The 108,449-nt window shown below is 47.1% G+C and overlaps 5 protein-coding genes and 2 long non-coding RNA genes across 13 annotated transcripts; 6 read left to right on the forward strand and 1 right to left on the reverse strand.

Moving 5' to 3' along the window:
- The first annotated feature begins 22,255 nt into the window (after window positions 1-22,255).
- On the forward strand, window positions 22,256-32,218 carry PORCN (porcupine O-acyltransferase). Its single transcript, XM_061178419.1, has 13 exons — window positions 22,256-22,370; window positions 23,037-23,209; window positions 24,450-24,642; window positions 24,967-25,010; window positions 25,396-25,577; window positions 25,659-25,789; window positions 27,258-27,383; window positions 27,544-27,644; window positions 28,336-28,412; window positions 28,506-28,569; window positions 28,699-28,784; window positions 29,811-29,921; window positions 31,838-32,218. Exons 2-13 carry the CDS (start codon window positions 23,074-23,076, stop codon window positions 31,937-31,939), a joined length of 1,353 nt encoding a protein of 450 aa, XP_061034402.1. The 5' UTR covers window positions 22,256-22,370; window positions 23,037-23,073; the 3' UTR covers window positions 31,940-32,218.
- On the reverse strand, window positions 24,362-33,892 carry LOC133082033 (uncharacterized). Of its 2 annotated transcripts, none has more exons than XR_009698902.1 (3): window positions 33,820-33,892; window positions 31,690-31,756; window positions 24,362-24,631 (listed from the first exon to the last, which is right to left on the reverse strand). It is a non-coding gene; the product is annotated as an uncharacterized LOC133082033 (long non-coding RNA). The 2 variants fall into 2 exon arrangements; XR_009698901.1 differs by having other exon boundaries at window positions 33,504-33,824.
- EBP (EBP cholestenol delta-isomerase) lies at window positions 33,252-37,288 on the forward strand. Of its 2 annotated transcripts, none has more exons than XM_061178420.1 (5): window positions 33,252-33,349; window positions 34,240-34,603; window positions 35,918-35,954; window positions 36,080-36,210; window positions 36,836-37,288. In XM_061178420.1, the coding sequence occupies exons 2-5, from the start codon at window positions 34,303-34,305 to the stop codon at window positions 37,057-37,059; spliced, it is 693 nt and encodes a 230-aa protein (XP_061034403.1). In that variant the 5' UTR covers window positions 33,252-33,349; window positions 34,240-34,302; the 3' UTR covers window positions 37,060-37,288. The 2 variants fall into 2 exon arrangements, with proteins under 2 accessions (XP_061034403.1, XP_061034404.1); XM_061178421.1 differs by having other exon boundaries at window positions 33,254-33,349; window positions 34,292-34,603.
- Window positions 37,289-39,927: 2,639 nt separating this feature from the next.
- On the forward strand, window positions 39,928-52,633 carry TBC1D25 (TBC1 domain family member 25). Of its 2 annotated transcripts, none has more exons than XM_061178013.1 (6): window positions 39,928-40,150; window positions 41,746-41,855; window positions 42,818-42,972; window positions 50,310-50,437; window positions 50,578-50,766; window positions 51,036-52,633. In XM_061178013.1, the coding sequence occupies exons 1-6, from the start codon at window positions 40,034-40,036 to the stop codon at window positions 52,395-52,397; spliced, it is 2,061 nt and encodes a 686-aa protein (XP_061033996.1). In that variant the 5' UTR covers window positions 39,928-40,033; the 3' UTR covers window positions 52,398-52,633. The 2 variants fall into 2 exon arrangements, with proteins under 2 accessions (XP_061033996.1, XP_061033997.1); XM_061178014.1 differs by lacking the exon at window positions 39,928-40,150 and adding an exon at window positions 40,499-40,618.
- A 7,773-nt stretch (window positions 52,634-60,406) lies between these two features.
- Window positions 60,407-64,010, forward strand: RBM3 (RNA binding motif protein 3). Of its 2 annotated transcripts, none has more exons than XM_061177779.1 (7): window positions 60,407-60,510; window positions 61,116-61,235; window positions 61,475-61,581; window positions 62,229-62,334; window positions 62,423-62,516; window positions 63,005-63,087; window positions 63,420-64,010. In XM_061177779.1, exons 2-6 carry the CDS (start codon window positions 61,133-61,135, stop codon window positions 63,060-63,062), a joined length of 468 nt encoding a protein of 155 aa, XP_061033762.1. In that variant the 5' UTR covers window positions 60,407-60,510; window positions 61,116-61,132; the 3' UTR covers window positions 63,063-63,087; window positions 63,420-64,010. The 2 variants fall into 2 exon arrangements, with proteins under 2 accessions (XP_061033762.1, XP_061033761.1); XM_061177778.1 differs by having other exon boundaries at window positions 63,002-63,087; window positions 63,420-63,993.
- Window positions 64,011-65,379: 1,369 nt separating this feature from the next.
- Window positions 65,380-68,411, forward strand: LOC133082684 (uncharacterized). Its single transcript, XR_009698974.1, has 3 exons — window positions 65,380-65,478; window positions 66,216-66,287; window positions 68,287-68,411. It is a non-coding gene; the product is annotated as an uncharacterized LOC133082684 (long non-coding RNA).
- Window positions 68,412-74,451: 6,040 nt separating this feature from the next.
- WDR13 (WD repeat domain 13) lies at window positions 74,452-81,249 on the forward strand. Of its 3 annotated transcripts, none has more exons than XM_061177757.1 (10): window positions 74,452-74,560; window positions 74,961-75,049; window positions 75,759-75,965; window positions 77,105-77,214; window positions 77,327-77,457; window positions 78,066-78,373; window positions 79,097-79,277; window positions 79,378-79,519; window positions 80,434-80,552; window positions 80,976-81,249. In XM_061177757.1, exons 1-10 carry the CDS (start codon window positions 74,452-74,454, stop codon window positions 81,158-81,160), a joined length of 1,581 nt encoding a protein of 526 aa, XP_061033740.1. In that variant the 3' UTR covers window positions 81,161-81,249. The 3 variants fall into 3 exon arrangements, with proteins under 3 accessions (XP_061033740.1, XP_061033738.1, XP_061033739.1); XM_061177755.1 differs by having other exon boundaries at window positions 74,527-74,573; window positions 74,970-75,049; window positions 75,725-75,965; XM_061177756.1 differs by having other exon boundaries at window positions 74,540-74,630; window positions 74,970-75,049; window positions 75,725-75,965.
- Window positions 81,250-108,449: the final 27,200 nt, after the last annotated feature.

Consider the following 108,449-nt stretch of genomic DNA (forward strand, 5'->3'; position numbering starts at 1 on the left):
ACGCCACAGTCCTTTGACTACAGTGGCTCCCCAGTGTATGTGTCCTCAGTCATGTCATTGTCCCAGCCTGTGGTCCAGACCCCAAAGTTTGTGACTCTGGTGGTGCCCAAAGTTGAGCCTGTGTGAGAAGGTACCAGATCATAGTCCATGTGACTCCAGGAGCGTCCACCCACCAATCTGTAGGAATCTAGGAGAACACATCCCAGCCCATGAGACTTCAGGAGTGGCCACGCCCCATCCTGCGTGACCACACACCAGGCTGTGTGACCCCCTAGAGCCTCCACACCCGAGTGTGTGACCCCAGGAGGTCCACATCCCAATCAGTGTGACCCCAGGATTGCTTACACCCAAATCTAGTGACCTCATGAATGTCTACACCGTCATCTGTTTGATCCCAGGAGTGGCCACACCCCAGGCTATGTGACCCTGGGAGGATCCATACACCAGTCAGTGTGACCCCAGGAGGGGTTACATCTAGAGAAAGAGTAATCCAGACAAAGGGGAAAAGCCTGTGCAAAGGCCCTGAGGCAGGAGCATACCTGGCACATTTGAGGTAGAGTGAGGAGACCAGTGTGGTGGGATCAGAGTGAGCGAGGGGACTAGTGGCAGGAGGTGAGGTCGGAGAGGTGACGGGGCCTGGTTCTGTAGGGCCTCTCTGGCCACGGGGAGGACTTTGGCTTTTTCTCTGAGAGAGATCTCAGAGCAGGGGTCTGAGCAGAGCCGTGGGCTGACTTGGGTTGTAAAAGGACCCTCTGGCTGCTGTGAGGACAGACTGGAGTCCTTAAGTCAGATCAGAGATGAGGCTGAGCCATGGAGGGCAGGGGCCCCAGGAGCCAGGACCATAACCACTTGACAGGCCTCCCCAGGGGGCTGTACATTCTCTCTGGGGCATATGGTAGCCCTCCTCCTGTTCCCCAGAAACACAGGATATATTGGGGAGAAGTCATGGCGATTGAATGAAGATGACCTCACTGTGGGACCTCAGGCCAGCCTTGCCTTTCCCTGGGCCCTGGGTTTCCGCCTTTGGCAGATGAGTATAATAATTCTTGCCCTGCCAATCTCTCCAGCATCTCTACTCACCTATTCTCTCCAACCACACTAGCCTCCCTGATGTTCCTCAAACACACCAAAGCATTATTCCCACTTCAGGGCCTGTGCGCCTGCTGTTTCCCCTCTGCTTGAACACTCGTCCCAAGATATGTACATCGTTCACAGTTACATGGCTTCCCCCTTCGTCTTCTTTTCTCTGCTTAAAGATCATCTCCTTAGGAAGCCTTCCCTGACTATCCAAAATAGCACCTCTGTATCCCTGCATCCTGCTTTGTTTTTCTTCATAGCACTTACTACATCCTAATAATATATTATATATCTACTTGTTGAGTCAGCCAGGGCCCTGCAGTGGGGGTGGAGGGACACAAAGCACACACAGCTGGAATTTCGAAGAGACCTGAATGAAGGGACCATTACAGAGGTGCAGAGAGTTCAGTAAACCAGTAAGGTTGCTGAGCTACCCAGGGACTGGCATCAGAGGGGTGCTGCCACCATTCCTAGGCCTGAAGGGGCAGGAAAGGGAACAGTGTTCCCGAGACCCAGGAGAAGCTGGAACCCAGCCCCAGCCAGTGAACACCTGGCTTTCTCTGTCCTTGTGTTGTCCAGTCACCTACTGGGGTCTCTCATTGGCCAACCCAGCTGGAAGCCAGGTGGGACAGAGCATGGCTGATGAAGTCCACACGGGGACACAGGGCAGGACGGGGAAGGAGGGAGAATGGATTGCCGGGGGTGAGGGGACAAGTAGAATATCCAACATGTTAGTTTAGTATTTTCCATTGCCTATTGAATAATACTGAGCATGGGAGGTCCCTGAAGACAGGTGTTTGTGCCTGTTGTGTTCTCTTCTGTGTTTTTAGTACCTAGAGCGGTGCATGGCACACTTAATAAATACTTGCTGAAAGTATAAATGAATCAGAATAATAGATATAAATGTATAATGCAAAAGTGAAAGGATGAGCCACAGACTGGGAGAAAATATTTTCAAAATGCATTATCTGACAAAGGACCAGTATCCAGAATATATAAAGAATTCCCACAATTCAATAATAAGAAAACCAACAACCCAATTAAAAAATGGGCAAGAGATTTGAACAGATACTGCACCAAAGAGGAAATACAGATGGCAAATAAACATGTGAGGTCTTTAGAAGGTACGAGACGGCTCTTGGCATGGGTGCCAGGCATGAATGCAATGTGGCTTTTGATGGCTTCTGGTGGACAGTTGTGTACCAAAGGGATGAGAACCGCTGCTGGGGTCTTAAAGCACAAGCTTAAAGCTGTATCCATGGACACTATGCAGGAAGTTAAGCACTATGTAGGCACTAAGCTGAAAGTTAAAGGAGTGGACTTGAATCCTTGACTTGTCCGGGCCAACTTTTTGATCCTGGGTACACGTTTTTTATCCATGGATGGCTTGCTTGGGGTGCAAATTTTGGAGATCTTTTATATAAAGGTGTCAAGAGAGGTACTGGCTACAACGCAGGGAGCAAGAAGTTTTAAGCAAAGGCAAATGTGTTACCCTGAAGATTTCAAGGTCAGTCAGTCTCTGGTATATATGGGCGTTTATGACAGCAGTCATGCATCTTAACAGTTGACAGGCAGCTGGATGGATGCTCATGAGATAGGAGAGGAAACAACTTTCAATTTTTTTTAAAGCCTATTTTATTTATTGGCCATGCTGCACAGCATGTAGGATCTTAGTTCCCCCACCAGGGATTGAACCCATGCCCCCTGCAGTGGAAGCGCAGAGCCCTAACCACTGGACCACCAGGGAATTCTCCAACTTTGAATGTAAAAAAAAAAAAACATGTGAAAAGACGCTCAACATCATTAATCATTAGAGAAATGCAAATTAAAACCACAATGAGATATCATTATACACTTATTAGAATGGTGAAACGTAAAAAGACTGACCATACTAAGTGTTGACGAGGCTGAAACTCTCCTATGGTGCTGGCAGGGATGTTAAATGGTTAAGTTACTTTGGAAAACAGTTTGGCAGTTTCTTATAAAGTGAAGCATACACCTACCACACAACCCAGCAATCCCACTCATAGGTATTTATCCAAGAAAATGAAAACTTATGTTTATACAAAAACCTATACACAAATATCCGTAACAGCTTTGTTTGCAATCACCCCAACCTGGAAACAACCCACATGTCTTTCAACTGCTGGCAAATACATAAAGAAACTGATACATCCTCACTTACTACTCAGCAATGAAAAGCAAACTACTGATGCATCCAACATAGATGACCCTCAAATGCACTAGGCTAAGTGAAAGGAGCCTGAATAACAAGGCTACATACTGTCCGATTCCACCTATATGGCATTCTGGAAAAAAGCAAAACTGTGGGGATAGCACACAGATCAGTGGTTGCCAGGGAGGGGTTAGGGGTGGAGGGAGGGGCTGACTTCAGCGTGGCCACACAAAGAACTATTTTGAAGTGAGAGAACTTCTCCTACTAGTGGCAGTTAACCAACTAGTTTTGTTTGTCAAGCCTCAGAGAACTGTATGCTACAAAGGAGACATTTTACTGTATGTAAAATATACCTCAGTAAATATGACTTTTTTTTAAGTGCAGTACTTTGCAAGCAGTAAGGAATTCTATGTCTACAGGACGGGCTGTGATCGTGCCTGTTGTTACTCCTCCTCTCCATCTGGTTTCTGCACAGACACGTCTCAGGAACGCATCTGAGGAAAAGGAGGAGCCGTAGCCATCCTGCCACAGCTCAAGGTAGCGCTTTGTTTGTTGACTGTTAGGACCTGAATTGTGTCCCCCTACAGATTCATGTGTTGAAGGCCTAACCCTCAATGTGACTGTTTTTGAAGATGGGGGCTTTAAGGAGGTCATAATTAAATGAGGAATGAGGTCATAGGAGTTGGTCCTAATCCAATAGGACTGGGGGGAGTCTTATAAGAAGAGGAAGAGACACCAGCGAGATCTTTCCATGCATACGTGCACAGAGGAAAGGCCATATGAGGACACAGTGAGAAGGTGGCCATCTGCAAGCCAGGAAGAGATGCCTCACCAGAAACCAACTCGAATGGCACCTTGATCTTGGACCTCCAGCCTCCAGAACTTTGAGGAAATGTGTCTGTTGTTTAAGCCACCCAGTCAGTGGTATTTTGTTATGGCAGCCCTAATACATTGAGCAAACTAATACTTTGCCTCTCAGTTTCAGATCTGACTCCAGGAGACTCATTTTGGCCATGTCTGAGGACAGCAGGCATTCAAGTGAAAGAACGAAAATTCAGCACGGTCTCCCTGTCTAGTTGAACGGGGCTCTGAAGCTCAGAGAGGGGATGTGTAGCCAGAGAAATGCAGGGTGAAATCCACAGCACTCCCACAGATCGGATTCTGGGGGCTGTATCCACAAGACCTCCTCAGCCACACTGCAAGATGAGTAAGAATTGTTGGGGGTAATAAAACAATTTTTTAAAAAAGAATTGTTTGGGGAGTTTTCAGAACCGCCCTAAGCCTCCTTCTAAAGCCCCACCCAAACCTGGTTCACTCCAGGCTGTTCTCCCACATAACACGTATGCAGTTCAGAGGCACTGGTGCCGTGGTTTGGGAGAGTAGCTGTAATGGTGTCATCTCAGGCTTGGTGGCAGCCCAAGGTTAGGGACAAATGTCTGAATCTCTCTAGGTGGCAGGGGCTGGGGAAAGCTGGGGTGGATCATAGATCACAGACCGCATCTCACAAGAAAGTTCTGCCAGACGCAGGAGCTGAAAGCAATTACCAGCCAGGCAGAGTTGGTGATTGAAAGCTTCCAAGGGTGATTGGGTGTGCACGCCCACATGGACGTGTGTGTGCACAGTGTGCATTCCAGCATGTGTGAAATTATTTGCATGCGTGCCTGGTGTGCTTATGTCTGTGTGTGCACATTTACAGTGTTCACACGTGCACGCATATGTGGTACATGCATGTGCATTCAGGCTTTGCTGGTTTGGGTGCAGGTGTGTACGTGCATTACACAGGTGCAAGTGTGCACCTGTGGAGGTGCTAGGGTGCAGATGAGCCCAGCAGGGACACGGGGGCCTGTACCCTGATCAGGGTGTTTGTGAATAGCAATAGTGTACACACACCGGGATGTGCTTATGCAGGAGATTTCGTGTTCAAACCCCTATTACCATGGGCGCAAGCCTGAGTGTTTGTGTCTGTGTGTGTATGGGCGTACCCTAGGGTGCACATGCATGGCTGTGTGTAAGTGCACAGGTACAGAGGAGCCCATTGGCCCAGGCTTGTGTGTGTAGTGTCTGTGCTTGTATACCCCGGGTGCTGGTGCATTTGCCAGTGTGATTGCCCAGGTGCACACATGGGCCTGGGTGTCAGTAAGCGCATACCCCTGAGAGCCTGGGCCTGGGCACGTGTGTAGGCATGGCTGGAGTTATTTCCATCGGCCTGGGCCTGGCCGTCTGTGCTCATGTCCCCTGGGGGGGGTTCGTGAAGGCACATCTGTGTTTGTATGGACTCACAAGTGCCCAGGAGCCTGAACTGTGATGTCTGTGCACGCGTACCCCGGGCACCCATAAATGTGTGTGTACACAGGTGCATATTGGTCCATGGGCCCTGTATAAACGTGCATGTGTGTGTGTGGATGGGTGCAGGTGTGCCCACAGCCCTGGGCCTCACTATCTGTGCATGTACAACTCTGGGGGCCCATGCACATGTGTGTGCATGGTTTCATGTGTGGACATGGGCCTGGGTAAGGGCATGTGTGTACATGTATCCCTAGGGGCCCATGCATGGCATGTGCTCAGGTGTTCAGATGTGCCCATGAGCTTGGATCTTGGTGTCTGTGCACATGTCTCCTTGGGGGCACACTTATGGCATCTGTGTGGGGGACGGGCGTGCTGCTTCCCTTCCACCTACACCCGGCTGGGGATTGTAAGAGAAACCAAGAAATGTGCTTTCTCTAGGAATCCAGGTTTTGGCAGAGGCCGGGGAGTGGAATTCAGGACCGTTTTGCTTTTCTCCAACCTTGTTACATGGGACAAAGCTAGAGCTGGGAAACCGCCCCTTCCTTCATTCAGCCGAGTTGAGCACAGTGGTGGGCTCTGGCACCCTGGAGACGATGTGACCAAACTCCAGACTCCAGGAAAGATGAGCAATGCTTATAAGCCTCCATGATACAAAGCAGAAGTGCCAGCAAGCTGCTCAGATCAGGGAGCAGAGACTCAGGTAAGGCTTCCTAGAGGGTGGGGTAGGAAGGTGCAGGGAAGAGGACCCAGGGCAAGGGAGGGCCTGGACGTGCAGGGACAGGAAAAGGGAGACAGAAGTCAAGGCAAAGGCCTCGACTCAGAAGGCCAAGGCCTAGGAGTAGGAAGGCAGTGTTCATTCGGTCAGGAAGCCGCATCTGGCTCTCTCATCGCTTGTAGGAGACCCAGAGGCCAGGCCTGGGAGGGGCCTAGAGATGGATTAGGGTTGGTAGGTGGGGAAGTTGTTGATCTGTCCCTGGAATGGGCAGCTTACACTTAGGAAGCTGTTTAGGGTTCTCAGGGCCACTGGGGCCCAGGTAAGCCACCATCCTTCCCAGGCCTCAGTATTCTTTGCTGTCAAATGGCTTGCCTGCTTGCAGCCCAGGCCCAGGGAAGCATTTAGCCTGAAAGAGTAGCCCACAGACAGTGAGCGGGCAGAAGAGCGGCTCCCCAGCATTGGGCCACTGTCCTGCTCCTCTGCTACCTTTGAGTCTTCACACCCTTCCTCCTGGGGCAAGGCTCGGAAATGGGCTGAGGGAGCCATGCCCGCTGGCCTGTCGGCAGTGGGGAGGCCAGGCCTGGCGGGCCAGCCACCCTGGGCTAGGAGGGGGCAGCTCCACCGCCAGCCCCAGTCCCCCACCAACTTGCCCAGACAGAGAGGGGGAGGCACAGGGACCCCCAACCCTCCTGCTGGCTCTGGCTGGACAGGGGGACTGCTGCTCCTGAATTCCAAGGCTGGCCCAAGTGTACAGCAGGTTTGCAGAGAGCAGAGAGGTCTCCCTTCTAGTCTCAGCACCCTAGCCCTTCACCCCAAAAAAGCCCCTCAGGTGTAGTGTCAGGGCCCCCACCTCAACCCCAAGCTGATCGCTTTCTTCTAGATCCTTTTAGTAAGGGGGTCACCACTACTGACTGTATAATATTGGGGCAGCAGGCCACCGTGCACAGCTGGGCAGGCTGTGCCCTGACCAGGGACACCCGGCCAAGGAGGCAAGTGGGGACGGAGATGCGGCCTGGGCTCCTCTTGCATCCCTGGGTCCTGGCCTGGGGCCATGTCCGTCAGGAGGAAGGGGCGTCCTTTCCTGAAGTTCACAAACGTCCTAAGTGAGCTAGTGGCGCCCCTCAGCGTCCAGGTCTCAAAAGCAAAGAAGTGAGGAGATAGATGAGTCAGAAAGCGGATATAACCACAGGGGCTGGGCATGCCTCAACCCAGGAAGGCCTCTGAGCTGCAAAAAGTCTCAGCCAATGTCTAGTTCAGTGCTATACATTGTCAGGAAAAACTGTGGGAGGCTTTTAAATGGGCAGAACTATTCCCAGGTGTCGTTTCAATGGAACGCTGGTGTGTCTAGGGGACATTTATGGCTTATCTGATCCATAGGGGCAGCACCATTGTCTCTGGCTGGGCCATTTTGAAACTCTATAGAGACAGTAGTTAACATGCGCAGAACTGAGAAGTCCCATTATTAAACATGCAAGTTAATTTTGTCCTGTCAAGATACAAGTGCTTTCTACCCTGTAGAAAGGATGACTCCAAATATCCTAGGGCATCAATTGGCAAATTCATCTATATATATCTATTCTGCGGATTCTCCTTTGAGCTGATTGTAACGTCTTAGCAGTTCTCATTACTAAAAGCCCTAAGTAAAATCTTTGACGTGTGTTCACTTTATATGTGTATGAGTCGTGACATTACCATTTTAGAACTTTTTCTTTAACCGCATCTGCCAGGTCATAGTACAGATAAGGTACAGAGGTGAGAGGAGAAGGGTCTTGCGTGAAGGGAGCCTCAGGGGCTGGGGTGGGGAGACAGCTGAATCCGGGCCATCCTGGGCTCTGCCCTGCTCCTGGAGGGGGAGGGGCTGTGCTTTGCACAGGGTGTGGAAAAGGGGGGCTGTAACACCCCCCAACCCTGAGGATGTGGAATGACCCTCTGGGGTGAGGGGCCCCCCTGTTGGTTCCCACCTTCAGTGCTGTGCCCTGATTCAGATCTAAGGCACAGCCAGCTCCCCATCCCCGTCCTGGACAGTGCCAGTTGTGTTGGGCTTATTCAGGACACACAGGTGCTGAAATGCCCCCTTGCCATCCTGGGCTGCTGGGCTGGTGACACCAGTGGGAAGGGCTTTATTCTCAGGCAGGTTGTTTCAACAGCTGAGTCTCAGCTGCCTTATCGATGAAATGCAGGTAATTATGGTTCCTGCCTTACAGTGGTGCAGAGCAGATTAACCGAGATAATGGATGAGAAGCTCTTTAAATAGTCCAGCACAGAGCAAGGACTAAATAAATGTCAGCTGCCAGTCATTAGGTCTGTTTGCAGAACTTCCAATGGCAAACATCTTAGAAAGGATGCTTGGGACCCCTTCCAGATGCTGGCCTAGCAGGGCCCAGCTTCTCCATCCTGGGCTAAGACACCTAGCAAGTGCTCCCTGGGTGATGGATCAGTGAGTCAGATCCCTGGCCAGCGAGGATGTGTCTGGCTCACTCTCTCTGGAACCCCTGTGGCTACCACCCAGGGGATCCTGGGGCCCAGAGGACAAAGCGGGGAGGAGCACAAGGAAAGATGAATTCCCATCAGGTGACTGTGGGGCTCCCTGGGGGAAGTCACCTCTTGGGGCCTTGGTTTCTCCATCTGCACAATGGGCACGTTGGAGTTGGGAATTGGCTGCTGAGGACCTTTACAGCCACCTCTTAGGGAGGAACAGATGGTCTCCAAGAGCATAACAGCTGGAAACTGAAGCTCCCCCCACCCCAGGCCCTGCTTTCAGAGATAAAGCACTGCAGACCAGAAGGGGAAAGGCACGCCCCTCCACAATAAGGAAGCTGCTCAGCAGGCTGAGAGGCAGAGTCGGCCAAGAGCCCAAGTGCCCAGGTGTGCAAGGCTAATGTAGAGGAGATTTTGGTCCTTAGGTCACTCCTGAGGCCTGCCTGGGGAACTTGTAGGGGCTGAGGGATGGACTCAGTAAACCTCATCTCTCTCAGCCACCAGAAATTCTGCCTCTCGTGACAGGTATTTTATACTAAAATGTCAATGTCTTCCAGAAGCGGTGAACGTGTTTGTGGCAGAGGCTATCTGAAGAAGGCAAAGCCTCACTGGAAACGATTTAATCTAATGGTGGAATTTAGGGCAGTGTGGCAATAGGAAGGAGAGGTCTCTGGGGAGACTTCCAAGTACACAGTGAATCTAGAGGCCCCAAGGCAGCCCAGGAGGAAAGGGAAATCTCTTTCCTATCTTAGGTCTCCATGCAAGGCAGATGGCCCTCCCAGGCACTTCTGTTCCCTTCCTCTGAGGGCTCTGTCTGTCCAGCTGTCAACCTGTCACTTCAGTTCTGCTCCAAACCTGTTGAGTAGATGTGTATTCATCAAGCATCAATTTCTAACACTGAGGAAGGAGCTTCCTAAAGAGGGAGGTCTGTTCTTCTGGATGATTACAGGTAAGTTCTGTGTGGGAGGGTCAGACGGGAGGCTCCAGGAAGCAGATAGGGCAGGTCAAAACATTAGAACAGTCATCACCCGCTTTTCCACCCACCCACTCACCCATCACCCAACCACTCACCTAGCCTTGCACCCATTCATCCACCCATCAGTGACCCACCTACCCACCTATTCATTCATCCACTCATCCATCCACCCATCCATCCACTCACACACCTACCCAACCATCCACCCCCAACCCACGTAACTGGAGACTGTTATGGATCCAGCCCATACCATGCATTGGGAGCACAGAGATGAATCATGTCCACCCCCTGCTTTTAAGCAGCCCCCAGTCTAGCTGGAGAGACATCCACGGGCATACCTCACTGCATGATTCTGTGATCAATTCTGTGGAAACCCCAAGAGAGAGGAGAAGGAAGGGCATTCCTGGAAGTGGGCACAGCATGGGTAAATTTTGGGAGGTGTAAGAGAGATGAGTGTGGTTGAAGAATCAGGTGGATGAAGGGCCGAGGCAGAAGTTGACACTGGAAAGAGGGGGAGGGACCTTTCATTCCTGACCCTGGGAAGCCAGGGGTGACATTTGAGCAAAAGAGCCAGCACCCAGAGAGTGTAGCCAGAGACCTTTGGGTGGCCAGCCCACTCTTGCTCCAGGCCCCAAGGAGCCATGTGTGTCAAATCCAGCCTGCAATTCAAAGAAACAAAAAGACTCCAAATCTCAGAAAGGATGCCTTTGTGGGAACTGTCTCTGAGATGGACGGACAGATGGACGACGGATGGATGCATAGACGACTGGTTGGTGTGCAGATGCAATTGTGAACTCTGGTTCATGCCACGTGCTCTGGGGACACGTGTGAGGGACCCAGCATGGTTGGGGGCATTAGGCATGTGCATCCCAATGTACCCGGGTCTGCAGAGCTGGGGGGCTTGCAGGATGCACGGCCGCATCTCCAAGGGAAGAGGAGGGAGGGGAGCGCTGGGCAGCTGTGCTGGTGAGCATCTCTAACCAGGAAGTGGAGGCCACTCCTAGCTGGGGCTCTAAGAATTTCCTCGACGGAAGCAGCTTCTGAAATCTCCTGAGTGTAGCTGAATTTTTATCTAAGAAACCATCCGAGGCCCCTTGTCAGGAGCATTGGGCTCTGTTGGCTTTGTGGGACGGCGTTGTCTTTCACAGGGACCAAGAGCCAGGAGGACAGTCGAGGATGTGCCATAGGGATGACATCCCTGGCAGGGGATGGGGCTCGGTGGCTGAACAAACCCCCGTGCTGCAGCCTTCCAGGTGTCAGGCCCAGTTAGGAAAAGCCCACAGCTTTAACAGCTCGACATGAGGTCGGTGCAGTCAGATCTTGGGACACCAGAGGGACTCAGGGTAAGGGACAGTGTACCAGGGGGCCCTGGGGAGCCAGGAGCTATGGAGAGGCCCAAGCAGGCTCTGGAAGGAACAGGAGCAGCAGCCTGCAGGTGGGGTGGGGCAGGAAGCTGAGGGCAATAGGACTGACTGCAGGGTGAGCGTCAGTGCCCCCCCAGATCCAGAGAGTCTTCTTGGCAGCCCCATTCCAAGCGTGCTCCAGGCAGGCAGAGGCCAGCAGCACCTCCCCTCCTTCACCCACATTAGTCAGCTGCTTGATGGAGTCCTGTAGTCAGCCCTCCCTGGACATCCCCTGGAAGCCCAGCCCAGTGCAGCCCAGCACAGGTACTGGGGGCCCCAGACAGAACAGATGTGCAGGCCCTGCCTAGTGGGGAGACAGGAGCTTCTGTGTGACAAGGCTTATGAAGGGAGGGTCGGCCCAGGGTGTGGGAGTGCCAGAGACAGGAGGCGGGAAAGGTTTCCCCCACCTCGCAGGTGATACCAAGCTGGATCTTGAAGGGAAATCAGGAGAGCTCAAGGATGAGAAGCAGAGGAAGGGCATTCCAGGCAGAGGGCATGGCATGGGCAAAGGCAGGGAGGTATGAGAAGGGAAGCAGAGAGATGGGAATAAGGCATGCTCCTGGTGAGAGGGTCTGTGAGGGACCAGGGAAGATGAAACCCTTTGGGTCAGCCACCACGGTTTCCAGTTCCCACCCAGCTACCAACTCTGGGGGTGGGACTTTGAGGAAGTCACTTAATCTGTCTAGACCTCACTTTTTCCATCTATTTAATGACATTACTGATGCTCTAGGCACAAAGCCATTTAATTAAGAGCCTGTGGACCAGAGGTTTCAAGGAGCCCTTGAATTTTCAGCGAACTCTGTAAGTGCTGTCAAAGCCCTCCAGCCAAAGACCCCCAGGAATACGCCTGTGCTTGAACAAGTTGGGTTGACTGCTCGTTGCAACAAGAGACAGCTCACACTGTGGGGAACCGTGGGGTGTCTTAGTAAGAGGGTGCTAGAGAGGATTTCTTCTAGGATTTGGGCTGGTGTTAGGTGATTTGGGGGAGGGTTTAAGGAAGCAGGGCTTTGCTCTGGATTGGAAGTGGAGTGCTTCTGTGATTGCGTATCAGTAAATCTTATCTAGAAAGAGGGAAGATTAAAGTGAGGCTAAAGTTGTAATTGGTAAAGAAGCAGCATATTAGCCAGGTTAGGGGACCACTTGGTCATTTTTGTGGCTCGGACAATCCTCACGCTCTGTCTTTGTTCAGACGTGATTATGGAGTGGTCTTGTTTTTGTCTTGATCTATGGCAGCTGCAGAGCAGCCTTGTCTGAGGCTGATGTGCTACAAAACTGTTCACATTCAACGGGAGGACACCAAGTTCTGTTTGTGAGTTGGACGCCAGCTCCTGGATATGGGGCCTGCTTTTCTCTTTCTCATTGTGCTCCTAAGGAGAGGGCTTTAATCAGATTTTCTGGGAGATCTGGGATCTCACAAAGAAACAAATGCTTAATTTCTAAAATCGCCTAGAGCCCAGACAGGCTTTGAATCGCCTGTCCAAGATGGCCCCTCATGTGGCTTATCACATGCGACCTCAGTTGCTGCCTCTGGGAAATGAGCGGCTCTTATAGCAGCATCAGGTTGGTTGGAGGAGGGTGCAGCCACCCGCAGAGGCTCCGACAATGTTGGTGAAATTAAATCACTCTGTTAAAACCAGTCTTTGTGAAATTAAATCCCTCAATCTTAAAACCAACATGGACCATTGAATGGCAGCAAGAAAGACTGTTTGGTTTCTCTTGTGAATAGCAGCTTTTCTTCTTCATGCTTTTAAAAATGTCCTTTTTACAACTCCAGTGCCGGGGAATATGACATCTAACAAAAATGCATACGTGTTTCTCTTTTGCCCCAGCAATCCCACTTCCAGCAATTGGCCCTAAAGGTACACCTCCAACAATGTGAAAATACATATGCACAAGGTTATTCACTGCAGCATGATTGATAATTGCAAAATACTGGCAACAATGTCAGTTCCTATACATAGACAGTGGTCGAATAAACGGTGGTACAGTCACACAAGGGAGTCCTATGCAGCTGTAAAAAGATCGAGGGAGAAAGCTATGGATGGATGAGGAGTGATTTCCAGGACATACTGTTTAGTGGAAAAAAGCCAACTGCATAAAAGGGTATGCAACCCTTCGTGTAATAAACAAGATGATATAAGAAAACATATGTACATTTGCTTACCTTTACAAAAAAGAAACATACGAAGGCTAAACCAGCACATATTGAGATTGGTTGCCTAGAGGGCTGGGTGAGGGCCAGCTAGAAGAAATGGGACAGAGAAGTGACACTTGTTGACAACAAGTGACACTTGTGACAACAAGTATGTCACAACAACATACTTGTTGATAAAGTTCTGACTTTTGAAACCATGTTAATGTTTCACATACTTAAAAAAATAAATGAAGTTAACAAGGATGGGGTAAAATCCTAAAATGGAATACAGACAGAAACAAATGAACCTTAATCATATTTCAAACACAGCTTCACTGAAGGCGACCAGGAAGAACTAACTCAAGTAACTTTTTTTTTTTTAATATCTTGAACTGTCCTTTTCAAGGTTAAAGAACCCAGAACATGCCATCATTTTCACGGACTGTACTAAAAACCATTTCCCAGGTGGTTGATGCTTTAGAATGTATATGTGTAGTCTCCTTTGTTTCTGATAGTATCTGAAAGAATCACTTATTTTGTACTGGATCCCATTTATACAGTTCAAGGGTAAAGTTGATATGAAAAAATTAACTTACTATAAAGGAAAACTCTCTGAGTGAAGTTCATCCAGTGCTTTTGAAGAACCCTTAAGACTGCAAAGGACTGAAGTGCCTAATAAAATTGTCTCTATTATTTGCTCCAGTTAGTTTTAATTATTTTGCTTTGTTTGAAAGTTAACATTGCTGGAATGAAATTTGGCCTAAAAGGAAACAAGGAAGAATCAGTTAAGAAGACACGGGTATTATTCTGACTGTAGATGGTAGCAGCAGGCTTCCATGACCATAAACTTGGGAAGTATTTTTGGGAATTACAAAATGAGCATTCAGTGGGGCATCATATTTTGATCATCTGGGCAGAAGAGTGGGAGTTTCTTCAGAGAGTTGTGGTCGTGTTAGTACCTTGTAGTGAATTTGGTATAAAGCCGGGATCCTAGGCGCAGGCCTGGGGATGTGATGGTCCATCGGTGTCAGCCCAGGGCTCTTAGTGGAGGCTTCGTCCTTTCCCATGTTTGTTGTATTACACTGGCAAGGAGTTGTTTTAACTAGTCATCTTCCCTTTTCAGTATATTTCTATTTGTAAATTTTATTCAGGGGTGATTTCATAGCACAGGTTTGGAAATATCCACTTTCACTTTGGTTTTCAGTGATTTCGCTGTCCTTGCCCCATTGCATGTTCGAGAACTTATCCCCGAACTGGCAGCACACCCTTTTCCTGTGTGTTTCATCATAACTGTGATTAAGGGCTAGTCCTCAGCACTCAGACGTTTTACATTCAAATGCCAGTTTAGGATTCCACATTTTCAAGTATACACTTGCAGTCAGCCGTGAGAACGACGTCAGTTTTCCATTCTACACTGAGAGCTCAGCAGAATTTGCCATTTGGTCATTTCCTGTAGCACAAGCCATTGTGCCAATCTGGGTGTGAAAAAGGCATGTGCTCCAAATCCTTTTCTTAGGACAAAGCCGCAGAGGCATACCACCGACTAGATTCTCCTGTTACAGCTCTTAATCCAGCGAACGCTGTGTCGGGCTCACCTTCCACGGGTCGGGTTGGAGCCCACCTGTGGCTTGTCGGTGGGACTGCATTTAGAGCTGTTGCTGAGGGCTCATTTCCATGGACTGTAAGACAAAAAGATAAGGAAAGAGGTACATTTTCTACTCCCTTCTTACCCGTCTTTGATCTTTGTAAATCCCAAGGCATTTTTACATTCTTCAATGCTGCTTTTAGAGCCACTTTCATTGTTGTTGTTGTTTAATACTATATTCCCACTGCAGCCAGTTAAGGACATGTAAATAAGTGACGGAGAAGCAAAACGAAATTCCAGACCAAGCTTTTCCATTTACCATGAAATTGGTTAAAAAAACAAAATGGTGCTGATTTCTCACATACCATCTGGGCCACATCACTCCAAGGAGACTGTCTGTGTCCCTCCCAGCATGTCTCTTTCGCGTGGGACACCCACATTCCCACACACCTTCCGAGTCATCCTGTTGCTGTCTTAACATTTGTCCCATGGTCTTCCCACCTTTTCTTTAACATGGTCAGTTCATATAAGGTTGTGTTATGTTGTCATTTATCTTCAGTTTTCTTACTTTCTAGGAACTTCCTGTAGAAAAGCCCCCCAAACAAAACAAACCTTAATTGACTAAATAAAGATAATGCATGCTCAACTTAGGATAAGCACTACGGCAAAGCATACGAAATCTACCAAGCTTGCAAGACCAGTTGAAGCTGACTCAGAAACCCTAACACACAGCTGATTGCCAGCGGGCTTCTTGTTGCCCTGGTTAGAGCCAGGCGTCCGCTTCTTCGCCGGCGCCCAACACACGTGCTGGGCTCACAGGTGATTGAGATGCACAGAGGAGGGCGCTATAGGACGGGCTAGCTGACCTGGCTCCTCTTCACGGGACTGGTAACTCAGACCTGAGCGTGGCCCTGGCTTTTGGCACAGAGCAGAGAAAGGAATGAGTTGAACCTAATCTTGCAAAGCAAGTTCGCTGTTTTATCAATAGTTTGTTGTAGATTTCAGGGATGACGGATTCTGATGCACTCGTTTTATAATGTTTTGGTCACACCAGCTCTTGATGCCTTTCCTTTAAATGAATTGTAGACAGAGGCATTTAGCTTCTTTCTTAGCCTGTTTTTTGTTGTTGTTTGTTTGTTTGTTGTTTATCACAAGCCGATTGCCGGCATAATGGAGAGGAAACCAGATTGGATATGGACTCTTTTTTATGCCTCTTCCAGTGTCATGTTTATATATCCAAATGGACATTATCCTCTCAGATTATTATCTGGCACTAATTTATAACTGTTATATTATCGGAGATGGTAGCAATATATCAGTGCCCGGGATACATCACAGGCCTGTATAGATGTATGTCTACACCTAAGGGTAAATGAATTTACTTATCAGGTTTTACACATCAATCTCTAATAGAGATTTAAAAAACCCAACGAATTGGCCTATATCTGAGTATACAAGTATCATTTTTCCATGCATTATTATATGCCTTCCCTCTAATTAATGACTGAGTTGGTGGAAAATGGCTGTTTTATTCGTGTTTTTTTTTTTGTTGTTGTTGTTCTCAACTTTAAAAGTAATCTACCTCTTAAAATTTGTAGTTTAATACTTGTTTGGTGAATTTGTGCCACTTTAACCCTTTCACTATCATTCCCATTTTGTTACATTTCTGTTATGGGGACTTTATGTTGAAATATTGTATAAAGCGTTTGTAGCAGTTTAAAAATAAAATATTTAAAATTATTTAAATTGTTTTGGACGCTTCAATTGTGTTATACGTGATTTACATTTTACATTTTGTTTGAGTTGTTAATCTGGAGAGTGTTCTTGTATTGAAGTTTGCTGTTCGTAATTTTATTGTTTCTTGTTGGAGAGCGATATAAAAGACTATTCTGATGAAAACATTAAAATTTACAAATTGACATACAAAAGGGGTTGTCCGTTGATTTTAACCAACGTAGCCTTGAGAGAGAGAGAGAGGTTAATTATAGACAGACAAGTTAAGAGTGGTGTTTGCTATTTTTCCCCTTCCAGCATGAAATAAATCATTTGAGCTTGTCAGATGTACAGAAAGTTTTCTTATGCTGTTGCTAGCAAGCACTTAATGACAGGGGGGAATTCAAATGATGCATTTTATATCATTGCAACCAATAAAAAACTTTCTAAAAGCTGTGAAAAAAAAAATCCTACCAGGGATTGAACCCGTGCCCCCTGCAGTGGAAGCACAGAGTCCTAACCACTGGACCTCCAGGGAATTCCCAAATTGAAGTAACTTTTGAACAAGGTATCCATCAGGCTACAGACAAAATGGACTGTAACAAATACCTCTAGTTGGTAGACTTCTCTTCCACAGTGAATCAGGTTAGTGAATCTGAAACTACTGAATGTGTACTTTAGGACTGAGCAAATAAGTAAAATTCTTGTGGCTAATGAGAATCAGGTTTCTCACTGTTGGAGAAGGGAGTTACAAACAGAAAGGGAAACAGAGAAAGGCTCGGATGAACACTCTGGTGTTGGATTGGTATTGTACAGTAGATGTCAGTAGGAACTCATGGATTTTAATGTATAAGTAGAAAGATAGATGTGTGTATGGATTTACATACATATGTGTATATGGATTCACAACATATACGCATCCATATTATATCCTAACTCTGTCCACGGAGAGGGCCTAGAATCAGCAACACTACAGAAGCAATGAGCACTTCTAGTGCCCAGATCTTGGTGTCCTAAGTGCCATTATCCACTCAAAGAAAACGAAGCTTCTTTGGAGAAATGTCTGAGTCCAGGGCCAGGACTGGGAAAGTACAAGATGAGCCTGAAACATCTTGATGTGATCTAAAGGAAAGATGTGCTTTAAAAAATGATGGAGACATGCCAAAAGGACAAAGGAGCCAGCTCGAAGAGACTCCCACTGGCCAAAACTAGAACAATTTGAGCATTAAAATAAATAATCACAGTTCTTTTAAACAAATGGTGTTGGGAAAACTGGATATCCACATGCAAAAGAATGAAGTTGGGTCATATCATATACAAAAATTAACTCACAATGGATCAAACATATAAATGGTAGACCTAAAACTATAAAACTCTTGGAAGAAAACAGAGGGACAGCTTCATGACATTGGATTTGGTAATGATTTCTTGGATATGACACCAAAAGCACAGGCAAGAAAAGAAAAAAATAAGTAAGTCGGCTATGTCAAAATTAAGAACTTCTGTGCATCAAAGGACACAATCAACAGAGTGAAAAGGCAATCCATGGAATGGGAAAGAATATTTACAAATCATATATCTGATAAGGGGCTAATATCCAGAACATACAAAGAACCCCTACAACTCAACAACAACAACAACCATTTTCAAATGAGCAAAGGACTTGAATAGACATTTCTCCAAAGAACATATATAAATGAGGCCAATAACCACATGAAAAGATTATAAACATCACTAATCATTAGGGAAATACAAGTCAAAACCACAGTGAGGGGCTTCCCTGGTGGCGCAGTGGTTAAGAATCCGCCTGCCAAGGCAGGGGACACGGGTTCGAGCCCTGGTCCGGGAAGATCCCACATGTCACGGAGCAACTAAGCCCGTGCGCCACAGCTACTGAGCCTGCGCTCTAGAGCCCGTGAGCCACAGCTACTGAGCCCGCGTGCCACAACTACTGAAGCCCGTGCGCCTAGAGCCCATGCTCCACAACAAGAGAAGCCACCGCAATGAGAAGCCCGTGCACTGCAACAAAGAGTAGCCCCCGCTCGCCGCAATTAAAGAAAGCCCATGCGCAGCAACGAAGACCCAATGCAGCCAAAAATAAATAAATAAATGTATTTTTTTTTTAATGGTTAAGATGCTAAACTTTATGTTATGTGTATTTTATCACAGTTTAAAAAATTATGTTCAGTGAAAGAAACAAGACACAAAAGATTTGTGATTGTATGATTTCATTTATATGAAATGTCCAGAATAAGCAAATCCAGAATGAGATTAGTGGTTGCCTAGGGCTGTCAGGGACAGATAGGGAGTGAATGCTAACAGTCACAGGGTTTCTTTTTGGGGTGATTGAAATATCCTAAAATTAGATTGTGGTGATTTTTGCACAAGCCTATAAATACACTAACTACCATTGCCTTGTACAACTAACTTGGGTGAATTTTATGGTATGTAAATTATATCTCAATTAAGCTACTTTTATAACTACATAAAGAGAGTAACTGGGACTTCCCTGGTGGCGCAGTGGTTAAGAATCCACCTGCCAATACAGGGGACACGGGTTCGAGCCCTGGTCCGGGAAGATCCCACATACCATGGAGCAGCTAAGCCCGCGCGCCACAACTACTGAAGCCCCCGCACCTAGAGCCCGTGCTCCACAACAAGAGAAGCCACGCAATGAAGACTAGCCCCCGCTCGCCGCAACTAGAGAAAGCCCACGCACAGCAACGAAGACCCAACGCAGCCAAAAATAAATTAATTAATAAATTAATTTTAAAAAGATAGTAACTGATTTTAACCTGTAAATTATGAGTCCCACACTGATACAAATAAACAAATGAATAAATAAATACATGGGGAAGAAGAGAAAGCTCTTTCTCACAGTAGAATCCCAGCTATACATGTAAAAGAAAATCATCATATGGCCACCATCATAGTAGTAATTGCTTCAGGCAAGAATCACCAATGGATGCTAAACTGGTGAGTGGAAGTTTGACGAAAAATAGGAAAGATACATAATCTCAAAGTATGTCCCTACAAGATACTTATTAATTACAAAGGGGAAAGAGTACATTTCAGTGGAGAAACCTGGAAAACACCACCTTAATCGAATGATCAAAGCTAATACCAACAATTTGGAATTAACCAATGCTCTGTGCTTCCGGATACACTGAGGAGAACACAGCGTCACTTCTGTGGAATTCCCGCCCAAAATGCATAATCCAAATCTAATCTTGAGGAAACATCAGATAAACCCAAATTTAAGGACATTCTTCCAAAGCACTGACCTGTGCTCTTTGAAAACATCAAGATCGTGAAAGTTAATGGAAGATGGAGACATTGTTCCAGATTGAAAGAGACCAAAAAGACCTGATAAAGGAATGCAGCTCGTGACCTAGGATTTCCTTTTCCTAGGAAATAAAAGGACAGTATTGGCACACCCACTAGGATGGCTAGAATCAAAGAGTCAGATAACAAAGTGTTTGTTAAGACGTGGAGAAATTGGAACCCTCATACTCTGCTGGTAGGAACGTAAGAAAATGTCCTTGTTCTTAGAAATTTTATACTGAAGTATTTAATTGAAAGGGCATCACACCTGCAACTACGATCAAATACTTTAGAAAAAATTATAGATAGATAGATAGATAGATAGAGATATACTGCGAGAAAAAGAGAGACAAAATGAGAGAGAGAAAACATTATTCTGAGGCTTGGCAATTTTTTTTTTTGGTCAATCTAATAAGCAAAGAATGCGATCTCTTTGCCTTAATTTTCATCTTTAATTACAGGGAGACCATTTAAAATGTCCTAGAAACTATAACCCAGAATGACTACAAAGGCTATAAAGTCTGACAGATATTTATTGAGTGCCCGCTCTCTACTAAGCTCCAGCGGTAAAAATATGAAACATCACACCTAGTAGATATGAAATCATATCTGTTGTTTTAATTTTGCATTTCCCTGATAAAGAGATTGAGTTATCTTTTCATATATTATACATATTGGCCATTTCAAGTGACTTCTGCCGTGAATTACCTATTCATGTCTACTGTCCATTTTCTAGTGTATTGTTTGTCCTTTTCTTATTGATTTGTAGATGCCCTTTATATGTCCTAGAATCTAGAGACTAGTTCTTTGTCACACACATCAAAAGACTAGATGGAAACAATCAAGTCTGTGAAGCTCAGGGTACACATAGTGAGGATCTTCCAGTTTTAAATGCCAGGTCTTGCAACCAAAGGAAATATTTCTTGCTTGTGCTGTGGGTCATTGTTGACTCGATTTGAGTATGTTTGAAACCTGAGGAAAAAATTAGAATGAAGTCTAAGTCATAAAATTTATGGCCTGTATTCTGCTGTTAAGGAAAGGAATTAATATTTGTGCATCTGGCCTATGTAATTATCCATTACAGTTGACCACTGAACAACTGGGGGGGTTTCAATCCGTTTATAATTCATAGCCGGCCCTCCATACCCACAGTTCCTCCACATCCCAGGAATCAACCAAACAAGGACTGTGTAGTACCGTAGTATTTACTATTGAAAAATATCCACCTATCAGTGGATTGTGCAGTTCAAACCTGCGTTGTTCAAGAGTCAACTGTTAAATATTTTTCATTTGTAATATATGCATATTCATTTATGAGTTAAAACTCCATTTAACTTCATGTTAACATTTTTTTAAAGAGAGGAGACATGCACTTCTCTTCAATTGCCATTGGTATTTCCAAGCAAAGAACTGCTAATCCCACTCTTTTGTTTAACAGAAAGGGACACTGAAGCCCGGGGAGTGGGCATGGCTTGCCCAGCTCCATACAGGCAGGCATTAATCTGATTAGAGCCTGTTTTCCTTAGCTCCTCAGGTCAGGGTGGGGTCCAGCTTGACCTTGGCTTCCTTCTCCCTTCCACTTGATAGCTAAGTAAGTATGCAGTCCGTGCCCAATAAATGCTCCTTTGGAAAAAGGCCCTTCATCAGCCTAGGGACAGAGCGGAGTGTCCAGACACTGCAGGGTAGGGTAGGCAGACAGCAAGTGCTGCATAAATCCTCAGAGTTGGTGCAGATAGGGCCCAATACAAACCATTGTTGGGGACGCTGTAAGTGCTTTATAAATGCTCCCAATCGGTGCTCCGTACTAGCCTCCGGAAGGAGTCCCTAAGGGAAAGCACAGGCGCCTAATTCTTGCTCCTAGGTGACAGTCAGTACTGGTGTTTCTGGCCGGTCCCTGGTGCTGGAGAGGGTTGGAAATTCCCATAGTTCCTTCAAAGGATGGGAAAGGAGAGACCTCGGTTTATTTTCCCATCTGTGAAAAGGGAGCACAACAGTGACACGAAGACGTGCGCGGGTGGGCAGTTTCGGGGGCGAGGCGGAAGGCTGGGGAAACGGACTTTCTCTCCTCCCTCCCCCATCTTTCCCATCTCGGCTTCCAAGGATTAGGAATTTGGCGTTTGGACAGTTTGTTCTTGGACGGCCAGAAGACCTCCCGACGCGACCCTTCAGGGACTGGCACACCAAGAGGTCGGAAAGGTGCGGGATCCAACGTTCCACGCGCCGACGTCCTCCCGCGCCCGGCTCCTCTCAACCTCCCGCTCCTCCTTCCCTCAATCCTCCCGCTCCCCTCCTCCTCCGTCCCCGCCCCGCTCCTGTCCTCTTATTGGCCGAGCGGGCCGGCCGGGCCTCCCCGGGATTTAAAGGGCCCGCTCTCCGCGCCGCCCTGGGAGCCGCAGCTGGTCCCGGCCTTGCGGCCTGCGGGGGAGGCTGCCCGGAGGAGGCGGCGACGGTGGCGGCGGCTGTACGTCCCCGGCCCCCTGGACCGTAGCTTTCTTACTGCCAGGTAGGTCGCCGGTAGTGCACGTGCGGCTCTCCCGCTCGCATCCTGAGCCGGCCTCCCCTTGCGGGTCTGCAGCGCGTGTGCTAGGGCCCCCTCTCCATCACCTTTCCAACTCTCCCTTCTGCTGTGTCCCTTACCACTACCTCCACCTCCCTGCAGCCCCCGGGCCTGGGCAGGGCTTTGTTGGCGGCCGGGAGAGGCCGGGTGGGGGTGGGATGGGGCGCGCGGGGGATACAGGACACCCCCCACATCCGTTCAAGGAGAGATGCACACGGCCCCCAAGTGTCACAGAATCTCCCTCTCTGCCCTCCACACTGAGTGACTCTACCTCGGAAACCAGGGAGCCCCCCAATTTGATATACGGGCCTAGAATGTACACCATTCAATCACTATCGGACCCGGACTGTTCCCAGCGTACAAGAAACACAGGTCCTTCATTCACCGCAGGTCATGGGCTGTGTGTGTGCACCCAGAACACCCCCCCACACACAGCTGGCGGCTCAATCTGATGTACCTGACACTCACACCCTCCCCCAGCCCCCCAGTACCCTGTCTCTACAAGGGTTGGACAGCCCCAGACTGAAATCTGAGTGCTCAAGTCCATCTCTTGAGCATCGTCTGCCCCGTGGACATCCCAGCTAAGCTCCTTCTATGTCCCCCCTTTGGCAGGTCTATCCATCTGTCCATCCATCCGTGGGGGTCCACAATGGCCACCTTCAGCCGCCAGGAATTTTTCCAGCAGCTGCTGCAGGGCTGTCTCCTGCCTACTGCCCAGCAGGGCCTTGACCAGATCTGGCTGCTCCTTGCCATCTGCCTCGTCTGCCGCCTCCTGTGGAGGCTTGGTAAGTGCCTGCCACACCATGGGCCACCACGCCAGGCCAAATCACACCTGCCACGTTCATCCATACCAAGCCCCACTTTATCCTGCCACATCTTGCCAAGCCAAGCCAGGCTCGTACACGTCCAGCCTACCACAGCCCACCAGGCTAAGCGCCATTCTACCACACCGCATCCTACTAACCCAGCCACCCCATGCTACACCACACCAAGCCACATCCTGCCATGCCAAGCCATACCTTTCCGTATCCCTGGGTTCTGGGACTGTTGAAAGCTGAGGTTCTTGGATCTTGGGATCCTGAAATGCCTACATCCCAAGGTTATAAGATTCTGAAATGCTGATGTCACAGGGTTATGGAAAGTACCATGTATCCCAAAGTGCCGTGTTATAGAGTTTGGGGATTCTGACAAGTTGAAATTCTCACATTCCAGGCTTCCAAAATGCTGGCATTCTGGATTTCTGGAATCAAGGCATGATAAAGTCTCTGGATTCTAGGATTCTGGAATATTTCCACAAATCGTGGCAAGCCTATATCCAAACAACAAGATCCCAAGTACCCGAGATTCCTATGGGATGCTGAGAATTTTGGAAATCTGAGATTCAGAAGTTCTACACTTTCTTTTTTCTTGTTCTTTAATTTTAAATGGATGTTTTATTTTTTCCCCAGGTTTATCATTTTGAAAAGTTTCAAAGTTACTGAAAAGCTAAGTTGAAAGAATAGTACAATGAACACCCATATATGCATCACCCGATTCTCCAACTGTCAACATCTTGCCACATTAGCTCGTCCTATCTACCTATCTATCTACCTATCTACCTATCTATCCGTCCGTCCATCTGCCTATCTCTCTATCATCTTCCTGAATCACTTGAATAACCTGCTGACACTTCATCCCAAATCCTCTTGCGTGTGTCCCCCAAGAACAAAGACATCTTCCCCCCACAGCCATAGCCTCAACCATCACCCCTCAGGAAATTTAATCTTGATGCCATAATATTATTCAATATAAGTTATTCAAATTTCCTCCAGGGTTCCCAAAGTGACCTTTATAGATGTCTCTTTTCTTTAAACCCAAGCCCTGCCACCTCCCCAGCTCCCCAACACCTGCTTTGGGCCCCCTGCAATCCCACCACGTTCCAACCTCTAAGCCTTTGCCTGAGCTACGTCCTCTGCCCAGGCTGCCCTTCTACCAGCCCTGCTCTAATTCCCTTTCTTGTTCTCTCTCTCTTTCTCTCACCCAAAGGGTTGCCATCCTACCTGAAGCATGCAAGCACCGTGGCAGGCGGGTTCTTCAGCCTCTACCACTTCTTCCAGCTGCACATGGTTTGGGTCGTGCTGCTCAGCCTCCTGTGCTACCTCGTGCTGTTCCTCTGCCGACATTCCTCCCATCGCGGCGTCTTCCTCTCCGTCACCATCCTCATCTACCTACTCATGGGGTATGGGTGTATGTCCTCATCCCCACGCTGTCAGCAGAAGGGCGGGGGGATCCCCAGGCCGCCCCTCCTGAGGCTGTCCAGGACAGGGAGGACGTGGGGTGTTTCTGGAGGGGGTGGAAATCTGGGAGACTTGTTCTTTCCGAAGGCTACACAGAACAGGCTGGACTTGAGCTCCCCCTGGAGGAGGGAGCCCTGGAGAACTATTCCTCCATGAGGTTGTGCAGGGCAGGGAAGGGTATACCCTCTCTGCACCTTGGTTTCCCCCCTTTGTGGTATCTGAGGCCAGGGGAGTCATAGGGCCAAGACCACCACCTTTTTCCTCAGTGAGATGCACATGGTGGACACCGTGACATGGCACAAGATGAGAGGTAGGCAGCCCTGGCCCTCTCCCCTGCCCCAGCCCTCCAGCCCCACTCCACATCTCCTAACTCCCCCCACCCTGTCTTTCCTTCCCCACTTTTCTCCCTCATCTGCCTAGCCCACTGGACACGCAGCCCTTAGATTCCCCTTACATCTGTGTTTCTCTCTACCATGTCTCTTCCCCATCTGTCTGTCCCATCTCATGTCCATGCCTGACTCTCTTGAGTCAGGACATCTGCCAGTCCTGGGCCTACCTGCTCAACTGCCTGTCTGGCCCCATGCCCACCTCTCCACACTTGCTCTTCTTTCTTACCGCCTCTCACCTGGTGTTCCCCATCCCCCCATGCTGACCTGCTCTCTGCTCATCCACTTGACCATGGGCACCACACCTAGGGGCCCAGATGATTGTGGCCATGAAGGCGGTGTCTCTGGGCTTCGACCTGGACCGGGGTGAGGTGGGTGCAGTGCCCTCGCCCGTGGAGTTCATGGGCTACCTCTACTTCGTGGGCACCATCGTCTTTGGGCCCTGGATATCCTTCCACAGCTACCTACAGGCCGTCCAAGGCCGCCCGCTGGTGAGGTCCTGGGTGGACGGGTGGGCAGGGACCATGGGAAGCCACCATGGGGCAGTGTTCATGGAGCCTTGGTCCCCACAGAGCCGCCGATGGCTGCAGAAGGTGGCCCGGAGTCTGGCGCTGGCCCTGCTGTGCCTTGTGCTGTCCACCTGTGTGGGCCCCTACCTCTTCCCGTACTTCATCCCCCTTGATGGTGACCGCCTCCTTCGCAAGTGAGCACAGCCTTCGAGGCCTCTGCCCAGCAGTGAGGGGGTTGGGGAGGGACCTGGGGTCTCCCCAGCTCTGAGTTGTCTCTTAATGCTTCTGTCTGTCTTCTGTTACTACAGCAAGAAACGCAAAGCCAGGTAAATGAGGGCAGGTGCTGAGGGCGAGTGGGGCTGAATGGGGGTGGGTGCACAGTCTGTGACTGATCGGTCCTGTGAGTCTGAGACTGTCTGACCATCCACCCAGTGACTAGACAGAGACTGAGTGTCTGTGGCTGTGGTTTGACCAAGATTGGCCGTATGACTCCGTGTACAATGGATACTCCGTCACATACTGTGCCTGGCTGTCCGTCTGTTCTGCTATTTCACCACCAGAAGCAAGTTATGTGACTGCAATGGGGAGCCACAAGTATGTGTTGGTTGGTGACACTGACCTGTCTGTGACTCTAGCTAGGGGTTTGTATAGGTTGTTTACCTATCAGCCAGGGACTCCTGTGTGGGACTGGAGTTCTGGCTGTCTGGCTGGGTGGTTGTCCACAATGGGAGTATGTGGCTGTCACTGGATAGGATAAATCTGGCTTGTCTGTAACCCTGGCTGGGAATGGGTCTGACTGTCGCGTGTCGTGCGCATGTCTGTGATGGATTCTGCCTGTGGGTCTGCCTTCTCTGGCTCCTTGGTATTGTCTAGCTGAGAGGCAGAACCGACCATCCACCCCTGGTGTGACTAGGATTTCATCCAGCTATTTGACTGTGTGACCTTCTCCCCTACTCATTGGCCGCTGATTGTGTCTGATGCTGAATGAGGCTCTGAAGGGTGGAATGACTTGCCCAGTGTCACCCAACTAAGCAGCCAGGCACTAATCCCAGGCCTGAATCCAGAACCTACGCTTTTTCCCGTGTAAGATGCTGCCTGTCTTTGACCGTGTCTGATTGTACAACTGACAGGATGACTATCTGAGTGCAGAACTGTGTGTGCATGCATAACAGGGTGCTTGATGGTCTCTGTGCCTAACTAAAGGACTTCCGGGTAGCTTATGGTCACCGAATCAGGTCAGAGAGCTCGGAGTCTGATAGTATGTGTGTCTGGCCATGTGGCTGTGAGGTCAGCCTCTAACAGTCCCTGGGTCTGGATGTCTGGCCACGTGAAGCTGCAGGACCGTGTCATATTATAGGGCAGCTCACACATCCATTTGAGCTACCTGAAACTAACTGATGGTGTACGGATGGATAGATGTGTGGGACTATCACAGCGCACCTCTTTTGCCGCCATATTTGTCTGTCTTGTTGATGAACAACTCAGGCCAGCCTCCAGGGCCTCTCTGACTCTCTTTCCTTTCTTCTCTGCTGCCTTCCTGACCCCTAGGGGCACCATGGTAAGGTGAGTCTACAGAGAGGGGCCAGGGATGCTGGCACATGGTGGGGTGTCATGCTGGGGCCTGGGCGTGATGCCTCTCTCTCCCTGGCTCCTTTCCCGCAGGTGGCTGCGAGCCTATGAGAGCACTGTCTCCTTCCACTTCAGCAACTATTTTGTGGGCTTTCTGTCCGAGGCCACGGCCACGTTGGCGGGGGCTGGCTTCACCGAGGAGAAGGATCACCTGGAATGGTGGGGAGGGCTGGGGAGCCCCATCTCCCACAGGGTGTTGCCTAGAGGAGCTGCAGGGAGGAGGGGGGTGTTCCCGGGGGAGGGAACAGCCAAGAACAGAAGTGTGGCCATCAGGTGGGTTGAAATCCCAAATGAGTTTGCGTGTCTCTTTTGCCCGTAGGGACCTGACAGTCTCTAAGCCACTGAACGTGGAGCTGCCCCGGTCCATGGTGGAAGTTGTCACAAGCTGGAACCTGCCCATGTCTTATTGGCTAAATAACTGTGAGTCACCAAGTCACCACTCCAAGAGAGTTGGCAGTCCTCAACCCACACCCCTTTCACACATTCATACAACAAGCTGAAGATAGTAGGGACCAAAAAATCTCCCAAATCCCTGCCCTTGTGGAGTTGACATTTTTGTGGGGGTAGCAGTATAATAATAAAAATAAAATACACAATAGTTCAGGTAGTGATAAGTGCTATGGTAAAAAAATAAATAAATAAAGCAGGTAAAGATGATCTGGGAGTGTTAGGAGTGTGTGAGTAGGGGTAGATGCAATTTTAAATACATCATCCAGAGCAAGTCTCACTGAGGAGCTAACATTTGAGCAAATACCGGAAGAAGGTGAGAGAGCAATCAATGCAAACATGTAGGGGAGGAATTTAACACATGGAAGGAACAGCAAGTGCAAAGGCCCTGAGGCAGGCGCATACCTGGCACATTTGAAAAACAGTGAGGAGACCAGTGTGGTGGGATCAGAGTGAGCGAGGGGACCGGTGGCAGGAGGTGAGGTCGGAGAGGTTACAGGGCCTGGTTCTGTAGGGCCTTTCTGGTCACGGGGAGGACTTTGGCTTTTTCTCTGAGAGAGATCTCAGAGCATGGGTCTGAGCAGAGGAGGGCCATGGGCTGACTTAGGTTGTACCAGGACCCTGGTATCTCAGGAGACTCTTGCCCCACATCTCCCCCCTGCAGATGTTTTCAAGAATGCTCTCCGCCTGGGGACCTTCTCAGCTGTGCTGGTCACCTACGCAGCCAGCGCCCTCCTGCACGTGAGCAGGGCAGAGCGGGACCAGGGTGGTAGCTGGATGGGGGTGGAAGGGCCTCCTCGTCACTCACCTCATTGCCCCCCACCCCCACCCCAGGGCTTCAGCTTCCACCTGGCTGCGGTGCTGCTGTCCCTGGCGTTTATCACTTACGTGGAGCACGGTGAGGGCGGAACCCAGCCCAGTAGATGGGATGGAAGGTTGGTGGCGGGCTGGAACCACCAGCGACCAGGCTGGTCGCCTGAGGCTAACCTGACGCCCTTACCTCTCCCCCGCCCCGCATCTGCCCTAGTCCTCCGAAAGCGCCTGGCTCGGATCCTCAGTGCCTGCATCTTGTCGAAACGGTGCCCACCAGACTGTTCACACCAGCATCGCTTGGTGAGGGTTCAGCCTAGGCAGCCTTGTGTCCAACTCTCCCCCTCAAAAATGACTTCTGCCTCCATCTTATATCTGTCTCAGGGTGCCCAGCTTCCTCTTCCAGTGCCCGAACCACCCCCATAACCTCACCTCTATTCACTGGCATCCATTTATCTAACGAACATTTATCAAGCGACTGCTATATACCCACCTAGCGTTTATTTTCCCCAGTGAACATCTGTTGAGCACCTGCTGGTATCAGGCACTGTTCTAGGTGCTGGAGACACAGTGGTGAACAAAACAGACCAAAGTTCCAGCCCTCTGGGACAAACATTTTAACAGGGGAGACAGTAAATATAAAATAAGTAAAGTATAATAGTTTGTTAGATTGTGATTAGTGCCAAGGAGAAAATACATAAGAGAAAGAGAAAGGGAAGTATCAGGGGCTGAGTGGTTTCAAGTTTAAATGGGGAGGTGACTTTTGAGTTCTTTAACTGAAGGAGGTGAGGGAGGGAAGCATTCCAGGCAAAGGGAACAACCAGAGTAAAGGCCCTGAGATGGGAGAGGCCCTGGAATATTTGAGGAACAGCGAGGAGGCCGGTATGGCTTGAGCAGAGTGAGTGAGAGGGGGAGAGGTGGGCCCTGTAGGTCACAGTGGGGATTTGCTTTCGTTTGAGTCTTTTTTTTTTTTCTCATTCTTTTTGCAACAAGAAGTATGGAGAATTTCAGATTTGCCTCCCACCCGACAACCAATGTTTATCACCGTAAACCCCCAGCTCAAAGCCCCACCCACCATTCTTCCTCCTCTGCCTGAATACTCACATCTCCCCCAACCTGGACGCTCTCATGCTAACAGTACCCTCATCCTTGGATACCCCTTGAGCTCCCATAGGAGGATCAGAACGATCTCTTTCCTACCCTGGGGGTGGGTGCCCTGGACATCCTCATTCCTGTGCCTTGTGCGTTTCCCTGTGTGCCCCTGCCCAAGTGGGGCTGGGGGATGGTGATTAGGTCCAGCTGCCAAGCATATCCATCTGTCCCCCACAGGGCCTGGGGGTGCGAGCCTTAAACCTGCTCTTTGGGGCCCTGGCCATCTTCCACCTGGCCTACCTGGGCTCCCTGTTCGATGTTGATGTGGACGACACCACAGAGGAGCAGGTGAGGTGGGGCCCTGGGCTGGGGCTTACCCAGGGATGTGCTACCTGTTCATGGGAACCATGAGGACAAAGGTGGGGAGGCCAAGGCATGGGAACCTTGTGTCATCTGTCTCCAGCTTGTGTAGCCACTGCTCCACCATCCTTCTGTCCCATTGTCCCTCTGGTTGATTCATACTGTTGGGTCTTTTACTTGGGTGAAGTGTGCAAAATACATTTATTTTACTTATAAGATTTATTTTCTAGAGATGGAGTGCAAAATCCAGGTTTCACTTTTTTAAAAGTTAATTATTTCATCATATTTTTGTTTAGGTAGAATTCGCAAGATTTCTTTATTTAATTTGTTAAAAAAATAGTTTTACTTACATTGATTGTGCAAATCCTGGATTCTACTTAAAAAGTGTATGTTAAAATGTATATACTAGTTTTATGCAGGTGGAGTGTGCACATTCCAGGTTTTACTCCTTTTTAAATGAAAAACAATTTCAAAATAATGTTTATTCATATGGCACTAGCAGGATCCCGGTTTAGCTTCTCTCTTAGTTCATTTTTTTTCTTTTTTTTTTTTTTGGCCATGCCGGGCGGCTTTCAGGATCTTAGTTCCCCGACCAGGGATTGAACCCTGGCCCCCACAGTGAAAGCACCGAGTCCTAACCACTGCACGGCCAGGGAATACCCTGAATTAACTATTTAAAGTTTTAATAAAAATAAAACAAAAATTTTATTTAAAAAGAAGCAAAACCCAGATTTTGCACATTCAACCTGAATAAAAAACTTAAAATTGTTTTTAATGACAAAATATATAATAATATAAAGTTTTATTTTCAATTAAAAATTTAACTAAGGGAATTCCCTGGCTGTCCAGTGGTTAGGACTCGGCGCTTTCACTGCGGGGGCCAGGGTTCAATCCCTGGTCGGGGAACTAAGATCCCTCAAGCCACGCGGCATGACCAAAAAAAAAAAGTTAATGCATATCACGTGGTTGAAAAACCAAACAGTATTCAAGATATTCGGGGGAAAGTCTTATTCCTGCCGTCTTACCCCCACCCTCTTACAGGTAACCACTTTTATTCATTTTATTAAACTATCCTTCTAAAATTGAAGCATAATAAGCAGATATAAAAATATATTTTAATTCCCTCCCCCCTGCTTTTTACCCTAAAGGTAACACATGAATGACACTGTGCTGCATGTTGCTTTTTTCACATAATTCCTGAAAACCTTCCACATGAAGACATAGAGTGTCCTCGTTCATTTTTTCCATTGTGACACAATGTAGTTTGTCCCTTATTGGTGGACACCCAGGTGATTCCCACTCTTTTCCTATGGTAAGTGGTGCTGCAGCAAGTAATACCCTCACATCCATGTGGATTCACATAGGTGCAGACAGAGCTGTAGGATCTAGTCTTGACAGCAATGGAGAAGTTACCTTTTTGCCCTCCCACCAGCAGTGTGTGATCGTGCTTGATGCCCCGACAACAGAGTGCCTCTCAGACCTCATGGATATGTTTGCCAGTTTGAGTGGAGGAAGATGATGAGTGAGGCTGAGTATCTTTTCGTATATTTAAGAGCCATTTGGGTTTTTTTTTTTTCCCTTACTGAAAATGGCCTACTCACCTCCTTTGCTAATTTTTGTCTTTTTAAAAAATCAATTTCTAGGAGCTCTTTATATATAAGGGAGAGTACAGGTCAGAGAGTGGGACTGCCTTGTCTTGTTTTTTAAATTTTTGAAAGAGAAGAAAATACAAAAGAAAAAAACTAAATCTGCTTACCTTTCATATGTACCCAATCTCTTCTCTGGGGCCTCACTCAGGGTTGCAGTGGAGTCACAGAAACGTCCTTGAGCAAAGGATAGGTTTTCCTGAGACCTTCTTTGTTCTTGCTGAGTGGGACCGACCATCACCGCTTTCTCTCCCACAGGGCTATGGCATGGCATACACTGTCCACAAATGGTCAGAGCTCAGCTGGGCCAGTCACTGGGTCACTTTTGGATGCTGGATCTTCTACCGTCTCATAGGCTGAGGCACATCTGTGGACCCTCACAACTCTCTCAAGACCCCTCCTCAGGGTGCCAGCTCTGATGGGGGATGAGGGAAGGCCCTCTCTCTAATTCTTGACCCTCTCTCCATCCTTGACCCCCCCAACACCCATACACACACACACACACACACACACCATTTCCATGCCTGTCAATCCCCACCCCACCACAAGGCGGGAAGGGAGTGGTCCCTGCTGGGGCCTAGGGGCGGGGGATGCTTGGGGAAGCAGAGAGGGGGAGATCCAGGGCCTCCCCGCCTTCCTTGTCCCTTTTTATATACAGTTTGTTATTATCAAATAAAAGTAGGAAGTATACAAAAGGCTCACTCTTCACTGCTCAGTGGGGAATAGAAGTGAGTGAGGAAGGAGGCACAGCATGGATAAAGGTTTGGAAGCTAGAAACCATGAAGAGGGAGGTTGTGATTGGTTCATGGTTAATTTATTATCATTCATGATTGGATGATGAGCCTGAGGATAGCACTGCTTGATTTGAGTGGGGCCAGAACAGATTGGATACTTGGATGTAGGGGAGGCCTGATACTAATTGGCTGGAAAAACTGAGGGATCCCCATTCGGTTTGGTTGCTCTGACTGGGACAGAGGAGGGAAAGACTGATGAGGAGTTGATGATTATTGGTCCTTAGGACTGAAGGGTGTGGGTTCTAATTGGATAGGAGGCCTGGGTTGGATCTGGATACTGACTTAGTCTGGTGCCCACTGGGTTACAGTTATGGAGTTCTGATTGGTTCTTTAGAGTTGGCAGGGGGAGATTGAGGGTCTCCATGCCAATTGGCCAACAAGGCCGAAGGGCCTGGGTTTTGATTGGTTCTTCTGACTTGAAGTCGGGAGAGGTGAAGATGGCCTGAGGGAGAGTCAGAGGCAGCGTGTAGGATTTGATCTGCCTGTTGTATTAACAGCTTCCTAGCCCTTTCGGGGATTAGGATTGAAGGTTGGTCTGGGAAAAGATTTCGTTGCTCTGCCTTTGAAAATGAGGGCAAAGGTGAGAGGACACAACGCAATGCTGATTCAACAGCACAGAAACACCCAATTTCCGATGTGATTGATAAGGGGATAGGAAACTGAAGCCGCGACTCGCGGCAGGTTGGCTTCCGCCGAAAACGCCCACCAACCTTGGCCCTCCCAGCCTCTTCCACGCCTGACTGGGTCTCAACCAACAGCGAAAATGGTACCAACGCGTGAGGGCGGGGTCGGCGGCACAGAGAATTACTATTGGTTGGGAGCGGCACTGGCCTCCTTCCCACCCCCTCCATTGGCCAGTTCCGTAAGGCGGAACCTGTGAGGGGTTGGGTTTGAACTAGGGATATTTCGGAGCCAGCGAGCGATCCTAGAGAGACCCCGGAGCCGGTGGGAGAGGCCGCTGCAGCCGCGCTGCTGGGTGAGTGCCCTCCGCCTGGCCTGCCACTCCATCCCTTAGTTCTCAATTGCTAAACGGCCAGCCCTCGGCGCGCCTGCGCGAGACCCTACCCTTCCCCCCGCGCCGTCCCACCACCCCCGCCACCCCCACGCGCCTGCGCAGGACCCCCGGCTACCGCGCGGTCGTCCGGACGACAGAAGATCCGCCTTCTCATTGGGCAGCTGAACTAGAGGGTTCTAGTTCTGATTGGTGGTCTCTGTATTTGACCCTCCTTTTTCTCTTTAGCGCCCCGCGCAAGGCTCCTCTTTGTTGCAGGTTAGCCGCAGGCTGCGCAATTTCGGGACGGGTCGGGCAGTCCCACACACTGAACCTGAGGGTCGTCGTTCTGATTAGTCTTCTCTCTTCTGTCCTGCAGTTTCCAGGACTACGGGGAGGGTAATAGCTTTCCGTTGCATGATGCAAGACAGTGACCCCTGCAAATGGGACCTTACCTGGTCGTTGTGTCTCCCCCAGCCGACTGTGACCCCTGAGGGCGGGGATCAGGTGGCTCCCCCACCAAAGCGTGACCAATGAGGGCTGGGACCTAGTCTGATTCTTGTGTCTGCCCACCAGACTGTGACCAATGAGGGCAGAGACTAGGCCTGGTTCCTATCTTCCCCAGCAAACTGACCAATGAGGGCTGGGACCTGTTCTAGTTCCTGTGTCTACCGCATCCTATGGCTCCCGGAGGGCTGGAACAAGCTTTCAGTCTTTCTGTGGCCTTATAGTCATGTTTTTTAAAACAGTAAATAATTAGATTATTTTAATCGTGTCTGTATTAATTGGTTAATTGAGTCCATTTACATTTCTTGTCACAATAAACTATTTGGATTTGATTTTATGATCTTATTATGTGCTTTCTATTTGTTCAGGTTTTTCCTTTCCTTTTATTCTCCTTTCTACATATCCACACACCTCCATCAGCCTACAAAGACATGACCACCAATGCCAGCCCCATGCACCCATACTGGCCCCGGCACCTGAGGCTGGACAACTTTGTGCCTAATGACTGCCCCACCTGGCATCTCCTGGCTGGCCTCTTCTCCATCTCTGGGGTCTTAGTTGTGACCACATGGCTGTTGTCAGGTCATGCTGCGGTCATCCCACTGGGGACTTGGCGGAGACTGTCCCTGTGCTGGTTTGCAGTGTGTGGGTTCATTCACTTGGTGATTGAGGGCTGGTTCAGCCTCTACCACGAGGACCTTCTCGGAGACCAAGCCATCTTGTCTCAACTCTGTGAGTCCTGAGTTCTTCAGTGTGCTGTGGAAGGGAATTTCCTGGGCAGGGATTGGCTTAGATGTTTACCCACCCACCAACTCTTTTCCATTCATTTTAAATAAAATTTTTAAATTTATTTAACTTTTTGTTGCATATATATTCACATGGATCCAAAACTAAACAATTTAAAGAGGTATGCAGTGAAAATCTGCCTTCTATCCACCAGGTTTCCCCAAATAATTGCATATGTTTCTTTTCAGGGTTTTACACATAAATTACACACATAAGCCTCAGTTTGCTCAATTGTAAAAGAGGGATAATAAGTCATATCCAAATATATGTAAGACACTTAAAACAGTGTTTGGCAGATAATAGATGCCATATAACTTTATTATCATCATCATCATTTTTATTTTTTCTTTTGTGTAAATGGTAACATGCTATGTACACTTCTGAACTTTGCTTTTTTTAAATGAGGACACTTACAGAACTATTTGACTTTTCCAGTATTGATAGCATTTTCCACCAATATTTTGCTGTTACAAACAATACTCCTTTTTGGCCTCAAGCATAAATCTGCTAGAACATTCTTCTGCAAGTCTCCGTGTGGAGATCTGCTTTCATTTCTCTTGGGTAAATATGGAGGAGTGGAATGGCTGGGTCACATGGTAGATGTGTGTTTACCTTTATGAAAAACTGCCAGACTTTTCAAGAATGGCTGCACCAAAAAAAAAAAAAAAAATGGCTGCACCATTTTATATTCCCACCAGCAGTATATGAGAGTTCTAGTTTCCCACATCCTCACTGACACTTGGTATGGTCAGGTGTTTCTTAAATTTTAGTCCTTCCAGTGGATGTGGGTGATATCTCATTATGGTTTTAATTTGCTTTCCCTTAATGACTAACAAAAGTTTGAGTAGCTTTCATGTGTTTACTGACCATTTGGAAATCCTCTTTTGTGAAAAACCTATTCCAGTCTCCTATTTTTACATTGGGTGATCTTTTTCTTGATTCTCTGCTCACTCTTTCATTTACTCATCTGTTCACCTTCTCTCTCTCTGTCTCGCTGTCACTCACTCATTGGCTACGTCCCTCACTCCATCATTTACACCTGCCTCATTTTATTCCACAAACATTTATTGAATACCAGACAATCACAGCAACACTTATTGTTCTGTGTCAGGTTTGCACACATTATCTTGTATACATATATTAACCCTAGAGTCCAAACAACTACCCCATTTCACAGATGAGGAAACTGAGGCATGGGGAAGTTAGTCTGAGTTCCTTTTCCTGCTGATATTCTTCATGTATGTCTCTTGTCTTCTTCAGGGAAAGAGTATGCCAAGGGAGACAGCCGATACATCCTGTAAGTGTTTGCCTCTGTCAAGGGAGACCTGTGTTTTGGAGGGGTGGTGAGTCAGGGACCACTAATGGGGTGCCTTGTGGGGAGAGCACAGTGATGCCAGTGCCCCCCAATCCTTTCTCTTGCAGGAATGATAGCTTCATGATATGCATGGAGACCATCACAGCTTGCTTGTGGGGACCACTCAGCCTATGGGTGGTGATCGCCTTTCTCCGCCAGCAGCCCCTCCGCTTTGTCCTACAGCTTGTGGTCTCTGTGGGTGAGGAGAGGGCCCACACTGGGTGCTTGAGGGCTTGATGGGGGATCCACAGACATGGGGCATCCCTGCGGGTGGGACCTCTCAGTGTGCCCATCCAGGGCTGAGTCAGACTGAATGACAAACTCCCTGAGGTTCTGGAACAGCCACGCCCCTCTTGGCCTGCATTCTCAAGCGAGGCGGGTTCATTTCTCCTCCCACTCCATCACAAAGTCTCCCATGAAGGTTACGGTTACATGAGGTGGCCCATGATGGTGGGAAGCCCCCGGATCCTCCAGGATCAAGATTCTGAGTTTCCTTCATCTGAGATTCAGTCCTCTTATGTTCTTACTTTGTTAACTTTCTGGAAATGTGAGTTCTCTTTAGTCCTGGAATCCTGAGCTGTCTTGAATGAAAGAATTTTGAGCTTCCTTAAATTCTAGAGATATGAACTCTCCTGAGTTCAGAAAGTCTCAGCTTCTGATTTCTGGAAATCTCACTTTTCTGTTTTCTCAAATCCTCAGCCGTATGATTGCAGAACTCTTATGTCTCTGAATTTGGGAATCCTGAGCTCTGATGACTTGGAAAATGGCTTGGAATTGTTCCCCCTCCTTACAGGATTTCCTTCTTCCCTTTCTATCTCCCACAGGTCAGATATACGGGGATGTGCTATATTTCCTGACAGAGCACCGTGAGGGATTCCAGCATGGGGAGCTGGGCCACCCGCTCTACTTCTGGTTTTACTTTGTCTTCTTGAACGCCCTGTGGCTGGTGCTGCCCGGAATCCTCGTGCTTGATTCTATAAAGCAACTTGCTCGTGCCCAGAGCACGCTGGACGCCAAAGCCACAAAAGCCAAGGGCAAGCAGAACTAATGAGTGATGAACTGGGCTTGAACACTGGCTATTGAGGAACTCTCCACCTGCCAGAAGATTCCAATCCTTGCTCTCACAGGTTGGAAGGACAAATCGAATTGATCTGTCAAACTCAGGCTGATGGGTGGACAGGGGGAAGAAAGGAGCTGTGTGGAGCTACAAAGGTACAAGAGAACCTTGGAAGTCTGTGATGGGGACAATTTTTTTAAATCAGAAAATAAAGATCTTGACCCTATACTGAGAGATCTTTAATGACTAACCCCAGAGATGCCCCATGACTGACCCCATAGACCCCTCCAGCACTCATTCCACAGACCACCATTCTCTCAGCCATAGACTGCCATCATCATCATGTAGACCTCGAATCTATGACCTCACAAATCCCCATCACTGACCCTACAGATTCCTCTGATGGCTGATTAGATCCATGAATCACACCTGTCAGCTCTTTTAAGGCGTGATCATCCACCCACACCCTTGGCGTTCTCTCTGGAACACACCTCTCTTTTTGCAATATGGACAGGCTGAGAATTTTCCAAATCCAAGTTCTTCAGTTTACTCAACCTCTTGTCTCCTGATCAGGTACCCCACAACTACCCCATCACTAACTCCATAGATCCCTCATTACTCACTCCAAAGACCCCCATCACTACCCTAACGATCCCATCACTCACACCAGAGACCCCACAAAACTCACTCCACCACCCTCCCATCACTCACACCACATACTCCATCATTAACAACTAAGATACCCATCACTCTCCCCACAGCCTTTCATTTGCTCCATAGACAGACCATCATTCACCTCACAGACCTCTGTCACTCACACCACAGACCCCATCACTCGCCCCAACAGACCTCCCATCACGTACAACTCCAAGACTCACCTCATAGACTCCCTATCATGTGTCACACAAACCCTCTCACTCTCCCCACAAACCCCCTATCATTTACCCCATAGGCCTCTTATCACTCACCATACAGATCCCCTATCACCACCCTATAAACTCCCCATAACTCACCCTGCAGAATCCATCACTTACCTTACATACCCCATCACTCACCCTATAGATCCCCAATTACCCCACAGATCTTCCATCACTTACCCCATATCCTATCACTCAACCCCACAGACCACCTATCATGTACCCACAGATACTCTTCACCCTACAGACCCCCATCACTCATCCTGCACTCCCTGTCATTAACCTCATAGACCTTCAGTCATAAAACAAATGGGTACTTGAGGAATTTTGAGGAGATGACAAAGAATGAATAATAAAACTGCAGATACCTGGAGACTGGCTCCAGGTAACCTGTGCAGAGCAGGACTTCAGTTTAAATCCTGGTTCCGCTCGAGCCTACAGTGTAGCTTTTGAGAAATGCCTCACTGTTAAGGCCAAAGCCGTGCTTCACTTTCTCACCTCAGATCCATCACTTACCTCATGGTTTACTTAAGGCATGCTGGCCTCCGTGCTCTTCCTCAGACACACCAGGCACAGCCCCACCTTCCGTCCATTGCACTGTCTGCTCTCTGTGCCACTTACTATCCCTTTGGTCTAGAGCATGTTTTCCCCTTTCATTCAGTGCTTTCATCTGTAAAATGCTGATAATAATAGTACCTATCTCATAGGGGTTTTATGCAGATTAAAGGAATTAATATATTTAGACTATCTGGCATACACTTTGTTGAATGGAACAATGAACAAATGAAAGAGAAAGTCCTCCCCAGCACTATGGCAAGGACCTCCTTTTTGAATTCCTTGCTTCCAGTATCTTTCCTTCCAGGGCTCTCTCCACAACCAAGACAGGGACATCTGATCACATCATACCCCCATCTAAGACCTGTGCTCCAGGGCCCACAGGATAAAACTCCAAGCTCTAGGCTAATGTTTTGCTCATTCCACCCTATGGTAATTTTAATGAGAAATAGACTTTCAAACTCCCTGTTTCCATCAGAAAATCCAGCAGTGCCACAAAAGTGTTTTAGAATTGCAGACTTCTCTAAAAAGGTTACGTTAAGAGTAGCATCCATACAATACTGCAGCAACAGCTGGAGTCCAGGTAACTTACAGGACTCCTTTGTGAGAAATTACATCTGTAAGGGCAGCCTGTATTTTGTCCAAACCATATAGATGTTATACAGTAAAGTGAGGAGAATGCCTTTTTGCGTTTTGTGGTACATAAAGTTTCTCAAAGGAGTCTAAGCTATGTCCAGTATTCAGCTGATATTTGGTGGACACACACCATTTAATAACAGGACCGATCTCAACGTGTTGTAAGGATTCAATAAAAAACAAAGGCAAACTTTAAAAAGCTAGGACCTCCAGAGAGCATACAAATGGCTTTTTTGGGTAAATTACTTATTGAAGTATAACATGCGGGCAGAAACTGCAAAAATCATAAATGTACAGCTCCATGAATTTTCACAACGTGTAAACTATTTTTTAAAAGATTCTGGAAAAAGGATTATTCTTCCGTTCAGCGGATTCATTTGAAGTGAGGAGCACAGGCGTTTGAAATAGATGACATCATCTCTAAGCAGAGACGCGAGGCGACTTGGGGCGGGATGTGGAGCCTTGACGTCGTCGCGCAGCAGCTTCCTTTCCCCGCCCAGTTTTCTCGCCCGAATAGGTCGTCACTTTAACACGCACCTAGGTGAACCCGGAAGCAAACTGCCCAAACAACCAAACCAAGGACAAGGGCGGGGCGGGCCCTCAATAGGCGCCTGCACACTGGCTAAAGTGAGGCAAAATGCCCGGCTTTGGGGGGCGGGGCTCCTGGCAACAGCACACTGTGCGCACGCGCAGAGGCGACCTCCACCCTGTGGCAGGTGGGGGGGTGGGTAGGGTCCCGTGGCGGCCTCTGCGCCTGCGCCCGGGCGCAAGGTGGGGCCGCAGGCGCCCGCATTCTGGGGTGTGCGCAAGGGTAGGGGGCAACGGTCAGCTGTCACCCGGAGGCGGGTGGTGGAGGGATGGCTACGGCCTCTGGATCCTCGGACTTGGCCGGCTCCGGAGCGCCCCCGCCTGGTGGGGGAGCCCAAGCGGCAGCTGAGGAGGAAGAGCGAGAGGTGGTGCGGGTCCGAGTCAAGGTGAGGCTGGCGGCCAGTCGTCCAGCCCGCCCAGAGCTCCCTGGGGAAGGGAAGGCGGTGGCTGTCTTAGGCTGGAGGGCGGGACCTGAGAATTGGGGTGTTACGTGAGGGGCGAGGCTTGAGGGCAGAGTGATGGTGGCGTGAGTGGAGGGTGGGGGAGAGGCTGGACCTGGGAATGCGAGGGCAGGGCATGGGGCGTGAGGACTGCAAATGGAAAGGTAGAGGCCTCTGGAATGGATGGGTGGAGATTGTGGGTAGAGAGGAGGGGCTATAGGGCTGGAGGAGGGGCCTTAATAGTTGAGTGGGGCCTTGAGGAATGAGGGAGACTGTTGCTGTCTGAAAAGGAGCCGCTGACATCAGTCAACATATGTGTTGAGAGTGCACTTTTGTGCAAGTCCCCACCCTGGATGAGCAGACATACTCGTCGGGGAGACAAACAGCTCAATAAATGAGATGCTTCAGACACTGGTAAATGTCATGGGGAAATGACGAAAAAGGTTCGGAACTAGGGAGTTACTTTAGCCAAGGTCGTACAGGGAAATCCCCAGAGAGGTACTGAAGGAGCAGAGACCCAAATAAAAAAGAGTCAGGCATATGCATATCAGGGGGGAAGAGTGTTCTAGACAGAGGGAACAGCAAGGGCAAAGGCTGGGAGGTGGGGATGAGCTTGGCATGTTCCCTTAGGTTCCCATGTTGCTGGAGCCCAGAGAGCGAGGGGAAGAGTGGTAGGAGGTGAATCGGAGAGGGAAGAGAGGGGCAGATTGTGAAGGGCCTTGGGCGTGTACTCTTGAGTAAGAAAGCTGTTGCAGTGGTTCCAGCAGGCAGTCAGTGATGGTGGCTCAGACTAGGGTGGTGGCACTGGTGGTGATGAGAAGAGGGTAGATTCTGGCGAGAAGTGAACAGATCACTTCAGTGTAATAGAGGAAGCTCAAAGGTAGAGGTTTGGGAGTTCAGAAAAGAGAAGATGCCTGAGCTGTGAGTGAGCCAACTGAAGAAAGTGGGAAGGACGTACCAGACTGGGTGATCTGCATAAGCAAAGGCCTGGAGCCAGAATGTGTTCAGAGTAACTTCCAGGAGTTTGGTAGTACCAGAGTGTAAAGTTCAAAAAAGCTGACTGGAGAGAGGCTGGCTGGGGTCCTATAGGTCCACCTGTTGGGGATCCTGGGGTTCCCTTTGAAGAGATTTAAGCAGGGGAGTGTTGTAGATAGATGTGCTAGATTGGTGGCAGCGTGGAGGACTGGTTTAGTGAGGGCCAGACTGGACATGGTGATCCAGGCAACCATCATTGAGGGGATGTAGAAGAAGGATTGGGTGCCTGGACTATTGCAGTAGCCCCCTCACTGGAACACTCCTTTCTCCTTTGTCCCCCACATACTGTTCATAGAGCAGCCAGAAGGATCCTGTTAAATCCTGAGTCAGACCACATCCCTCCTCTGCTCAGAACCCTCCCAAGCCTCCCCCACCCTCCACTCAGAGCAAAAACAACAGTTCTCCCCATGGCTCAGAACTCCCGCCTTGATCTGGTCCCTGCCACTCACTCCATGTCAGCATGGTGATGTGACCCCTGATGGCCTACCCCTGTCTTCTCTCCCCAGAAATGTGAGAGCTTCTTGCCACCTGAGTTTCGCTCTTTTGCTGTGGACCCCCAGATCACCTCACTCGATGTGTTACAGCACATCCTCATCCGAGCCTTTGACTTGAACGGGTGAGTAACGGGATGCTGGGGAAAACCAGTGGGCCACCCACCTCGACAGCGGTTGTTTGGCATTTTTACTGTTGTTGTTTGGTAAAGGGGGAGGTTGTTTTATTATTAGTAGTAGTAGTATTATTTATTAGTATTAAAATAATCCCACAGTGAACAAACAGCCACATACATATCTTGGAATATTTGGGGAAATCTAGTCATAGGAGTAATATTGCTGAGTTAAACGGTGTATGCTTTTTTTAAATTTCAACAGATGTTTCCAAAATGTTCTCCAGCTAGGTATTACCAATTTACAGTCTCACCAGCAGCACATAAAATTCCTGTTTCCCTCACACCCTCACAAACACTGGCTACTAGAAAACACTGGAAAATTTGCCAACCTGATAGATGAAAAGTAGTGTCTCTTGGGGGCAGGTGTGATGGTTATTTTGTCGTTGTTATTTTGGACGAATGCACATGGTAACAAACTCAAAGAATACAAAAGTGATGGGTATTTAGGATGTTTCCATGGGTACAATGGTTATCACATAACATACTTCTTTGCATAGTTGCACAGGTGTATCTGAAGAACAAATTCTTAGTTGTTATTTGACTTTTTGTGCATAAACATTTTTTGTTGTGAAAAATAACATACAGATTGCTTTTTTTTTTTTTTATGCACAAGGCTGCTTTCTTCCCACTTCTATCCCTCAGCTACTCTGTTACCCTCCCTAGAGGGGACCACATTACCAGTTTCCAATGTGCTCTCCAGATACAAGCAGGTGTGTATCTGCTTCTGTTTGTGAAACAAAATAGAAATAAACGATCTGACCTCAGGCTGCCTGAAATCCTTGGCACAGTGCCCAGCACACAGTAGGAAGTTGTTTTCAAAACCATCTATCCTCCTCGGCTTGTTTTGGAAACTGTCCCTGAGGCCTCCAGGGCACTGGGGCACTGAAAGCTGCCATGTCTCCTCTGTCCAGGAAGAAGAATTTTGGTATCAGCTACCTGGGCCGGGATCGGCTGGGGCAGGAAGCTTATCTCTCACTCCTGTCTGACTGGGACCTCAGCACGGCCTTCGCCACCGCCTCCAAACCTTACCTGCAGCTGCGTGTAGATATTCGGCCCACTGAGGATAGTGAGTACCTGGTGCCTCGCGGGCACTGCTCTGGGATGCCCCCCTTTCCCCGTGGATGACTCCACTCCTCACAATGCACTCCCTCACAGTGGGCTAGGGAGCAAGGAATCCTGGGTCCAAATCCTGGCTTGGCCACTGGCCCTCAATTTCTTTATCTGTAAAGCAGAGATAATGGTATCTTAGGGCCATGATGACGATTAAACAGGGAAATTCATGTAAAATGCCTGGAAAGGTGCATGGCTGCATAGTGAATGCTCAAAAAGTATTAGCTCTAATAACAATAATGATCACATTTATTATAGCATATAATGTAGTAATATATAATTGTATAATGCAATATAATAATAGAGCTACAGTATTATATGTTTCAGTTGTAATAATATTGTAAATATAACAATGCTGATTATAGTCATGGTAATTGTATTTATTCATTCACTCACCCTGCACTCATATTCATTTGTTTGTTCCTTTTATCTCTCAGCCACTTCCAGTCTTCTCATATTTGTTCCCCTAGTCTTAACCTGTACTGGTCCCTGGGAGCCCACAGATAAATTAAGACACGGTCCCCAAAATTTGATTTTGGAGCATACATTAGAAAATAATAGTGTGTCAGTGTTAAAGTTCCTGGGTATGGTAACTGTATCATGGTTATTGAAGGAAAATATCCTTGTTCTCGGGAAAAACACAGTTAAGTATTAAGGGGTAAAGCATCATGATATCTGCAAATAATTCAGCAAAAAAATAAATGTATATATATGGAGAGAGCAAGATGAAGCAAATGTGGCAAAAATGTGAACAGTTGGGGGAGCTAGATGAAGGACATATGGATGGTCAATGTATTCATCTTTTAACTTTGTCATAGATTTGAAATTTTTTAAAATAAAAAGTTGTGGAGTGGAAGACACGGTTCCCAGCCTCGGGGAATTCACAGTGCCTATTTGGGGTGACTGAGGCATTTTATTTTACTTTATTTATTTATTTTTAATATTTATTTATTTATTTGGTTGTGCCAGGTCTTAGTTGCGGCTTGCCGGCTCCTTAGTTGCGGCATGCATGTGGAATCTAGTTCCCTGACCAGGAATCGAACCCGGGTCCCCTGCATTGGGGGCACAGAGTCTTAACTACCGTGCCACCAGGGAAGTCCCGAGGCATTTTATTGATGTCATAATAACATATAAATAGCTAACATGTGTCGAACACTTGGGGCCATTCTGCACACATAATGTTTATTCATTGGATTGTCAAAACAATCCTACAGGGTAGGGACAATCGTTATCCCCATGTTATAAATGGGGAAACTGAGGCTGATAGAGGGGACAGAACTTGTTCTATTCCTACCGTTGTCTTATTTCCCAAACTCCTGCAAATACACGAGTTTGTTTCTGAATTCCTGATCCCCTTACACTGATCTGTTTGTTCAACCCTAAGCCAATTCTATGTTGTTTTAATCATGTAGCTTTATGATATGTTTTAATGTTTTCCTTTTAAAATTTTTTGTTGAATATTCTCATGCACTTACTGTTCTTTTTTTTTCTTTTAATTATTTTATTTATTTATTTTTGTATGCATTGGGTCTTGGTTGCTCCGCACGGGCTTTCTCTCGTTGCGGCAAGCGGGGGCTACTCTTCATTGTGGTGCATGGGCTTCTCATTGTGGTGGCTTCTCTTGTTGCAGAGCATGGGCTCTAGGGTGCGTGGGCTTCAGTAGTTGTGGCACGCAGGCTCAGTAGTTGTAGCGCACGGGCTTAGTTGCTCCGCAGCATGTGGAATCTTCCCGGACCAGGGCTCGAATCCATGTCCCCTGCACTGGCAGGTGGATTCTTAACCACTGCACCACCAGGGAAGTCCCACTGTTCTTTTCATTTAATAGAATTAGCATATCATTTCATTAAAATCCTGATGGGAATTTGATTGGAGCTGCTTTTTTTTTTTTTTTTTTTTTTGGGTATGCCACGCAGCTTGCAGGATCTTAGTTCCCTGACCAGGAATGGAACCCAGTGAACCTGGGCCCACGGCAGTGAAAGTGCCAAGTCCTAACCACTGGACCGCCAGAGAATTCCCTGGAGTTGCATTTTTTAATGAAACTTTTTTTTTTTTTTTTTAGCCACACCACGTGGCTTGTGGGATCTTAGTTCCCCGACCAGGGATTGAACCCAGGCCCTCCACAGTGAAAGCACAGAGTCCTAACCACCGGACCGCCAGGGAATTCCCTAATGAAACTAATCTTTAATTATCCAGTAAATACATTCTCCTTGTTATAAATAATGCTGAAGTCTCCTGGAACCACTGTGCCTAATCTTTTTATTTATTTATTTTATTTATTTTATTTTTGGCTGCATTGGGTCTTCGTTGCTGCACGCGGGCTTTTCTCTGGTTGCGACGAGCAGGGGCTACTCTTCGTTGCAGTGCGCGGGCTTCTAGTGGTGGCTTCTCTTGTTGGGAGCACGGGCTTCAGTAGTTATGGCACACGGGGTCAGTAGTTGTGGCTCGCGAGCTCTAGAGTGCAGACTCAGTAGTTGTGGCTCACGGGCTTAGTTGCTTCGTGGCATGTGGGATCTTCCTGGACCAGGGCTCAAACCTGTGTCTCCTGCATTGGCAGGCGGATTCTTAACCACTGCACCACCAGGGAAGCCCCCACTGTGCCTAATCTTGTTCCCCTACCCTTTTGCCCTGCAGGAGCTACTTCGATCAGTTTGATGTGTAACCTTACAGGTCCTTTATTTACTCACACACACATACACACAGACAAATTAATCTACATATAGAGATACGTAAGTATATTCATATTTGTATATATACACAGACGGTATGTGTTTAACATTAATGGTATCATGCTATACATTAATAGGTAAGTAAGTGTCCAATCGATGGAGCTGTTACAAATATTATTAATGGAATTCTTGGGATCGTGTTCATGACTGTGAAAGCAACAGGCATGTTGTGACCACTTAGATGGCCCAGTCCCTCTTTCAGGGAAGAAGTCAGTTTCTGTCACCTCTACAGTTGGAAGATTACCAAGCCTAGACCATCAACCAATCTGTGCATTTGTGATATGAATCCTCTTTCTGTCATATGCATTGCAGATATTTTTTTCCAAGCTTATTTTTTTGTTTTATGGCTTTGTTTATGGTGCTTTTTTGGTCCTATCAAAAACTAAAATTTGTATGCAGTCTTATACATATATCTGTATTTTTCTTTATGATTTCTGAATTTCTCCTTACTTTGGAACATCCTCCCCATCCACAAGCTTATACAAATATTCTCCTACATTTTCTTCTAATACGCTTATTATTTTCTTTTCTACATATAAATCTCTGTCAGCATTGTGATTAGTAGACCTAGCTTTAAAAAAAAAAATTCCAGACAAATAGGTATGTCAGCATCATTTATTAAATAACCACCTTTTCTACACTGATTTGAAATGCCACTTTTGTCATGTACTGAGTTCCCATATGTCCTTGGATTTATTTCTGGTCTTTCTATATTGAATTCCACCAGTTGGCTCTGTTTGTCTCATGCTATGCTAACACCATATTTTTATCACAGTGGTTTTGTGATACATTTTAATAAGGCAAGCATTGCCTTCCTCCCACTATTCTTTTTTTTTGGCTCTCCTTTTTCTTAACTATTCTTAAATGTGAATTCTTTCATATGAACCTTAAAATAATTTTTTCCAGTTCCAGGAAAAAACCCATTACATCACTGATTGGCATTGCACAATATATATAATTTAGGATTTGGGAGGTTTGACAATTTTATAATAAGGAGGTGCAGTACGTCTAGTACATATTGTGTAATACTGCAAGAAGGGCCTGGGGCAGCACCCCATAATGAAACTTGCATGTTTCTTCAGGGAAGTGTGTGCATATTCACACTTAGTGGGTTACATAAAGACTAGATATAGGGCTTCCCTGATGGCACAGTGGTTAAGAATCTGCCTGCCAATGCAGGGGACACGGGTTCGAGCCCTGGTTCGGGAAGATCCCACATGCTGCGGAGCAACTAAGCCCGTGCACCACAACTACTGAGCCTGCACTCTAAAGCCCGCGAGCCACAACTACTGAAGCCCACGTGCCACAACTACTGAGCCCGTGCGCCACAACTACTAAAGCCTGCGCACCTAGAGCCCGTGCTCTGCAACAAGAGAAGCCACAGCAATGAGAGGCCCGCGCACCGCACCAAAGAGTAGCCCCTGCTCACCACAGCTAGAGATAGCCCACGCAAAGCAACGAAGACCCAACGCAGCCAAAAATAAATAAATAAATAAAGTAAATTAATTTATTTAAAAAAAAAGACTACATATAGTCACACGTCTGTTCGGATCCGGTTTTGCCACTAGATGAGTTTGGGCTTGTAGAAATCCTTTGTCCATTTTATTAACAGGTTCTTTCTTTCTTTTAAAAGTCAATATAGAATATCTCTCTTTTCCTGTCATGTTTTTGGTCTTTTATTTTTTTTTAAACCCACTGAGTTGTACACTTTATTTATTTATTTATTTTTTAATTTGGTTGCACCGGGTCTTAGTTGCGGCTCACGGGCTCCTTAGTTGCAGCATGTGAACTCTTAGTTGCGGCTTGCATGTGGGATCTAGTTTCCTGACCAGGGATCAAACCGGGGCCCCCTGCATTGGGAGCGCCGAGTCTTATCCACTGCGCCACCAGGGAAGTCCCATGTTTTTGGTCTTGAGCGGTGCTTTTTCTGACATTCACATGGCTGCTCTTGCTTTCTGCTTGTGTTTGCCAGGTATACCTTCATGTTTCTTCAATTTTTAACCTTTCTTTGTCACCTAGTTTTAGTATGTCTCTCACAAAATCTCCATAGCTGGATTTATGCTTTTTTACACAATTGACAGTGAAATCTTTTGATCACTTTTCCCCTCCAGTCTCCCCCACCCTCCCTAGCCCTTGAAATGGAAGCTTTGGAACACTTCTCATTCTCATTTTCCTCCTGCTCCCTAACCCTTAACTTCTGGGCTTTGCTCAGACAGTAATTTTGTTTCTTTTTCAATTCCAGGCTATCATTATCTTTTCTTTAGAGTCAGTCGCTTATGTTTCAGGAATCCTAACGTAACAATGTCACAAACTCCCAGTCACAGTCTCTTTGTCATTTTATGTTTAACTGTATATATTAAAAACTTGTGGCCTGTCACCATTTACCCTCCCTTTTGCCTTCCCCCACCCACCTTGAGCCCTTGTAGTCATTCAGTAGTCATTTCTTAGAGAACTTCTTTGTTCTCCTCCAGTAAGGTGCATGGGTTAGATGTATGCTAATGATCAGAAACTTCAGTCGTGGTGGATACGTACTGGGTTGGCTGGATGTGGGACCCTTGGATCTCAGGCCTCTCTTGTCAGTACTCCATCGGTGCTGCAAGCCACTGTCTTGCTTCCAGAGTTGTGGAACAGAAGCCCATCGGCAATCTGACCTTCTTTCAGTTGTAAGCAGCCTGTTCTTCGTCTTTGGAAGCTGGCAAGAGTTTGTCTTCATTCTTAGAATGTGGGCATTTCGCCAGCAGGTGAATAGAGTTGGGGGAGCCCGTGGTCTGTGCTGTTCGTTGATGCATCCTATCTGAGACCTGCCGAGCCACTTCTTCATCTCAGGGACAGTTTCCTTCATATCTGCGTAATTCTGTCTCCACCTGACCCCTTTGCTCCTCCTGCATTTCCTAGGGTTTGCACGTCAGGTCTCCTGGACTTGTCCTCCAAGTCTCTCTGCTTTCCTCTCAAATCATCAAGCTTTAGCTCTGTGCCTTGACAGGGGCTCCTCTCTTTGGTCTTTCAGACCATTAGTGTGACCTTCTTCATTTTACCTGTTGAGTAGTGCGACCTTCTTCATTTTATGTGTTTTCATGTTTTAGAAAGCCCACTCTGGCAGCTGTTGGGAGAGGGTGCAGAGGGGCAAAGGGGAGGCAGGGACTGGTTGGGAGGCAGTTTCAGGTGAGAGGCGTGGTGTGAGCTGAGAGAAGAGGTGGAATTGAAGTGTGTTCTGCATGCAGAAGCTATGGAGCTTGGCGACGGTTTGGCCCTGGGAGTTGAGAGAGTAGGAGGCGGCAAGGACATCTGTCAGGTGTGGGACTTAAGCAACTGAACAGGTAGAGACGCTGTTCACTCACATGAGGAGCAGAGGAGGAGGTTATGTCTAGAGTGGATCTTGGGCTCCCCTTTTGGACCCCTTAGGTTTGCAGTGCCCCATGGGACACCTAAGGAGAGGCAGTGACATCCACTTGTGGCCCAGGGTTTGCTTCCCCCTCAGCTCTGTGGGAGAAAGTACAGTGGACTTCATGGAAATGTTGCTTAGGGGCAGCATTTGCCTGCAAATGACAATGGCTTGAACAAATCCCAGTTGATTTGTTTCGTATAATAGAGTTTGAAAGCCACTGGTCTTTGCTGTTGTCAGCTTAGCAGCTCTGTGGCGCCAGGGCCGACATCTCTCAAGTCTCTCGAACTTACTCAGGTGGCCACTGCTGCTTCAGCCACATGACACTTGAGGTGGGAAGAAAGGATGCAAGGGGGAGTAAAGAAGAGAGAGAAGGGACAGACTTCTGCTGATGTTCCAAGGGCCACAATTGGATAATATCAAGCATAGCATTGTTTCTTCTGTCTAACATGCATGGCATACCTGTTCCACAAATACTTTTGCTAAAATTCTTCTGGGCCCTGGAGTAAGGTAAATGAGATTCACATCCCAGCCCTCCCGTTTCCTTGGCCACTTACTAACTGTTCCAACATGTTTGTCATGGTCTGCAAAATGAGAATGATAATGGTAGTCTATACCAATTGTGGGAGGAGGGCTAGCAGGAATATAAGATTAAGAGTTTGGGCTCTTGAGCTTTGGGCCTGGCCTTCAAATTTCGGCTCTTTCACCCACTTGCCGGGGGGCCTTGGGCAACTTCTAGTCCTGACTGTGCATGTTTCCACATAGAGTGGCGATAATAACAGTGCCTAACTTAGAGGGTGGATGTGAATATTAAATGAGTTAATATCTGCAAAGGGCTCAGAACGCTTCCTGGCACTTAGCCGTACGGAAGTGTTGTCTACTGTTCTTATTGTTTATATTGACGTTAAGCCCTGTCACAGTGCCTGGCACATAGTAAGTGCTTGACAAATATTACTTTATATCATTAAAATACTACTATTAGAGTCTGCCCAGCCATTCTGTGAGACAGTTTCCACAAGAGGATTATTCATGGTTTTATCTTTTACGTGATTGGGATGACATGGGAAGGGAGAGTGGAGTGGCTCATTGCCCTGTGGGTGGCCTGGCTTTGGAGGGAGAGGAACCCGGCCCTGAGGTCTGGGGTTCTCATCCGCATTCTCATACGGCGTCATTCTGTGTGCCCAGGCCCGCTGCTGGAAGACTGGGACATAATCAGCCCCAAGGATGTCATTGGCTCCGACGTGCTGCTGGCTGAGAAGCGGTCATCGCTGACGACAGCTGCCCTGCCCTTCACACAGTCCATCCTCTCTCAGGTGCTTTCAGGGAGCCCCGGGGCCCAGCTGTGATTGGAGGGTAGGGCATCCCTGGCACCCCCGATTCCGAGCATGCCGGTGGGCACCTGCCCCTGGCCTGCCCAGCTGAGCGGTGGCCTGCCTCCCTCCTTCCTTCACAGGTGGGCCGCACCTTATCCAAGGTCCAGCAGGTGCTGAGCTGGTCATATGGGGAAGATGTCAAGCCCTTCAAGCCTCCCCTGAGCGATGCGGAGTTTCACACATACCTGAACCATGAGGGCCAGCTCTCCCGCCCCGAGGAGTTGCGCCTGCGGATCTACCATGGTGGCGTTGAGCCCTCCCTGCGAAAGGTGAGCCTTCTTGGTCACTCATTGGATCCATCACAGCAGTCATGAATAGCTCAAGAGACACATGCGGTGGGCCACACTCTCGGGGGATGGCGTGGAAGTATTCCAGCACAGCAGGCTTACCTTCAGGAGGGGCTAGGAGTCAGAGGCAGGAAGGCAGGCTTTTCCAAAGGAGGGCAGAGGCCGAGGGTGGCTGGGTGGTGATGGAGCCACACGAGGGTGTGGCAGCTCATCTGTAGACCCTCAGCCTCATCCCTTTCATCCCTGGCCAGGTGGTGTGGAGGTACCTTCTGAACGTGTACCCAGACGGGCTGACAGGCCGCGAGCGGATGGACTACATGAAACGCAAGAGCCGCGAGTATGAGCAGCTCAAGAGCGAGTGGGCCCAGCGAGCAAGCCCCGAGGACCTGGAGTTCATCCGCAGCACGGTCCTCAAGGACGTGCTGCGTACCGACCGGGCCCACCCCTACTTCGCGGGGCCCGAGGACGGCCCACACCTGCGGGCTCTGCACGACCTGCTCACCACTTACGCCGTTACCCACCCACAGGTGTCCTACTGCCAGGGCATGAGCGACCTGGCCTCGCCCATCCTTGCCGTCATGGACCACGAGGGCCATGCCTTCGTCTGCTTTTGTGGCATCATGAAGCGCCTGGCTGCGAACTTCCACCCTGATGGCCGCGCCATGGCCACCAAGTTTGCTCACCTCAAGCTGCTGCTGCGACACGCCGACCCTGACTTCTACCAGTACTTGCAGGAAGCCGGTGCTGACGACCTCTTCTTCTGTTACCGCTGGCTGCTGCTCGAGCTCAAGCGCGAGTTCGCCTTTGATGACGCTCTCCGCATGCTGGAGGTCACCTGGAGCTCGCTGCCCCCCGACCCTCCCGAGCATGAGGTAGAGCTCGTGGGCCCCCCCAGCCTGGTGGCGGACACTGGCTTTGGGGGCCACAGGGGACGGCCCGTGCGGCAGAGGCACATGCTGAGGCCCACCGGTGGAGGAGGTGGTGCTTTTGAAGATGCTGTTGACCACTTGGCCGCCACCAGCCAGGGGCCTGGTGGCGGGGGGCGTCTCCTGAGACAGGCCAGTCTGGATGACCTCCAGCAACTCAGGGATAACACAGGCCCCAGGAGGGACCTCCTGGTCCAGCTGCCCCACCCAGCTGCCCTCATCAGCTCCAAGTCTCTCTCTGAGCCCTTGCTGAACTCCTCAGACCCACTGCTTTCCTCCTCTTCCCACCCTGATTCCCCATCGTCTTCATCTCCGCCATCCACCCAGGACGCCTCTCCCACTGGTGACGTGACTGCAGGATCCCCCTTGATGCCAGAGGTGGGCTCCCCACAAGACCCTGGGAAGTCCCTGCCACCCCCACCCCCACTGGGCCTGCCCCCGCCCCAGGAGTTCGGCCGAGGGAACCCATTCATGCTCTTCCTGTGCCTCGCCATCCTGCTGGAGCACCGCGACCACATCATGCGCAACGGGCTGGATTACAACGAGCTGGCCATGCACTTTGACCGCCTCGTGCGAAAACACCACCTGGGGCGCGTCCTACGCCGGGCCAAGGCTCTCTTCGCTGATTACCTGCAGTCAGAGGTGTGGGACTCAGAGGAGGGGGCCGAGGCCACAGCCCCATCTTGATCAGACTCCCTCCAGCCCACTATCAGCCCCAGCAGATATCCGTTCTTTGCCAAGAGGGCCTACACATGAGACCCCACCTCCCTGCCTGCCAGCCCTAGACATGTGGGAGCATAGTGCCCTCTCTCCCCAGGTCTGAGAGTATGGGGCTCTGCTTCAGTACTGCCCCACGGCAGCCACGGCCTCTTTTTTCTGTTTTTGTTGTTTTGTTTTTAACAACTGTACTTTGCACACATGAAGGTCACTGTGGTCTGTGTATTTCTCCGCCTTCTCCCTGGTTTTTGTTGTACATGGAGTCCCCAGGGCCTGTTTACCTGCTGGAGCTGAAATACTTCCCATTTCAGGTGAAGGGCGGCTCCTGCTTCCCCAGTGGCAGGAGAATGGATGCTGAGAAATCAGTTCTAGAAGGTGAGCCCAGGTCGAGGACTGCTTGAGGAGGCCTGAGGCTGTTTTGTGGTAAATCTGTCTGCCTGTAAGGGTCTGGATGATGTCTGTGAATGTATGTTTTTAGGACAGGCCCTTGAGTGAGGGATGGGAGAGAGAGTTCCTGATTCAGAAAGGGCAAGATTCATTACAAAGACTGGGAAGTATGGGCTACTTAGAAACACTGGGCCAGCTACCTCTAGCATTCCACATGTCACCATTTCTAGGATCCAGACCCTTCTCTGTGAGTCTTATGCACTAATGCTAGTGGTCCTGGGCAGGGGTCTAAGGTTCCTATTCTTGTCACTTGCTTTGGGGACAGCTTAAGGGACTGTGGCCTTGCCATGCCTCAGGCTGTCAGCACTAAACTGGGTTTCCAGCTCATGGATACCTGTCTTAACCATTTCAACAATAGGAACCATTTATTTGCCTTCTCCGTCCCACTACTGTGGACAAACAAATCAAGCACTGATAAAGCTCAGGCCCTAAAAGGAGTCACCTACCTATGTGGAGGATAATGATCCAAAAAAGTTCATTTTTCCCACTTACCTTCTCAGAAGGCAGATTCTCTCACAGGCCGAGTGCTGTCCCTCCACAAAAGACATGGCAGATGATGGATGAAGTAACTTGGGGTCCTTCAGGTCGTGGCCTCACTGTGCCAGGTTCTGGCCAGAAGTTGCTGCTCTAGGCAATACTGACAGGTGAGAGGCATGAGGGCAGCTATCCTCTCATCTGTCTCTCCCAAAACAATGTCATATAAAGCTGGAGTTAACTCTTAAAAGGCTCCCATCACCCCCCAGTATTGGACAGGAGGCTGACCACTCCTCAGATGAGGGCTCAGTCACCGGAGGCAGGACAAGACCATTCTGTGCCTAGGGTCTCCAAGACTGTGGGTCTAACAAGTGCGGATAAGGGGCTCAGGCACCCTGGCCCCAGGGGCCATCCAAGATATGGGAGAATCTGGCCCTCTGAGGACCTGAAATGTCCCCTTTGTCAGTAACCAGCTGACACCCTCTGGGTGCATTCTGTGATTTATGAGCTTAGATATTTGAGAAGTCAGACAAGTCAATTCTGTGTATGGCAGCTTGGGACCTCTGAAGGCCAGAGGAGTCCTTTCTGTGAACAGGAGGCTCAGATAACCTGAAGGACAGAAATCTCTATTAGTTTCCGAAGTTACTTGGGACTTCTGGCTCCTGCTAAGATGGCAGACAGCACAAGCCACTGATTCCCTTGCCCAAAAACTACTCTGGAGAAACTACAGAGGGAAACATGAGTTCCAGAAACTAGCACAGCTATGAAGACCTATGAGGAGATGGAAGTTTATCTTTAACTGACCTGTGTTTTGAGTGGTGGATGGCTGAAGGCAGCAAATACAGGACAGGTTAGAGATTTAAGTTCTGGCTGGTGCCTCTCCCCCATGTTGAGTTGCCTGCCCCCTCACTGCAGAAATCATCCAAACCACTGGTACAGGTGTCTGGCGGGGGGGCTAGTATCAGGATATCAAGCACCCTGCTGAGGGGAGGAAATGAGCAGCCAGAGGAGTGATTACTCCCCCACTGTCCCCCTCCAGACACCAGGGCTAGTGGTAACACCTGGGAGATGACCCCCCTCTTAGGGTTTAAAGATGAAACCTACCAGCAGAATTGTTGGGTGGTGTGATCGTAGATGGGAGTGAGAGCTCTGCTTGTGTGGTGCCTGGGACTCTCCACCCTCTGGCTCATCTCCCCTCACACCCCTTTACCCCTTGGACTCCAGGTGATTAACCAGAGTCAAGTCTGGCCTTCAGCCTTCCCTCAGCACAGTTACCAGCCAGAACAGCTGCTCACGTCAGGGGAATATGAGCTCACTGCCAAAAGAACAAGACACCCGGGCAGTATAACGACCTCCAGTGAAAACTAAACTGGCTGTATTAGTTGTCTATTGCTGTATAACAAATCACCCCCAAACTTAGCTTAAAACAACAAATATTTATTTTCTCAGTTTCTGAGGGTCAGGAGTCTGGGAGCAGCTTAGCCATGTGGTTTTGGCTCAGGGTCTCTTCTGAGGTTTCAGTCAAGTTGTCAGCCAGGACTGCAGTCAGCTGAAGGCATGACTTGGCTGAGCGACCCACCGCTAACATGGCCCACTCACAGAGCTGTTGGTAGGAGGCTTCAGTTTTTCACCACGTGAGCCTCTCCGTGGGGCTCCAAACAACACGTGGTCCCAGCAGGCAGGCAAGAGACCGTGACCAAGACAACTGCAATGTCTATTATAACTTAACCTCAGAAATGGCATACCATCACTTTTGTTGTATTTTCTTGGTCACATAGGCCAACCCTAGTAAAACATGGAGGGGAGCCATGCAGGATGTGAACATCAGGAGGCAGGGATCATTGGGGGCTACATCAGACTGGCTACCACACTGGGTGTCATACAGTATCTGAAGCAGAAGTACTGGGACATACAGATGAAGACTTTTAAATAAGTATAATAAGAGAGAAAATATAAAACAGGAACAAGAAATAGAAAAAGGACTCAAAATAAGGTATGAGTATGATGGTAGAAAAAAAGAAACAAAAATACTGTAAATGGAGAAGATGAAATGAGATGTCAGAAGTTTTAATAGTAAGTACAAAAAATATTTAGAACACCACCCTCAATGGATTTTGTTTTTTAAAAAAAAAGTCCAACTGTACACACACACCCACCCACCCACCCACCCACAGGGGATGTTGAAAATGAAAGGATGAAGAAAATATATAGCAGACTAATCAAAGCCCAAAGAAAGCTGAGAGAGACATCCTAATAGCTAACAAAATGAAATTTCAGATAGCAAAACACAAAGAAGGACATATACTCCTTAACAGAATATATGTCTGCCATAAACACATATACTCCTAAGGAGACCTGAACAATACATTTTTAAGCTTGATATATAATTTCATATATATGACACACGTTCCTATATAACCCTCCACTTAACAAATGGAGAAGACTCCTTTTATGCTTACACTTAATTACAAAAAATAGACCCTGTTAGGGCACAAAGAAAGCCTCAATGAATTCAAAAGTATAGATATTAACCATGTTCTCTGACCACAATGCAATAAAATTAGCAATAATGAAAAGCAATTAAAAAAAAAGGCCCCAGGAGTTCCCTGGTGGCCTACTAGTTAGGATTCTGGGCTTTCACTACCATGGTCTGGGATCAATCCCTGGTTGGGGAACTGATATCCCACACAGCACGGCCAAAAAAAAAAAAGGTCCCCATTTTTGGAAACTAGCATTACTAAATAACCCCTGGGTAAAGGAAGAAATAAAGGAACTTTAGAAATACTTAGAACTAAACAGTAAAAACACTACATGCAAAATTTCTGGGACACAGCAAAATCAGTTATTAAAAGAAAATGCATAGCTTTAAGTACATTTATCAGGAGAGAAGAAAGGTTGAAAAATAAATGACCTAAGCATTCAAATCAAGAAGTTGGGAAAACAGCAGAGGAACAAACCCATGACTCCATGAGTCATGAAGGAAATATCGTTAAGGAAGGAAATAAGTGCCAAAGAGAATTTTTAAAGTAATGATAAAGAATAGCAAAATGAAAAGCTGGTTCTTTGAACATATTGATGATAGGCCTCTGCCAAGACTGCTTTAAAAGAATGCAAAATACAGCACAGAAAAAGGGAAAGTATAGACACAAAAAGGCTCAATATTGGAAGCTAATACATTCGAAAACCTTGATGAAAGGCTTAAGTTTCTGAAAAAAATTAAAATGTGCTCAAACTGATGCAAAAAGAAATTGAGAAATATAACAAGTTTTAAGAAAATTTGAAATGATTTGAAAATTTGAAATGATAAGAAAATTTGAAAAGACACTCCATCTCATTGTAACAAAAAGCTTCAGGCCCAGACCCAGATGGTTTTGCAGATGTAGTTCATCAAACTTCCAAGGAACTGCTAATTCCCAAATATACAAATCGTTCCAGAAAATAGGAAAAAAGCAAAAGCTGCCCAACTCATTTTTTGAGGCTAGTATAGTCTTGATTCTAAAACCAGATAAGGAAGATACAAGACAATAAAGTTATAGACCCATTTCACTTATGAATATAGATGCAAAAATTCTAATAAAATATTAGCTACCCGAGTTCAACAGTGTTAGTTTAAAAAAAAATTACAAGTAGGGCTTATCCCAGGAATTCAAACATAATCCAAATTAGAAAATTAATGAGTGAACTACCACATTAATAAGGAGGAGAAATCATATGATAGTCACAAAGCAGAAAAAAAAATTTGATAAAATTCAGCACTTGTTTATGATATTAAAAAAATAACTCAGCAAACAAAATAAGAGTAGAAGAGAACATCTTTGACTTGATAAAGGTTATGTGGCAAAAACAGCAAAAATGCCCAATAGAAAAAAACAAAAACAAATTTTTTTAAAAGAAAACAAAAACAACAAACAAAATGCCTAATAGAGAAAATTTAAACACATTTTCCCTCTAAGATCAGGAATAAGGCAAGGATGTTCCCTCTCAATATTGCTACTTAATATACAGCTGGCCAATGCTGTAAGGAAAGAAAAAGAAATGAGATGTAAATTTTGGAAGGAATTGATAAAAACCCATTTGTAAATGATATGACTGACTACCTTAAGGAACTAACAATGACCAGAAAAACTGTTAGGACCAATAAGAGAGTTCGGCAAGGTTTCCAGATCAACCTATAAAAACCATTTCTCTACAATAAGAAAATAAAGTATCTAGGAAAGAATTTAACCAATACAAGAGACTTCTATAAGAAAAAAATTGGGGGCTTCCCTGGTGGCGCAGTGGTTAAGAATCCACCTGCCAACATGGGACACAGGTTCGAGCCCTGGCCCGGGAAGATCCCACATGCCACAGAGCAACTAAGCCCGTGCGCCACAACTACTGAGCCTGCACTCTAGAGTCCGTGAGCCACAACTACTGAAGCCCGCATGCCACAACTACTGAAGCCTGCGCACCTAGAGCCTGTGCTCTGCAACGAGAAGCCGCCGCAGTGAGAAGCCCTCGCACCGCAGCGAAGGGTAGCCCCCACTCGCCGCAACTAGAGAAAGCCTGCACGCAGCAACGAAGACCCAACGCAGCCAATAAATAAATAAATAAATAAATAAAATCTATTTTAAAAAAAGAAAAAAATTTTAACTCTAATAACAAATACTGTAGGTGATCTGAATAAAAGGAGAGACATCTCATGCTCTTTGCTGGGAAGATTTCGTGATGTATTAGCTATGTATTGGTAACAAATTACTCCCAGACTTAAAACAATAATCATTATCTCAGTTTCAGAGGGTCAGAATTCTGGGAGTGGCTTAGCTGGGTGGTTCTGAACCTGAGTCTCTCATGAGATTGCAGTCAGGATGTGGAAGGGGGCTGCAGTCATCTGAAGGCTTCACTCCACTTCCAAGAAGGCCCACTCACATAGCTGTTAGCAGGAGGCCTCAGTTCCTCCATAGGGCTGCTGCATGAAGTACCAGGTACCGTCCCATAGAGAAAGCAGTCTGTGTGAAAGCAGGAAACCGAAGTGCCTTTTATGACCTAGTTTTGGAAGTGATGTGCTCATTCTGTGCATTACAAGTGAGTCAAAAGTCCAGCCTACCCTCAAGGGCAAGGGAACTAGGCTCCAACTCTTGAAGGGGGCATTATCAAAGAGTTTGTGAACATATCTTAAAACCTCCACAGGTAATATTATTAAGATATTATTTTGCCCCAAATCTATTAATTCAATGCAATCCCAACAAAACTCCCATTAGTTTTTTTTTTGTTTGTTTTTTTGGTTTGTTTTTTGTTTTGGCCACACTGCACAGCTTGTGGGATCTTAGTTCCCCGACCAGGGATCGAACCCGGGCCCCAGGAATGAAAGCACAGAGTATTAACCACTGGACCGCCAGGGAATTCCCACAGATGGAATAAAAACATAATGCTGGTTGAAAAAAAGAGTAAAAAAACCCCAAAAACAAATGAGACTACCATTTAAATTAAAAGCATACCAAGGGACTTCCCTGGTGGTCCAATGGGTAAGACTCTGCGCTCCCAATGCAGAGGGCCTGGATTCGATCCCCGGTCGGGGAACTAGATCCTGCATGCATGCTGCAACTAAAGAGTTCACATGCCCCAACCAAGAAGTCTGCATGCTGCAACTAAGATCCTGTATGCCACAACTAAGACCCGGTGCAGCCTAAATAAATAAATACTTTTTTAAAAAAGCATACACAAAAACGCACATTTTATATGAAATCACACCAAGAGATACACATTAAACCCAATAAAATAGTTAACTGTGGGAGGAAGAGAATGATAGTTGGGCGCAGGAATAAAAGAATAAATAAAATGAGAGGCTTTGCATGGAACAACCATGATGATGTGTCACGAACTGTGAAATATGATCAGAGCTCAGACACTTTGAGAGGTAAATAAGTACCTCTAATTTTTGCATGGGGGCTCAGATTATCAGAGGGCTAAGACTAGCACGTATGTGGACAATGTGAAATCTCTTCACGTCCATCCTGGGCATAGAAGTCTGGATATGGCAAAAGCCAGACAAGTCCATTTTGTGGATGCATACCATACTGTACTCCAAAAGTTAAACCTAGTCTGTGTTTGGGGTGCTGACCCTTAGCAGGCTGGACAAGTCCATTCTATGGATGACATATTTAGAGTCTCTGAGGGCAAACTAACCCATTCTTCCTTGATGGGGAGTTCAGAAACGAAAAGTCTGTTAAATCCATTCATTGTAAAGGTAGCTCAGACACTCAGAAGGCTGAACAAGAACAAACTGTGGGGAGTGGGCTCAGACACTCTTTGCTTTGGATAAGTCCATTGTGTATTGTGAAAGTCCTTTCTGTGGATCAAGGGTTCAGCAACTCTGAGTGACAGCAAATAATCGTTCTGTTGGATTGGGATTTACTCCTTCTGAAGATTGAAGCATCCTCTTCTGTAGAAGGCACCTCAGGCGGTCCACTGGTAGGGAATTCGAGAAACTGGCTTCAGGAGGCTGTCAGATAAGGATGAGGGCTGAAGTCATAAATGAGAAGGAACGACGCCAGGGAAAAGGGTCCCATAACAGGTGGCTAGATGTTGGGCACAGAGAAGGAAACGTAGGGGTCAGGGTCAGGGACTAAGAAACAAAGGGTCTGATGTTAAGGACTGTGAAGGGCGATGACGTCAGGGACAGTGGGGAGATAAGACATCGAGGCCTCGAGAGGTATGAGGTTAGAGGACTAGAAGGTGAAAGAGGTTATCAGAGGACGGTAATTATGTCCTCAGGGACCTAGAGGAAGACGTCAAAACCAATGGGGGAGACGACGTCAAGGATGGTGAGGGTGATGTCCGGGACGGAAATGGGTGTTACAGCGAAAAGGCTCGTGCGTGTAAGGGATGAAGACGGCTGGGGCCAGTGGAGAGACGCTGATGTCCGGGGGCAGAAACTACACAAACCTCGCCTCCATTCCCGGAAGCGTGCTGAGCGCATCGATCCTTTTGCATTGCCGTCGCTTCCTCCCACCCCGCCCCCTCACTGGCCTCAGCCAATGAGCGCGCACGCCGGCACGCGTGGCGGACGATCCGTGACGTGACGCTACGTACGCTTTATCAGGAGTCTTCCCGCGCGGCGCCCTTCCCAGTCTCTCGGCTTCTTGGCGGTAGCTGTCTCTTCGGCCTTTTACTTAATTTCCAGGTAAGCAGCGTGTGTTTTGCGGAGCGACCGCTCCTCGCCCCACTGACGTGTGCCACGCCGGGCGAGAGCGAGGTGCGCGAGTGGGGAGAGTACCGGCTTCTGACACGTAGGCTTGGGCTTCTTCGGGGCGGGTGGGTCCCGTGCTCGGAGGTGACACTTTTTGGTTGGTGCGAGGCTGGCGCGCTATATCCGAGTGCGAGGAAAGCCGGGAGGGGCTGGCGGCGTGGCTGGTGGCAGTGACCGCGCGACAGCGGAGACCTGGGTGGGGGTGGGGGTTTTCGTACGTTACCGCCGCCATCTTGTTTTGCGGGTGAGGAGGGAGCGCAAGGGTGTTCTGGGCATGCGCGGCCGCACAAAATGACGGGCGCGGTGGCGGGGGATGTTGTGGGCATGCGCGAAGGCGGCCCCCAAATGGCTACCTCGCTGAGTTCGCCCCGTAGGTTCCCGCCTGTTTGGCCTTTCTGTGTTTCTCCGTAGTTACCCCTTATTTTGTTCCTTTTGTCTCTTCTGTGTTCTCTCCTCTTCTCTTTACCTTTTCTCATTTCTCCAATCTCTTTCTCCCATCTACACTGCGTCTTCCACTCTTCTCCATATTCTCCCCACAGGACTTGAATTTACCGCCATGTCCTCTGAAGAAGGGAAGCTCTTCGTGGGAGGGCTCAACTTCAACACTGATGAGCAGGCTCTGGAAGACCACTTCAGCAGCTTCGGACCTATTTCTGAGGGTGAGACATGGGCCAGACACGTGATGGGGGCGGTGTGTGGAGGAAAGTCTGGGGCCCATGTGTTTCCGGAAACAGGAGAAAACGGTCAGGATCCCAGGCCTTTACATTACTCCTCTCCTGGTTTTGTTCCTAGGTCTAAGACTGAGAACTCGATAACTTTCCATTGAGGATTGGTGGGAGGAGGGTCCAACACGCTTTGCCACTTGTCCTCTTACCTCTCTCCCCTCTCCCTTTTCCAGTGGTTGTTGTCAAGGACCGGGAGACTCAGCGATCCCGGGGTTTTGGCTTCATCACCTTCACCAATCCAGAGCATGCCTCAGATGCCATGAGAGCCATGAATGGAGAGGTGAGGCCGCCTACCTGCATAGGGGCCCTGCTCCCATCTGTCACTTCGACCATTCTTTCTGTTTTTCCCTCTGTGTCTGCTAGGGGCAGCGCGGCCACCAAGCTCCGCAGTGCCCACTCACAGGAGCGTGACTGCCTTCTGTTCTAGGGGGTGGAGGGCAGCGGCAGACAGAGCCGGGCTGCCTGGGAGGCGACGACTGGTCCTGCATGAGGCCGAGAAGCCACCTGTGGATGGTTGACCTGCTCTGGGCTTAGGTAGTAGAGTCTGCAGACCTGTGGGCCTGGCCCGGAGAGGACCTCGTGAGTCTTCTGGGATGGACTCTGAAGCCTCAAACCAAGAGAGGTGTCTATCTAGCCCTAATAGTCGGGCAGCTTAGAGGAGTGGGGAGGAGAACTCAACCTGAGTTCAGTCAAGATGTAAGTAGTAGCAGGGGGAACACGGTGGATTCAGGTCATTTTGTGGGATTCTGTAGCTCCTGATAAAGCCATTCTGGTCAAAGGAGCTTGTTCTGGAATGTGGCACCCAGAAGCTGGTGCCCAGCAGGAATTTCTGGGCTCTTTTGCCCACCTGCACAGCCCGCTCTTACCTCATCCCTGCTCTGTTTGACCACCAACCCATCCGTCCTCCTTGTGTCTCCCCACACCTAGTCTCTGGACGGTCGTCAGATCCGTGTAGACCACGCGGGCAAGTCGGCCCGGGGAACAAGAGGGGGTGCCTTTGGGGCCTATGGGCGTGGTCGCAGCTACTCTAGAGGTAAGTGCAGTGGTAAGTTTGATCATGGGATATGGAGGAGAGTTGCCTGCTGGACAATTGCCATTTGAATATTTTTTATCTGCTGTAGGTGGTGGGGACCAGGGCTATGGAAGTGGCAGGTATGACAGCCGACCTGGAGGATATGGATATGGATATGGAAGGTCCAGAGACTATGGCGGCAGGTGGGTAGCCAAGGGGTTGGGGTACTCTGGTGGTGCTCTTCCCTCTCCCCAAGATCTCAGCTCGGCTGCTTGAGTATTCATACATTTTTTACTGTGGTGCTACTAGTGTTTGCTTTTACAAAATATAATGAAACTACAAAATGAGTGTGAAACAGTAATTTGGGTTAAATATAACAATAAGTTATTAGGTCATATAATTGCAATGTGCAGTAGACGGTGATACATACGTGTTTACTGTACTGTTTTGATTAATTGTGTGTACTAATGTTTAATATGGTTTAAAGTGCTATATTTAAGTTATACATGATGTGATTATTTGATGTTTACTTCATATTCATGTTTAATATATCTCATTTTACACGTTAAAGTTTATATTATAGTACATAAAAAATGTGACAGGATTTGTAAGTGTACGTGGTTTTTAGTATTATCAGAAGGTGTATATAAGATGTTCCTGTGATACTACTCTGTATGTTTTTTCCCAGAAGCCAGGGTGGTTATGACCGCTACTCAGGAGGAAATTACAGGGATAATTATGACAACTGAGATGAGGCATGCACACCTAATGTAGGTGAGGCTTCTGTGTTGCCACCGAGCAGACTTCTGTGTACCGGTCCTGTCCCTCTCATTTTTCTCCTGCCTATGCATACCTCAACAAGCCCACCTGACACCATTCCTAGGCCTCCCTTGCTCTCAGGTGCCTGTTAAAGGCTAGTCTGCTTTGGCGCGGGCTGGGGGGGGTGTCAAACCTGTCTTGTCTGTAATCATCTACTCCTGTTGAGCATGAAAGAGGTGGAGGGGTGTCCCTGTTGTCTAGCCTTACAGCATCCTCATCAACCCTGGGAAGTGAGCATGTTAGCCTATTCCCAACATCACAATTCTCCCCCTTCTTACTGTTCTCAGATACACAAGGAATAAAACTTCTTCTGATCCAGGACCATCCCTCCAAATGGCTGTATTTATAAAGATTTTTGGAGCTGCACTGAAACATCTGTTTTAGTTACATCAACTTTTTTTTTTTGAGTAGAGCTCCCAAGGTAGCTTGTTAAAAGACCTTTCAGAAAGTTCCATGTGTTTTTTTAAATTTTTCTCCCATTTAAAGACAAATTCTGAGACATTTGTGGAGTCTGGATATTTTTTCCTTTTTTACCAGTTTTTTAGTTCGGGCTCTCAGGAATGTTGGTTCTGGCAAAAAATGTTTGGCCAGACTGATTTTTTTAAATAATGTGCATCTAGGAACATTTTAAACACCTGTACACAATGTTTAATCGTGATTAGGAAGCAATTTCTGACTGTAACTATAAGAAATGAAGAACATGATTACTTAGAGGTGTTTTTTACTCCAGATCTCTGCCTTGATTATATAGAAGTTTCTTAAAAATATTTGTGTGTCATTTTTTTTTTAATACTGGAAGAAAAAAATATTCTGTTGTGTTTCATGTAGCGTTTAGGATGTCTTTCACCGAGTTGATTAAAAAGATGAAATCTGAAAACAAATCGATATTGATAGTGCTTTTTCCTTACTCAAATTAAGGTATAGAGGCTTATTACAAATTAAAAATAGAAGAAGGTCAAGAGGGAGACTGAGAAAAAGATTTAGTTAGGGGGTGGGCAGGGACTGCCAGAAGGGTAGAGACCTTGAGTTCAAAGTTTGGTTGAGTTTGGGATTGGTTTTGGTATACATAAGGCTTGTGGGAAGGGTGGGGAGTCCAGGTGAAATCCCCTCATGGCTGGAATTGGGTTTCCTGAGATGGTCTCTTGGTCCCGTTGTGATCATCTCGGTGTCACCTTTGGAATGACTGCTTGGGTTTGAATCTCCCTGTCTTCTCTGAGCATCAGGTAGGTGCCCTCCTCACAAGATTGTCCTGAGAATGTAGGCTAAATCCTGCCATAAAGAGTGGTGCCAGCTCCTTCTCCTGAAATACTGGGGGTGGGGGCAGGTACAGTAAACTCACCTTGGTGTGAGGGACACAGGAGAATCCTGGTTTGAAAACAGGGTTCTGGGAGCACAGCCTCTGGGTTCTGATTCCTGGATTCAAATCCAGGCTCTGCTGCTTTCCACTTATTTGACCTTCAGTGAGTCATTTAACCTCATGTCTCTCAGCCTCATGGACAATTTACATTTTCTGTTGGGGGGGTCAAGTGCATTTAATAAGCATGTTTATACCTGTTAAAAACAGTTGGCAAAGGCATCAGCCACAGGCGTTCAGTCTTCCATGGTGGTGTGAGGGTCTTCAGTGGTAAAGTGGTAGTTCCTCAGTTTTAACTCCCTTTAGTCATGGTTCTGGTGCCTGCATTGGAGTCCCATGGGCTCTATCCCTCTTTAGAGTTTCTGATCAGCTATGTCCTTTGCCTCTAACTGGCAGATGCTGAGCCAAGTACCACCAGATTGTAAGTTTCAGGACATCCTAAACTGCCTTATTCACTCATTCATGGGGCAGGTGTTAATGGATTGAATGTGTACTCTTCCCAATGTGATGGTATTAGGAGGTGAGGCCTTTGGGGGGGGTGATTAGAGTTAGATGAGGTCATGAGGGCTCCACCCTCATGATGGGAGTAGTGCCCTTATAATAGTCACTAAGAAAGCTTGCTTCAATCTCCTGCTGTCCACCATGTGAGGATACAATGAGAAGTTGGCAGTCTGCAATCTAGAAAGCTCTCCCCCAGGAGGGCTTGGCCATGCTGGCACCCTGATCTAGGACTCCAGCCTCGAGAAGTATGGGAAATTTCTGTTTATAAACCACCCAGTATATGGTGCTGTTAAACGGCAACCAGAGCTGACAGGTTACATGGGTCCCTGTATTGTGAGAGTTCCAGTATTGATGGCCTGTCTCCTGTGCCTCCCAGCTAGTTGGGACAGGCCCCAGGACCATTCCTCCCATCCAGTCATGAATTTGTTTTGCCAGGTGGATGGAGACTTGGGAACTTCAGAGACCTGCCTGGCCCGCTGATCCAGGCCCAGGTAAAGGGACATTGTGGCTACTCCTTACTGGTTGAGTACTCAGTCTAAGGCATTCTGTGCTGGGCCTCCAGGGAATTAAGGCTGTGCGATCTGGCAGGAGGACCACTGTTACTCCCTAGGGTGGGGGGCACCTCTGCATCCTACCTCAGGAAGTAAAATGTCCGTCTCGCAATGTGGCCTGAGACAGGATCCCATAATCACAAAGTTCCTGCAACAAAATGATCCCCTAAGTGACATCAACAAAAACCATAAATGTCCTTTCAGAAGGTGCTGTGTAGTAATCCAGCCTTGGGAGGCCCAGTGTCTTGTTTACTTGCTCTAAGGAAAGGGGCCTAGAAGACACAGTTTTCTTTGGCACATATACTCAGCAGTACAATTTCTGGACTTGAGATTCAAAGCCCTTATTAAAAGCTTATTAGTCCTCTTCACTTCGACCAGAATCTCACTAGTGTGCATGTTTCCCAAGAACCCACTGAGACCAGAAACACATTCAAAGGTGCTTTGAGAACCTGTGTCCCAAAACTTGTGAAGACCAGACCCCTGGCCTACAAGTATTTGTATTTTCAATCCCTGGATCTTGCCTCCCCCCCCACCAAACTTGACACAAACATCTCACAGACACCCCCACCACCTACCCATTTTGAGATCCAAGATAAATCCCAAGCCCTGCCCCTCTCACCACATGTGGCGGAAGTCACAGACCCTGCTTCCTAGCTTAGTTTTTTTATCTGCCTCAGGTTCAACATGTGCAAAATGGGAATAATAGTGCCACCTCACAGAGCGGTACTGGAGGTGACGTTTAGAACAAGGTAGGTCTGTGATGCTACCCCCACACCTTGCCCTACATTCTGGTTTTGGGGATGTAAACTTTCAAAAAGCTTTTTAAAATAAGTTGCTGTAAATACTTCAGGTATGTAAGAAAGCATATCGGATAACAGTGGGCAGTGTTCCTTCCACTCCTGCTTTTGGAGACAAAGCATGCCACAGTTCCTGCCCAGCTGCATTCCTCTTCCACCTCTCACCCCTCTCCAGGCTAGCATGATCCCTTATAATTCGAAGTGCACAGAGATCTGCAAAACTAAAAGTCATTTTATTTCAAATTCAGTGACAAGACCTGAAGCTTTTCATAATCTATTTTTCCCACTTAGTGTGAGTATGTATGCAATATACTGCAGAAGTATTAGTGTTAGGTTATGGAGAACTGCCCTAGAGTCTATGGGACATGGGTTTTAACATAACCAGTGAAGGCACAAAGAAACCTAAGGCTTCTAAATTGTTGAAAACAATCTGTGGCATTGTTCTGCGTAAACATTTCTAATATGCTGTTCTAAATTCAATTTTAAGCTTCCTTCAAGTAAAATTCAGAAAGTTTTCTTTACTGTCTACTTAATAGTCGTTCAAGCACAGAACTTGTGGTCTCCATTTTAAACTTTGACTGCAATCCTTAGTAAGAAGTACATTTTTTTAAATTGGGATACAGTCTACCCATTTGTCTATTTAAGTGGAAGAAAGGTTTAATGAATTAAATGTGCAAAATGCCCTGATGTTTTCTAGTTTGTTATATTTTAACAAAAACGGTTGGCTCCAAACCACTCAAATGCTTATGGAGCCTGCAGTTTAGAAAATGCAGTGTGTTTATAATTGTTGAACCTGGGTGATAGGTACATAGAAGTACATTAAATCAATACTATTGTAAGTTTGAGATTTTCCATAATAAAAAGTTAAAACTGTTAGGGGTGTGGTTTGTTAGACCTTTGCATTGGCATGGGAAGTGGATGGCTGTCAGCTATTTTTGGCTGGCTTGCCCCTGTTCCCCAAAGCCTTCTCCATTGTTACAGGCATTTCTATTCCAAGGGCCTCAAGAAACCCTGCAATGCTAGCTTGTATTTCTTGACATCTGACAATATTTTCCAGATGCTGGTCCTAGGGAATTCCCTGGTGGTCCAGTGGTTGGGACTCTGCACTTCCACTTCAGAGGTCACGGGTTCGATCCCTGGTCGGGGAACTAAGATCCTGCATGCCATGCTGCGTGGCCAAAAAAACAAAACCAGATACAGGTTCTAGAACCCCTTCCTGCCTCTCCTCCCCAATCACAGCCCTCAGGACTCCTCTGGCTTCTCCAGGCAGATGGACCATTCCTTTGCCCAGCACCAGAGGTCCTGCCTTCCTTCCTTCAAAACCCAGGACCTCTTAGAAACCTTTCTCCTTAAGGGTAAAATGGGGATCATACCCATTGAATGAGTCAAGACATGGGAAACACCTAGAACAGTGTCTGGTAGTTACGTGTAGTCAATAAATGTTAGCAAGCATTTGTTATGTGTGCCAGATAATAATAGTAGGAACACAGCAACATAACGACAAATTTCTTTGCTTAGGAATCACATATTGGGGTCTACGGATGATAAAGTCATAAATTGGTATGTGATGTAATGATAGAAAGTGACAAGTGTTAAGGAGAATAAAGCAGAGGGAATGAAGAGTGTTGGGGTCTTACACAAGGTGGTTTAGGGAAGGCGACTCAGAGGAGGTGACCTTACAACAGAGACTTGAAATTAGAGGGAGAGTGGTAGGGGAATGGTTCCGCCACGGTGCTCTGGCTGCCTAGCACGTCTCATAGGCCACGTAGGCAAGCTGATCTAAGTATTGGCAGAACGCCCTGTGATCCTCGGAACACAGAGCATGAGAGGCTACAAGGCCATTTCTCATTAACATCCTCTCTACCGAGGAGGCTGCCATGAGACGGTTTCTCATCTCCCGAGGTTCTGGTGAGGTATGAGGCTTTCTGTTCCTTCTCTCCCCCAATTTAAGGTTATAGAACTGCTTAGCATGTACTAGCTTCTCGGCAACACAGTATCCTACCATCCGCGCTGCAGTCATCTGGCCCCTTTTTGTTGCTGCGTTACCTTGCACGAGGGACATGAGCTGGCGTCTGTGGCCCTTCTTGCTTCTGCTATCTATGTAAGTAGCAAACATCTGAATCGAACCAGGGTATGTTTCTTTACCAGCCAAATATCTCAGCCTTGCCTTTCCTTGACATCTGGAAGAGGAGAATTAGAGGCAGAAGAAAAAGCAAGTAAGTGCAAAGGCCCTGAGTTGGGAGCTTGCTTGGTGTGTGTGAGGAACAGCAAGAAGGTCAGTGCAGCCAGAGTAGAGTGAGCGAGGGGACTAGTGGCAGGAGGTGAGGTCGGAGAGGTGACGGGGCTGGTTCTGTAGGGCCTCTCTGGCCACGGGGAGGACTTTGGCTTTTTCTCTGAGAGAGATGGAGCAGGGGTCTGAGCAGAGGAGGGCCATGGGCTGACTTGGGTTGTAACAGGACCCTCTGGCTGCTGTGAGGACAGACTTGGGGAGGGGGCAAGGGCGGAAGCAGTGAGGAGGCCACCACAGTAGTCCAGGCCAGCAGTGGTGGTGGCAGCAGTGGATGTGGAGAGGAGAGGTTGGATTCTGGATACGTTCTGAAGGTAGAACCGACAGGATTTGCTGACAGATCAAAAACAAAGGGGGTGGGATGAGAGAAAGAAATTGTTATGAATCCACACTGGAGAACCTCACACAAAGTAACTTGGGAATTGGTGTTAAATAGTGTAGTGGTTAAGAGCAAGGATTCTGGAGCCAGGTGGCCTGGGTGTAAATCCAACTCCATTGCTTACTGGCTGTGCAGCCTTGGGCAGGTTACTTCATCTTTTTGTCTTCATTTCCTGATCTGTGACATGGGAGAATAATAGTACCAACTTCATAGGGTTGTTGTGAGTATTAAAGAGGGTTTTCTGTGTAAAATATTTCGAAAAGTGTTTGGCACAAAGTGCTTGTTATCAGTAATATTAGCGTAGGATGAGTAGAAGTGTTTGTTTGCAGGCACAGAAGAGAGTGTTCCAGATCTCAGGAACAATTTGTGCAGTTTGAAAAGGATGTGCAAGAAAGCCAGTGTAACTGGAACATAACCAGATAGAGTAAGAGCAACAGGGGATGAAGTTGGAGAGGAGGCCTAAAGAGGTCGGCTTCTCACAGCAACTGGAAGCTGTTGTAGATTTCAGGGCCAATCTACCAGTGCACAAGGTCAGAAGAGAGACAGGAGTGGAAATTGACTTGGGACTTGATGCGGGGATGGGGGGTGGGTGGGGGGACATACAGAGAGGTGAGAGAGGGATAGGGTACTGTTGTCAACACTCCTGGCTAGTTACCAGGGGGTGGTGGTTTCTGGTATCCAGGATAAGAAACAGTCCAGTTCTACTTCCTGCCTGGGTCCAAATGCTAGTTTTAATATTTTCTATGTCTGTGGCCATGGGCAGTAAACCCCTCCAGGGTTCACTTTCCTCATCTTCAAAGTGGGGCTAAATGTTGCATCTACCTCATTAGGGCTGTTGTGACAGTTCTGTAAGATGGATATTGTAAGAGCTTGGTAAATGCAGGCGGTCACCAAAACCAGGTGAAACGTACCCCAAGAAAGCAAGGATGGCTTAATATTTAAAAAGCAACCAGATGTAGGTCAGTGTATTAACAGAAAAAAATGAGACGAATCAAGGGCTGTGCCCATGTAGCTATATCACCTGAGACTGAGGTACCAAACCCAGGGTCCAGTCTTGCTCAGGCCCTCAGTCTGGCCCTGAATCACTCACTGGGTAAATGGAATTGAGATCTTAAGAGTAGAGTGAGGCTTCCCTGGTGGTGCAGTGGTTAAGAATCCGCCTGCCAATGCAGGGGACACGGGTTCAAGACCTGGTCTGGGAAGATCCCACATGCTGCGGAGCAGCTAAGCCCGTGTGCCACAACTGCTGAGCCTGTGCTCTAGAGCCTGCGAGCCACAACTACTGAGCCTGTGTGCCACAACTACTGAAGCCCGCGCACCTAGAGCCTGTGCTTCGCAACAAGGGAAGCCACTGCAATGAGAAGTCCGCGCACCGCAGCGAAAAGTAGCCCCTGCTCCCTGCAACTAGAGAAAGCCCCGCGCAGCAATGAAGACCCAATGCAGCCAAAGATAAATAAATTAAAAAAAAAAAAAGAGTAGAGTGACTCCAGTTCTAGCCCTGTGGAGTGATTTCTCTTCTGAATCAGTCACTTCCTGGCCTCACTGGCCTTATCCACACATTCATTGTCCAGAGCTTTGTGTATTTGGCTCCTTTTCATTCAGGTTCCAGCTTAAATTTTTGTTTTATTAAAAAAAATTTTATTTTATTGAAGTGTAGTTGATTTACAGTGTTGTGACCAGCTTAAATTTATTTCTCATCCCTGCCCCCTTCGCCCACTGCTCTGCAATGCTAACCAAACTACTATTTTAATGATAGCACCAATTTAAAAAAGTGATCTTATTTATCACTTATCTTTCTAGCTAAAATGGCAGTTCCATTAGAGTGGGGACCTTTTGTCTGAGTTACTGCTGTTTTTCCAGTGCCTGGCACCTAATAGGGGCTTGATAAATATTTGTCGGAAAGCTGGCTTGCTATTGCATCTTGCTGGAGGCTGCTCAAATGGTCTGTGAGGCTTTTCCCAAGTGTAGGAATCTGGTTTCTGACTCAGACCATGGAGAGTTGTCACCATTAAGACTTTGGGGATTGTGAGAACTTTGGCTTCAGAGGCAAACGTTTTCCTATCAGGAAATGGTCAGATTTAAATTATGATCTTATGTCCCAACCCCCACTTGTCCAATTTGGGAAGAAACCTCAGGGATGAGATAAGTGATTAAGGACTCAGGGTCTACACGCCAGTTACATCTCAGCTCCGTGTGTCCTCCCATTTTGCTCTCTGGCCTTGATTCTCAGCACACTCTTGTCACCCCAAGCCACCTAAGCTTTCCCTCAAATCGTGCTCCTTTTAGTTCCTGAGGATGAGGCCCAACTTCAGGTTTCATTTCAGCCTGTGTTAGTAATGAAAAGCAGACACAGCCAGTGGGGTCCAATGCTCACCTTTGCAGTTATAAACTCTGGAGGCCAAATAGGCAGGAGGCACATGAAGAAGGGAGTCCAAAAAAGCCATGGCCCCTGCCTGTTTCTGCCATCACTTAAGTTACTATTGTGATGTGGCATTATCTTCAAACAGCTCTGGCTTACCTGTCTTTTCTGTCCAAATGTGTTTTTGTTTGTTCATTCAGCTAGGACCCTCAACCATCACTCTTTGACAGTAAAATAACCCCAGACTCTGTTAGAGTGGGTGGGACTTGTGGTCCCCCAAGGACTTGAGCTTTTTTAGATGTTGTGATTGTAACCAAGGTCACTCACAACCTCCAGGAGCTGCTTCTGGTGACTTGATACCCCCAGGCCTGAGACCCTTCTTTCCCCACCCACTGACCTGCCATTCATGTATGTAAATTCTGCCCCTTTCTCTCCGGGCTCCCAACAAACTGAAAGTGCCTTCTGTTATCAGCTTGTTGTTCAAAACCCATTTTTAATCCAGTAAGAGTGTGTAAATGTTTAAAAACAATTGAAAAAATGCAGAGCACATAAATGCAAGAGGTGGCTGTGGTCGTTCTCATCCACATTATTCTGCACCAGATTTACCTCTGGCAGATGGATCTGTTATCGGGAAAAGTTTTTAAAACAACTAACAGTAGTCAGCATTTAGTGGATATCTTCTCTGTTCCAGATGCTTGTCTAAGCTTTAAAAATATTAACTCATTTAGTCCTCACACTAAGTCTATGAGGCAGTTTTTTTCAGATGAGGAGGCTGAGTCACAAAGGGGTTAAGTGACCTGCCCAAGACCACATAGTTGTCAGAGCCTGTGGCAGTGACCAGGTTATACTGCCTTCTGAAAAGTACTGTACTACTTCCTGGAATGACAGCAAATGTTCTTGCAACAGGTGTCATTCTGAACACTTTCTCTGCATTAATAGCTAATTCATATTTATAACAACCCTGTCATTAGTATCTTATATATAGTATCTTATATATAGACTTATAGGAATGAGGTTTTTAAAATAATTTTTGAAATTTTAATATGAATATTGTAAAAACAACAAGAACAAAAAATCAATTCTGGCAGTGAGACAGTAGATCTCCTTTGTATCGCTGACTCTCCTGTGATTTCTTCCCACCACGTTTCTTTGTTTTGTTTGTTTGTTTTTTGGCTGCACCGGGTCTTAGTTGCGGCACACGGGATCTTTTAGTTGTAGCATGCGGGATCTAGTTCCCTGACCAGGGATCGAACCCGGGCCCTCTGCATTGGGAGCGTGGAGTCTTAACCACTGGACCACCAGGGAAGTCCCCCCACCACGTTTCTTTGGAAGCTGAATGGTGGGGTGAAGGGGTGGGGTTCTGTCCTGGGAGGGTCAAGGTGAATGGGAAAGGCATTGATTGTATCATCCTTTATGGCAAAAAAAAAAAAAAAAACTTGGAAATACAGTTGTTCATTGGTGTCTGTGGCCGATGGGTTTTAGGACCTGCCATGGATACCAAAATCCACAGATGCTCAAATCCCATAATTGGTCCTCCATATCCACGGTTATGCATATGCGGATTCAACCAACCACAGATGGTGTAATACTGTAATATTTATTGAAAAAAATCTGTGTGTAAGTGGACCCGCAGAGTTCAAACCTGTGTTGTTCAAGGGCCAACTGTAAACCCAATACTGGTCACAAATAGGGGTCCAGTTCAACAAAATGTCACCCTTGAACTTCCTGGGCTTCAGGTTTCCTCATCTGTAAAATGGGGATAGTAATGGACCCACAACATTCAGTTATTAGGATTAAGTGGATAATACATATAAATCATCTTAAACAGTATCCAGCACATTGTCCAATAAATGTTAGTGGTTACACGTTTGTGCAAAGTTTATTTAGCAATCATGAAACAAAAGGGTGTTCAATATCCTGAAAAGACCACCCATAGCTTAGTTACATGGACAAGGGAGGTTGCTGCAGCAATACATTTTTGGCTGTGTCTCATTTAAGGTTGCTTTAAAAAATACTGTTCAGGTTACTGTATTATAAAAATAGTGTGGGGACTTCCCTGGTGGTGCAGTGGTTAAGAATCCGCCTGCCAATGCAGGGGACACGGGTTTGAGCCCTGGTCCGGGAAGATCCCACATGCTGCGGAGCGACTAACCCCGTGTGCCACAACTACTGTGCCTGCGCTCTAGAGCCCGCGAGCCACAACTACTGAGCCCACGTGCCACAGCTGCTGCAGCCCACATGCCTAGAGCCTGTGCTCAGCAACAAAGAGAAGCCACCGCAATGAGAAGCCCGCACACCACAGCAAAGAGTAGCCCCGCTCGTGGCAACTAGAGAAAAGCCCACGCACGGCAACGAAGACCCAACGCAGCCAAAAAATAAATAAATTTATTTTAAAAATAAATTTTAAAAAATAGTGTGAAAATAACACTATTTTTATAACACATACAATAATGTGAACAATAATGAGAATTGTGTCAAAGTCAAGATCCGAAAGGAAGCTACTAAACATTGTGTTCCAACTTCGTACATTGTATATCCTGATCACCTTAAGATGAATAGAGATGCAGCTTCTTGTTGGAGTTGAAATAAGGATGATTTCAGATAGCCTCCTGGGATCCAAACCCCAAAGCTTGTTGTACCTATTTATATCTTCTGCCTTCAGAGACTCACGCCCAGACCAAGCTCCTTGGGAGTATCCAAGCCGCCCACCCCAACACAGACACACAGAAAGGACTCTTCTTACTCTGGGCGTGTCTGAAGGCCCATCAGTCACCTAGGAACTGGAGAATTTTCTGGGGGCTTCTGCATGTGTGATTATTTATTATTCTGCACTTCAAATCTTGCTTGGCCAAGATTGTGCTGCTAAAAAGCAGCTTATACCGCTCTTTCAAAAAAAGTCCTTTCGTTTCTTTTTTTTGTTTTTGAAAGTCATACTTCTGATTTTCAGTGAGTGATTTGCATACTCGCCCCTGTCCTTGTGGTCCCTGGACATTGTTCTTGTGTACACAAAAAAATACCATTAGGGACTGAGGCTGGCGAGAACTTAAAAGGGCGGAGCCTCCATCCTTGTGCCAGAAGCTACTGTCCCTTAATGCGCCTGCGTGGTTCTCCCACGCCCTGGGGAGGTTTCCTATCGATTTGTTCTGCGCTCGGCAGTTCCTCCTGGCAGCAGGCGGCCATCTTGCTGGAGCTTGAGAGAGACAGGAGAGAAGGGTGACACTGGTTTCAGGGCCGCCCCGGGAGCCTCAAGAGCGGGAGGCAACCCCGGAGGTGGTCCCTGATCCCGGGTCCTGCTCTTGGACCCGAGAAGGGAAGGCGGGGGCGGTGGGGGCAAGATGGGTGGAGAATGCCAACAAGGATTGCTAGGCGGCGGGAGGAGGGGCGTTGCTATGGTGACCGGGGAGGGGCGGGGCCAGGTCTGCTGTGAATCATCCGGGCGCTGCCCGGGAAGGGCAGGACTGGGGTGGTGACCATGCTAACAGCCGGGTGGGATTTCGTGACATCCTGGACTGGAGGGACTCGGTGTCTATGGCAACGATCGCCTGGCGGAAGGGGCGGATCTAGATCTCTTCACTTGAGACGCTGACATTCCAGGCCCTTGTCCTGCAGGCTCCCGCGGGCGGACGCGCCGGAAGAGGAGGCCGGGGAATGGCCGCGGTGTGGCAGCAGGTCTTAGCAGTAGACGCGAGGTGAGGCGTGGGGTCGAAGCTCGCGGGAGCGGAAGTTACTGTGGTGCATGCGCAATGGCGATAAGTGAGGCTGGGCAGAGAACTTGCCTTACGCGGCTGAGTGGGCTTGCTGGAGGTGAGCATGCGCAGTAGCAGGGTGTGGGGCTTGCCCGTAGGGAATGACTGGCAAGCGAGGGTCGTTAAACAGCATGCTAGGATAATGCAGTCACATGTGGGCATGCGCAGAGTCTGTGGTATTGGAGCCTTTGTCGGGGGTGGGTGATAGAGCCCATGCTGGTGACATCCTGTTCCCCACTTTTGCCCCCAGACTTCTCTTACCATCGCTTCCCCAGTCTGACCCAATCGCCATACTGACCCCCACCATTGCCCCACGCTAACCCCCGTCACCATGTCAGATTGGCCCCTATTATTGTCTACACTGACTCAGTCACCCCATACCAATTCCAGCAGAACTGCAGACTGCCTCCATTGTGCCTACACTGCCCTCATTGCCATGCCCATTATTACTGTGGACACACCCTTATCACAACACCAGAGAGACCCCCGTCACCACTGCTGATCACTTGCCATCCTGACCTATCACTGCCACACACTTCATTCTCCTTCCCTATCCCCTGAGCTGATTGATTCCCTCTGTCCTGTGCCTGCTGCCCGCCTTGCCTCCTGCCATCGCAGGTACAATGCGTACCGCACACCAACGTTTCCACAGTTTCGGACACAATATATCCGACGGCGCAGCCAGCTACTGCGGGAGAATGCCAAGGCTGGGCACCCTCCAGCATTGCGTCGGCAGTACCTGAGGCTGCGTGGGCAGCTGCTGGGCCAGCGCTACGGGCCTCTCTCTGAGCCAGGAAGTGCTCGTGCCTATAGCAACAGCATCGTCCGCAGCAGCCGCACTACCCTTGACCGCATGGAGGTGAGCTCCTCCCCACGCCACCTGCCTCCATATATATTCACTCAACAGACTTGTCGAGCACCTGCTATGTTCCAGGCACTGTTCCTGGCTCTTAGGATGAGCACAGGGCAAAAAGAGATAATGTATGAGATAAATCAACAGATAAAAAGATAAATAGGTTGATAAACAGGCAATAAACAAGATAAATAGGTCAATAAACGTAGCAAACCAGGTAAACAAGTGAATAACTACCATGGCTTGTAGTGAGGAGTGCTGACATGGAAAAATAAAGCTGACTTTGGGAATGAAACAGGACAGGTGTTGGGGACAGAGAGAAGCTATTTTTAATGGGGATGCTCAGGGAAGGCGTCTCTGAGGAGGTGACAATTGAGCTGAGACTTGAATGAGGCAAGAGACAAAGCTGAGTGGTTTTCTGGGGGAAAAGTGTCCATTCTTTGTTCAAAGAGCATTTGTTAAGTATTTGCTGAGAGGGGCAAGGGTGAGACCAGGGGAACTAGTGCAGAGGCCACCACGGTAGTCCAGGTGACGGTGGTGGCAGTGGAAGGGGTGAGAAGGGGTCTGGTTCCAGCATGCGGGATCTCAGTTGCCCGACCAGGGATCGAACCTGCACCCTCTGCAGTGGAAGTGCAGAGTCTTAACCACTGGGCCACCAGGGAAGTCCCATGGTTCTGGGTATATTTTGAAGACTCTAGATCTCATAGGTTCTTGAGGGCTGTTTGCAAGGTGTGCCTACCCTGACCCTCCGCAGTGGAAGCGCAGAGTCTTAACCACTGGGCCACCAGGGAAGTCCCATGGTTCTGGGTATATTTTGAAGACTCTAGATCTCATAGGTTCTTGAGGGCTGTTTGCAAGGTGTGCCTACCCTGACCCTCTTCAGTGGAAGCGCAGAGTCTTAACCACTGGATCACCAGGGAAGTCCCATGGTTCTGGGTATATTTTGAAGACGCTAGATCTCATAGGTTCTTGAGGGCTGTTTGCAAGGTGTGCCTACCCTGACCCTCTTCAGTGGAAGCGCAGAGTCTTAACCACTGGATCACCAGGGAAGTCCCATGGTTCTGGGTATATTTTGAAGACGCTAGATCTCATAGGTTCTTGAGGGCTGTTTGCAAGGTGTGCCTACCCTGACCCTCTGTTTGCAGGACTTCGAGGATGACCCTCGGGCCCTGGGGGCCCGTGGGCACCGCCGCTCCGTCAGCCGAGGCTCCTACCAGCTGCAGGCACAAATGAACCGTGCCGTCTATGAGGACAGGTATGCACCAGGGGCAGCTGAAGGTTTGTGAGGAGGAGAGGAGCCACGGGGCAATGGCAGGCCAAACGCTAGTACCTCCCTCCTCTCACCCCTCACTCTTGTTGGGACCTAGGCCCCCCGGCAGCGTGGTGCCCACGTCAGCGGCAGAAGCAAGTCGAGCCATGGCCGGGGACACATCGCTGAGCGAGAACTACGCCTTTGCGGGCATGTACCATGTTTTTGACCAGCACGTGGATGAGGCAGGTGAGCCAGTGGATGGTGGGTCCCGTCACCACGCATTTGCCCAAACAACTGGGTGACAACCACCCAGTGCATCCTTTTCTGGAATGCAGAGTCTCAGGCCCACCTCTGAGGGAGGAATTGCTATTCATCACACCTTTCGCAAAACCTAAAAGCCCTCTGCAAAGTGATCTGCAAAGTCTTGGTTACTTTGTCTACCATAAAGGGGCTCAGCAGCTTAAAAGAGCACTTTGCAGAAGGCTTCTGGGGTCATGAGTCGCTTGAACGAGCTTAAAACCTTTGCTGCGGAGAAATCCCCTTGCAAAGGGCAGAGTGGGTTTTGCAAACTGCCAAGACCTTGGTAACTGTAAAGCGCTTACTGAGATGTAGAAGGCTTTTCGCATTGCAGAAGTCATTTGCAATCCATAAAGTACCTGCCAAGATTTAGGGAGCTTTGGGCAGAGGGCCTTCTGGGGTTCCAACTCTCTTTCTCAGCCAAGGAAAGCCCTTTGCTGAGGCCACTGTGCCTGGTGCAGTGGGTCCCGGCCCTTGGCTCACACGTCAGAACCTTCTGTAAATGAAAGCATCCGGTGAGCGTGCCGGCTCTCACAAATGGCTCCTTGGCCTTGCAGTCCCCAGGGTGCGCTTCGCCAATGACGACCGGCACCGCCTGGCCTGCTGCTCGCTTGATGGCAGCATTTCGCTGTGCCAGCTGGTGCCCGCCCCGCCCACCGTGCTCCGAGTGCTGCGGGGCCACACCCGCGGGGTCTCCGACTTCGCCTGGTCCCTCTCCAACGACATCCTCGTGTCCACCTCGCTTGATGCCACCATGCGCATCTGGGCCTCTGAGGACGGCCGCTGCATCCGGGAGATCCCTGACCCCGACAGCGCCGAACTGCTCTGCTGCACCTTCCAGCCGGTCAACAACAACCTCACTGTGGTCAGGCTCCAGAGCACCCCCTTGCCGAGGGCGGGATGCCAGGCCAGGAGGGCTGTCGCAGGGAGTCGGGATAAGGGGGTCCCCTCTAGTCCATCGCCTCCGTCCTCCTCTGGCCAGACTCAGAGGGAAACAGGGCAGAACTGGGGACGTGGTTCTTGGTCTGGGATGGCCTCACTGTGGTAGACTCCGGGGATGGGGGGTGGTCTGGGGGTAGGGTCACGGTCCCATCAGGAGTAGCCCCACCGTTTTCCAACTGCAGGGGCTGCTGGTTGGGGAGCAGGATTACTAGTCGGAAACCTTGTTTCATCTCAGTGGCAGCGTCACGGTGGTCCGACCCGGATAGAGAGTCAGAGGGCAGGGGAAGGAAATGAAAAGTCTGGCCTGGTCCTGAGCGGGGAGTAGGGGGAGCTGGCCCAGTGAGCCCGTGCTCTGGGATCCTTTCAGCTGTAGCAGCAGCCGCCGCCCTAGTATAGTCAAGGCTCCAGGAAGGACCAGGCAGGCCCCTTTAGTTCTGGGAGCAGCTGTCTCTTCTGGTCAGATTGCAAGAGGGACTGGCTGGGGAGGATTACCGGCCTGAGTCACCTTCCAGTCTACCGGCCCACCCTCACTGTGATGAGAGTCCAGTAGGGATCAACCAGTCCCATCGACAGCAGCCCCACTGTGGTCAGACTCAAGGAGGGACTGGCTGGGAGCAGGGTGATGGTGTGCGGGTCTCACCCACAGGTGGGGAATGCCAAGCACAACGTGCACGTCATGAACATCTCCACGGGCAAGAAAGTGAAGGGTGGCTCCAGCAAGCTGACAGGCCGTGTCCTCGCTCTGTCCTTTGATGCCCCTGGCCGGCTGCTCTGGGCGGGTGATGACCGTGGCAGTGTTTTCTCCTTCCTCTTCGACATGGCCACAGGTAGGCAGACCCTAGGCCTGCATCCGGCTGCTCACACTCTCACCCTTCTGGTGCATAGCCCCAGCCCTCACCGCTGCCTCCCCTCCCTCTGCTGCCACAGGGAAGCTGACCAAAGCCAAGCGTCTGGTGGTGCATGAGGGCAGCCCCGTGACCAGCATCTCCGCCCGCTCCTGGGTCAGCCGCGAGGCCCGGGACCCCTCGCTGCTCATCAATGCTTGCCTCAACAAGCTGCTGCTCTACAGGTGGGTCTCCTCTCTGGGCCGCCTGGAGGTGGGGGGCCTGCCGCCTCTGTCAGACTGGGACGAGAGCCCTGTCTCCCCAGCAGACTAAGCCATGGAGGTTAACTTCATTGAGGGGGGAGGTCCGGTCTCCTAATAATAGTAATAATATGATAATGGTGACATCAATAGGAGCAGTAATGCAGTAAGAGCAGTAATAGTAATAGCAGTAGCTACCATGTGCGTAGCAGTTGCTGGGCCAGGCCCTGTTCAAAGTACCTTATACATATCCCCTCATTTAATCCTCACAGCAACTCTGTGAGGTAAGTGCTGTAATCATGTCCATTTTACAGATGAGCAAACTGAGCCATAAAATAGACTAGAGTCCCCTTAGAGCAGTGGCCTGCTTTCTCTTCCTTCCTTTCTTTTTTTTGTTTTTTTTTTTTTTGAAGCTGGGAGTTTTACTATCCCCACTCACTTATGTCTGTCATCTAAATGCAGTTCTCAGCCTGGGCTGCACACTGGAATGCTTTTCTCACCAAACTGCCTGTGGAAATGCCCCAGGCTCCCTGCAGTAGCTCGGGTTCATTCCTTTGAATGGCCATGTGGTATTCCACGGTGCAGGGGTGCTGTAGTTTGGTCAGTCATTCCCTCTCTTTGTGCCCATCCTAAATCAGGATCTCTTAGGGACCCTTAGAAAAAGAAACTAGTGAATTAAACAGCAGAGGCTCCCCATTTGTATCAACAGATACAGTTTCCAAACTGTCACTAACTCATACACCAGCCCGTGCTTTATAGGTTTATGCAGTCGTCTCAAAACTGGATTTCATGAACCTTGAAAAGACCTCAGGTGCAGGGGTGGGGACACAGACTGGCCCACCGTTCGTCCCCCTCTGGGGCTGAGGCTGCCCCCTGACCCGCTCTCTTCCTCCTCTCAGGGTGGTGGACAACGAGGGGACCCTGCAGCTGAAGAGAAGCTTCCCCATTGAGCAGAGCTCGCACCCCGTGCGCAGCATTTTCTGCCCCCTCATGTCCTTCCGCCAGGGGGCCTGTGTGGGTGAGTCCCATGGGCTCGGGGTGTCTGGATGGCCAGGGAGGGGCAGGGACCAGGGCTGGTGCTGACCTGGCTCAGCTATCACGACATTCTAATGCCCTGACTTCCTGGGCCTCAAGAACTCTCCCGCCCCAGCAACCTCACACCTTGAACACAGACCCCCAAACAGCCCAGAAACCTCACAGCCTAAGACACAGACCCCTCCCCCCGCCAACAAAGAGCTCAGAGACCTCACACTCTGGACGCAGAGCCAAAACAGCTAGGTGACCTTGCATCTAGGGTTGGTCCACCCCAGAGCCCCCAGCCCCGGGACCTCATACCTTGGACATAAATCCCTCAACACCTCAGACGCCTCAGAGACTTCACACACAGGGCACCCCGCTGCCTCCTGCAGCACCTCCTGATGGTCTTCTCTCATCTGGGCAGTGACGGGTAGCGAGGACATGTGCGTGCATTTCTTTGACGTGGAGCGGGCAGCCAAGGCCGCCGTCAACAAGCTGCAGGGCCACAGCGCGCCCGTGCTGGATGTCAGCTTCAACTGCGATGAGAGCCTGCTGGCTTCCAGCGACGCTAGCGGCATGGTCATCGTCTGGAGGCGGGAGCAGAAGTAGGAGACTTCCAGCCTTGCCACTGTCCACCTTCCCACCCGCCTCCGGCCCCAGCCTTGTGTTTGTAAATAAAGTTCCTGTGGTTGTGCCGATGGCTGGCTCCCAGGTCTTCTGGGGGTGGGATGGGGGAGAGGGCAGCTCTAGGACCCAAGATGGGATGGGGTTCACCTCCTCATTCATGCCTTCATGCATTGATTCATTGATGGATTCATTCAGCAACCGTTTATGAACGTCTGCCGTGTCAGAGGCACCACTTCAAGTGTTTTACACAGTCACGCTTTGGACAGACATTGTGGAGCACCTACTGTGTGCTGGGACCGGTTCTAGGCACTGAGGGTACAAGCTGTGACTTAAACTGACAGGAATGGCTGCCCTCGTGGGGCTTACATTCTAGTGGAGGCAGGCAGATAATAGACAAAAATATATAATAGGTCAGCTAAAGCTGAGTGTTGTGAGGAAAAAGAGCAGGGGATAGAGTGCAGGAGTGAGGGGAGGGTTAGGCTCTTTTTGGTGTCATGATCAGGGAAGATGTTCCTGACAGTGTGAAATTTATTTTTCTTTAATTTTTATTTTATATTGGAATATTACATTAGGTCCTTGTTGATTGTCTTTTTTATGTATAGAAGTGTGTATATGTTAATCCCAAACTCCTAATTTATCCCTCCCTCCCACCTTTCCCCTTTGGTAACCATACGCTTGTTTTCTAAGTCTGTGAGTCTGTTTCTGTTTTGTAAATAAGTTCATTTGTATCATTGTTTTAGATTCCTCATATAAGTGATATCATATGATATTTGTCTTTCTGACTTCACTTAGTATGGTAATCTCTAGGTCCATCCATGTTGCTGCAAATGGCATTATTTTATTCCTTTTTTATGGCTGAGTAATATTCCATTGTATATATGTACCACATCCTCTTTATCCATTCATCTGTCAGTGGACATTTAAGTTGCTTCCGTGTCTTGGCTATTGTAAATAGTGCTGCAGTGAACATTGGGGGTGCATGTATCTTTTCAAATTATGGTTTTTTCTCTGGATATATGCCCAGGAATGGGATTGCTGGATCATATGGGGTTTTTTTTTTTGTTTTTTGGGTTTTTTTTAACATCTTTATCAGAGTATAATTGCTTTACAATGGTGTGTTAGTTTCTGCTTTATAACAGAGTGAATCAGCTATACATATACATATATCCCCATATCCCCTCCCTCTTGAGCCTCCCTCCCACCCTCCCTATCCCGCCCCTCTAGGTCATCATAAAGCATCAAGCTGATCTCCCTGTGCTATGCGGCTGCTTCCCACTAGCTATCTCTTTTACATTTGGTAGTGTGTATATGTCAATGCCACTCTCTCACTTCATCCCAGCTTACCCTTCCCCCTCCCCGTGTCCTCAAGTCCATTCTCTAGTTCTGCGTCTTTATTCCTGTCCTGCCCCTAGGTTCATCAGAACAACTTTTTTTTAAGATTCCATATGTATGTGTTAGCATACGGTATTTATTTTTCTTTTTCTGACTTACTTCACTCTGTACGACAGACTCTAGGTCCATCCACCTCACTACAGATAATTCAATTTAGTTTCTTTTTATGGCTGAATAATATTCCATTGTATATATGTGCCACATCTTTATCCATTCATCTGTCAATGGACACTTAGGTTGCTTCCATGTCCTGGCGATTGTAAATAGTGCTGCAATGAACACTGTGGTACATGACTCTTTTTGAATTATGGTTTTCTCAGGGTATATGCCCAGTAGTGGGATTGCTGGGTCGTATGGTAGTTCTATTTTTAGTTTTTTAAGGAACCTCCATACTGTTCTCCATAGTGGCTGTATCCATTTACATTCCCACCAACAGTGCAAGAGGGTTCCCTTTTCTCCACACCCTCTCCAGCATTTATTGTTTGTAGATTTTTTGATGATGGCTATTCTGACTGGTGTGAGGTAATACCTCATTGTAGTTTTGATTTGCATTTCTCTAATAATTAGCAATGATCAGCATCTTTTCATGTGCTTTTTTGCCATCTGTATGTCTTCTTTGGAGAAATGTCTATTTAGATCTTCTGCCCATTTTTTGATTGGGTTGTTTGTTCATTCGTTCGTTTGTTTTGGCCGCACCACATGGTGTGCGGGATCTCAGTTCCCTGACCAGGGATTGAACCCATGCCCCCTGCAGTGGAAGCATGGAGTCTTAACCGCTGGACCACCAGGGAAGCTCCAAGGGTTGTTTGTTTTTTGATATTGAGCTGTGTGAGCTGTTTGTATATTTTGCAGATGAATCCTTTGTCCGTCGCATCGTTTGCAAATATTTTCTCTCATTCTGTGGGTTGTCTTTTTGTTTTGTTTATGGTTTCCTTTGCTGTGCCAAAGCTTTTAAGTTTAATTAGGTCCCATTTGTTTATTTTTGTTTTTATTTTCATTACTCTAGGAGGTGAAACCAAAAAGATATTGCTGCGATTTATGTCAAAGAGTGTTCTGCATACGTTTTCCTCTAAGAGTTTTATAGTATCTGGTCTCACATTTAGGTCCTTAATCCGTTTTGAGTTTATTTTTGTGTATGGTGTTAAAGAATGTTCTAATTTCATTCTTTTACAGGTAGCTGTCCAGTTTTCCCAGCACCACTTATTGAAGAGACTCTCTTTTCTCCATTGTATATTCTTGCCTCCTTTGTTGTAGATTAATTGATCATAGGTGCGTGGGTTTATTTCTGGGCTTTCTGTCTTGTTCCATTGATCTGTATTTCTGTTTTTGTGCCAGTACCATACTGTTTTGATTACTGTAGCTTTGTAGTGTAGACTGAAGTCAGGGAGCCTAATTCCTCCAGCTCCGTTTTTCTTTCTCAAGATTGCTTTGGCTATTTGGGGTCTCTGACAGTGTGAAATTTAAACAAAGACCTGAATGAAGTGAGAGAGCCGTAGTGTGTGAGGGAGAAGAATATCATAGGTAGAGAAAAGGCAGTTCAGAGGCACCAAGGCTGGAGTGTGCCAGGAGGACCATTGTAGAGGCCGGTGTGGCTAGATTAAGGTTTGGTAAGAGATGAGGTTGGACAGGCCCAATCCTGGAGGGCTTTGGGGGCCACAGTGAGGACTTGAGCATTTTTGCTGAGTGAGGCGTGAGTCACCAGAACATTCTGAGCAGAGTAGGGACATGATCTCACTTGGTTGTAAGAGGATCCTTGTGGGCACTGTGAAGAGAACAGACTGGGATGGGGGAGCGGGAGCAGGGGGATCAGTCAGGAGACCCTGCAGTAGTTGAGGTGAGCAGTGATGGGGAATTGCACCAGGGTGGTGGCAGCGGAGGGGCTGAGGTAGGGAATGTTGGTTTCTACCACAGGGGTTTCATCCTATTAGTCTGCAGGACTCCGCTGGCTCCTCAGGGAGGCTGAGGCTCCCAGGCTCCCCCAACCCCCGGGCCAGCCGCACCCTGGGCCCCACACCTGTCGGTGCGTTGGTTGTTTTCCGCAAGCAGGGAGCAGAGGTGTTGAGAGCGCCAAGGCGGTGCAGAGCAACTATGGACCCTGAGGCTGAGGTAGCGGCTCCTGTTGTGGGAGGAAAGGGATGGGGGATTTCTCTCCATCCCAGAGAAACTCCAGACCACCCCTAGCTCCTCCCATGCCCACCCAGGGCCCAAATTCAAGGCCTGGAACAGCTCAGGGAACACAGAGTAATGTTCAGTATTTGAGAGGAGCGCTGAGTGAGGACAGAAAGCTTGGGGTGTAGACAGGGAGATAGATAACCCAAATCCCTTGTCAATGACCTGAGTCACCAGGAAATGTCAAAGTTCCAGGGTATCAAAGAGCCTCTTGCTCCAACTGCTCCCTTCCCTCCAGCTCCATAGGCTGCCGCATCCAGATGTATCAATGGGAAGTGTAGCCACTGTCTTGAGACCTCAGGGTCAGTCCACAGAGTCACAGAGACCCCGACCTGACCCAACATTGTTGAGCTGCTGAACTAACACCAGCAGTCTTGTTGAGAGAGGAAAATAACCTCTTGTTCATTCAAGCCACTGTTATTGGACAGTGCAGTTACTTGTAGCCAGAAGCATTTCTATCTGGTACTTCCATCTGACAGACCTTAAGGTAAATGGTGATGAGATGGTGGTGATAGTCCAGAGAGCTGGACTGTTCACAGACTCAGTGATTTGCTAGGAGGATTCTCAGTCTCCTCATATGGTTGTATACATGGCTATGATTTCTACAGCAAAAAGATACAGAGCACAGTCAGCAAAGGGAAATGGCGCATGGGGTGCGGTCCAGGGGAAACAGGCACAAGCCTCCAAGGGTCATCTTCCAGTGAAGCCTCACAGGACACCCTTAATTCCCTCAGTTGTGACAACACATGTGAAACACTGTGAACCAGGGAAGCTTGTTAGAGACTCCGCCCATGGTTTCTATTGGGGGTTGGTCATGTAAGCACCCTCTGCCTGGCACATACCCAACTCCCAGACTCCCTGAAGGAAAGCAGGTGTTTAGCATAAACCACGGTGCTTGGACGAACAGTTCAGGCACAGTGGGTCACTCTTATCAATTAGACAGTGGTGGGAATCTTCCTGGAATCTAAATTTCCAGATGCCAGCCAAGGGCCCCCCTTGAAACAGGCCTTTCCAAAGACAGCAATTCAGGCCTGCTGTTAACTCTTTTCTGCACAGTATGGAGCACCAAAAAGATGCTTGGTTTCCACTAAGGTTAGCAGATCACAAGATCATTTGGGGGAGCCTCATTTTTCTCTAATACTTTCTTCTTTTCTTCACATTTTTCATGTCTTCATTGCATCTGGATTCAAGATGGCTGATCACAGATGTTGTTATACATGCTTTTGGGGACTTCCTCCTTGTGAAATTTTGAGGTAACAGAGTTGACCTTCTGCTTTAAATTCATCATCATGATTTTCTTGACTTACAACCTAAGGAGAAATAAATAAAGGGCAAATAATAAAAAAATAAACTTACTGGTCAGACTTGGACCTCTGTTAACTTGTCCGTCATCACTGTGCCTCTGATTTAACATCAGATCTGGAACTCTTAACCACTCCACCATCAATACCCCTTTGGTCTTATCTAGAACTGAAATTCTGCTGACTATTCTTTGGTCCAACCTTGAATGCGGGCCTCTAGTTAATATCCCACTATCACTGGCTTTCTGCTCTGACTGGGCCTTTTTTTATTAATTAATTTATTTAATTTAATTTTATTTATTTTTGGCTGTGTTGGGTCTTCATTGCTGCATGCGGGCTCTCTCTAGTTGCGGTGAGTGGGGGCTACTCTTGTTGCGGAGCACGGGCTCTAAGCACGCCTACTTCAGTAATTGTGGCTTGCGGCCTCTAGAGCGCAGGCTCAGTAGTTGTGGCACATGGGCTCAGTTGCTCCACGGCATGTGGGATCTTCCCGGACCAGGGCTCGAACCCGTGTCCCCTGCATTGGCAGGCGGATTCTTAACCACTGCACCACCAGGGAAGTCCCAACTGGGCCTTTTTGAACTCTAGAATCATCAAGGCATTTCTGGCCTGACCTCAACTTCGGGCTCTGTTAGCTTTTACTCCTTCAAGACCCCCTTTGATCTGAAGTTTCACATGGGTATCTCTTAACTAATCCAACATGATAGGCTTCTCATTCAACCAAAACCCAGAGCTTTTTCAGTTATTCCACTGCTGGTGCCCTGCTGCCCTGACCTCTATAAACTGTTCCACCATCATCAGCCCTCTGGTCTGACTGGGAGTGGAGACTTCTGTTAACTATTCTAACATCAAGGCCCTCCGATCTGATTTTTATTTTAACAGCTTTATTGGAGTATAATTGCTTTACAATGGTGTGTTAGTTTCTGCTTTATAACAAAGTGAATCAGCTATACATATACATATATCCCCGTATCTCCTCCCTCTTGCATCTCCCTCCCACCCTCCCTATCCCACCCCTCTAGGTGGTCACAAAGCACCGAGCTGATCTCCCTGTGCTATGCGGCTGCTTCCCACTAGCTAGCTATTTTACATTTGGTAGTATACATAAGTCCATGCCACTCTCTCACTTCGTCCCAGCTTACCCTTCCCCCACCCTGTGCCCTCAAGTCCATTCTCTACGTCTGCGTCTTTATTCCTGTCCTGCCCCTAGGTTCTTCAGAACCTTTTTTTTTTTATTCCATATATATGTGTTAGCATACGGTATTTGTTTTTCTCTTTCTGACTTACTTCACTCTGTATGACAGACTCTAAGTCCATCCACCTCACTGCAAATAACTCAGTTTTGTTTCTTTTTATGGCTGAGTAATATTCCATTGTATATATGTGCCACATCTTCTTTATCCATTCATCTGTCGATGGACACTTAGGTTGCTTCCATGTCCTGGCGATTGTAAATAGAGCTGCAATGAACATTGTGGTACATGACTCTTTTTGAATTATGGTTTTCTCAGGGTATATGCCCAGTAGTGGGATTGCTGGGTCGTATGGTAGTTCTATTTTTAGATTTTAAGGAACCTCCATACTGTTCTCCATAGTGGCTGTATCAGTTTACATTCCCACCAACAGTGCAAGAGGGTTCCCTTTTCTCCACACCCTCTCCAGCATTTGTTGTATGTAGATTTAAATCTTAAATTTTATTGAAAAAGTAGAGAACAGTAGTATGTTTATTTAATAATTACTTTGGACTTATTCTTATCTTTTTTTTTTTAACATCTTCATTGGAGTATAATTGCTTTACAATGGTGTGTTAGTTTCTGCTTTATAACAAAGTGAATCAGTTATACATATACATATGTTCCCATATCTCTTCCCTCTTGCGTCTCCCTCCCTCCCTCCCACCCTCCCTATCCCACCCCTCTAGGTGGTCACAAAGCACCGAGCTGATCTCCCTGTGCTATGCGGCTGCTTCCCACTAGCTATCTATTTTATGTTTGGTAGTGTATATATGTCCATGCCACTCTCTCACTTTGTCACAGCTTACCCCTCCCCCTCCCCATATCCTCAAGTTCATTCTCTAGTAGGTCTGTGTCTTTATTCCTGTCTTACCCCTAGGTTCTTCATGACCTTTTTTTTTTTTCTTAGATTCCATATATATGTGTTAGCATACAGTATTTGTTTTTCTCTTTCTGACTTACTTCACTCTGTATGACAGACTCTAGGTCCATCCACCTCACTACAATAACTCAATTTCGTTTCTTTTTCTGGCTGAGTAATATTCCATTGTATATATGTGCCACATCTTCTTTATCCATTCATCTGTCAGTGGACACTTAGGTTGCTTCCATGTCCTGGCTATTGTAAATAGAGCTGCAATGAACATTGTGGTACATGACTCTTGTTGAATTATGGTTTTCTCAGGTTATATGCCTAGTAGTGGGATTGCTGGGTTGTATGGTAGTTCTATTTGTAGTTTATTAAGGAACCTCCATACTGTTCTCCATAGTGGCTGTATCAATTTACATTCCCACCAACAGTGCAAGAGGGTCCCCTTTTCTCCACACCCTCTCCAGCATTTATTGTTTGTAGATTTTTTGATGATGGCCATTCTGACCGGTGTGAGATGATACCTCATTATAGTTTTGATTTGCATTTCTCTAATGATTAGTGATGTTGAGCATCCTTTCCTGTGTTTGTTGGCAATCTGTATATCTTCTTTGGAGGAATGTCTATTTAGGTCTTCTGCCCATTTTTGGATTGGGTTTTTTTTTTGTTTTTTTTTGTTTTTCTCTCTGGATTGTTTGTTTTTTTTGATATTGAGCTGCGTGAGCTGCTTGTAAATTTTGGAGATTAATCCTTTGTCAGTTGCTTCATTTGCAAATATTTTCTCCCATTCTGAGGGTTGTCTTTTGGTCTTGTTTATGGTTTCCTTTGCTGTGCAAAAGCTTTTAAGTTTCATTAGGTCCCATTTGTTTATTTTTGTTTTTATTTCCATTTCTCTAGGAGGTGGATCAAAAAGGATCTTGCTGTGATTTATGTCAAAGAGTGTTCTACCTATGTTTTCATCTAAGAGTTTTATAGTGTCTGGCCTTACATTTAGGTCTTTAATCCATTTTGAGTTTATTTTTGTGTACGGTGTTAGGGAGTGTTCTAATTTCATTCTTTTCCATGTAGCTGTCCAGTTTTCCCAGCACCACTTATTGAAGAGGCTTTCTTTTCTCCATTGTATATTCTTGCCTCCTTTATCAAAGATAAGGTGACCATATGTGCGTGGGTTTATCTCTGGGCTTTCTGTCCTGTTCCATTGATCTGTATTTCTGTTTTTGTGCCAGTACCATAGTGTCTTGATTACTGTAGCTTTGTAGTATAGTCTGAAGTCAGGGAGCCTCCGATCTGATTTTGAACTATTCCAAGATGCCAGTCTCTCTGGTTTGACCTCCTCTATTAATAATTCCACCATCAGTGCCCTTCTGGTCTGCCATAAAAACAAGGTCTCTGTTAAGTATCCTCCCGTCACTGCTCCTTTGGCATGACCTTGAACCCAGGCCTTCATTTCATATTCTAATTGAAAGGCCCCTCTAGTCTCAAATCAAACCCAGACCTCTTATTAATTCTTCATCCAAGACTTCTACACTGTTGTACCTAGGCTTCTTTTTAACTATTCAACCTTCAGTCCTTTCTGATCTGACTTTGAACCCAGGCCATTTTAACTCTTAAGCCACAGTGCTCCATTGGTCTGACCTCAGACCTGGTCCACTATTAACTGCTGCAACATCAATGTCCTGCTGGTCTATTCTCAAACCAGGGTCTCTTTTATTGTCATTCCACCTTCAATGTCATCCTGCTTCCTTATCAAAGCTCTTCCACTATCCTTGCTCTCCCATCTGTCTGATGTTTACTCTTCCAAATTCAATGATCTACTGGTCTAATTATCCAACACAGCCATTTAAATCCCTCCACTCCAGGCCTATCCTCAAACCTCTGTTAAATATACCACCATTAACTCCCCCGTGATTTGGCCTCAAACCTGATCCTCTGATAACTGTTCTGTTACCAGTAGCCTGTGAGTCTGTCATTGAACTTGTACAGTTATTTCTTCCAACATCAGTGCTCCTGGAATCTGAACTCAAACCCCGGGCTCTGTTAACTATTCTAGAATCTGTTCCTCTCTTGACTGAGCTCAAACCCAGATATTTATTCAATTGTCTCCATCTCTGTTTCTCTGGTCTGACCCTAAACCAGGGCCTCTGTTAACTCTTAATGCCCCTCTAGTCTGAGTTCAATCATTTGCTAAGTATTCTAACATCAACATCTCTCTGTCTAGATAATCAAACAGAACGATTGTTAACTAATTAAAAAAATCCCGGCCCCTCTTACATAACCCCAAATTTGGGTCTCTTTATTCCACCATCAGTGATTTTCTCGTCTGTTATTGAACCCTGTGTGTAAACTCTTCTACCATCAATGCTCGCCTTATCTGACTTTGAACCACAGTCCCTGTTAATTCTTCCACTGTCAGTTCCCCTCTGGCAGTGTTGCCTTCCACTGGGGCCTCTGATAAGGCTAGCACTGTTATTGCCCCTCTGGCCTGACCTTAAACAAGGTTAGTAATTTCACCATCAGTACTCTTTTAGAGCACGGACCCTAGCATGTAACTAGTCCATTATCCATGCCCTATCTTCTGACCTTGAACCTGGACCATTGTTAAGTCTTTCACCATCTGTGCCCCTTTGGTTAAGACTTCAAACCTGGGCTTATGGAAAATACTCTGGCATTAATGGCCTTCTTGTCTGAATTCAAATATAGGGGATGAAAACTACTGAACTTATAAGGACTTCAAAGTGGTCACTACTGGTGAAATACAGACTACAGTCAGATATAATGGGGTGGGAGATTGCAATGTAGACCAAACTGTTCACAGAGATAAATGTAGATTCTAGTGGAGTCACAGACTGGAACACAGACTCTCCCATGATCCATACCTGACTCTGTGTGAGCCGAGGAGTCTCCACGACCTAGTCTGCATGACCACATGTGTCCAAACTCCAGTCTGTATGACCCCCAAAGTGTCTACACCCCAATCTGTGTGACTGCAGGAGGTCCCTACCCTAGTACATATGTACCCAAGAGTGTCCACATTCTAGTCTTTGTGACATGAGGCATGTCGACACCCTAGTCTGTATGACTCCAGAAGTGTTCATACCACAGTCTGTGTTACACCAGGAGTGTCTGTACCCAGTCTGTTTGACCTGTTTTCAAAGTGCTCTGCACATGACTCATGGGACTCCACATCTCGGTCTGTTACCCTAAGTGTTCAGACACCTGTCTTATGACCATAGGAGTGTTCACACTCCATTCATAAGGGAGAGAAGAAATGAATAGATATCCTTTCATTTCTGCTGCGGATAATTAGATAAATGTAGATTCAACTAAGTTTTTTTTTAAAAAACTTAATGATAATCACAAGTTGAATTAAAGACAGGAAAGAGAACTTTCAAGTCACTTGAAAAAGAATGAAAAATGATTCCATAACAAAAGGTAGACCACTAAGGAAATACCAAGAAGGCATTAAAAATACCGAAAACGGGCTTCCCTGGTGGCGCAGTGGTTGAGAATCTGCCTGCTGATGCAGGGGACACGGGTTCGAGCCCTGGTCTGGGAAGATCCCACATGCCGCGGAGCAACTGGGCCCGTGAGCCACAACTACTGAGCCTGCGCGTCTGGAGCCTGTGCTCCGCAACGGGAGAGGCCGCGATAATGAGAGGCCCGCGCACCGCGATGAGGAGTGGCCCCCGCTTGCCGCAAGTAGAGGAAGCCCTCGCACAGAAACGAAGACCCAACACAGCCAAAATAAACAAATAATAATTAAAGGTGCTAATAATTAAAAAAAAAGACTTTAGCTCATATCAATTTCATTCAAAAATCTCCCACTAAATTAAAAAAAAAATACCAAAAACATAAAACAACACAGAATTTCACTTTCTGACAATAAACATTAATGGATTAAAGTCCATACATTAAGTGACAAGGGCATGCAGGTTGAGTAAAAATTCAAAAATCAACCAAATAATGTCTAAATCAAAATGATTCAGAAAGATTGCTTTAAACAATGAGTAAAAATGTATGAGAAAAGTAAAGACAGAGAAAACAGTAGTTGCAATACAAATTCAAGATAAAATTAAGGAAAAAAGCATTAAGCAGTTAAAAAGGACCCTTTTTATTGATCCAGGGCATGATCAACATTGAAAATATAACAGTCATGAATTTCTATAGTCCATATAACAGAGACCAGACCTTTAGCTAAAGAAATAGAAGACAGCCAATTGAATCCTTGCCAACTTATCCATATGGTTGGATCAAGTTGAGCAGTCTTCACACCAGACATTAAAAATATGAAATAGGCTTATAAATTAGGTTTAGTGGAAAATGCAGCAAAACAGAGGAAGTGGTCTACTTGTTTTCCTATCCCGGACTCAAAGAGGGATACTCTCATGGCCTTGGGTGTTCTCTCTTGCAGTGAATATGAGTGGCCACAGGTACAATGTTTAACATACCTATTAGATCTTGATGACCCTAGGTCCGTGTTTTTTAAAAAAATTGTTTTTTAGGGAATTCCCTGGCGGTCCAGTGGTTAGGACTCCGCGCTTCCACCGCAGGGGGCACGGGTTCATCCCTGGTCAGGGAACTAAGATCCCGCATGCCGTGCAGCACAGCTGAAAAATTTTTTTTTAAATTTAAATTGAGGTATACTTGACGTACTATATTATATTAGTTTCAGGTGTAAATATAATAAAATATAATGATTTGATATTTGTATAAATTGTGAAATGATCACCACAATAGGTCTTGTTAACATTCATCACCATATATACTTACAGTTTTTTTTCTTGTGATGAGAACTTTTAAGATTTACTTTCAGGGGACTTCCCTGGTGGTCCAGTGGCTAAGACTCTGCACTCCCAATGCAGGGGGCCCGGGTTCGATCCCTGGTCAGGGAACTAGATCCAACATGCTGCAACTAAGGCCTGGCACAGCCAAATAAATAAATAAATATTTTTAAAGAAAGATTTACTTTCAAATATGCAATACAGAATTATTAACAGTATTACTATAATATTACAGTATTATTATAGTTGCCACGCTGTACATTAAATCCCCATGACTTATTTATTTTATAACTGGAAGTTTGTACCTTTTGACTCCCTTCACCCATTTCACACTCCCCCCACCATACCTCTGGCAACCACCAATCTGCTCTCTGCATCTATGAGCGTCCACCTCCCACAAGGTCCATTTTCAGGTGCTTATTCAAAAGAAGAAGTCACTGATGGTCAAATTCTACCTCACAGCCTCGTCTGACTAAAAAAGATGTGCACTGCTCTATTACTGAACCACAAGAAACCCTCAAGTTATAAAAACAAAAAACAGGGACTTCCCTGGTGGCGCAGCGGTCTGCTCGTCAGAGCGCCCCCTGTTGGGAGGAAATGCTGGGCTTCGCGTCTCAGCCTCGCTGGGTCACCAGATGTGGGCTGGCCCGGGCAGGGCTTGACCTCAGGGAGGTGGCTCTCAGCAGCGGAGGCCCACCCTGCCAAGCTGACAGCTGCAGCCAGTGCTTCCTTGAAAGGGGGTCTGGGTGGTGCACATCCGCATCTACCACTGCCAGGAGAGGCCTGAAGAGAGGGGCTGGGAAAGAAACGGCTGGCCACTGGGTGAGCAACTGGGGACCCAGTTTTTTAATCCATGGTCCTGAGCCAGTCACCTCTCCACTCTGTGCCTCAGTTTCCTCCAGACCCAGTTGAGAGTTGGGGAGTCAGTTCATTCATTCTTCTGACATATATTGCCTGAGCCTCTACAGTGTGCCAGGCACAGTGCCAGGATTTAACAGGGAACAAAACAGGTAAAACCTCTGCCCTCAGGAAACCAGCATTCCCAGCGACCCCTAAAATCCATCCAGTGGTGCAGCCTCAGAGCAGAGGTCACCTCTGGCCTTGCTTTTGATGATTGTGACACACAGTGAGTGCCGTGGCCTCAATGCATGTTTGGACAGATGACTGGCTGGCAGGGAAGCTGAGGAAATGATCAGTGGGATCCATGTGATAACAGCAAGGAGGGAGCCACTGTGGCTCCTTGAGCAGGACAGCAAAGAGATAAGTGTGAGTTTTAGAAGGGCTATTCCAGCAGCAGTCAATAACAAAAGTGCAGGAAGAAGAAAATTTTACTTCATGTCACCCTGCTCCTTGCAGGGGGTCAAATAAAGAAAATTAGATAGCCAAGGCCAGGCCACACTGCCTGCCCAGCTGTGTGTTAAATGTTTTTGGCTTGTTGTAACCAAGTTATTGCCCATCGATGGCAGCAATGATTGGGGATTTGCCTTTATGATCTGACCACAAGGTATCTGGTTTGTTAGTCTGTACCTTTTGCAGCTAGCCCCTCCAGGGCCTCTCTCCTCCATGTGGCCTTCACAGGATAGCCTGGACTTCTTTATATATTGGCTGGGCTCCAGTTGAGGGAGGGGAAAAAGAGAGAGAGAGATAGCACACCAGCAAGTGAGAGAGAGTGCACCTAAGACAGAAGCTGCAGTCTTTTTATAAACTAACCTGAGGTGATGTTCCATCATTTCTGCCTTATTCTATTTGTTAGAAGTGACTCTGTAAATCCAGGCCACACTCAAGGGGAAGAGATGACACAAGGGCATGAGCACCAGGAGGCGGGGGTCACTGGGGACCATCTTAGAGGCTGCCTCTAAGGTGTGTGGGGCTTCCCTGGTGGCGAAGTGGTTAGGAATCTGACTGCCAGTGCAGGGGACACGGGTTTGATCCCTGATCCGGAAAGATCCCACCTGCCGAGGAGCAACTAAGCCCGTGCGCCACAACTACTGAGCCTGCGCTCTAGAGCCCTCGAGCCACAACTACTGAGCCCGCGTGCCACAATTACTGAAGCCCGTGTGCCTAGAGCCCGTGCTCCGCAACAAGAGAAGCCACCGCAGTGAGAAGCCCGCGCACCGCAACGAAGAGTAGCCCCCGCTCGCCGCAACTAGAGAAAGCCCGCGTGCAGCAACGAAGACCCAACACAGCCATAAATAAATAAATAAACAAACAAATAAATAAATATAAATTTAAAAAATAAAATAAATTTAAAAAAATAAGGTGTGTGGGACCACAGACAAATATTTTTTGCAAGGCCTCTGTCTATATGAATAATTTGAATAAAAATGTACTAAAATCATGGGTCCATATGAAGTATTATGATTTATTGATGAAGATTTAGAAAAAAGTATAGAGAAGAGGTATTTATGTATTCGTTTATTGTCTAATCAATACACCTGAATAATCCTTGTGTGTCCAGGCTCCATCTCTTCCTCTTAGGTCCAGGAACCATCTCCTTATGTTCTTTATTGTCAAATATGCCTAAAAAGGAAAAACAACCATTTTTCACCTCCCATGTAGGGAAAAATCAAGTTTTCCACCTCCTTTTGTGTTTCTCTTTCCAATGTGTCTCCTTTACTACTCACACAGAACACTCGCAACACCTCTGACACCAGATGTGTGGGGTTTTTTCCCCACACCAAGCAATTCTCTGTGACATCAGCTGGGTGTCCTACAATTGAACTCAGTTCTAACACTGTCTACCTGGAGAGCACATCAGATCCCACAGGTTAAGGGCTCAGGCCCACAAGACTGCCCCCCACCCCACTTCAGATGCCAGTTGCAAGTAGTAGGTCCCCAGGTTACCCACAAATTCTGTCTGATTTGGTTGCAACTTGGAGGTCCCTACAACCTCCTCTTCAGGTTAATTTGGTAGAGCAACTCACAGAACTCAGGGAAATACTTACTTACATTTACCAGTTTATTAAAGGACATGATAAAGGATGCAGATGAAGAACCAGATGAAGAGATACATAGGGTGAAGTCTGGGAGGGTCCCTAGTGCAGGAGCTTCTGTCCCTGTGGAGTTGGGGTGCATCACCCTCCTGGTGTGTGGATGTGTTCACCCACCTGGAAGCTTCCGGAAGTCCATGCTATTGGGATTTTTATGGAGGCTTCCTCACGTAGGCATGATTGATCGTTAACTCCATTTCCAGCCCTCTCCCCTCTCTGGAGGATGGGGGCCTGGGGCTGAAAATTCCAAGTTTGTAATCATGGCTTGGTCTTTCTGGTGACCATCCAGGAGCCCACCCAGAGCCACCTCAGTAAAATAAAGGATGCTGCTAGTGCTCTTATCACGTAGGAATTTACAAGGGTTTCAGGAGCTCTGTGTCAGGAATCGGGGCAGAAACAATATATATTTTCTATTATCTCACAGTGCCATTCCTGGCTAATTTCATCTTCCACCACAAGAAGGTAGCAATGCCATTATTACTCACAATGCCATGGCTCTTTAGAACCTGTTTGTACTGGAAAAATATAGATCTCTTGCCTCTGCAGTTCCCTAATACCATTTATTTAATGCTGGTTACATCTTACTTGGGACATTGCATCATCCATTGGCCTGCCCATAAATACTGGCTTCCAGTGACTCCTTGTACAGAAGTTACTGTGTTTTGTTGATAAGAACCACAAAAGCAAGCCTTACACAGAGGATGTGGGGAAATGTGAATAATACTTCATTTTCTGGTCATGTTAAATTTTCTGTTTGGAATTTTATAGCATAAAGGTAGAACAAGATAACTTCTAACCACGTCTTCTCCTGAACTCTTTGAACAATAATCAGTGCATCCTAGAATGAGATCTATTGCAAGCTTGACTGCGCCCCTGCCTTCCACTCACCACCGCCAGGGGGGAGGGAAGAAAGATGCCCATGGCAGAAGTCCCAATTGTACAAAGAATGTCCATTCTTCATCTGGCATGGCTTGAGACCGACCTGGGGAGCATGATGTCACCACATTGATGAGCCAAGAGACCCCATTGGAGTTGTGGAGCAATGGTCTTGAAAGTCCCTGCAGGAAGTGGACATGGCCCAGAGGACTGCTTGACACCTGGTGCAGAGCTTGTGGAGGGAATGACGGCCCTGGGTGCCATACAAGGTAAAGGTACCTGCCACCACCTCTTCACCTTTAGGTGCCCTAGACTGGAGGTAGTCCCACAGTTGGAATAGTCATGGTGAGAGCTGATACACATGCAACTCAAGCCCAACGGCTGGCACTGAATGTTCAGGCCTAGAGCCTTGAACTTGGCCTATAAAAAACATGAGTGAGAGTCAGTCAAAATCAGGCTGTCGCCACCATTCTGATGCCCCAGTCTCATAAGATCTTATGAAAGAAATGCCACACCAGCCAGCAGGAGCGATCTACTTGCCAGCCCCACGCCCCAGCCCAGAACTGGCCACAGAGCTCTGGGACAGCCCTATAGGTATAAGTACCAGAGCTCATCAGGGCATCTGTCTGACCCTATACATAGGGTAAAGGGTAAGAGAGAGCACCTTCAAAAAGGAAAAATAGGGATCAGGGCCCATGTGGGTCCTGGTCCAGACCAGGACCTCACTCAAATGGTACTTCTGCCCCGGCCAGTCCCAGCCACCAGACAGGGTTTTAAGCCACCTTGAGGAAGCCACTCCAAAGCATGGGGGCCCCTGCATCTCAGGGCCCGGAGCAGGGATCCTACTTGCACTGCCTGTGGCTTATGTACAAGATATACTAGGTTCCATATCATCTTTCATCGGAAAATTATTAAAGAAAGTTAGCTTGTAATATGTTAATGTGGTGAGTTTAGAATATGTCCATGAATTCTTCGACACTCTTCCATTCCAGAGATGGTGCTTAATTCCCCTCCCCTTGAGAGTATGCTAGACTTAGTATAGTCTAAGTATAATATAGTGAGTATGCTCACTTCTAATGAACGGAATTTGGTGAAATGTACAGTATGTAATTTCCTAGACTGGCTCATAAAAGGCACTGCATCTTCCTGCCTGTTCTCTCTCTTGGATCATCTGTCTGTGGGAAGCCAGATGCCATGTTGTGAGGCTGTATCAAGCGGCCATATGGAGGGGTCCATGTGATTAGGAACTGAGGCTTCCTGCCAACAGCCTTGTAAGTAAGCTTGGAAGCAGACCCTTCTGTCCAAATGAGACTTCAGATGAGACCACAGCCCCAACTACCATCCTGGCTGCAAACTTGTGAGAGAACTGGAGCCAGAACTATCCAGCTAAGGCACTCCTGGACTCCTGCCCCTCTGAAAATGTTCGAGATAATAAATGTTTGTGGTTTTAAGCCACTAAGTTTTGGGGATAATTTGTTACACAGCAAAATATAGCTAGTACAAATACTATTGGTTAAATTTGTTCAATAGAACTTTATAAATTCAGTTCAAGGGTGGAGTGAAGTGGAGAAAACAGAGGGGGGATATATTTAGCTTTCCAGAATGGAAAGATCTTCATGTTTAAGTTTGTCAGCAGCTACCATTTGTATATTAGAAGTTGTGCTAATTATAGATGTGTGTCATTTTAAAAGCCCCCAAAAGAGCTACTGAATAATTCTTATTAACCATGAGTTACTGGATATATTTTAAAATATGAAACTGCATTCTAAAACTATAATTAAAACTTGCAAAGAATTTATACTTGTTTTCCTTCCAGGTAGTCTGGATAAGTGTTTGTTTATGTTTTTGTGCAGAGTTTGCTTTCCACCGACACAATTAAAGACTCAGCAGAGCTCTTACACAGCGTGACAGAGATGGTGGCGCCATGGGATGTCAGGAACCAGGGTTTCTGAGTCAGTGATTGGAGGAGAAGCCACCTGCCCATTAGAAATACCCATTTTAGACTTTACTGCTTCCTGGAATCACCTCCCAGGGCCAGGATGAGGCAAACAAAGTGTCTAGAGTGTAAAATTTAAGGAGACATGTCAACTGATGAATGGATAAACAAAATGTGGTCTATCCCTATGATGGAATAGTATTCAGCCATGAAAAGGAATGAAGTACTGATCCCTGCTACAACGTGGATGAATTTCAAAAACATCACTTGATATGGGGAACCAGAGATTACCAGGGGACCCCAAGAGGAGCTGGAAAATGAAGACAACGTGGAGAAGGCAAAGCTGAGGAATGCCGGGATTCTGAGTCTTGATGGTATTATCTGAGCCCCTGGATCCAGCCTTGTCCAAAGTCAAACTACACCTGAACCTCCCAGTTGTATGCTGTGGGTCAGGAATTCAGACAGAGCACATCAGTGACGATGGCTTATCTCTGCTCCTCCTTGTCTGGGGCCTCAGCTGGGAGACTTGAAGGCCAGGGGCTGGATCGTCTGAAGGCTCCCTCACTCACACGCATGGCAGTTGATGCTGGTTGCAGCCTGGGCCTCTCCATGTGATTGGTTTGGGCTTCCTCACAGCATGGTGGCTGGCTTCCAAGGCCAAGCCCTGTGAGAGAGAGGCAGGTGGAAGTTGTATCACCTTTCATGACCAGTTTTGGAAGTTACATAGTGTCACTTCCCCCATCTCCTATTCATTGAGGCAGTCACAAGGTCCTGCCCAAGTTCAGATGGAGAAGAAAAAAGGTTCTGCTTCTTGATGGATAGTGACAAGGTTCTGGAAAGGCTTATGGGGCCAGAAATATTGCTGTGACCATTTTTGGAAATTATAATCTACCACTAACTAAGACACTGGGCAAGTTGCTTCACCTCACTAGGCCTCAGTTTCCTCATCAATTAAATGGGGATAATAATAGTGTCTATGGTGGAGGGAGAGAATCACATGAGATAATGCATATAAAGTACTTAGCCCAGTGGCTGCAATATGGCAAGTGCTCAGGGAAAATTAGAAATTATTGTCGGAATTCCCTGGCGGTCAAGTGGTTAGGACTCCATGCTTCCACTGCAGGGGGCATGGGTTCAATCCCTGGTCAAGGAACTAAGATCCTGCATGCTGCATAGTGTGGCAAAAAAAAATATTGTCAATAATCATTAGCATTGACCAATGAGGCATCTTGGTACAGCCAAAACAAGGTGTTGTGGGTTGAATTGTATCCGCCCCCCAAAATATATTCAAGTCTTAACCCCTGGTACCTGTGAATGTGACCTTATTTGGAAATTAGGTCTTCGCAGGTGTAATTAAGATGTAAGTTAAGGGACTTCCCCAGTGGCGCAGTGGTTAAGAATCCACCTGCCAATGCAGGGGACACGGGTTCAAGCCCAGGTCTGGGAAGATCCCACATGTTGCAGAGCAACTAAGCCCGTGTGCCACAACTACTGAGCCTGCGCCCGCCAGCCACAATTACTGAAGCCCGCGTGCCTAGAGCCCATGTGCCTAGAGCCCGTGCTCCGCAACAAGAGAAACCGCCGCAATGAGAAGCCCGCTCACCGCAACGACGAGTAGCCCCCGCTCGCCCCAACTAGAGAAAGCCCGTGCGCAGCAACGAAGACCCAACGCAGCTGAAAATAAATAAATTATTATTTTTTTTTTAAAGATGTAAGTTAAGATGAGGTCATACTAGATTAAGGTAGATCCTGATTCCAATCACTGGCTCCTGATGAGAAGAGGCACAGAGATACATACACAGGGAGAATGCCATGTGACGATGGAGGCAGGAATTAGAGTGATGCGTCTGCAAGCTATGGACCGCCAAGGATTGCTGGCAACCCACCAGAAGCTGGAAGAGGCAAGAAAGGACCCTCCTCTGGAGCCTTCAGAGGGAACATGGCCCTGCCACCAGCACCTTGATTTCAGACTTGTAACTTCCAGAGCCATCAAAAATTTGGGGTTTTTTTTTGTTGTTGTTGTTTTTTGCCACGCCGCGCAGCGCCCTTTGTGGGATCTTAGTTCCTCGACCAGGGATTGAACCTGGGACCCCCGGCAGTGAAGGCGCAGAGTCCTAACCACTGGACCACCAGGGAATTCCCAAAATGTCTGTTTTTTTAAGCTCCCCCCGCCAAAAGACTCAGCAGACACTGGCACCCTACTCTTTTCCTGGCACTGGGAATACAGTGATGACTAAGGTAAGGACTCTGCCTTCGAGGGGCTGGCAGCAATACAAGCAGTAAAGCAATGAATGGAGGGGCTCTGAGAATGATGGCATGCTACTATGGACAAGAGGCTCTGTGTCGGGGGTCCCTAAGTTTGATGATTTACTCTGAAGCCTCACAGGACTCTGTGTAGTCGTATTCACGGCTATGATTTATTACAGTGAAAGGACACAAAGCACAGTCAGCATAGGGAAAAGGCACACAGGGTGAAGTGGGGAGGGAACCAGGAACAAGCTTCTAAGACTTGCCTCCTGGTGGAGTCCCACAGGACACGCTTAATTCCTCCAGCAATGAACGGTGACAACGCATCTGAAATGCTGTCTACAGGGAAACTCACCGGGGTTAGAGTACAAGATTTTTCTCAGGGGCCAGTCACGTAGGCACCCTCTGGTTAACATGTACCAAAATGCCAGACCCCCAGAAGGAAAGCAGGTGTTCAGCATAAACCACAGGGTTTGTACAACCATTTAGGCACAGTCAGCCACTTGTCATTTAGAAAGTGCTGGGAACTCTCCCCAAAACTGAGTTCCCAGATGTCAGCTGTATTAGTCAGCTGCCATACAAGTTACTGCAGACTGGGTGGCTTAAACAGCAGAAATTTATTTTCTCACAGTTCTGGAGGCTAGAAGTCCAAGATCAAGGTGCCACCAGGGTTGGTTTCTAGTGAGGACTCTCTTCCTGGCTTGTAGACAACCGCCTTCTCGCTATGTCCTCACATGGCCTTTCCTCTGTGCGTGCACTGAGAGAGCGAGATCTCTAGGGTCTCTTCCTCTTCATGTAAAGACACCAGCCCTATTGGATCAGGACCCCGCACTTATGACCTCATTTAATCTTGATTACCTCCTTAAAGGCCCCATCTCCAAATACAATCACTTTGGAGGTAGGGCTTCAACATATGAATCTGGGGTGGAGACACAATTAAGTCTGTTACACTAACCAAGGGCCAACTTTGCAAGCAGGCCTTTCTAAGGACAGCAGTCTCAGGCCTCCTATGTTAACTCTTTCCAGCACAGGCTCCAAACCCAATTCCAGAAGGCTTGAAATGGCTGACAGTCACATTGTTCCCTGGGAGGAAGGGGGCTCCATTTGGTGCTTGTGGTCCAGGTTACAATGGTCCCTTCCCTGTGTGTTGAGAACCTTCTTGCTACATTGGCCACAGCTGACAAAACCAGAAGTGGATGTGTGAGCAGAAGGCATCCCTACAGATTAAAGGACAGAGTGTGTCTTTTTTTCTTTTAAATAGATATGCTTGTTGCTTATCTATTTTTAAAATTAATTAATTAATTAATTTTTGGCTGCGTTGGGTCTTCGTTGCTGCGCGCAGGCTTTCTCTAGTTGCAGCGAGCGGGGGCTACTCTTCGTTGCGGTGCGCAGGCTTCTCTTGTTGTGGAGCACGGGCTCTAGGTGTATGGGCTTCAGTAGTTGTGGCATGTGGGCTCAGTAGTGTGGCGCACGGGCTTAGTTGCTCCGCGGCATGTGAGATCTTCCTGGACCAGGACTCAAGCCCATGTCCCCTGCATTGGCAGGCGGATTCTTAACCACTGCACCACCAGAGAAGTCCCCAGAGTGTGTCTTTTATTTGGCGGGGAGTCATTGAAGGGTTTTAAGCAACACAACAGCTAACACTGCTGATTGAGAGAAGCTTCATTTCTCACAAGTAGCTGAAACATGAATTTCCTACATGTGCAATTAACTATGAAATGGCTCAGGGCAAGTTGAGAACTTCTGACTGTGTTTACTAGACCCCTATGAGTAAAACATAATTCCATGTACATACAAAATGCAGCACCACACGAATTTGTGTCAGTCTTTACTAGAAAAAGAAAAGCTGAACATGGATTGAACTGCTACTTCCTTAACAGTAAGTAGGTGTCATGGATTTGGGAAATGACTCATAAGTGTTGAGATGACTCAGGATTGTATGAAACTAGGCCATGTAAAACTTTATTAAGTCCATTTCACACAAGCTGTATGTATACAAGTTATATAAACGGAATATATGCTAAGAGTGTATTCAAAGCTAGCTCTGAATTAAGGGCACTGTGCTTATAAAAGGCATAATTCCACTAATCAAATTTTATTTTTACTTTATATTAGGGTACATTAGAAACTTACACAGAAGTCTAGAGAACAGCAAAATGAGCATTCTGCACCATCACCCAGCTGCAACCTTTATAAACTATGGCCAACCTTATTTCATCTATATTCCACCCACTATGTACCCTTCAGATTATTTTGAAGCAAATCTCAGATATCATATTATTTTATCTAGAATATGTCAGTATGTGTGTCTGAAAGATAAGGACTCTTTAGAAAATCTAACCTCAGTACCATTTCCTCATGTAAAAAAAATGTACAAATCCTAAATAGTGTCAAACATCCATTCAGCCTTCATATTACCCTGATTTTTTGTATATATTCAGGATGACTTCATATGGATGCTTCACACCCCCATAATTAGGCACATACTGTTGGTTGTGTCTCTTTTTGTGATGTCATCAGTCATTGACGGGCGATGCCTGGATCCATTTATTCACAAGGGGGTGACAAAATGGAATGTTCTGATTCTCTCATTCCTTCTTCATTTATTAGCCCAAATACATCTATAAAGGGAACTTCCCCTTGCCAATTCTTTGCCTTGTATAAGAAAACCAGGATAAATGCTTGATTCTTTCCCTGTATTTACCAGTTTCCAATATAAAGAGTTGTTTCCCAGGACTTCCCTGGCGGTCCAGTGGTTGAGACTCCGCCCTTCCACTTCAAGGGGTATGGGTTTGATCCATCCCCGCATGCGTGAGCGGTGCGGCCAATAAAATAAAATTTTTTTAAAAAGAGTTGTTTCCCAAGGTGACCAATAAGCTATTTTTATTTGTATCATCATGAATTTGTGGATTTTAAACAGGTTTAGGGACTTCTCTGGAGGTTCAGTTGTTAAGACTCCAGGCTCCCACTGCAGGGGGCGCGGTTAGATCCCTGGTCCTATCCTGGTCTGGGAACTAAGATCCCGCCAGCCGCCAGGTGCGCCCTCCAAAAAAAAAAAATAAACAAACAGGTTTATATTTCATGTATTTCAATCCATTACAATTACAACCTTGTTGACGCTCAAATCTTCCCATCTACAAATCAGTGGGATCATCTTCAATTTGTCTTCTGAATCAATCACTCATGACTTCTGGTTTTTCTGTTCCAACAAAGCTTTCCTTTCTGGTATTGTAGCCTCATTTTGTTTGCCCACATGGCTTGAGGTTTTGTTAAATTTTCCTCTTGATGGCAATGTTGCTCCAGAAATGCCAAGATGCCCTCAATCCCTCACCTCATCTGCATCTACACTGTTTCTTCGCCCGCCTTTCACGTCTGAAAAAAACGCCTCCAAGCCAGATGGCTGCTGGAAAGGAAGTTGCTTGCTGCAGGGTTTGCGGGAAACCTGCTCACTGCCGCAGAACTTGCCTTTCTTTCTCCTTTGAATATGAAATAAATCTGAGGTCTAAACTGCAAAGTCTCATCAGACATCACTTCTAGAATTCCGTTTCTACTCGATCTAGGCTTTGTAAATCCGCACTAGTTAACCCCACATTAGATCCCCGCAATTTTCCCAAGTTGTCAAGAAATGCTGGAGGCTAAAGGCCTGGAGGAGGGCGTCCCTAGCCACCAAGCCCTGAGGTCCCGGGCCTCACACACCCGCCAGGCTCTGGGTGTCCTCCTCTGTTTGTGGACCCAGACGGGAGGCCGGTAGTTCTCAAAGCGATGATGCAGCCGCAAACTGCGGACGTGTTAGAAATGTAAATCCTCGGACCCCACCCCAGACCCACTGAAGGGGAAAACTGGGGATGAGGCCCTGCAGCCTAGGTTTTAACAAGCCCTCCAGCAGATTCTGTGAACCAGTGCACTAGGCCAGGTGTGCTAAGTGGGAAATAACTATTTGCGGCAAGACCTCAAAAGCCCGGTCAGAGGGTCCCCATCAGTTGATTGGTGTGCACCATACAATGCTCACACAGAGGACGCGCGCATGCGCTCTAGGGGAGGGATACAGTTTTGTCTTGCGGTTTTATCATTTATATTGGAACGGGAGCCCTTTCCCACCCCATTAAATAGCCTTCCGTTGCTTCCTATTTCTTTTACTTTCATTCCAGAAATGGTGTTTTCTTTTATCATTAGAAAGGTCACGGGCTTCCCTGGTGGCGCAGTGGCTGAGAATCTGCCTGCCAATGCAGGGGACACGGGTTCGAGCCCTGGTCTGGGAAGATCCCACATGCCGCGGAGCGACTAGGCCCGTGAGCCACAATTGCTGAGCCTGCGCGTCTGGAGCCTGTGCTCCGCAACAAGAGAGGCTGCGATAGTGAGAGGCCCGCGCACCGCGATGAAGAGTGGCCCCCCACTTGCCGCAACTAGAGAAAGCCCTCGCACAGAAACGAAGACCCAACACAGCCATAAATAAATAAATAAATAAATAAAAATGTTTTTTTTAAAAAAAAAGAAAGGTCATCCACGCTGCTTGCAAGTTTTTCAGAAAAGAAGGAACTACGTTGTAGTAGAAATAAATGACAAACATAAACCCAACATCCTAGGAATAGTTTCTCATTTCTGTACTTTACATGTTTATATATTTCTAAATTTCCGTGTTTGTATTTACATAAATATATTTTTCTAAAATTGGGTTCGCTTGTACATATTATTATATTTTGGATCATACTTTTTCACTTCTGTATGTATTGTTATATAATATGCAGTTTTCCAGTAATGATAACTTCTGAATGCATATTTTACAATTTTAAAATTAAAATGTAATACTTGATTATAGTGAAAAATTTTAAATATAGAAACATAAAATAAATATTTCAAATCTCAACCTAACTTTCTAGAAATATATCCAACATTACCAGCTTGATTTGCATAATTTCAGACTATATCTACTTGTATACAATCATTCAGTTATATCTAATATATATGAGCATGGATACAAATGCCCAGGGTTCATCAGGCCAATCCATATAATATTCATCTTGTAAGATACATCTAATTGTATATGTAAACATATTTATAAACAACACATTACACATTTTTGTACAATTAAGATCGCATCACATATAGTGTTTCGTGCCCTCAATTCATCATTTACCCTCATGTTATAACAATGTCCCATATAGTTATTCTCAAAGTGCCTGCTATTTCTTTATTTTTTTATAGATTAAAAAAAAAACCTAGCGTTTATTCTAATTGGAAAGTCAACACATTCATTTACAAAGTTTAGAAAAATTAGAAATTATAAATGGGAAATCATTTACTTTTAACCCTCATATAAAATCACACGTTTAAAAGTTCTAGGTGCATTCATTTTCTGCATGAATAATATTTATATTTCACATAAAAATGGAATGATTTTCTACAGTTTTATGTAATATTTCTCCAATCCTCATATTATGATCATTACTCACAAGTTTGTATTCCAAAAATTATCCAAAAAGTAAAGGCCTAAACAGGCTAATCCTATTCCTCAGACCTAATTACTTTTATATTTAATTAGCAGTATAATTTAATTTAATTAGTAGTTTAACTTCTAATTTTAATCTACCCATATATGGCTATAAATATTTTTACAACAAAATATCAATGTATATGTACATTTGTTTTACTTCTTGGATTGATTTAGGAGTTTTTATTCTTTTTTTTTTCCTCAGTGGCTTGGAAGTTATATTTTCTATTCCTACCAATGACCAGAGTTAATTAGTATCTCTATTGTCTGCTTTTTAAAAGTCCGAGGAATCACTTTAACCAAAACAGATTCATCAGCATCACAGGACACTCTTCTTCCTCCTATCTCTCCTGTTAATATTTTTGGTAATTTAATGCCTAGCTTGCTTTCAAAACTTATCAGAAGTGTAAAGTATATAATTACTGTTATCTTTTTTGATAGTCAATGTTTGTTTATCTATACCAGCATTCTATACCAATTTCTTTGCTCACTTTTGACCCTTGCATCCCACTACTTCGTTGTGTTATATTCTTGTTAGCTGGAGTACATTCTTTGGTACATTTTTCACCTCAGGTCTGTGGGCATTGATCATCGCATCCTTATTTGTCCAGTCATAACTGTATTTTGTCCTATTCGTTAACTGAGTAGTGATATAGATCTAGGTTTAAAGCTATTTTTCAAGCTACTACTCCAATCAGTCATATAAAAAAATATTTATTGAGTGTCCACTAGGTGTCAGGTACTGTTCTAGAGACTGCATACATGAGAGGAAAAACAATGAACAAACAGCTCTTACCTTCACCATTCAATCGAATGAAAAATGAGATATCACTTTGATCCTGTTCTCACAAATTTAATCTGTCCTTTTTTCTTTTACCTTTTTAGGATTTTCTTTTGATCTTTACACTTTTGAAGTTTCAATGCTATCTGTGAAGCCTGGAGAAAGCCTCATGCTACATGAACTATAAATGGCAGGACTACTGTAGCAGATGGTGGAAAAAGTGGGTGTGCTGGAGTGGATAGATGATGTGAAGCTGGAAAACCCCCAGAAAAACCCACAGGATGACTACGTCCCCTGGAAGGGCCAGGGGCTCCTCCATTTACCAAAGTGATAAGGAATGCTGTGGTGAGGGGGCCTCAGCTTCACTGAAAGGATGGGTGGGGACGCTCCTCTGTCAGCCATTGCCAGTGGGAGCCAGTCAGGGAAGGAGGTGGATGGGGCGAGGGGTGGGGAAGAGGTGGGGTGAACAAGAAGGGCCTTGGGATCAGCCTGGGGTGATCCACCCATCCTTCAAGTTGTCCAACATGAAGGTCCATAACGGGTTCAAGATCAACAGAAACATCTACTCTTCTTCTTGCTCAAAAATAAAATTGTGTTGATTACAAAACTTACAACACACAAATAAAAGGGAAGTAAATGGAAAAATATACAGAAATAAAATCCAAAGGGTTATCTTTAATACATAAAGAATTCTTACAAACCAAAAAAAAAATTCAAATTTTTTAAATGGGTAAAGGATGACAAATTATTTTTTTTTAAACACCACAAGTGGTCAGAATACACATGAAAGGGCTTCCCTGGTGGCGCAGTGGTTAAGAATCCACCTGCCAATGCAGGGGACGAGGGTTCGAGCCCTGGTCCGGGAAGATCCCACATGCCGCCGAGCAACTGGGCCTGTGAGCCACAACTACTGAGCCCGTGTGCCACAACTACTGAAGCCCACACGCCTAGAGCCCGTGCTCTGCAACAAGAGAAGCCACAGCAATGAGAAGCCTGTGCACCACAACGAAGAGTAGCCCCCGCCCGCCGCAACTAGAGAAAGCCCGCGCGCAGCCATGAGGACCCAACGCAGCCAAAAATAAACAAATAAATAAATTTACATATTAAGAAAAATACACATGGAAATATATTCAACAGCTGCCTGATAATCAAAGAAGTGTTATTTCTCTGTGATGCCTTCTTTGATTCCCACCCCCTCAAGTGATAA

Source organism: Eubalaena glacialis, chromosome X (assembly GCF_028564815.1).
Source record: "Eubalaena glacialis isolate mEubGla1 chromosome X, mEubGla1.1.hap2.+ XY, whole genome shotgun sequence".
NCBI classification, from domain to species: Eukaryota; Metazoa; Chordata; class Mammalia; order Artiodactyla; family Balaenidae; genus Eubalaena; species Eubalaena glacialis.

What these genes read in the sequence shown, in the direction of transcription:
- PORCN (XM_061178419.1), top strand. Translation starts at nt 23,074, where the DNA reads ATGGCCACCTTCAGCCGCCAGGAATTTTTCCAGCAGCTGCTGCAGGGC. An exon ending in CAGCCAGCGCCCTCCTGCAC is followed by an intron (nt 28,413 to 28,505) that starts GTGAGCAGGGCA and finishes CCCCCACCCCAG; the next exon opens with GGCTTCAGCTTCCACCTGGC. An exon ending in TATCACTTACGTGGAGCACG is followed by an intron (nt 28,570 to 28,698) that starts GTGAGGGCGGAA and finishes CATCTGCCCTAG; the next exon opens with TCCTCCGAAAGCGCCTGGCT.
- EBP (XM_061178420.1), top strand. Translation starts at nt 34,303, where the DNA reads ATGACCACCAATGCCAGCCCCATGCACCCATACTGGCCCCGGCACCTG. An exon ending in AGCCATCTTGTCTCAACTCT is followed by an intron (nt 34,604 to 35,917) that starts GTGAGTCCTGAG and finishes TGTCTTCTTCAG; the next exon opens with GGAAAGAGTATGCCAAGGGA. An exon ending in ACAGCTTGTGGTCTCTGTGG is followed by an intron (nt 36,211 to 36,835) that starts GTGAGGAGAGGG and finishes TATCTCCCACAG; the next exon opens with GTCAGATATACGGGGATGTG.
- TBC1D25 (XM_061178013.1), top strand. Translation starts at nt 40,034, where the DNA reads ATGGCTACGGCCTCTGGATCCTCGGACTTGGCCGGCTCCGGAGCGCCC. An exon ending in CGAGCCTTTGACTTGAACGG is followed by an intron (nt 41,856 to 42,817) that starts GTGAGTAACGGG and finishes TCCTCTGTCCAG; the next exon opens with GAAGAAGAATTTTGGTATCA. An exon ending in TTGAGCCCTCCCTGCGAAAG is followed by an intron (nt 50,767 to 51,035) that starts GTGAGCCTTCTT and finishes ATCCCTGGCCAG; the next exon opens with GTGGTGTGGAGGTACCTTCT.
- RBM3 (XM_061177778.1), top strand. Translation starts at nt 61,133, where the DNA reads ATGTCCTCTGAAGAAGGGAAGCTCTTCGTGGGAGGGCTCAACTTCAAC. An exon ending in CTTCGGACCTATTTCTGAGG is followed by an intron (nt 61,236 to 61,474) that starts GTGAGACATGGG and finishes TCCCTTTTCCAG; the next exon opens with TGGTTGTTGTCAAGGACCGG. An exon ending in TGGTCGCAGCTACTCTAGAG is followed by an intron (nt 62,335 to 62,422) that starts GTAAGTGCAGTG and finishes TATCTGCTGTAG; the next exon opens with GTGGTGGGGACCAGGGCTAT.
- WDR13 (XM_061177757.1), top strand. Translation starts at nt 74,452, where the DNA reads ATGCGCCTGCGTGGTTCTCCCACGCCCTGGGGAGGTTTCCTATCGATT. An exon ending in GTCTTAGCAGTAGACGCGAG is followed by an intron (nt 75,050 to 75,758) that starts GTGAGGCGTGGG and finishes ACGTTTCCACAG; the next exon opens with TTTCGGACACAATATATCCG. An exon ending in TCAACAACAACCTCACTGTG is followed by an intron (nt 78,374 to 79,096) that starts GTCAGGCTCCAG and finishes TCTCACCCACAG; the next exon opens with GTGGGGAATGCCAAGCACAA.